The sequence below is a fragment of the Puma concolor genome, chromosome D1 (assembly GCF_028749965.1).
Source record: "Puma concolor isolate L17-30 chromosome D1, mPumCon1.1.hap2, whole genome shotgun sequence".
NCBI classification, from domain to species: Eukaryota; Metazoa; Chordata; class Mammalia; order Carnivora; family Felidae; genus Puma; species Puma concolor.
In genome coordinates this window covers 55,397,824-55,542,002 of record NC_141676.1, presented here as the reverse complement: position 1 = coordinate 55,542,002, position 144,179 = coordinate 55,397,824, and the positions used below count along the sequence as shown (strand labels likewise).

The following is a 144,179-nucleotide window of genomic DNA, read 5'->3' as shown; positions in this document are numbered from 1 at the left end:
GCTTCACTTCAATACTCAACTTATACCCCAAACCATTAATGAAAACTTCCCACACATTTATATAGATATTTTCAACACATTCAATTCAACTAAAATATATTGACCATCTTTCACAGTTGGCCACTGTGCTTTGCTAGTAAGTGAAATAAAACACAAACCTTGTTTCTCCCTCAAGTTACTGCCTTACCTTTTGCAATGACAAAAATGTTCTTTGAAGGACCATCTGCCTGGCTTTATTTTTCCTTCACCTTCAGTGACAATCTGGGTTCTTTTTCCAGTGACTCAGGAAATTCTCCAACTTATGTCACCAATGGCTTTCTAAATATCAGGTCCAAATGTTTATTTTCAGATTTGTTTTCCTCTCCCTCATCTCAAATTTTCACAGTTTTTGGCAACTTTTCTTTGAAATCCTCCTTCATTAGCTTCAATGATAGTACTTCTGTAGGTTTTTTAAAAATCTGTTTATCAAACAGTGGTTTTGTTCTTTGTCTTTTCAGCTGTTCTTTAGGAGTCTTTTTCTTTCAAGAAACCCCTGTTCTTTTCTTGCTGTCCAGTATTCTCTCTTTGGAATATCTTAGTTTTTCCCAAGGCTATAAATAGCACTTATATCTAGATGATGCGTAAATCTGAAATCTAATTATAGCTTTTCCTGAGTTCTACAGTTCAAAAGTTAACAGGATCTTTGAAGCCATGGTAAAATGTCTGGGCTGAAATTCGAAGGCAGTAATGAATCATGGAACTAGAGTGAGATGATCAAATAGGCGTTTTGGGAAAACTAACAGGCAGCAGTTTGGAGAACAAGTCAAAGCTCTCTGCTAAGTGCCAGTGAATAAAAGGTGAATAAACTACTTTATCTACCCTTGAGGCATACCCCACCCATTATCTCCCAGACACTTCCACCTCAATATGAGCCAAACAGAACTCATTCCTTTCCCCATTCCAAACCTGGTGCTCTCTCTTCTGCCTCATTTATCAGTAAATGACATCAAACTCGAACAAATAATCTAATCAGAGTTACTGCCTTCATACACACACACACACACACACACACACACAATCTTCTCCCTCTCATCCCCTACGTGCAAATGTTTTTAAAATATTTATTGATTTTACTTCTAAAATGTCAAAAACTGGAGAATGAGGAGGTTTATGTTTGAAGGCTAAGTAATAGCAATGTGGTTTGTAGTGGGTACTTGAAGTTGCATTTCATTGTGCTTTTCTTAACTGGAAAACTTATCTGTTCATATCAAAGAATAAAGGGGGACTAATAGATATTATTAGGGAGAGGTACCAAAATTCCCCCAAACAACTCTTCATGCTGCCATCACCCTGGAATCTGTTTAATCCGTCCTCTCCAATCCATGTACAACCTTCCTTTTCACATGTGAGATATAAGCTAGAGTCTCTTAATTTTCCTGCCCTCTCAGATCACAGTGATGCTCTTCTTTCATTGTACTGTTGTGAGCTATAGCTTGTGGCTATGTCTTTAGCTGCTGAAACAGACCATATAGCATTATCAGTATTGTCCAAGCCATTGCTCATGGCATCACTGTAGCATGTGACTGATCTGGGTTCAGATCCTTGCTTAAACATAACTACTTTTAAGACTCTTTATAGCAATAATAATAAAAAAAAATTACTCATAACAGCAGCTACCATTTCTTAGAACTTATTTTGTGAATGTTGCAGAGCTAAGCACTTGAGAAACATTCTTTCAATTCTTACTACAACATCATTTGGCAAGTATTATTAAATTCACTTTGATTCCCTTTTCCTGATAACTGAGTATCAGAGGGGTTATGAAACATATTCAGAATCACACACAGCTAATGAATGTCAGACTTGGGGTTTTAAACCCAATTAAAAAAAAAACTTCAACACTCCTGCTCCCGAAAACTATTGTTTTGTGTACAAGTAGTATAAACTTTCTTTGATCCAGTTTCTCCATCTAGTAGGTAGACTGTATACAGTGCCTAATACTGTGCTTGGCATGCAGTAGGTGTTCAAAATTGGTATTTTAAAAAAATTTTTAGTAGGAATAATTGGGCTTAGAAATGACTTTTCATTTCCTGACAACCTCTTTGGTTTTCTCAAGCACCAAACCACTAACATAAACATATAAGCACTCTTATGATAAACATATAAGCACTCTAATAGAGCCATTTGCTTAACAAACCACAGGCTGTCCAACGTACGCTGGGCAGAACAAAATGCCCCTTCTTTGCAGGTTTCCTGAGAGTAAATAATTCTATAAATTATACTGTCCATATCAGCCCACCATCTCACTATCTAATCTAATTCTGCACATTGTGAGGAAATTCTTCCTGTGGATAAAAAAGTTCAGCTTGCCTACAGTCAAACGTTTTCATCGAACAAAATGGTTTTACTTACAGAGTTTCTACAGCAGTTTTGCTGGTCTCTTTTAGGCTCAGAAAGCTGAGGAGGCTTTAGATTCCGGGGGAGGACCAAGTTTATGAGAAGACTTGTTCCAGCCTGGATAGAGACAGGCCCAGAGCTGAAAGGTCTCTTCCTGGCAGTGGTGTCACTCACTGTGTCTCCAGGGTATGGTGGTTCCCAGAAGACTTCTTTTGCCTTATACAGTCTTTGTCTGTTCCATTATGCAATTACTTATTGTGACTATGTGCTTTTTAGGCTGATGTAATTTTTTTCCTTGTGCCTTTTTATTGAAGTGTTTTTTGTAGAAACAATTTTGAGATATAATTCACAGATCATAAAATTCGCCCATTTAAAACGTACGAATTCAATAGTTCACAGTAAATTCACAGAGTTGTACCATAAGCATCATCATGGTCTACTTTTAGAAAATTATCATCACTGTAAGAAGAAATCCATGCCCATGGGCAGTCACTCTGAAGAGGATTCTAAAAAGTATACTAACTCACTAAAAGTCATCTCCTCTGGTGAGTGCAAATCACACTCCTCTCCATAACTTCTTAGCATCTATTGCTATTCGTGGCAGTTCTGTTTCATAAGCCTACCTGTGCTTCTTAGCAGACTCTCTCTTACAAGTAGGAGAAAACATAATATACTCATGTATACATACATGCCAGATAATATTGCATAAGAGTGTCCTATATTCCAAACATCATGCTAAGTGCCAGAGATTTAAAAAAGGGGGGAATACAACATAGTTATTAGTGTCCAAGGTCTCTTAGTTTAGTTTAGAAATACACAGTTAACTGATAATTACCAATACTGATAATCAATGATAATGTTATTGTAGAGGCATGAACCAAGTGCTTGGAGAATATCATAGGTAGAAATCTCAGTCTACAACTGTGTGTGCAGAAAATAAATAATTTTCTTTTTCATAATTCAATATATTTTCTGTTTAGAGTCCCAGCCTACTAGCTGGAAGGAAACTAACAACAGTAATTTGGGTTTCTTCCCACTTGTGTTTAAATTTTGTGGATCTTAGATTGTACCAAGGAATTTGAGTATGTGGGTGATGGATCTGGCCAGTGATGCAATCTGATATGAGGTGACATTTGCCCTCTTTAGTCTTGAATAAATAGAGTACCTGCAGATTGCTATAGGCTGTCTGTCTTCTCTACTTATGGCCCCTTTAGATTCTCAGATGTTCCCACCATTTCTGCACCACTCTAGAGCATATGGGTCTTAGACTCCATCCTTGATTTCTGTCTCTTACACTCTGCATATAAACCTGCAAATCCTAATACTTTTGAAACTATAACTGGAATGTAATCACTCTTCATCACCTCCAAAATTTCCTCCCCCTTCTGAGGCACCAGATAATTGGATATCTCTCACTTGGATAATTTCAGTAGTTTCCTAACCATTCTCTCTGCTTCTATCCTTAACTTTCCCTACTACCAAGTCTGTTTCACCAAGACAATATCTTGGCCTGAAATATTTCATTCTTTATAATATAACAACAACATTTTACTATGCATTCTCTGCCTAAGGTATTATGAAATGTTTGTGGTAGAAAAAATAATGGCCCCCAAAGATATCCATCTCCTAATGCCTGGAACCTGTGAATACATTACCTTTACATGGCAGAAGGGATTTTGCAGATGTGATTAAAGTTGAAGAGATGAGATGAGGACATTATCCTAGATTATCTTGGTGGGTTCATTCTAATCACAAGATTCCTTAAAAGCGGAGAACCAGAGAGGTGGCAGCATTAGAAGGACTTGATCCACTATTGCTGGCGTTGATGATGGCAGAGGGAGGGAGACCATGAGCCAAGGAATGTGGTCAGTCTCTAGAAGGAGAAAAGACAAGGGTATTGATTCTCCCATATGCACTCTAGAATGTAGTCCTGCTGATGCCTTGATTTTAGCTCTGTCACTCTGAGACTCATGTCAGTCTTCCAGTCTGCACAACTGTAAGATAATAAATTTGATGGAAGAATCCATTATTACTTTGATTTATACAGTTACCAAAGATTAGAGAAGTTAAGCAACTTACTTAGGTCTCTCAGTTAATAAGTGTCACAACCACTATTAAAAGCTTGGGCTACTGGAGACCCTTTCAGGTTTTAAAACTCATTCCCTAGAGAATCTTTACATGACCATTCATCGACTACTAATTCCAATTCAGATTGCTCTAAACCTAACAGCATGTGTGCATGTGTATGTGCCAGACTGGATTTTAACATGTTGTCACCTGTGTGTGCTTATATTTTGTGTATGAAGGTTAGTCTTTTATATCTCCTCACATTGAACTTCTTGAGATCATTGGAAACATTTTCTCTACCAGGCTGGGCAAATTCTAGGGCATTGACTGCTTTCCGATCAGTCTCAGAAACTACTTGGGAATGTTTATGTTTATGTATCCCCTGGCCAAAAGAATGTTATTTTTTCTTATAGCAATAGTGTTATAATAACATTATAGTATATTCTGAGCCAGAGCTTGGTGCATGCACATGGAACTGTTGTGCCTGCTGTTAGAGCACTGGCACACATTGTACACCTATTTTCAAAGTATGGTCCATCTCACTGTCCTACACTTACACCAGTCCAGCAGAACAGTAGCTGGTAATTCAGTTCAGCCTTCCAAAAGTCTGAGCAGAATGCCTCTCAATGAAGTCACATAGCCCCAGGAGTATGTAGTTATCAATATATCAACATCAATACCATTGAACCTGGGAAATACCAGTCTGTGACATCATTGCTGCATATAAATGTTTTCCCAACTTGTTAATCCAAATAGGAAGAGCAGAATTAGAAACAAAAAAATGCCATAAGGACTTGCAATAAATACTACTTATTGAGTGCCAATGTATTTACTACAGTAAGCAGTAAAATATTCTTGCCTGTCAAATTAGCAAATTTTTATTTGCAAAGTTTTATAAAAAACTTACAATGCACAGTGTTATATTGTTGTGTTATCATGGACTAAATACTGTTTTACAGTAGAACTTTGTGAAAGTGTATTTTTCCAGTATATTGTTGGCTTACAATGTCCATAAGATTCTCTTCCTAGAAATTTATCCAAAGAAAAAATAGAGATATGGACAATGCTTTATAGAGAGGAACATTTATTGTGATATTATTCATAGTAGTAAAAATGTAGGTAACAAAAATTCTCAATGACATAGAAATAAGTAAAGCATTTTCTCCAGTCATAGGATACAAGCTTTAAAATTCACACATGAAGTAGCTGATATGGATGGTCATCCTAAATCAGGAAATGGGAAAGCAGAATTCAGGGCTGGAAGTTTCCTGAAGCAGTAAGCAGTGTGGGTTCTGAAAGAAACAGTCCGAGACAGGAGCAAAAGGCCAGAGACAAATCAGGTAATCTAGGGTTAATGTACCCAAATTATAGAAACAAATTTAAAAAGCAAGGAAAGAATAACAATAATAACAAACACTGGTTGCTGCATCAGTAATTGTGGTCAGAAATTATCTGTTTGCTATTTACCAAAAATATGAAGCTCCTACAACTCCTACTGGCCCTCCATGGTCTGGTGAAAGTCTCATTCTCTTCTCCTGGATTCAGCCATGTTGAATTATTAGTAGTTCTACCCTGTGGATATGGCCAACATTAATGATTCAATTTTAGTCAATAAATAAATGTCGCTCTTTCTTTCCTCTATCACCTTCTTCTGGCTATTTCTATTATTCCTATTTATCCCACTCTTCTCTGCTCCCACCATGTTTTATACACACTTCCATCAACATTCTTCATGCATTCATTTATCATTACGAAAATAGTGTATGCATACTATGTGTCTGTTATTGAGCAAGATTTGAGGTTATAACAGTGAACACAATGGATATTGCTCCAGATGTTAAAGAATTTAGTGGAGGATAAAATTAAGTATGTGGGGAGTTACATTACTGTGTTATAGTTACTCTAAAGAAGGAAGATTAATAGAGATTTCTGCTACTAAAGAACCAATAGCATCAGCATCACCTGAAAGCTTGTGAGAAATGCAGGATATCAGATGTACTGAATCATAATATGTATTTTTTTCAAGATACATAAGGGACTCATGTATCTCATTCAAGTTTGAGAAGCACTGATGTAGATCACATGGATGTTGAGACCTAGCCCCATAGTCAAGGGAGGCTAATCAAATATAATGGCTAAAATGAGATCTGAGGAAATAAGGATTTCCTGAAAGAAGCTAGGGCTGAGGATAGTAGCATAGAGGGTAGGGAGAGGCAATAATAGCAAATTAGGGAAATGTTGCAGGAATGGTCAACAACATGGTCAATAAAACAGGTGTTTTATTCTAGAGGCAGACTGAACATAATATTGGAGAACTGTAATTCAGGGAAGTTAAAAAATAAACACAAATATAAAACAAAAACAAAGGAAAATAAAACAGTCCACAATATTCGGCTTCCGTTAATTTATCTTAAAAATTTTTTAAATGTTTTATTTAGTTTTGAGAGACAGAGTACAAAGGGGGGAGGGGCAGAGAGAGAGGGAGACAAAATCTAAAGCAGGGTCCATGCTCTGAGCTGTCAGTACAGAGCCCAATGCAGGGATCGAACCCCAAAACTATGAAATCATGACCTGAGCTGAAGTCAGATGCTCAACCAACTGAGCCACCATTAATTTATCTTTAATTTTGAAATAATAAAATCTTAGAAAAAGCTATTTTAAGTTTAATGTAAATGTAAATTTTATGTCAATAAAAAATAAAATCTTTTTTGAATTACATTTGAGGCAGAACTTAGGAATCAGTAAACAGCTTACTACTGCCTTGGAGAACAAGGCTCAGAGGTGAGCAAAAGTGGCCCATGGTTAGGGAGTTGGAGATGAATTCAGTAGGGTTGAAGCAGAGAGGGTGGAAAGACAGTGCTTTTAGGATAGAGCCAAAAGGCCTACAAAGCCAGATTCCTCAGGGATCTGTGAAGCCAGAGGATTGGAAGCAGGGTGACGTCCTTATCAGATTTCTTTTACTACAGTGACTGTCTTACCTGTCAGAAATGTGAACTTCTTGAGGGTAGAGACTACACCTTTTAATTCTTGATATCTGGAGCATAGTATCTGACACATACCAGTCACTAAATAATAATTTATTAAAATTGCTATATTAATGAAAAAAATAATTGTAATGACAATCAATAATCATAAATATTGACAATTGTTAATAACCTATTATGAGTGAGTACAAAGTGTTCTATGCTGACTTTTGTATAGATTAATATTGGGTCACTTTATTTATTACATGAACTAAATCTATGGAGCGGATACAATTATTATCCCCATGTAAAATTGAAGAAATTGAGTGGAGGTGGTTGCATAATTATCCCATGGTCACACTTTTGATGACAGAGCTAAGTTTTGGATCCTGGCTATCTGGTTTTAAATACTTTGATTTTAACCAGTGCTTGTTAACTCTAAAGGAATAGGTGAATGCAGAGAAGGTATTCAAAATATTCAAGCCTTGGGACACGCCAATTAGAAGAGACACTCTATCAACAGAATGAAGGAGGGTCATTATGCCCTCTGTTTGTGTATCCACTAACCATTAAACTTGGGCTGTTGAATGGTTTAAATCCCTCAGTTTGCACTAGAAAACAACCTGAAGTTCTCCTAACAGAATACTAGCTCCTGTAGCCCTGTTCATGGACCAAGGCTCTTTAGATTGGAATCCTTAGCATGACCAGCAAGATTTTCACATATATGTCCCTGTAATAGCCTGGGTATCCCCCTTTTGCTTCTGTATCTTGGAAACAACTGTTTGAATTATGCATTTTTCCCATGGAGTCTCAGTCATTTCATGACAAATTTATTCAGGGCTGTGAGGATGTCTGCCCCATCTGTTAAAGTGCTTTCTGCAGGAAGACTAAGTTTCTATATTAGTCCTGAAGATACCTCAAATGGGTAGCTTATTTTCAGATTTTTGATGAACTCCTGGAAAAAACTATGTCTTTCCAGACTTTCCTAGGAATCTAGAATCTTGTGACAGAAGGAAAAAAAAAACTACACAGAACAAGTAAGCAATGCTAATGATAGTAAATACCTCATTCGTTTTTTCCATGTAGCAGAACTTTGCAAGGCAGTGCCCTCTTGGCATAGCTTTTTATGCCAAGAAGTATGTTTAATTAGTTACTGTTCTTGAAACTACCAACCCTCTCAGTCCCCACAATTGTCAAAAGGCTGTATTAATGACCAAAGTCTGAGGGCCATTAATGAGTATCCATATCCACAGTTTTAACAGAAGCTGTCTGTCAAACATAGTTAATGTCTCTACCACAGGGATAAATGTATTAGTGTCAGTTTTAGACCAGTTATCAGAGTAGTATAGTGCCTTTGTAAGCTTGCAAGGGACATCTTGATTGCTCCCAATTTCTGGCGATGATGAATAAAAAATAAACATTCATATGCAATTTTTGTGTAGATATAAGTTTTCAATCCTTTGGGTATATAAGGAGTGAAATTGCTGGATTGTATAGTAAGAATATGTTCAGTTTTGTAAGAAACTGCCAAACTGTCTTCTAAAGTGGCTGGACCATTTTACATTTTTCTGGACCATTCCTTCAGCCATGAATGGGACTTCTTGTTGCTCCACTTCCTTCCAGGATTTGGTGTTGTCAGTGTTCTGGATTTTGGCAATTCTAGAATCATTATTATTTTAGTTTGCATTACCCTGATGACATATGATATGGAGCATCTTTTCATATGCTTCTTTGCTGAATCACTTTCTTTTAAGTTATCATTTTGTATGCCTGTGTACAAGTTAGGAACAACTCTCCAGATATTCAGAATGCTCAGGAACAGTCATGGGCTCTGAACCAGATAACACTGCAGTGGCCTCAGTGAATACAGTTATTCACCCCTCCTCTCCTACCTGTGTTATCTATGTGTTATGATTGCTGCAATACTGGCAAATGAATGGTAAGCAAACTCACGGGTGAACCATTAACACCCCTTCTCCCTTACTTTTACTCTATGAAAGCTTTGTTTTGACTTAACAGCTGTCTGGGGGTCAAAAAGCTCTTGAATGAACTGGAATCCTGGAATCTCCAAGATATTTCTTTGGCGAATTAAGAATGAAGCTGCATGCAAAGAAATTGCTCTTTGTGGTCTTTCAGGGCACAAAGGGTTAGCAGGACACAGGTGTATAGTTGTCTACTAGGGATTTGATTTTCTGTTGGGAAAATAACTCTCACCAGGCAGCTTCTGAGCCCTTTGTAAAGCCTGCTTTTCTGAGGTCTGATACCTGAGTATTCTGTTTGAGTTCTCTTGGCAAAAGAGAACCTCTTTGGAGATGGCTTAATGGGGCAGGACTGGTCAGGGGATGTTTTCCTAGCCTTGGGACAGAAGCATCTTTCTGCCCATAAGGTTTTGAGGTTGAGATAATCTCTCTCTCTCTCTCTCTCTCTCTCTTTCTCTGGCTTTAAAAGACCCTCTGCTGCTGTGTGGGATGACTCTTCAAAGAGCAGAGGGTAAGAGCAAATGACCTCCCTTTCCAGACTCAAGATTTCTCCTTTGCATAAGGTCAGTGTTTTAGTGCATTGAAATCTTTTCTGAATACATCAAGGACTCTACAATCTTAAGATAGTTTATAAAACCAACAGTTCAGAGAAAATTGGTGAACTTAGTAGTATATATTTGACAAATTCATATACTATATATATTCATATATCAATTTAAAAACAATTGATATAATAAAATATACATTAAAGTCATGAAGCTATGAGCATGTGTTCATCATTGAACATATTTTAAAAATTAAATTCCTTTTAAATAAGTAATGGCAAAGCATGGCATTTGAAGTCAGAGAGAATAGAGTTTAATTTTTAGATCTGCCATTGTCATGTTGTATAAATGTGAGAAAGTAACATGATTTCTTCGAGCCTTGGTTTTCTAATTTTAGCTTCAGTTTTCTCATCTATAAAAGGAGCTCATAAGACCCAGGGCATGTTGTGATAGTGATGAATGCAAAGCTTTATAGTGGGGGCAGTCTATTTATATGTTCTTGGTAGTCTGGTTACAAGGATTTGTAAGTCATGGCCCTTGTCTTGGAAGAATTCTCCACTGGGGAGAAAGAGACATTTAAGTATACCTTCCCACGAATAGTTATTTAATATTTGCTCATTAGTTTTAGTGCAAGAGGACCAAAGGAGGGTTAAGAATCATAGAATTAAAAGGAAAAAAAGCTATTATTTTTCCACAAGCTTCACTAATGGAGTTCCCTCCATTGGAATAGTCCCACTCTGTTTTCCTTTGATTCAAAAAGGAGACCAGAGGAAGCATGCAAAGCAGTGGAAAGAGGATTCAGAGAAAGAGATATAATGAAGTAAATTGTTACATAGTAGGCATTTAATACATTATCAGTGTTGTTACTAAAGAGAAGGCTAGTTTGGATACTTAGATAATCCTTTGGGGTCTCTTAATTTATTTAACTCTAATACAAAGAACATTAACGCGAGAGCCTGTTTCCTCATCTTTAAAATAAAGAGGTTATTATTTAAAGGTCCTTACAACTTCACACAGAAAAATTTATTTCTATCACCAGGTCTATCTTTGTATAGAAATATATCTGGTAGGATGAATACTAGATTAATCAGAAAAAGTGTTGATCTCCCATTTTAATATATGCCAATATGGTTACATGAACTTTATTACTAATTTGAAGGGGTATCTATCAGGAATCACAATATATGCCTGATATTAAGGGTCTAGGGTTTATTACTATTACCAGATATAATGAATTCATTCATTGAACAGATGCTCTTAGAAACTGTTGTGCCAGGCATTTTTCCTGGCTCTGAGGTCAGAGGTCTGAGAAAAACTGATGAGGGCCTTGTGTTTTCCTGGGGGTTTATTTTCAGCTGAGTGGCACGCCTCTCCAGTCTCATCAGTAGACTTCTTCCTTTTTGAAAATACTGCTATTCCCCAGGGCTCTTTCCTCTGACCTCCTTCACTGTTCCTATGACTTTAAACCGGCCATCAGTTAGACAACACAGGAGTCACTTTTTTGGCAAAGCAAGTTAAGTACATATTCTAATTCTTGCATGTAAGTCACAGGTGAAAAAGTGAGATTTGTCTTCCAACTGATGTACAAGCATTGAAACCAACCAATGGATTTTATTTTGTTATACATTGCCCCTCAATTCAGATTTTCTAGACATTATTTTTTTGTGTTTGAGTTCTTAAGAGCCTTCCTATATTGAACATTTTTCTCTTTTCTTCTCTTCAAATGCCCTCTTCATCACACTTCATGTAATGAATTATCCCCACTCTAGTCAAAGCCACTGCCTGTTAATAGAGTTGGAATGAAACTTACCAAGTTGACTTATATACACTTCGATATTTTCTTTCCCAGAGTCATGGACAGGCCTTCTTGTGGTACCAGATGTAATTCTAATTGCACACGCTGGAATTTTGTAGATATTTAAATATTTGTTGAGTGAATACACACGTGAATGAGTAAAAAAGGAGCACATACCTTAAAAACCAAGTATTATTTCTGTAGATAAAATAGGGTGTAAGAACACTTAGGACAAGAATCACTATAGAGGAACTTCTTTAATCCTACAGATTTCTTGATGTGGGTGAACATGTCATCATCCTTCACCTGAATGGAGATTAACCCAGATTCATGACAGTTACTAAGGGACCACACCCACCAAAATCTCCATTCATTTTCTTATCCTTTCACAATAATGGAATATTAAGAATCATAATCAGGTAATTCCACTCTAATTGTTATGTCTTAGCTTGAAATTAGTTCCTTTGTTCTTGTAAGGTTAACTTTGGGCCATATTTCTTCAGGGAGAATTTCCCTTAAACAATATCTGATTCAAGGCTACTACCTATACAATGAAACACTTTATCAGTTATCACCCATTGCAGTTTATTTGCCAGATTGAATTTGCTCTTCAATAATATTTAGTTTTTATCAATAGCCATTGTGCTATTTAATCAGTGGTATTAGAAAATATTTAATATTGTCTTTATGATCCTCTTTTATTTGGATGCATAAGGACTTATCTTTTTTATTTAATGTTTATTTATTTTTGAGAGAGAGAGCGCGCAAGTGGGAGAGGGACATAGAGAGGTGGGCAGAGGATCCAAAGTGGGTTCTGTGCTGACAGCAGTGAGCTCAATGTGGGGCTCGAACCCGTAAACTGCAAGACATGAGCTGAAGTCAGGAGCTCAACCGACTGAGCCAACCAGGTGCCGTAGGACTTTTAAGCCTTAATGGACCTCTTAAGGGGAAAAGAGAAGTGAAGAAAAGCAGGATGAATTGGCTTTTGTATTGTCCCAGAGTTGCACAGAAATATCCTATCTGTCCATGTACATGGAATCATAAAACTGGAAAATATGTTAGTTATCTACTCTAACCTCCTTTTTTTTTTTAATTTTTTTTTTCAACGTTTATTTATTTTTGGGACAGAGAGAGACAGAGCATGAACGGGGGAGGGGCAGAGAGAGAGGGAGACACAGAATCGGAAACAGGCTCCAGGCTCTGAGCCATCAGCCTAGAGCCTTACGCGGGGCTCGAACTCACGGACCGCAAGATCGTGACCTGGCTGAAGTCGGACGCTTAACCGACTGCGCCACCCAGGCGCCCCTAACCTCCTTTTTTACACATGTATGTGAAAATGTGCTGAAGCCTAGATATAACATGTTACTCTTGCTAAAACCCAGGTGTCCTTGTATATGATTTAGTGTTCTGTCTCTTTCCTTAGTTCACCCAAGATGGACTCCAAATCTAAGAAAAGGATAACTGGGTTTGCACTTCCATTGAAGAACAAGACAAGGCTCACTAGTGATCCTGGATTGTATGATGTGTAGAAGAGAGTGAAAACATTTTCCTTGCCTACTTGTATGGTCTTTTCCTTCAGGGAAATCTGCTTCCTTCACTCATCATGCCATCCTTCAATCAGAGCATTTTCCACCCTGCAGTCTTCTTTCTTACTGGCATCCCTGGCTTTGAAACTTACCATGCCTGGCTCTCCATCCCTTTTTGTTGTCTCTATGCCATTGCCATCTCTGGGAATGGCATGATCCTGTTTGTGATCTTCACTGAGTCGAGCCTCCATGAACCCATGTACTATTTCCTCTCCATGCTATCTTTCACGGACCTAGGACTATGCCTTTCCACATTGGTCACCATGCTGGGTATTTTCTGGTTCAATGCTCAAGAAATTAGTTTTGATGCCTGCATTGGTCAAATGTTCTTTATCCATGGTTTCACATTCATGGAGTCCTCAGTACTCCTGGCGATGGCCTTTGATCGCTTCACTGCCATCTGTAACCCACTGAGATATGCCACAATCTTAACCAATTCAAGGATCATCAAAGTGGGCTTTGCCATTGTTATTAGGGGGACAACGGCTCTAGTGCCTTTACTCCTGCTCCTAAAGCGTCTGTCTTTCTGCCATGGCCATGTTCTGCACCATTCATATTGTTTCCACCCTGATGTGATGACGCTTTCATGCACAGACACCAAGATCAACAGTGCATTTGGTTTGGCCATTGTCATATCAACTGCTGGCCTAGACTCTGTGTTTATCCTCCTTTCCTATGTTCTGATCATCCACTCTGTGCTCAACATGGCCTCCCCAGAGGAGCGGAAAAAGGTCTTTGGTACCTGTGTCTCACACATAAGTGCTGTTGCCATCTTCTACATTCCCATGATCAGCTTGTCACTGGTGCATAGATTTGGGAAGCAAGCCCCTCCCCTTGTGCACACTCTCATTGCCAATGTTTATCTGCTCATCCCTCCTGTGATGAATCCCATAATCTACAGTGTGAAAACCAAGCAAATTCGTAAGGCAGTGCTCAAAATATTCCTTTCTAAGATGATTTAGGAATTTTTTATTTTATCCTTTCTTCCCATAGTCTCTCTAACTCATATTTGATTATTATATTATTTATTTATTTAAATTAGAGTTAGGTAACCTACAGTGTAGTATTAGTGTTAGGAGTAGAGCCCAGTGATTTATCACTTATATATAACACCTAGTTCTCATATCAACAAGTGCCCTCCTAATACCCATCACCCATTTAGCTCAACTCCCACCCAACTCCCCTCTAGCAGCTCTTGGTTTGTTCTCTGTATTTAAGACTCTCTTATGGTTTGCCTCCCTCTCTCTTTTTATCTTATTTCTCCTTCCCTTCCCCTATGTTTATCTATTTTGTTTCTTAAATTCCACATATGAGTGAAATCATATGATATTTATCTTTCTCTGACTTATTTAGCTTAGCGTAATACACTCCAGTTCCATCCACGTTGTTGTAATGGCAAGATTTCATTCTTTTTGACTGCTGAGTAATACTTCACTGTGTGTGTGTGTGTGTGTGTGTGTGTGTGTGTATGTATATAAAACACCTCTTCTTTATCAATTCATCAGTTGATGGTTGATGGACACTTGGGCTCTTTCCATACTTTGGTTATTATTGATAGTGCTGCTATAAACATGAGGGTGCATGTGTCCCTTCGAAACAGCACACCTGTATCCCTTGGATAAATACCTAGCAGTGAAATTGCTGGGTTGTAGGGTAGTTCTATTTTTTGTTTTTTGAGGAAACTCCATACTGTTTTCCAGAGTGGCTGCACCAGCTTGCATTCCCACCAACAATGCAAAAGAGATCCTTATTCTCTTCATCCTCACCAACATCTGTTGTTGCCTGAGTTGTTAATATTAGCCATTCTGACAGGTGTAAGGTGGCATCTCATTGTGGTATTGATTTGTATTTCCCTGATGATGAGTGATGTTGAGCATCTTTTCATGTGTCGGTTAGCCATCCGGATGTCTTCTTTGGAGAAGTGTCTATTCATGTCTTCTGCCCATTTCTTCACTGGATTATTTGTTTAAAAAAATTTTTTTTAACATTTATTCATTTTTGAGAGACAGCGTATGAATGGGGGAGGGGCAGAGAGAGAGGGAGACACAGAATCTGAAGCAGCTCCAGGCTCTGAGCTGTCAGCACAGAGCCTGATGCGAGGCTTGAACTCATGGACCATGAGACCATGACCTGAGCTGAAGTCAGATGCTTAACTGACTGAGCCACCCAGTCACCCTTGGATTATTTGTTTTAAAAGCTTGATATGTTTCTCGTACCAGAGAGTACTGCTGTATTAAAAAGGGGTCATACACTGTCCAGTGCTTGGCACTTCAGGAAGTGTTTCTGGTACATGCTGTGTGCACTCGCTGTTGTGTTGTGACTGCTCTTTCCCCCCTGGTCAGGCCTCTGCAGAGCTCCTCCTTGCTTGCAGTGGTGGAGTGTTTGGACCTTTAACTAGGTGTGCTTTGATTTGCTTTCTGAAGTAACTCTGGAAAAAAGAGGAAGGAGTAAAGCCTGATCCCATAAAAAGAGAAAAGGAAAGAGAACAATACAACAAAAAACCAAACAGAGAATCAAAAAACTATTATAAGGCTGATTCCAAAGAAAATGAAAAAATAGAAGAAAAGAAAAAAGAATAAAAAGAAAACAATAAAAATGACTGATTAAAAAAAAAAGGAAGTGAAAAAAACAAACAAGAAACTATGAGCCTGATTCCAAAAAAAAAAAAAAAAAAAAAAAAAGAAGGAAGACAAAAGGAGAAAAGAACTCTCAGTGTAGTGGTGAGGCGTGATTTTCAGTGCACTTGGTGCATGAGGGGTGCTGGCTATGTTGGCTCTGGAGGAGAGGCCTACCCAGTTGGCTCAGAGTCAGGCTTGCCCCAGTAATTAAGTAGTTGCCAGGCAAGAGGGGCAGGGTTTGGTGTAAGGCGGTCCACTTCACTGGGGGCTGCTGTGTTTCTTTCTGAAGTCGCACCTCGTTGACGTTGGGGATAAATGGCACCACCCCAGTCTCTCTTGCCCAGATCAGGGATCTTACAACCCCTGCTGTTCAGGCAGCCCTCACGGAATAGTGAGGGCAGTCAGCTGGCCCTGGGCCACAACTCCCCTGCATTTTTTCTTTGGCACATGGCCGGGATTCAAAACCTAGAGTCTTAAAGGACTGGCACTGTGCAGAATTGAAAAAGCCTATTTATAAATGCTTTCATTCTGTTCTGATGATGCAATAGCTTCGTATTTAGTGAGTTCAAGAATGTAGATTCTTGGGGATAGGGACTGTGTCTCGTGTACCTTTGGCCTTGTCACAAATGCTTCCATTGGCACAGAATAGGACCACAGGTAAAATATTTCTACAAAGTGGACAAATAAAGTCATGAATTGGGGTTTAAACAGCCTTATAACCTCTGAGGTACAGCATGATTCAAGGGATATTTGATATAATTTCCCTCAGTAGGAAAGTCTAAGTTACAGTAATTCTAACCATTTATTGGTAATGCTTATTATTTCCCCAGATAGACTACCCATGGCCACAGAACATGAATAAGCCTAGAAAACATGAAGTCAAATAAAAATCAAACTTACTTAATTCTTAAAAGGGTTATTCGGGTCCCTTTGGTAAATGTATTAAAATTTTAACTATGTAATATCCAGTGATTTATTCTTCAAAATACGTGTCTAATGGGGGAAAGTGGGCCAAGACGTGTTGTGATGTTCAACATATCATTATTCATTGCAATGCAAATCTGGAAACTGCTTAAACAATTATTTTAGGGTATTGGTTAAATAAAATATAAACTCTCATGCAACCAGCTAAATACTGACATAGGTATAAATTTATATATTATTAAGGGAAAAGATAGATTAGTTTACAGGGTATGTATCACTGTTTCTGTATATATTTCATGGGAACACACACACACATACACTTGCATATCCACTCACACTAATACATTGTAGAAGTGTGGATAGATATGTTCCAAATGTCAAAGTACTTGTCTTCCGATAATTAGAGATTGGCTTGTTTATATTTTCTGTGTACTTTCCTGCAGTTTAAAAATGCTCAATAATGAGTGTTTAAAATTTTGCAGGTAGTGAAATAATTGATTTCCATTTAACACCCACTTGAAAACACAGTAACTTTTTTGTTCTTCATCTTCCCTTGTAACTGCTTCCCCATGGGTCTTCACAATCTGTCTTCATACCACCAATTTATAATATGACATCCACTTCCTGCTTTTGTCCATTGCTGTACTAACTGTGGTTCAAAACCAGGGCATCGGAACAACTTAATATCTTCAACCCCAACCTGGAACTACTTAATCAGAAATTCTTTAGATGGAGCCTGGGGATTTATATTTTAACAAGCTACCTCCAGGTTAGCAGGCATGTTAGATAACACTCTTCTGGGATGTTTTCACTTCTGAAAAAAATACCATAAATACCTTGCTGTTTGTCTTTGATTGTTTTGTGCTCTATAACTGAAATATTCACCTGCTCTCCACCCGCCCCTAGTAGTTGCCTTTTCCTTCTTCTAGGTGCCATTAATAAATCTTTGTCTTATAGGCAATTAGGGCCATCTTCCCTGACTGACTTAAAAATTTTTGAAAACAGCCATTGAACTTTAAAATTAATCTATCATGCACAGATATAAGCATAGTACTTTATTAATAATAGCTAATTTAATACATGCTTACTGAATTAACAACTTTTACATAACTTTGCAAATATTTTTCTTACATATTTTGGCCATTTTTATTTTGGCAAGTGCTGTGGAATGTACTGGTGTTGAAACAGTGAAAAATGAAGACATAATTTCTATTTTTAAGGAGTAATAATCTGACTAAACATATATAAATTCAAGTAATGTTTAAAACAGTTGTTTCTTTTGAATGAGACTGGATAAAACATTGAAGCAGATACTAAGAGGAATCATTGATGGTGATTTCTCTGTTTGCCAGGAAGAACCTGAACTAAAGGGGATATCAACAACTCAGGAAACTCTTAGTCTGAAGAGGAAAATATAGCTCCTAGAAATTTACTGTTTAACAGAGGAGATATAATACACATTCAATTACTTCTAAGGAGTATACTTAAGGAGTATACTTCTAAGTATAAACATAACAGATTCAAATTGCATGGATTCTCAGGAAAAGTTTTAAAAATGGAGAACTTTGAAGGTAGAGAACCATATATATTTTTTCTTTGAGTATAGTTGACACACAATGTTACATTAGTTTCAGATGTACAATTTAGTGATGTCACAAGTTTATATACACTGTGCTATGTTCACCATAAGTATAGCTATTTGTCCCCTTACATTGCTATTACAATATCGCTGACTGTATTCTGTATGCTGTGCCTTTTATTCCCGTGACTTACTCATTCCACAACTGGAGTCCTGTGTCTCCCACTCCCCTTCACCCATCTTAAAAGTGTACCATATTTACCCAATTTATGTTGTAGGAAGATACATTTATCAGCTGTGTGTGGGGGTAGAGGTAGAGACAGGAGTGAGCTGGTGCATATATGGCAGGTGTTTTGTTTGGGAATTTTTACTCACAGACTCACATTTAGCAAGGTCAAGGCACTATAATACCAGCCCATGCACGGAAATGACAAAACTAAATGTAGTGAGATAGAAAGGGAAGAGAGTCATGAGGTGGAATGAACCCTTGGGAAACTTGGTACTCGGGGGCCGCAGAAAAGTCCACTAGGGTTTTCTGATTAGGAGATTTCATGAAGCCTGAGTCATGGCTCCTTATATGTGCTACCTGTACCTGAAGAGAAAACCTCCACTGCTCCTCAAATCCCTTTCTGGCAAAGAGGACAGGAAAGAAGACAGCTCCATACTTTGTAAGTAACACTGTGCGCTTAGGGAAAACATCAAGCTTCACACCCACCGGTTTCCTTTAGAATGAGGAAGAGTTAATTAACTGCAAAAAGCCCTCATGAGTGTCTCAGGAAAACTGTGGAAGGGTTTTTCCTGAAATCAGTATTTGGGTACATCATGTTCTGGCCAATAGGGTTCAGTTGATCTGTGGCCCATATGTCTTGACTCTTGGAGCAAGTTGTTAGCAGGTCCTTGAATTGTGAGTTTTTTGGTTAGTTGAGTATGTTTCAAAATCATTGCCTAAGGGCAGAGGGCAATGCTGGAACCACCTACCACCAGCATCAACCTCATCCTCATTTACCATTGTTAAGTGCTTCCCCAGTACTCATTAGCAGATTAAATGCTTCACAAATGCTATTTCAGTGATCCTTACAATGAATGCTATCGGTAAATTTAATTTTACGGAAGTAAAACCTAATATAAAGTGCTTATTTGGAGAACCTCAGCTAGTTGGTGGCAGAGCCAACACTTGAAACTAGGTTTGCCTGACCGTACAACCATGTTAGTGACTCTCTGGCATCAGAGGAGAGAGCTAACTCAAGGTAGTCCTGCATGGGAGCTGTTGCATGTTCTTACTATGGGCCTGGAATATTGTTTTCACAGAAGAGAGAATCACTATTGAGAAGTGGAGGGGGGCACATAAAAGTGTACCTTAAAATGCCAACACAAAACTTTCATTAAAAAAAGCCTCAACACGTGCGCACACACACACACACACACACACACACACACACACACACACACACGCTTCCTTTTGTGGGAATGAAAGAGTTCACAGAGATGCTTCCAGTAATCATATCTGTAATTTGAAGCCAAATAGCATAAATTAAATACCACAAGGCTGTAATGTGTTAAGATCCTGATATATTTCCAGAATTCCTTGTCAGTATACAACCCTTGGATTTAATTTTTATCAAAAAATTTATATTGACTTCCCACACTGCACAGTACAGTTCATGGTACAGGGAATATAATGGTCTACCTGCCCATAGCTGATTTCAGTTAGAGAGGCATATTTTCAAGTAATTTATGATCATGCAATGGAATTAACACTATTCTAGATGAATAAATAAATAAAAATATGACTCCAGAGGAAGAAGTAATTCCTTGTGACTTGACTTGGAGAAGGTGATTCCATAAAATGCTTCCTAAAGAAAATAATGAATCTAAGAATGAATCTAATGAATCAAAGAATTTAGCCTTATTCAAAGAAGAATGGGAAGTACATGACTTAAGCAAAGCACAGCACTGTGAGAGAACTCACTATATTGGGTAATTTGGTGAGGTAGGAAAGGCCCAGGTTGATCATATCAAAAGGTTCCTGGGGGGAGGGAAGAGGTTGGGTATCAGGAAACGTAGATTTTTGTTAGATTGGGAAGATCCTTGACGGCTATAATAAGATAGGAAAGAGTTTCAACCTCGTGCTGAAGACAAGGAAGAGTTCTGTATGAGGAGTGACAAGAAGCTGTATTTTTGAGAGATCATGCTGGCATCAATATGGAAAAAGTTTGTAAACACTTGAAACTCAAGGCAGGGAAATTACTTATGAGAATATAGCTGTAGTTCCTGCAAAAACTAATGAGACTACTATGTAAAATAGAGATGATAGAAGTGGAGGATAAAGATGGTCAGTCAAAGGACATTTTAGAAGCCAAACCTATAAAAGTTTATAGATTGGTTGGCCTGGACACTTTTGGCAGGCAGCATTCTAAAAGGTGCTCACGATTCCTGTCCCCTATGAGTATAGTCCAGTATGAAACCCACCCCCTGAGTGTGCGCGGTTCTATGGATGTGATGGAATATGTTATGTTGTACGTATGGCAAAGAGAGTTTGCAGATGTCAGCGAGGTTGGTGATGGCTTGACTTTGAGTTTTCCAAAAGGGAGATTATGCTGGGTGGGCCTGCCCTAATCATGTGAGCCTTTAAAAGAGACAGGAGCCAGAAGAGAGACTCCTCTACTGGGTTGGAAGATGCAGCCTGTTGGGAGAGGTCCAGATGACTGGGCAGAGGGTAGAGGGTAGTCTCTAGGAGCTGGGAGCAACCTCCAGTCAATGGCCAGTCAGAAAGTGGAGACATCAATTCCATACCACAAAGAACGCCAACAACCTGGATCCGTCTGGAAGGGACCCTGACCTCAAGATGAGGACACAGTCCTGGCTGAAACCCTGATTTTAGCCTTGTAAGACCCTGAGCAGAGATCCTGATGCTTCTGCTTCTGCTTAGGACTTGCTGAGATGTGAGTCAATGAATTTCTTGTTTTGAACCATGAATTTGTGCTAGTTTTTCATGCAGCAATAGACAACTAATCCAACAGAGTATGCTTCAATACAAAAAGAAGCAAATTTCAAGAATAGGTGGAACTATTTAAGAGGGAGATGAGGAAAGACAAATATTCAATAAGTTGTTAGTGAAGGGAAGGAGATACATGCGACAGGAAGGAGGCAGAGTTATGTTTAGGTTGGGAAAGAAGTTGAAATATTTATAGACGGTGGTAATGGTACAAATGAAAGTGTCCAAATTTTAATAAAAATAAAGAAGGAAAATGGGTGGGGCTATTTCACAGTGCAGAAAGACATCTATGTATTCTTTATGTTTTCAGTGTTTAGAAAACATCCAAATTCCTTACCCTTTGATGGTGATAAAATAATTCCATACTGGACTCCTGCTGCCTTTAAACACTTTTAGCACCTTATATCTCATGTCTTAGTGACATTTGTAAATTATCTAATACAATATACCTTGGACATGCTTAGAGTATCTTCATGGTGATTTTTACCTAGCATCCCCTGCACAAGTGTTCTTTATATTCTCAAAGTAGCCTCTCTTGATCCTTCCCCCATAAGACTTTCTAATACATTCAACCAGTGTGTTTTAAACACAAACCCATTATTTTATATATCACACTGCATTTTATTTGTCCGTTTACATGTTTGTTTTCATAAGTATCTTATCCTTTCCTAAATATCCTTGAGGGCTGGTACCATGTTTAATTTGGTTCTGTATCCATCTAGTGGATTACAGCCTGCACTCAGTTTTCTTTCTTTCTTTCTTTCTTTCTTTCTTTCTTTCTTTCTTTCTTTCTTTCTTTCTTTCTTTCGAGAGAGTGAGCACAGGAGCAATAGAGGGAGAGAGAGAAAATCTTACACAGGCTCCATGCTGGGCTCATGACCCTGAGATCATGACCTGAACCAAAATCAAGAGTCGGTCACTTAACACACTGAGCCACCCAGGGACCCCACATGCACTCAGTAATTTAATGTTAAACTATACTAATATCCAGAATTCATTTAGGGGCTTACATGGTAGGGTTGTCTTTGGAAGTGAGCAATAGTTTTTCTTCTGAATCAGGAAAGAATGTAGAAGAAAAATCATAGCTGTGGAGGAAGAAGGGACCACATAAAGAAGATATTAAGCAGTAGGCATTGCCCAAGTCAGACTTAGATAATATTTTCACCTTTTGTCTCAGCTCAGAAGACAAGACCTGTGAATAAGTGGGAGGGGTATGCAAATAGATGTGGGAAAGGAAGGAAAAGAAATGATTATATAATATTTTAAATTTAATTAAAAAAATATAACAGCTAATATTTGTTGAACTTTTACATCACAGTGAAGTACCCTCCTTAGTTTTTCATATATATTAACTAATTTAATCCTGGTAATAATTCTATGGAGTATGCATATCATTATTAGTTTAGGGATGGAAAGTTCAGGCACATATATTTAATATCTTATCGTGTGGGTGTCTTAGCCAATAAATATATCAGTCAATGCTTGAAGGCATCAAAAAATAGAATATGCAGCCCAAAAAATTGATTTGGGATGCCAAATAAAAATTTGTAACATCAAAATGTCCACAGTACTTACTTTGAGACCCTCTATATTCAAACAGTTCTGTTTGTAATTGTCTTGATGGCTTACACTAGGTATGTAGTACAAAAGTTAATTAGGTACAGTTCAAGTTATGGTATTGCAAAGAAACTGTAGGTTCATACAGAATATTTTCACAACTACTAACAGATAGTAGGGGCTCAAAAAATGTAGGCTATTTTTTTTAAGTTTTTTTAGGGTTTATTTATTTTTGAGACAAAGACAGAACATGAATGGGGGAGGGTCAGAGAGAGGGAGACACAGAATCCGAAGCAGGCTCTAGGCTCTGAACTGTCAGCACAGAGCCTGACACAGGGCTTGAATTCATGGACCGTGAGATCATGACCTGAGCCGAAGTCGGCCGCTTAACTGACAGAGCCACCCAGGCACCCCAAAAAAATGTTGGCTATTTTTATGTTTGGAGATATTCAACTTGATTGAAAGAAAGTATCCAGGAGATGAGAGCATTCCTTTTTTTGGCCCCCAGAAGCCAACTTACTTTATTTATTATATCAGAATCCCTGTATATACTGTTTGTTGTTTATCTAAGATTTCATACAACACAACATATACATTTCAAAAAATATTTCTTTTTTTAAAAACTTTTTTTAATGTATATTTTTGAGAGATTGAGTGTGAGTGGGGGAGGGGCAGAGAGAGGGAGACACAATCTGAAGCAGGCTCCAGGCTCTGAGCTGTCAGCACAGAGCCTGACATGTGATTGAACTCACGGACCGTGAGATCATGACCTGAGCTCAAGTCAGCCACTTAACCAAATGACCCACCCAGGCGCCTCTCAAAAAATATTTCTTGACTGCCTACCACATAAAGTAAGTGATGGGTGCAATCCACTTAAAAGGCACTGAATTTAAATAAGATGGATCATTGCTAGATTTGTTTATATACAAATTCTATATCCTCACATAATTGTTCATTTCCTGTTTTCTGCTTCTCTATTAGATGTGGCCTTAGTTTTCTTTATTTTTTAACCAATCTTCATAAGCTCTTTCTATAATATAGATACTATCTCTTATAAATGTTTACCTGGTGAAATAATTAATTTCAGGTTGAATTCATTATAAAGAAATGCAATTGATCATTGCAGGCTATTCATGATAAGATTCTGCAGTTTGAGTTCAACATGTCAACTTTCCAGAATACCACAGCTATGTCCATCATTTTCCTACTAACTGATGTTTCTGGGTTGGAAGTCTTCCACACCTGGATCTCCATTCCCTTCTGCTTTCTCTACATAACCACCCTCTCTGGAAACAGCCTGATTCTCTTTGCCATTGTCACTCAGCCCAGCCTCCACAAACTCATGTATTATTTCCTCTCCATGCTGCCCACCACTGACCTCGGCCTGTCCATATCTACCCTGGTCACCATGTTGGGTATATTCTGGTTTGATGCCAGGGAGATCAGCTTTAATGCCTGCCTGTCACAGATGTTTTTCATTCAACTTTACATTGTTATGGAGTCCTCAGTGCTGTTGGCCATGGCCTTTGATCGTTTTGTGGCCATCTCTAATCCTCTTAGATATGCTTCTATCTTAACTGAGCTTAAAACAGCACAGATTGGAATAGCAATCATCACCAGGGGGCACTAATCCAGACTCCTATGGTGTTGCTTCTTAAACGATTGCCCTTTTGCCACAGCCATGTGCTCTACCACTCATACTGCTTCTACCCTGACGTGATGAAGCTCTCGTGCACAGACACCAGGATCAATAGCGCAGTGGGGTTCACAGCCCTGATCACCACTGCTGGGGTAGACTTGGTCTTCATTATTTTTTCTAACTTGTTAATCGTTAAGACTGTCTTCAGCATTGCATCTTTGAAAGAGAGGAAGAAAGTCTTCAGCACATGTATCTCCCATATTGGGGCTGTTGCTGTATTCTATATTCCATTGATTAGTCTGTCCTTTGTTCGCAGATTTGGGAAATGGGCCCCACCTTATGTACATATCCTGGTTGCCAATACCTACCTGTTAATCCCCCTGTGCTGAACCCCATCATCTACAGTGTGAAGACCAAACAGATACGCAGAGCTGTGCTGAAAGTTCTCCATCCCAGTGCAACAAAAGAATAGATGGGTTTTTCAATGTTTTCTATTCTTTGTTATTGTATAGATGAGTAAAATGCCACTGATAGAAGTTAAAATGCTGAGACTCGTGCTTGGGGTAACAACATCCCAAAAGATCACTTTAGTTTTAAATAAGAAGACCATGGGCTAAGAGAGAAATTTAGGCTAAAATTATCTACCTATTATTTCCTCAGCCACAATGATATTAAAATTTGTTCATTTAAGATGAAAGATGTTCAATTACTGAGATAATCAGAATGAACCAGTTTGGATTTCAAATGTGGAGTTGTTTTTTTTGTTTGCTTTAAAGAAGAAGGTGGGAGGGGCACCTGGGTGGTTCAGTCGGTTAAGTGTCTGACTTCAGCTCAGGTCGTGATCTCGCGGTCGGTGAGTTCGAGCCCCACGTCGGGCTCTGTGCTGACAGCTCAGAGCCTGGAGCCTGTTTCAGATTCTGTGTCTCCATCTCTGTGACCCTCCCCTGCTCATGCTCTGTCTCTCTCTGTCTCAAAAATAAATAAACATTAAAAAAAATAAAAAAAAAATAAGAAGGTGGGAATAAAAAGTGTGTTAACAATAGCTTGTTACTGAATTTTATTATCTAAATCTGGCACATAAAATTGGCATTGCCCATGGTTATGGAATCATTCCAAATATTTTACTTTTTCTCTGCCTCTGACTTCCATAACCTTTAATATAATAGCTAGTATTATCATCAATACATGTTTTATTGCTTTGTCAGTAACCTGAACTTTTTGGTCAGATATTCTTACTTTCTCCTAGATCTTCAGGAAATATTTATAGCACAAACATCCTATGAAAAATAACTCTTCTTACTTCAACTTCAGTCTGTATGGTTTTTTCAGAAGTACTAATGTCATGCTTAATGCTTAATAAATCTGTTTTTGTTTTTGGCAAATATAATCTCAAGAGTACCAGGAACCAGATGCAGAGATATTTTAATCTGTTTGGATTTGTGATGCTATGTTTGGGCTTTCTCTTCAAGGAAGATTAAAGTGGGTATGTTAATCATGTTCTGGATAGGAAGACAGAAGTTATACCAGTGGTTAACACTGGGAGTATTTTTTTTTTTTCAACGTTTATTTATTTTATTTTTGGGACAGAGAGAGACAGAGCATGAACGGGGGAGGGGCAGAGAGAGAGGGAGACACAGAATCGGAAACAGGCTCCAGGCTCCGAGCCATCAGCCCAGAGCCCGACGCGGGGTTCGAACTCACGGACCGCGAGATCGTGACCTGGCTGAAGTCGGACGCTTAACCGACTGCGCCACCCAGGCGCCCCAACACTGGGAGTATTTAATACAAGATGAACAAGTATAGGTGGACTGAAGGCACAAAGGGAATACAGAAATAATAGAGATACTAACTGCAGGGTATCACTTCCACCTTTATGTCTGTGAGAACAAAGATAGGAGTTTGAAGTATTGAAAACTTAGAAGCATGGTGAAGGTCTTCCCCGAACTGACACTCAGACCCCTTATGAAAAGGTGCTGTCCTGTTGATTGTAGTACATCAGGAGCCAAGAGAACAGACCACCTAGATCCAAGACTCACACCCCTGTGAAGAGGCACTTCACAGCTGTAGCTCATGCTTCAGGAGCACAGAGGAGGACCCCTCATGGACCTGAGACTCAGACCCCTGAGACGCACCCCACTGATGTCTGGTTCTGTTTCTTCTGAGGAAGCATGATGAGATTTTGCTGGGAGTATTGGGAAGAAATAAAACTAGAAGGAAGAACCAGTGATATTGGCGTTGTTGTGTGGCATTGACAGGAATCACAAGCAAACATGCTGGGATACTCATTCTTTTAGTAGCTTCCAGTTTCCTTCTATCATATTCCAATTAACAGAACATAGCAGGGAACCAGCTGGCAAATGATAATTGTGTTTCATGATTCCCACCCTTATTATCAAAGCAGAGTATAAAGAATTGTAGTTATATATTTTTTTAATTTCTATTTATTTATTTATTTATTTAATTTTTATTTTTTTCAATATATGAAGTTTATTGTCAAATTGGTTTCCATACAACACCCAGTGCTCATCCCAAAAGGTGCCCTCCTCAATACCCATCACCCACCCTTCCCTCCTTCCCATCCCCCATCAACCCTCAGTTTGTTCTCAGTTTTTAAGAGTCTCTTATGCTTTGGCTCTCTCCCACTCTAACCTTTTTTTTTTCTTCCCCTCCCCCATGGGTTTCTGTTAAGTTTCGCAGGATCCACATAAGAGTGAAAACATGGTATCTCTCTTTCTCTGTATGGCTTATTTCACTTAGCATCACACTCTCCAGTTCCATCCATGTTGCTACAAAGGGCCATATTTCATTCTTTCTCATTGCCATGTAGTACTCCATTGTGTATATAAACCACAATTTCTTTATCCATTCATCAGTTGATGGACATTTAGGCTCTTTCCATAATTTGGCTATTGTTGAGTGCTGCTATAAACATTGGGGTACAAGTGCCCCTATGCATCAGTACTCCTGTATCCCTTGGGTAAATTCCTAGCAGTGCTATTGCTGGGTCATAGGGTAGGTCTATTTTTGATTTTCTGAAGAACCTCCACACTATTTTCCAGAGTGGCTGTACCAATTTGCATTCCCACCACAGTGCAAGAGGGTTCCCATTTCTCCACATCCTTGCCAGCATCTATAGTCTCCTGATTTGTTCATTTTGGCCTCTCTGACTGGTGTGAGGTGGTGTCTGAGTGTGGTTTTGATTTGTTTTCCCCTGATGAGGAGCGACGTTGAACATCTTTTCATGTGCCTGTTGGCCATCCAGATGTCTTCTTCAGAGAAGTGTCTATTCATGTCTTCTGCCCATTTCTTCACTGGGTTATTTGTTTTTCGGGTGTGGAGTTTGGTGAGCTCTTTATAGATTTTGGATACTAGCCCTTTGTCTGATATGTCATTTGCAAATATCTTTTCCCATTCCATTGGTTGCCTTTTAGTTTTGTTGGTTGTTTCCTTTGCTGTGCAGAAGCTTTTTATCTTCATTAGGTCCCAGTAGTTCATTTTTGCTATTAATTCCCTTGCCTTTGGGGATGTGTCAAGTAAGAAATTGCTGTGGCTGAGGTCAGAGAGGTCTTTTCCTGCTTTCTCCTCTAAGGTTTGGATGGTTTCCTGTCTCACATTCAGGTCCTTTATCCATTTTGAGTTTATTTTTGTGAATGGTGTGAGAAAGTGGTCTAGTTTCAACCTTCTGCATGTTGCTGTCCAGTTCTCCCAGCACCATTTGTTAAAGAGACTGTCTTTTTTCCATTGGATGTTCTTTCCTGCTTTCTCAAAGATTAGTTGGCCATATGTTTGTGGGTCTAGTTCTGGGGTTTCTATTCTATCCCATTGGTCTATGTGTCTGTTTTTGTGCCAATACCATGCTGTCTTGCTGATTACAGCTTTGTATTAGAGGCTAAAGTCTGGGATTGTGATGCCTCCTGCTTTGGTCTTCTTCTTCAAAGTTACTTTGGCTATTCGGGGCCTTTTGTGGTTCCATATGAATTTTAGGATTGCTTGTTCTGGTTTCGAGAAGAATGCTGGTGCAATTTTGATTGGGATTGCATTGAATGTGTAGATAGCTTTGGGTAGTATTGACATTTTGACAATATTTATTCTTCCAATCCATGAGCAGGGAATGTCTTTCCATTTCTTTATATCTTCTTCAATTTCCTTCATAAACTTTCTATAGTTTTAGGCATACAGATCTTTTACATCTTTGGTTAGATTTATTCCTAGGTATTTTATGCTTCTTGGTGCAATTGTGAATGGGATCAGTTTCTTTATTTGTCTTTCTGTTGCTTCATTGTTAGTGTATAAGAATGCAACTGATTTCTGTACATTGATTTTGTATCCTGCAACTTTGCTGAATTCATGTATCAGTTCTAGCAGACTTTTGGTGGAGTCTATCGGATTTTCCATGTATAATATCATGTCATCTGCAAAAAGTGAAGCTTAACTTCATCTTTGCCAATTTGGATGCCTTTGATTTCCTTTTGTTGTCTGATTGCTGATGCTAGAACTTCCAACACTATGTTAAACAACAGCAGTGAGAGTGGACATCCCTGTCGTGTTCCTGATCTCAGGGAAAAAGCTCTCAGTTTTTCCCCATTGAGGATGATGTTAGCTGTGGGCTTTTCATAAATGGCTTTTATGGTGTTTAAGTATGTTCCTTCTATTCCGACTTTCTCGAGGGTTTTTATTAAGAAAGGTTGCTGAATTTTGTCAAAGGCCTTTTCTGCATCGATTGACAGGATCGTATGGTTCTTATCTTTTCTTTTATTAATGTGATGTATCACGTTGATTGATTTGTGAATGTTGAACCAGCCCTGTATCCCAGGAATGAATCCCACTTGATCATGGTGAATAATTCTTTTTATATGCTGTTGAATTCGATTTGCTAGTATCTTATTGAGAATTTTTGCATCCATATTCAACAGGGATATTGGCCTGTAGTTCTCTTTTTTTACTGGGTCTCTGTCTGGTTTAGGAATCAAAGTAATACTGGCTTCATAGAATGAGTCTGGAAGTTTTCCTTCCCTTTCTATTTCTTGGAATAGCTTGAGAAGGATAGGTATTACCTCTGCTTTAAACGTCTGGTAGAACTCCCCTGGGAAGCCATCTGGTCCTGGACTCTTATTTGTTGGGAGATTTTTGATGACTGATTCAATTTCTTCGCTGGTTATGGGTCTGTTCAAGCTTTCTATTTCCTCCTGATTGAGTTTTGGAAGCGTGTGGGTGTTTAGGAATTTGTCCATTTCTTCCAGGTTGTTCAGTTTGTTGGTATATAATTTTTCATAGTATTCCCTGATAATTGTTTGTATCTCTGAGGGATTGGTTGTAATAATTCCATTTTCATTCATTATTTTATCTATTTGGGTCATCTCCCTTTTCTTTTTGAGAAGCCTGGCTAGAGGTTTATCAATTTTGTTTATTTTTTCAAAAAACCAAGTCTTGGTTTTGTTGATTGGCTCTACAGTTTTTTTTTAGAATCTATATTGTCTATTTCTGGTCTAATCTTTATTATTTCTCTTCTTCTTCTGGGTTTGGGGTGTCTTTGCTGTTCTGATTCTATTTCCTTTAGGTGTTTTGTTAGATTTTGTATTTAGGATTTTTCTTGTTTCTTGAGATAGGCCTGGATTCCAATGTATTTTCCTCTCAGGACTGCCTTCACTGCATCCCAAAGCATTTGGATTGTTGTATTTTCATTTTAGTTTGTTTCCATATATTTTTAAATTTCTTCTCTAATTGCCTGGTTGACCAATTCATTCTTTAATAGGGTGTTCTTTAACCTCAATGCTTTTGGAGGTTTTCGAGACTTTTTCCTGTGGTTGATTTCAAGCTTCATAGCATTGTGGTCTGAAAGTGTGCCTGGTATGATCTCAATTCTTGTATACTTATGAAGGGCTGTTTTGTGACCCAGTATATGATCTATCTTGGAGAATGTTCCATGTGCACTCGAGAAGAAAGTATATTCTGTTGCTTTGGGATGCAGAGTTCTAAACATATCTATCAAGTCCATCTGATCCAATGTCTCATTCAGGGCCCTCGTTTCTTTATTGACTGTGTGTCTAGATGATCTATCCATTTCTGTAAGTGGGGTGTTAAAGTCCCCTGCAATTACCACATTCTTATCAATAAGGTTGCTTGTGTTTGTGAGTAATTGTTTTATATATTTGGGGGTTCCTGTATTCGGCACATAGAAATTTATAATTGTTAGCTCTTCCTGATGGATAGACCCTGTAATTATTATATAATGCCCTTCTTCATCTCTTGTTACAGCCTTTAATTTAAAGTCTAGTTGATCTAAGTATGACTACTCCAGCTTTCTTTTCACTTCCAGTGGCATGATAAATAGTTCTCCATCCCCTCACTCTCAATCTGAAGGTGTCTTCAGGTCTAAAATGAGTCTCTTGTAGACTCAAATAGATGGGTCTTGTTTTTTTATCCATTCTGATACCCTATGTCTTTTCGTTGGTGCATTTAGTCCATTTACGTTCAGTGTTATTATAGAAAGATATGAGTTTAGAGTCATTGTGATGTCTGTAGGTTTTATGCTCGTAGCGATGTCTCTGGTACTTTGTCTCACAGGATCCCCCTTAGGATCTCTTGTAGGGCTGGCTTAGTGGTGACAAATTCCTTCAGTTTTGGTTTGTTTGGGAAGACCTTTATCTCTCCCTCTCTTCTAAATGACAGACTGGCTGGATAAAGGATTCTCGGCTGCATATTTTTCTGTCCATCACATTGAAGATCTCCTGCCATTCCTTTCTGGCCTGCCAAGTTTCAGTAGAAAGATCGGTCACGAGTCTTATAGGTCTACCTTTATATGTTAGAGCGTGTTTATCCCTAGCTGCTTTCAGAATTTTTCTTTATCCTTGTATTTTGCCAGTTTCACTATGATATGTCGTGCAGAAGGTCGATTCAAGTTACGTCTGAAGGGAGTTCTCTGTGCCTCTTGGATTTCAATGCCTTTTTCCTTCCCCAGGTCTGGGAAGTTCTCAGCTATGATATCGTCAAGTACATCTTCAGCACCTTTCCCTCTCTCTTCCTCCTCTGGAATACCAATTATGCATAGATTAGTTCTCTTTAGTGCATCACTTTGTTCTCTAATTTTCCCCTCATACTCCTGCATTTTTTTATCTCTTTTTTTCTCAGCTTCCTCTTTTTCCATAATTTTATCTTCTAGTTCACCTATTCTCTCCTCTGCCTCTTCAGTCCAAGCCATGGTTGTTTCCATTTTATTTTGCAGCTCATTTATAGCACTTTTTTTATGTCCTCCTGAGTGTTCCTTAGTCTCTTGATCTCTGTAGCAATAGATTCTCTGCTGTCCTCTATACTGTTTTCAAGCCCAGCGATTAATTTTGTGACTATTATTCTAAATTCACTTTCTGTTATATTGTTTAAATCCTTTTTAATCAGTTCTTTAGCTGTTATTTCCTGGAGATTCTTTTGAGGGGAATTCTTCCATTTCGTCATTTTGGATAGTTGCTGGAGTGGTGCAGGACTCGGGGCACTTCCCCTGTGCTGTCTTGAATACCTTGCATTGGTGGGTGGGGCCGCAGTCAGACCTGATGTCTGCCCCCAGCCCACCACTGGGGCCACATCAGACTGGTGTGTGCCTTCTCTTCCCCTCTCCTAAGGGCTGGATTCACTGTGGGGTGGCGTGGCGCATCTGGGCTACTTGCATACTGCCAGGCTTGTGGTGCTGGGGATCTGGCCTATTAGCTGGGGTGGATCGGCAAGGTGGGGGGGGGGAGGGGCAGGCTCAGCTTGCTTTTCCTTCGGAGATCCGCTTCAGGAGGGGCCCTGCGGCACCGGGAGGGAGTCAGACCCGCCGCCTAGGGATGGATTCGCAGAAGCACAGCCTTGGGTGTTTGGCAGTGCAAGCAAATTCGCTGGCAGGAACTGGTTCCTTTTGGGATTTTGGTTGGGGGATGGGCGAGGGAGATGGTGCTGGAGAGCACCTTTGTTCCCCACCAAACTGAGCTCTGTCCTCCGGGGGCTCAGCAGCTCTCCCTCCCTTTGTCCTCCAGCATTCCCGCTTTCTGAGCAGAGCTGTTAACTTATGACCTCCCAGACGCTAAGTCGCTCTTGCTTTCGGAACACACTCCGTCCGTTGGGCCCTTCCGCTTTTGCAAGCCAGACTCGGGGGTTCTGCTTGGCCGGCGAGCCGCCCCTCTGCCCCAGCTCCCTCCCTCCAGTCTGTGGAGCATGCACCGCCTCGCCGCCCTTCCTACCCTCTTCCGTGGGCCTCTCGTCTGCGCTTGGCTCCGGCGACTCCGTTCTGCTAATCCTCTGGCGGTTTTCTGGGTTATTTAGGCAGGTGTAGGTGGAACCTAAGTCATCAGCAGGACGCATGGTGAGCCCAGCGTCCTCCTACACCGCTATCTTCCCAGGATCTCCTCAAGAATTGTGGTTTTAGAGCTAAGATACAGTATTATTCATAGCAAGCACAGTGAGGTAATATGCATATAATACTGTTAGGTTTGATATAGCCATTACAGGGGTTTTCTTAGTTGCTGTAATCTGGACTGTTGATCATGACAACAGTATCTAGTAACTATAGTAAGTGCTTCTATGGTTCACCACATACTTCTGCATATAATCTTCTGAAATATAGCTAGTTGGCATACAGGAAACATTGGACTTGAACTATTTATTAGACCAAATGGACCTATCTGACATATAAAGAATTTTTTTTTCCAACAGCATCAAAATACATTTTCTTCTGAAAGACAGGGAACATTTTCTGAGATCAATCATATGTTAGGTCACAAAACAAATCTTAACAAAATTACCTGTCAGCCTTGTTAGGGATTCTGAGGCAAGTCAGATCTTTTGCATGGATGCTTCTGCTCAAGTATTTTGGTTCCTTTGGGAGGGAAGTGATTATTAAGATTGTATGCTTTCTTGGGGTGCCTGGATGGCTTAGTCGGTTAAGCCTCTGACTAGTGATTTTGGCTGAGATCATGATCTCACCATTCCTGAGGTCAAACCTAATGTCTCTCTGAGTCTGGCAACTCAAGCCTGCTTGGGATTTGCTTTCTCCCTCCCTTTCTGCCCTCCCTCACTTGCATGTGCTCTTTCCCTCTCTCTCTCAAAAAACAAATAAATAAACATAAAAAAAGATTGTATGCCTTCTCTATTTTCTCAACATTTGTCTTTTTGCCTTCTTTAATTTTTAAGTAGACTCCTTGTTCAACATGGGGCTAGAACTTACAACCCTGAGACCAACTGTTTCATGTTCCACCAAATGAAACATCCAAGAGCCCCAAGATTGTATGACTTCTCTTGATCCTGCAGAGGTAGGCTGGGTACTGCAAGCCTCTCATTTGCTTTCTCTAGGATGGTGCTCCTAGTTCAATTTTTTGTGCTTTCTCGCAATCCCACAGAGATCATCCAGCTTTCTGCATGTGCTTACTGGCCATCTGCAAAAACTCATACTCTCTACCCATGGGGATGCATACAGGGAGCTAGTCACATAGGGTGTTTGGTGAGGTGTGTGAAGTATTGAGAGTGCCCATAGGTCAGTAAGGGGTCTGAGGTGAGACATCCCCACTGATTTTTGGGAAGGTCTCCTGATGCAGTCCACAAAGTGGTTAATAGGATCTGTATCCCTTCTAGGAGTTCCAAACCCTGGCTGCAGTGCTCCCAGCCTCTCCCTGTCCCTAAGTCATGCAGATCACATCACTGTTCTGTGTGGGTTGAGAAATACATGGGCCTGTTTGGCAGTATCCTACAAAGACGGAGAAGCTGGGTGCTCCCTCACTATCCTTTTACTTTCCCCTGTGGAAGATGGCATCTCTCTTGGCACTGAGTTGTGCCATCATGGGGTAGTGTGATGCAGGTAAGGTGAAATTGTTTCTATCTTCTCCAATGAATCTGTTTCCAGATTTTTGGCTCCAATGATGTGCAGGAACTTCTCCACTGGACTCCTGGACTCCTACAAAGTTACTCATGTCTGTGGATGATTATCAATATCTGTGTTCTTTGGAGAGAAGGTGGTAGAATCCACTATTGTGCTTACATTCATTGTCTTAATCCAGGGCTATGGTGTCTCTCCAGACCACTCTCATAATAGTCTGAAGAGACCTGGAGCAGTAGGATATCCCATAGAGCATCACATTGTCCATTATAGCGATGAAATGATGAAACTGTGCTAGTCATGTGGGATGGACAAGACGTACATTCCAGAGGGTGGCCTGCAAGCCTACAAAGATGCAGAAGCCCACCACATCAGTACAACTTTAGTGGCCCAGTGTTCTGGGATATGCTATGATGTTTCCTTCACCACAAAGGGAGAGCATTGTGTCTTTCTCCCCAAGCATAAGAAGGATACACAATGTCTACTTTGGGTTCTAGAGGCATGCACCCTGACTCTGCCTCTCTCTCCATCTCTTTCCACACATAATTAGGTGCAGCCTAGCTGACACTGAACTTTTCTTGACCATCAAGAAGATCCTCAGACATTTCTATGTATTTTCTATTAGAGTGTTAGCTTATTTGTGTATATTCCTTCTGAATGGAGATGAAATATCTAAGTATTCATGGGCCTAAGGACTATGGCTGGTTAAGAAATGAGGCTGTGGTCCGGCTTTACCCTAACATATGCAGACAGATGTCAGTGGCTTTGTTCTCTCTTCCCCGCCCCACACATTTATGTTTCTGGGGCATAAGAGAAGATATGCTATGTGTATAACTCTAATGTGAGGACATTTCTTTTTTTTTTTAATGTTTATTCATTTTTGAGAGACAGAGAGACAGAGAGACAGAGCATGAATGGGGAAAGGGCAGAGAGAGAGGGAGACACAGAATCGGAAGCAGGCTCCAGGCTCTGAGCTGTCAGCACAGATCCCGATGTGGGGCTTGAACACACGAACTGCGAGATCATGACCTGAGCCGGAGTCAGGCGCTCAACCAACTGAGCCACCCAGGCACCCGTAATGTGAGGACATTTCAAAAAATATTCTGGATTTAATATTCTATTACTAAATCTAATGTGTGTGTGTGTGCGTGTGTGTGTAGTGTAGTTTGTGTATACATGTGACTATTTTCTGTCAACTCATAGCCATCTGAAATAATGCCTTTAAGGATTCTTCACTGTGTAGTCTTCTATGAATTGAATATTTTCTGTTCGTATTTTCATGGGTATAGTTTATCTACTATAGGCTGATCGCCTCCAGTATTAAGAGGAAGGGACGATATATCCTGTCATGGGCAGGGAGGGATAATACATGACTACCTCTTCATCTGAACACATGGATTCTCTGTTTCTCCTGGACGTTGCCTCAGAGTTAAAAAGTACAGACCTGGGGGCGCCTGGGTGGCGCAGTCAGTTAAGCGTCCGACTTCAGCCAGGTCACGATCTCGCGGTCCGTGAGTTCGAGCCCCGCGTCGGGCTCTGGGCTGATGGCTCAGAGCCTGGAGCCTGTTTCCGATTCTGTGTCTCCCTCTCTCTCTGCCCCTCCCCCGTTCATGCTCTGTCTCTCTCTGTCCCAAAAATAAATAAACGTTGAAAAAAAAAATTAAAAAAAAAAAAAAAAAAAGAAAAAGTACAGACCTGCCTCAGTGGCAGAACTAATCATATTTATTTTTTCTATCCTTAGGCAAATTAGTCTGTATCCTAAAATATGGCACAATGAGGGCCAGATTGGGGCTAGTGGGACAGTAGTAAAATGACTGAATATTTCAATGTAATTCTTCAATCAAACACCCCAGAGATTGGGGAATTCTTTAGAATGGACTTCCTGTATCCTCTTACACATATTTTGAGCTGTGGTTTCATCTTTCAGTGTCATTTTATCTTTGTTCTATCTTTCATGGATTCCTGAAATTTACAGATCACTTAGATTACTGATTATACTTCTATTTATATACCAGTGTTGCTATTAATTTCATCTTTATTCAAACATATTTTCTCCTTTTTCTAGGTGAGAGTAGTTTGGACACGTGTGCTCTCTCCAGCTTCCTTATGCAATCTCCAATCTTCTTTCTTTCTTTTTTTTTTTTAATTTTTTTTTTAACGTTTATTTATTTTTGAGACAGAGAGAGGGACAGAGCATGAACGGGGGAGAGGCAGAGAGAGAGGGAGACACAGAATCAGAAGCAGGCTCCAGGCTCTGAACCATCAGCCCAGAGCCCAACGTGGGGCTTGAACTCACGGACCGCGAGATCGTGACCTGAGCTGAAGTCGGACACTTAACTGACTGAGTCACCCAGGCGCCCCATTTTCTTTCTTTTTTTAAACATAACAGTTTTACTGATAAAAATTCACATACAGTACAACCTATTCATTTAATATGTAAAGGTTTAATGATTTTTAGTGCATTCTCAGAGTTTTGCCATTATCATCACAATAAATTTTAGATCATTTTTATAATTCACAAATGGAACACCCTACCTACAGTCTTATCTCAGTACCTTCCATCCCACCCAGCCTAATGCAACCACTAATCTACTTCTGTCTCTGTAAATTTGCCTGTTTGAGACCTTTCATATATACTGAATCATATGATGTGTAGCCTTTGTTACTGACTCTTTTCAATTAGCATAATATTTTTTTTTATTTCAAGTTTTTATTTAAACTCTAGTTAGTTCACACTATATAGACTGTATGTTAGCTAAGCTAACTTGACAAAAAATTATATTTAAAAAAAAAGCAATAGCCAAATTATGGAAAGAGCCCAAATGTCCATAGACTGATGAATGGATAAAGAAGAGGTGATATATATACAATGGAATATTACTCAGCCATCAAAAAGAATGAAATCTTACCATTTGCAACAATGTGGATGGACCTAAGGTGTACTATGCTAAGCAAAATAAGTCAATCAGAGAAAGACAAATATCATATGATTTCATTCACATGTGGAATTTAAGAAACAAAGTGGATCATAGGGGAACGGAAGGGAAAATAAAATAAAAAGAGAGAGAGAGGCAAACCATAAGAGACTCTTAAATAAAGAAAACAAACTGAGGGTTGCTGGAGGGGTGTTGAGTGGGAGGATGGGCTAAATGGGTGATGGGCATTAAGGAGGCCACTTGTTGTGATGAGCACTGTATGTTATATGTAAGTGATGAATCACTAAATTTTCCTGAAATCATTATTACAATATATGTTAATTAACTTGTATTTAAATAAAATTAAAAAATTAAAAAAAAAAAACAATGGTCAAGAAATGTGAGGATTTATTTTTGTATCCTCAATTCTATTCCGTGGATCTTTATGTCTATCCTATGCCAGTACTACATTGTGTATATTATTATAGTCATGTAGTGAAATTCGAAATTGTTAAGTGTAAATCCCCCAATTTTGTTCTTTTTCGAGATGGTTTTGGCTATTTGGTGCTTCAAATTTCCATATGTATTTTGGGACTAGCTTGTCAGTTTAAGCAAAGAAATTTGAATTTTGATAGGGATTATATTACATTATATATTAATTTGAGAGTATAGCCTTAGTAACCATATTAAGTAGTCAATCCATAAACATAGCATATCTTTCCATTTATTTAGGACTTCTTTTACTTCTTTGAGCAGTGTTTCTGTGTACAATGTTCTCAGTGTGCAAGTCTTACCCCTCCTTGGGTAAATTTATTTCCATGTATATTTATTGTTTTTGATGCTATTGTAAATGGAACTTTTTCTTAATTTCAGTTTTGGATTGTTCATTGCTAGTGTATAAAAATACAATTAATTTTTTATATTTTGATCTTGTATTCTGTAACTTTGCGTAAGTCATTTATTATTAGTTTTAATAGTTTTTAATAGGTTTCTTAGGATCTTCTATACAAAAAAAACAGATCATCTACAAATAGAAATAGTTTTACTTCCTCCTTTATAATCCAGATAGCTTTTATTTTATTGCCTTTTCAAACTGACCTGGCTAGAATTTCCAATAGAATGTTGAATAAATTGGTGAGAATGGACATCCTTGTTTTGTTCATCATTTTAGGGTAAAGCATTCAGTCTGTCACCATTAAGTATAATGTTACTTGAACTTTTCACAGATATCTATTTATCAATTGAGAAAGTAACTTTTCTTCCTAATTTTTGAGTTCTTTTACCATAAATGGATGTTCAATTTTGTCAAAAGTTTTTCCTGCATCTATTCATATATTGAGATGATCATTTTGTTTTTGTCTGTTATTCTATTGTTTTAGTGTAAGTATATGTATATTTTCTTCTTTTTTTTCCCCCCAACTTTAAATAAACCTTGCATTTCTGGGATGAATCCCCCTTGGTTATAGTATATAATCTTTTCTATATGTTGCTGAATTTGGTTTGATAATATGTTATTGAGGATATTTGCATCTCTATTCACAAGACATGTTGGTTTTTAATATTCTTTCCTGTGATGTCTTTGATTTTGACATCAGGGTAAAATTACACCAATAGAATGAGTTGGATGTGTTCTCTCCTCTTCCATTTTCTGAAAGAATTTTTGAAAAATTAACATTAATTTTTCTTTAAGTGTTTGGTTAATTAACCAGTGAATTCATCTAGATCTGGGTTTTTCTTCTTTGGAAATTTAAAAATTACTGACTCATGATTATCAAAGAACCAACTTTTGGTTTTGTTGATTTTATATATTGTTTTTTAATTCTCTATTTAATTAATTTCCACTAGCTTAATCATTATTATTTTCTTCTTTTTGCTTTTAATTTTTTAACGTTTATTTATTTTTTAGAGAGATAGACAGAGTGCAAGCAGGGAGGGGCAGAGAGTGAGGTAGACACAGAATCTGAAGTAGGCTCCGGGCTCTGAGCTGTCAGAACAGAGCCAGATGCAGGGTTTGAACTTACAAACCACGAGATCATTGCCTGAGCCAAAGTCAGACGCTTAACTGACTGGGCCACCAAGGCACCCATCTTCTTTTTGCTTGATTTAAAGTCAGTTTGCTCCTTTCCCCCAGCATTTTAAAGTGTATGGTTAGGTAATTGATTTGAGATACTTTCTTTTTCAATGTAGGCATTATGGCTATAAATTTTCCTCTAAGCAATCTTTAGCTTCACCTCACAATTTTGGTATGTCATGTCTTTATTTTCATTCATCTCAAAGTACTTTCTAAATCCTTTCGTGATTTCTTTTTTGGCCCATTATTTTTAGGAGTATATTGTTTAATTTTCTAGTATTTGTGAATTTACAAATTTTTGTTACTCATTTATAATTTAATTCCATTGTGGCCCATTTCTCTTGGAGTTAATCCCCTGATTTACATGCATAGATAGGCAGGATAGAATATGGCCTATTCAGTTTGCCTCTCTTGTCGTGAATCCTGTTCCTTATAATAGAGCTAGGGAAAGAGTGATTGAGGCCCCAGTATTCTCTGGCTGCCATGCCTGGGATAGGGCTTCTGCAGTATGACTATGGCTGAGTGCATGAAGACAGCCACTGACCTCTTGACTGCATTCACTTGGAATTTAGCTTCCACAGTTGGAGCTGAGGTGAAAAGAATGAGGAATATGGTGGTCTACCCTTTCCAGGAGATATCGTAGCCTTAGACTGACAACTGGTGAAGATGGGGGTGGGGCTGGGGCTGGGGAAGGAAGCCCTATGTCCTTAGCTACACGGAGTGGAGCTATCAGTATGCTGTACTGTGGGGGAAGGGAGGGGCAAATGCTGGCTCCTATTCAAGGGCCACAGACTCCCACTGTTCTTACAGTAATTTAATAGATTTTCTTGAACAGTTCTTCTGCTGTATGCACTTAGGGCAATTTTCAGAGAATTTAAATGTTTATACCCATGTCTATATATAATTTTCACAATTTATGGTTGTTTCCCTGGGGAAACTATCCACAGATTTCCTCATGTTACCATTCTTCCCTTTTTTTTTTTTTTTTTTTTTTTTGTAATAGGCTTCCTGCCCAGTGTGCAGCCCAGTGCTGGGCTTGATCTTTCTGCTATTCTGAAAATTGATCTTTCCAGTTCTTTAGTTTATAGTTTTTTAAAAAATGTTTGTTTGTTTGTTTATGTATTTATTTATTGAGAGAAAACATGAGTTGGGGGGGCAGAGAGAAAGGGAGAGAGAGAGAGAGACCCAAGCAGGCTCCAAGCTCTGTGTGGAACCCCACAGGGGGCTCGATCCCACCACTGTGAGATCATGACTTGAGCCAAAGTCAAGAGTCAGAGGCTTAACTGACTGAGCCACCCAGGTACCCCTTGACTTTACAGTTTGAAGAGCACATTTTGATGGTATCTTGATCTTCCCAGCTTGGAAAATAGCAACAACATTGCTAAGAATATATTATTCTTACACATTCTATTAATCATTTTGCTTACATATTGTCACATATCACATAGTACATCAGATTTTGATTGGTTGCTTTATATCTACATATTTCACTAATTATGATAATATCTTGTTGTTTGTCTCTGCCACCCTATCATATTGTGCAGTGTCTGGCAATAGGAGACACCCAGTAAATGAAAGAATGAATCAATGGTGGTTAAATTATATATAAGAATAATAGATAGGGGTGCATGGGTCAGTCAGTTAAGCGTTGGACTCTTGATTTCAGCTGAGGTCATGATCTCATGGTTTGTGAGATCAAGCCCTGTGTTGGGCTCTGTGCTGATGGTGTGGAGCCTGCTTGAAATTCTCTCTCTCTCTCTCTCTCTCTCTCTGCCCCTCCCCTGCTCGTTCTCTCTCTCTCTCTCTCACAAAATAAATAGATAAACATTTTTTAAAAATATAAAAAAAGGATAATAGACAGCAGGGTTTAATTGAAGATTAAGCAAAACTTAATAACTTTTTATTATGTATACTTTAAAAAAACAAAATGAGACAGAAAGATATGTTACAGTTTTAAGTATAATTTTGGAGGCAAATAATGGGCAAAGCATTCATGTTACCTATTTTCATTCATGCTTTCAGAAATTTATATTAATATATATAATACCCAGGCGCACCTGGATGGCTCAGTCGGTTGAGCATCTGACTCTTCATTTTGGCTCAGGTCATGATCTCATGGTTCATGAGTTTGAGCCCTATATCAGGCTCGATGCTGACAGTGTGGAGCGTGCTTGGGATTCTCTCTCTCTCTGTCTCTCTCTTTCTCTCTCTCCCTCTCCCTCCCCCCCCCTCAGAATAAATAAACATATACATATATATATATCCCATAATATTAGGATATTATTGGGATATTATATTATACCCATAATATTAAGATATTTTATTGCTTATTTTTAAAGAGTAGATTAGTAATAGTTCTATTGAAGATAAAAAATAAATTTCTGTCAAATTGCATCTCCTACCCATCCTACCCAACTTTCTAGTTTTTTTGGTTTCAGGTCACTAATGAAAGCTTACTGATTAAACACCAGGTCTTGGAAATGATTGCTAAGGAGTAGATTTTATTAAAAAGGTATTAGAGTCAAACCTCAAATCACTTGGGAAAGAGGACTTTTTTAATGGCCCTACGGATCTGCTTGGTTTTTACACTGTAAATAATAGGATTCATCACTGGTGGAAGAAGCAAACGCACATTAACCATAAGAATGTGTAACATAAGGAGGCGCCTTTTTCCCAAACCTATGGACAAAGCACAAGCTAATGAGAGGAATGTAGAAGATGGCCACAGCACCTATGTGGGAAATACAAGTGCTAAAGGCTTTATGCCAGTCCTCTAGGGAAGCAATGTTTAGGATAGTCTTAAGAATATAGGAGAGAAAAATAAAGGTGGAGTCCACTCCCACAGTAACTACAAGGGCAGTAAGTCCTAAAACACTGTTGATCTTATTGTCAGAACATGAAGCCAGATTATATCAGGATGGATGGAAACAATAAGAATGAGGAAGCACATGGCTTTGGCAGAAGGATAAACGTTTAAGAAGTAGGACCAGAGGCACTAGGATCACTGTTACCCTGACAAGGACGGCAAACCATACTTTGACAATTCTGGAATCAGTTAAGATGGCAGCATAGCTCAGTGGGTTACAAATGGCAATGAAGTGGTCAAAGGCCATTGCCAGGAGCACTGAGGACTCCATGACGGTAAAGAGTTGAATGAAGAATGTCTGGGCAACACAGGCATGGAAACTGATTTGTCTTGCACTGAACCAGAATATACCCAACATAGTGACCAGCGTTGAAATATACAAGCCCAAGTCAGTGGTTGAGAGCATAGAGAGGAAATAGTACATAGGTGCATGGAGACTTGACTTGGTGATGGTGAAAAACAGTATTAAAGTATTCCCAGAGAGGGAAGTCATGTACAGATAGCAGAAGAGGATGAATGTCCAGGTGTGGGTAGCTTCAAGACCTGGAGATGTTTTCCCGTCAGGAAAAAGAATAGAGAAGTTGAAGTGATGTTAGGAAAGGATGACATCATTACTATGGAAGAATAATTCTTTTGAAATAAAATACCCTAGAAGGAGAAATGAAAACACCATTCAGCAATTTAATTGTGATTTCTATTAACTGTAGTTAGAGAAATCAAATTGCAGATTACTCCTAGGACTTCATCCTCTCCTTTTTGCTTCTCAGTTATTTCTTTTCTTTTTGCTTTATTGAGCTTCCCCTCCATGATTCATATTTCCTAATTCACAAAAGAGAATAGGATTTTTTTTAATCTCAGCAGTACTTTTTCTTGTCTTCCTCTTTAACTCTAAGCATTTTCTTTCCCCCTTCTCTGTACTTCCTGCATAGAGAATTGTAGCAAGATAATCTGAAAATGTCAAGAATTTAATGGATTTCTCAAAGTAATATTAGTTTTTAAAAGTAAGATTTATTACTTAATAAAATATATATATCTTTGAGTGTTTTTATTTTAGTGCATTATCATGGAATTTGTCATACACTTTAAAGACATATAGTCTTTTTAGGAAATAATTTTATACGTCAAAATAACCTATTCATTATTTCTTCATCAATGGATCTTATCCCTGGCTTGTTAAGGTTGCTTCTAATCTGAGGTTAGATTTCTAATATTGATTTCTTATTTTCTTATCTGTTATTACTGTAGTGTTGACACATAATTGTTAAAGAAAATTTTCTGTAGCATCATTGTCAGCAGTTAGTCTCTTTCAAAGACAACTGTATTCAATTTCAAAGCTAAGAGTGAACTGCATGTACAGAGGCCAGCTTAGTGTTGTTGCGATCATTGCCATCTGTTACTTACATATAGCCTCAGAAGAGTATATTTACAGAGGGTGTCTTCATGAAAGCAAACACACATTTGAGCTTTCAGCTCCACCAATAGGTAGCATCTGAAATGAGACTTACTATTTTGTAGATGAGGTCCTAGGTAAGTTTTCTTCTCCTTCCTTTCTTCTTTCCTGTATTGACTTAACTCTTGTGATCTAGTCCCCTTAATGTACTGGAAAGTCTTGCTAAGAGCTTCACTAAGCCAATATGGTGGTGCTCTGAATACCCTAAATTTTCTTCTCTTTGGCTTCTCAGAAACTGGTGACTTTCCTCTTAGTCCTAGTCATTGGCTGGAATCCCGTTGGTCCTTCATGAACATTTGGAACCATGAAGTCTCCAACTACCTGATTTGGAGAATATACTCCTACAGCTGTGTTATACCTACACAATTTTACCTCCTTAGTTATTGAAACATTCTGGCTCCAAATCTTAGTTTGTGACACCTCTTGTTAATACCTGTTGTATTTCTTGGTCAGTGGATCTTATCCCTGGCTATTTATTTTTAAATAAATAAATTTTAAATAAATAAATCCCTGGCTACTCATTTTTAAATCTCTAGCTACTATTGCTATCTAGTCTCAACTTTTATTCCTGCTCTCACAAGTTACTGAGATTCCAACACATATTACATCTGAGGCTGCTCAGTTTGGGTTAATTCACAAAATAGGCACATGTCTTTGGTTTTGTCATTTAATGTTCATATTAAGGTTAATGGAATTAGATAATCTCCATTATTTTTTTTTATTTTTTTAATGTTTATTTATTTTTGAGAGAGAGAGAGAGAGAGAGAGAGAGAGAGCATGAGCAGGGGAGGGGCAGAGAGAGAGGGAGACACAGAATCCAAAGCAGGCTCCAGGCTCTGAGCTGTCAGCACAGAGCCCGACGCGGGGCTCCAACTCATGAACTGTGAGATCATGACCTGAGCCGAAGTCGGATGCCCAACCGACTGAGCCACCCGGGCGCACCTATTGTTTTCTTATTCCATGCAATTGCGGCTTAAAAAAAAAATCACAGAAATAAGCTTGCGGGCATTACTTAATATCCTAAATATTTGAGAGATTATGGAAAGGGCCCTATGCAGAAATTTTAAGTATGTAATATAGGCATTATGGAATAGTTACTATCCTGATTATAAGATGATTCATGTTTCATAATAATTTGGCCCAAAAGTGTATTAAGTGAAATGAAATAAATTTCTCAGTTCTCTGGCATCATTCAAAAAAAAAATCCTTTTATCAGATAATTTATGACAAACATTTTAAAGGTTATATTTAAAGGTCTATATAGAAGATAGAGAAATTACTAGAAAAACAATCTCCTGGAGCACCTGGGTGGCTCAATTGGTTAAGTGTCCGACTCTTGCTCTCTGCTCAGGTCATGATCTCATGGTTCATGGGTTCAAGGCCCCTGTAGGGCTCCACACTGACAATAGAGCTTGCTTGGAATTCTCTCTCTCTCTCTCTCTCTCTCTCAAAATAAATAAATAAGCCTAAAAAGAGAAAAAGAAAAAAGATTTCCTGATGGCTGGAATCATCAATACAAATTTTAGCAGATTTAATTTAAATAAAATAAATACTCAAGAAGGTTAATATTTCCATTGTCAGGAAAGTAGCAGCAGTAGGGTTCAAGAAGACATATTATTTTTATTTTCAAAGTCTCTTCTAAGAAGAGACTTATAAATGAAATGCCTTCATTTATAACATTTTAGAGTAATGTAGAATCCTAGAATTATTGAATTGGAATGTACCTTAGAGATATTTTAATTTCTGTCATATAATGACATTAATTTTATCACATGTTCTTCCACTTGCCTAAAAGCAACTGCTTAATTTTATTAGTCTTATTCCTGTTAAGATGAATTGAAGAGATGGCTGTTTAAAAAAAAAAGAATAGTCAGAAATTATAAAGTTTAGAATCAGCCAGGAGAAAAGAAAACTAAGAGCAAACACATGGTTGTGTTCAAATGGTTGAAATGTTATTATATTTGAGAACTACATTTGATCTGTGTGCCATACAGAAGATACACCTATATCTTCTGAAAACTAGAGGGAATTTATAAGATGCTCCTTTAAGAAGTACTTTAATGCATGGAATGATCCAGAAACAGTGCAGGAATGAGCTTCCACTACTACTTGTCAAAACAGTCACTTTACTAAGCAAAAATACTGAAAATTCATTCAGTCATTCAGAAAAAAATATATTTCCCATGTACCTTGGATGAGAAACAGGAAATTAAATGCTAAGTGTAATGATGTCTCTGATCCTGAAAACACTTAGTTGACAAGGGAACACAGACAAGTAACATGGAATTAGAGTGTAAAGAGTAAATCTAGAATGCTATGAGAGCACATAAAGACAACAAACTCATTGTGAGGAATAAGGAATTGTTTCCAGTAAATAATGATGTCTAGATCGAGATCTGAATTCTAAGTAGAGGTATCAAGAAATGGATTCAGGTGTGTGTGTGGTGTGTGATGGTTGATTTTATGTGTCAACTTGATTGGGCCACCCCATATATCTGATTAAACGTTATTTCTGGGTATGTCTGTGAAGGGATAATGTTTGAATCAGTCAGTAGATTGAGTATAGCAGATTACCCTTCCCACTGTGGGTGGGCCTCATTCAGTTAGTTGAAGGCTTGAATAGAATGAAAAAGCAGAGGAAGGAGGAGTTCTTTCTCTCTGCCTGACTGCTGAGCTGGGACATGGGTCTTCTGCCCTTGGGCTGGGATTTACACCATCGGTGCTTCTAGTTTTCAGGAGCCTTCAGACTTGGATTGGTACTACACCATTGGCTTTCCAGGATCTCCAGCTTACAAATGGCAGACTGTGGGATTTCTTAGCCTCCATAATTGTGTGAACCAATTCTTCATAATAAATCCCTACCTACCTACCTACCTACCTACCTACCTACCATCTCCTATTCTGTTTCTCTGGAGTATGAAAGAGGAGGGAAGTTATAATGGAAGAAAAATTCTGGAATCATAGGACTTAGAATATTTTTTTCAAGTTTTCATTAAAAATTTTTTTAATGTTTATTTATTTTTGAGAGAGAGCACGAGAGAGCAAGCATGAGCAGGGCGCAGCATGAGAGAGGCAGAGCATGAGACAGAGACAGAATCTGAAGAAGACTCCAGTCTCTGAGCTGTCAGCACAGAGCCCGATGTGAGGCTTGAACTCACAGACTGTGAGATCATGAACCTGAGCGTAATGGGATGCTTAACTGACTAAGCCACTCAGGCACCCCTCAAGTTTTTGTTTAAATTCCAGTTAGTAAACATACAGTGTACTATTAGTTTCAGGTGTACAATATAGTGATTCAACACTTCCACACATCACACAGTGCTTCTCACAACAAGGGCACTCCTTAATCCCCATCACCTATTTAACTCATCCCCCGACCCTCTACCCCTCTGGTAATCATTATTTTGTTATCTACAGTTAAGAGTCTGTTTCTTGGTTTTCCTTTATTTTGTTCCCTATGTCTTTTTGTTTTGTTTTTTAAATTCCACATGTGAGTGAAATCATATGGTATTTGTCTTTCTCTGACTGACTTATTTCACTTAGCATAATACCTTCTAGCTCCATTCATTTTATTGCAAATGTCAAGATTTCATTCTTTTTTATGGCTGTGTAATATTCCATTGTATATACATACCACATCTTTAGCCATTCATCAGTCGATGGACCTTTGGACTCTTTCCATAATTTGGCTTTTGTTGATAATGTGCTATAAACATCAGGGTGCATATATCCCTTCGAATCAGTATTTTTGTATCCCTTGGGTAAATATCTAGTAGTGCAATTGTTGGATTGTTGGTAGTTCTATTTTTAACTTTTTGAGGCACCTCCATACTGTTTTCCAGAGTGGCTGCACCAGTTTGCATCCCCACCAACCTTTTAAGAGGGTTCCCCTTTCTCTGAATCCTTAATTTAGAATGTTTGATGCTATTTTCTCATTGGTAAATTGGAGGTAATATAGTTACTTTGAAAATAGTTAAGATCTATCATTTATAAAATCCCAAAATGTGTCAGGCTTTACATGAATTTTGTGCTTTATGTAGATTATCTTAATTAATTTAAAAATCAATTTGCTTATAATATCCTAATTTTTCATCCCAGGAATGTAAAAATTATAGAGATAAACAAATTATAATATTTCACACAGTGGAAAAGCTAGGATTTGAATTCCATGTATGTAAATTTAAAATTGGTTACAATTCTACTATGCTACATATCAATTCTTCTTGATGTGGTGAAATTTATAGAATAACATTAAAAAATAAACTTTTGTTACATATGCATGTAAATTACTAAAATTTCAAATATTCATCTGGTTTTTCCTCTTTCCATAGACGTACACTGTCATTGTTCCTTGGTTCTAAACACTACTATAAATGCATATGTATTAGGGCATCAAACACTTGATATTTGATAAATTTGTTTTTTCACTTCCTGATTTTTGTTGCTTTTTTAAAAACTTATTTCCTTATCAACAGCGAGGGGAAATGGAAAGCTATTATTTTCTTACATGCTAAATTATTAAGACCACTGGTAAAATGAATCATGCATGTTGGATAATGGTGCCTCCTGGAATCATGGATTTGAGCTATGGATACTTCTATTAGTGCTGCTCATTTTCATAGCCACTGCTGACCTATTTAACCTAAGTTAATTGACTTCAAATGCATCTCTTCATTTTCAATCTGGCTTGAATGTCTTAATCTCTTTAAGAATACTACAGTCTGTTATTCTGAATGGACCAGCATCATCCCTACTACAAGAAAAAGAACTAAAATTTCAACCCTTACTAATAACGAATCACTATTATTTTTGGACAAAGTATTTACTTCTTTGAAATTCAACATTGGATTTGGGCATATGACTCTAGATATGCCATATTCTGTGTTTTTGCTTAAAGAAATTATATTGTACTTACTTTTTATGGCAGAATTCTACATTGATGACTCATTCAGTTTGGGGGCTATTCAGACTCCCTATGTCTAGCACTATGAACAATACATTTTAGATATTTTATCTTATCTAAGGAATCCCAGCCAGATTTTAAACTGACCACATGCTCTGGATTTTTGTATTTTCAAAATTTTGCTGTTTATGAATTTTTTCAGAATTGAGTTTCAAGGGGTACCTGGGTGGCTCAGTCAGTTCAGCATCCAACTCTTGGTTTTGGCTCAGGTTGGTTTTGGTGCTTACAGCGCAGAGTCTGCTTGAAACTTTCTCTCTCTCAAAATAAATAAATAAACTTGAAAAAAAAAGAATTGAGATTCAGTAAATTGTGAAGAATTTCTAATTTTTATTTCTAAGTTTTGCTGAAAACTCTATGAGAATAGGACCTTTCCAGTAGTAGATTCTTAAATCAAAAGCAATTCCCAGCATCTTATGTTTACATGGTTGTTCTTATAATTTCATTTTAGAAATACTTCCTTTAATGAAGCCAAATTTCTTATTGCAGAATGAGCCCACATAAATCATCTAACATTAATACATATCCACAGTCTCTCTGATGCATCTGTACCTACATCAAGTGAAGGCAATGAGGAAGAGACAAGGCTCTGAGGTCTCATTCACCTCTGAAGGAAGGGTATCTGTGAGAAACCCATTCTCAGGAGAGTTGTTTACCCCTCAGAAAAATCTATTTATTCCTAAGGGATCTTTCTGGCTAATTGTTTTTGCTTCAGAGACACTCTGCATGCCTAAATCTACTTGCTCTCCCTTGTGGTTTAATGTACTGCAATTGCTGAGGTTGTTTTCTTTTTTGACTTGCTATGATTAATATTGAAATATATGCCAAGAAAATATAAATATTGAAGGAACATGGAAAGTGTATGAACATAGTTTTCACACCTGCTTTAGGAAGGAGACCACTGAAATAATTTGATATACTCTGGTATTGTAGACCCAGTTGTTCCACATTGAGAAGATTTAAAGATTATTTTCTCCCCCCACCACCTCCTACAGGGATCAAAACAAATGAATGTTATATTGAAGATAATAAACAACAGAGAGATATATAGTTGTACCTTGTGGTCGGTTAAACATCAGACTTAGGCTTAGGTCATGATCTCATGGTTCATGAGTTTAAGCCCTGCATGGGGCTCTGTGCTGATAGCACAGAGCCTGGAGCCTGCTTCGGATTCTGTGTCTCCCTCTCTTTCTGCCCTTCCTCTTCTAGCTCTCGTCTCTCTCAAAAATAAATTAAAAAACATAATAAAAATTGAAAATTTTATTTTCTCCATATCTGTGGACATTAATGCATAGAAAAAGGAAGGAAAAAAATCAAATTTATACAGTGGTTTCCTATAGAGAAGACAGAAAGACTGAACTTGAGGAAACATATCAAGGAGGACTTTCACCTTTTCTGTAAAATCTTTTATTAATAAGAGCATATTTATATTTCTTGTATAACTAAAATATAATTTAAAAGGCTTTTAAAAAGTTTTTTTCTTCTTCTGATTTTCTTATGGAAAACAGAGGGAGGAGAAAGGGATAAGATTGGACATCTGAAACCTAAAAGGAAAATGTGATTTAATTTAAGAATTTTAGTGTCCTATGGGTTCCTGGGTGGCTCAGTCAGTTAAATGTCTGACTCTTGATTTCAGTTCAGGTCATGATCTCATGGTTTGTGGGATTGAGCCCTGCGTTGGGCTGTGTGCTGACAGCATGGAGTCTGCTTGGGATGCTCTTTCTCCCTCTCTCTCTCTGACCCTCTCCGCTACTCTCTCTCTCTCAAAAATAAATAAATACATATTTTTTAAAAAGAACTTTAGTGTCCTGAACAAAGTCTAAAAGTGGAGATGAAGAGATGTTTTCATGTTAGAATAGAAGAAATACAGATTCATTGTATGCAAGAGCAAATGATAAGTGAGGAATTAAGGACGGTTTAGTAGTTTTTGTCTTTGGCACCTGGGAAATTTTTTTTTTTTAGTTATGTATAGTAGTTGGTTCTGGGAAGCCATTCATGGAGAAAAAAAGTGGCTAAAATTATTCTTAGTCAAGTTGGGCCTTATGCAAACTGGGATAAATTCCAGAGACTGTGATCTCAGGTTCCAAAATAGCCCTTTGCCTATGCAATTTGAATTGTTCAGATGGACTATTTTATAGTCCAATATGTTCAGTTCAGTTCAACAACTATCACTGAGTATCTGCTATGTGAAAGGTATTCTGCTAGATATTGTAGAAGCTTCAAGGCTTTTTTTATTTAGGGAATTTATAGACTTGTGGCAGCCATTTTATATTAATATTAATATATATTTATATTTCTATTATTTCCATTTCTATGCCAAAAGTACATAAAGGCAAAAAAGATACTGGCAAAGTACTATAAAAGGTGAAATATAGGAAGGCAAGATCAAGTACCATTGGGCAATCATGAAAAATTTAATGACGAAGCTATTTAAAGATGAGCCTTGACATACAAGTAGAATTTCAAAGTGGAGGGTGGGTGTCAAGATTGAAGTAGAGTCAACAGTGAAGCTCAAGTCAATAGTGAACAGCTTTAGGAAAGTTGCATTTACATGAAGAAACAGTTAGCTGACTGCTTTTCTTAGACTGTGAGTATGTGAAAAGAGAGAGAGAGATAGATTAAATTTTAAAGGAAAGTTGAATCCAAATTTTGGAGGACTATATCAGAGATAGGAGCAGTTGCTTCATTTAGTTGGTGTATGAGAAGTGAACATGAAAGAGATACTTATTGTTTTGTTATTAAATTTTACTTGTGCTGTATATTTAGAAAATTAATTCAAAGTGAATGATGTGTGGTTTTAGGTGGAAACATCAGAGATATGGAAGTCAGTTAGTTATCTATAGGAATAGGGTAACTGAGAGGTAGTGAGAATCTGAATCAGTATTTTGGTGGTAGAAAAGATAAGATTGCCTTAGGTATAACTAACAGCATTGTGGAGATATTTGAATTGGATGGCATCTAGTTCCACCCATCTCTAAAATTTCATGAGTTATAACTCCAATTTATGATCAATTTTCACTGACTTTGAAATGGGTCTTTATGGGCCAGTAATTGTTAAATATGAGTTCCCTTGGAACATACCAGTTTGAGCACAGATTTTTGAATCTGCTTGGTTTTTACACTATAAATGATGGGATTCATTACAGGGGGAATGAGCAAGTAAATATTAGCAATCAGTGTGGGCACATATGGTGGAGAATGTTTTCCAAATCTGTGAACAAAAGACAGGCTGATTAAAGGGATGTAGAATATGGCCACAGCCGTGATATGAGAAATGCAGGTGCTGAAGGCCTTTTTCCTCTCCTCTGGGGATGCAATGTTGAGAACTGAGCGAATTATCAGGACATAGGAAATCAGGATAAAAATAGAGTCCACTCCAGCAGTAGAGATAATTGCAGTGAGTCCAAATGCACTGTTGATCTTTGTGTCTGAACATGAGAGCTTCATTACATCAGGGTGGAAACAGTAGGAATGATGGAGCACATGACTGCGGCAGAACGATAGACGCTTGAGAAGAAGGACTAGTGGTATCAGAATGACAGTTCCCCTGGTAACGACTGCCAAACCAATCTGTGCAATCCTTTCATGAGTTAGAATGGTAGCGTATCTCAAGGGGTTGGAAATGGCCACAAAACGATCAAAAGCCATAGCCAGGAGCACTGAAGATTCCATGAAAGTGAAGAGGTGAATGAAGAACATCTGTGATAAGCAGGCATTAAAGCTGATCTCCCTGGCATTGAGCCAGAATATTCCTAGTACTGTCACCAGTGTAGAGATGCATAAGCCAATGTCAGTGGTGGACAACATGGAGAGGAAATAGTACATGGGCTCATGGAGGCTTGGCTCAGTGAGGACTACGAACAGGATCAGGGTATTCCCAGAAAGAGCAGTTAAATAGAGGCAGCAGAAGGGGATGGAAATCCAGGCATGGGCCCATTCAAGTCCAGGCACCCCAGTCAAGAGGAAAGTAGGGAAAGTAGAATTATGGAAATTTGGCATTATGGTCTGCAGGAGCTGAATTATCTTGGAATATCTTGATTTTCTAAATTTAGAATTTAAAAATTACTTTTTGTTAAAGTTTAATACACAAAAACTTAGTAAAGTGCACAAAACTTTAGAGTACAGCTCAATAAAGTTTGGCATCTATATGGACTCATATAAATCCTTTCAAGATCAACTGATAGACTATTACCAGCAACCCAGAAGACTTCCTAATGCCTCATCCTAATCAATCTCTTCTCCTATTGTAACCATTATTCTGACTTCTCTTATCATAATTAATTTTCCCTCTTCTTGATCTTTATATAAATAGAATCATACAGTATATACTACTTGCCTCTGGCTTCTTTCACTCAATATTATATCTGTGGGATTTGTCAGTGGAATGAGATATTTAACTAAGTTCAATTTAATTTCATACCTAGCTATGAAATTGGTGTTTGGTGTGTATCACTTACTACCCTGAACTCTGATCAATATTTTTTTTGTTACATTTTTTTATCCTTCAACTGGATTATAAGCTTATACTTATTAATATGGTCTCATGAAAATAAGAGGTTATTTTTAGCTAATCTTTGCTTAGTAGAATTATTTGCTCATAGGAGATATTCAATATGTTTTTTGCTAATTTCTGTTTTATTTGCCCTTTCTGAAATACTCTAACCATGAGTAGATCCTGGCCTAAGAAAATAATTGGTTCCTTTTTGCCTTGGAATTTTAGAATTATTAAATTCAGATTCCAAGTGAAAATTTATTTTGACTTAGCAGAGAACATCAGGGACAACCCAGGAATCTACTTTAGATAAGGCCAGTTCATCCTATCTCATGACATATGTTTATTAGAGGGAACTAGAGGGAAGAGGCTTCAGGTCCCGTGGATCTGAAGTGTGATACTCTTTTTACTTTGTAAACTAAAATACTGCCTTGTTTACCATTATGGAACCTGCCTCTATTGTGGTAAAAATCAATAAGGAAATTGATAATATTCTTTTATAGCATTTATACCCTGCTGTTTCACCTGGCCTTTGATTTCTTACAGGGTTATTTGGATATAGATTATATGACTGATAAGACCATGTTCCAGATGATGTTCTAAGTATTTTACATAGATTACTTCATTTGAGCCTTTGAAAAGCCTAAGAGAGAAGTATTTTTTATTTATTACAGATGCATAAAGTGAAATTTAGAAGTTTGGACAAATAGCTGAAGGTCACAAAATCTGAAAGAACAAATGTTGGGAATCATAGAAAATAAGATTTTAGAAATTGTGCTATTAACAACTGCACTACATTTTCCAACGATAATAATAATGGTACCAATAATAATGATATAAGGCAAATGTGTTAGAGATATCTATGTCTGCAAATCTCCTAATTATTTATCATCTTTATGGTTCAGAGTTGAAACAATTATTTCAGGATTGCTTAAGTATTATATGATTGTAAATAAACTAATGAGACTTGATTTTAGCAGATTGTAATTTCCTAAGCATATTGTTGGATGCTATAATTTAAATTAATCCACTGGATACTATAAGTTAAATTAACCCATGGTGTATATATTATAAAAATGAATTTATTGCTCAAAATATATTTTAAATCTCTTTAGGATATCTATTATTCCTTTAGAATCCATCCATGATAATTTCCGTTAAGAATGCCCGTTTTAATACAATTTTATCATTAACATTTTTTTAATGTTTATTTATTTTTGAGAGAGAGAGAGAGAGAGAGAGAGATTGAGAGAGAGAGAGAGGGACTGAGCGTGAGTCGGGGAGGGGCAGAGAGAGAGAGAGACACAGAATCTGAAGCAGGCTCCAGGCTTGGAGCTGTCAGCACAAAACCCATATACCATGAGATCCTGACCTGAGCCGAAGTCAGATGTTTAATCAACTGAGCCACCCAGGCGCCCCAATGCAATTTTATCATTTAAGTGACTATATAATTTACTTATGGATATAGATAAAAATTAGTTTGACTCTTTTAATAAACATGTTACCTACTTCTACATACTTTGAATTCCATAGGCAATCTATGAACAATGTTTTTATTCATTTATTTTCCTAATTGCATACTTATCTTTATCCTAGGCTAATTTCCTAAATATTAGATCCATGTATCTTACTCTGTAATTTTTCTGCTTCAGTATCTCAACGTCCACTTGAGCACAAGATGACTGCATCTGAATTAGTCCCCAGAACCCCTACAACTTGTATGTTCTATTTTCCTCAGTTTGATAATAGCTCGTGGTAGCTTGATGTGCCAGGCTGCCTGATCCAGAAATCTGAATGTATTTCCACCTCCCATCTGTTGATCATCAATTTCTGTCGGTACTGCAACTGTTTGTAATTCATACAGAATATTGCTCTCACAATTTTGTTTCTAAGAATTACAATAGACTTTAATTATAAAATAATTTTAGCTAGTACTGTCTGAAACAGTCTCTCCCAGTTTTCTATTACATTTTCAAGGAAGATAAAGGATGAAAGGAACAGACCAAAGAAGTACTAATGCTAAAACTGATATCCTACATCTGAGATATTTTGAGGGTGATTAACTCCTAACTAAGGAATATGAGATCAGTTAAGTCAAAATATAGGATAGCACTTGAGTAATCAAAGAAAGGGTAAAATTCCTCTATTCTTTTAGGAAGAAGAATTGAAGTCTGATCTTCTAGATTAGTAGTCATTGCATATAAAGAAAGGTCTGGAGTTATATCTTGCTGCAGAGGAAAATCAGTTACCATCACACAATGGTCTGCCAAAACAATGAATAGCAACATAATCTCCCTGGAAAGACAAAATGCTGTTCCTATGATTGAAAATGTTGTAGATTCAATTAATTAAATTAATTTATGTATTCATTCACAGAAAACTATTTAAAAGAGTCCTTCATTGTATCTTACTGAATTTAGAGGCAGTGTCTGTGGAATGTTACAAAGTTAACCACCTACATGGAGAGGAAGAAGTGCCTGCATGCTATGAACATGCTGACCTGAGAGGCACGCTGGTCTTCATGTCCGGGGCCTGGGCTGAAACATGTACTAGGTGAAAGGTTGGAAGATTAATGAGAGAATAGTCCTAATATTCTTAGTGAGAAGAGAAATTAATATTGAGCCAGATTCTTTGCCCCACATAGCTCTACCTGTCATTGCTTTAATTGAATAGCACCATGAATAGGCTGTGACTAACATTCCTAGATTTTTTGTGAGAAGATTTTAGTTTTGGAGTGAAGGTTCCCCTAGACAGACATAACAGGACCAGTGTGTGAATCCAGGTCTGTCTGGCTCTCTAGATATGCTCATTTCACTGTGCCATACTGCTTCTGGTGTTCAGACAAAATGAAAAAGAAACAAATCAGATTGCTGAAGACTGAATGGAATAAATGTGCTACAGTAGGCACAAACCAATTAGAAACAGAAGTAAAACAATGGTAAGGATGTGCCAGTGATTTTGGTTATTATATGTGTCAGGAAATATATACATAGAAGAAGCACAGCTTTGCTATGATTAGCTAATAGTTGAAAACAAAATGTCTTTATGGAATTTGGAATTTCTGAATAGGTATCAGGTTCATGGAAGTGAACTAAAGAATGGAGAGCAAGTATAATCGGTGGCTCCAAGGGTTTGGAGACCAGAGACCTGTGGTAGGTGGAGAGAGTCTTACCTTTCAAGATGTGGAGAATTACAGAGGATACAATACCAGAGACTAAATGAATTGTTGTCTTTAACTTCCCTTCCAAGAAACTCTTCCTTGGGTTTAAGCTAAATTACTCATGATGGAGCTTCAAGTCATCAGATACATTTTATTATAGAGACAACTAAGTAGTGGTGCTGATCTGAGACCAGCTGCTTGACTTGGCCTTTAGATAGGGAGGAGAGCTTCTTTTATCCTTACTTAGAGTCGGGTATATGAAGGTCACCTATTTACCTCTCCGTATGGAAAATTTTTACAAAGGACTTTGATGGTGTAGCCATTTACCCAACTGGGATAAATACACCCTTGGGGGATTTCTGTGCTAGTTTACTGTGCTTCACCTCTCTGCCCCAAGTTATTTAGCTAGCACCAGGAAATGCGGATGCTCTGACAAGAGAAAAAGGACCAAAAAAAAAAAAAAATAAACATATTGACACAATAACTCTGTGTTTATGTGTTTTAATTAAAAATGATATTGAACATGAATACAGCATTTAAGATGAGGATCCAATATTTCTTCTTGATTTTTATTCTATTTGTTTCTTGTAAATAATGAATTACACAGATTTTTTTGTACAACTAAGTGGAATAACAAATATTTTGAAAGTATTTCCAGGTAATAGCATAGTGCCAAGTACATAGTACATATAAATGAAATATTTGTCGAAATGAGCAAATGGATTCCTACAATTCAGAAGCAAACAGTAAAATAGAATTACAATGTTAAGGGATTCCATGCAGGTTACACTTTCAATAGAAGAAGAAAGATTTGTCAGCATAGCCATTCAAATGGAAGTAACTCCTAGAAAAAAAATAGATTGGTTCTTCTTCAGGGATTATGTTAATTAACATTCGTATAGTGATTAATTTTTCCAAGTAATTTTAGGTACATTATCTTATTTTGTATTAGTCACCCAGGCTAAAACAAACATTTTTAATTTACCTAACATATACTGATAAACAGTACTTAACACAAAATCAGTGGTCAGTAATGTTTGTCAAATTAATTTATCGCTCACTCTTGCAGATCTATTTCAAGTCTAGAAAAGAAAACCATATAAATAAGCAAAATAGAAGCCATTTTATTAAAGTCTATTTGGTTGATGATTAGGCTAATTAGCTAATAAAGTTGGTTAAATGTAGGAGTCATAAAAGTAATTTTAACCTACACTGATCATTTTATTTTAACTTGAGACATATATGTAATTTATTCATCATTGTTTGATATAGAGTTAGGGTCTTTCAATGTAGTTCTGCAAATTGCAATTTTATATTATCTTCCTTTGTAAACCATATCTTTAATAAGCTGTATACAATTTCCATTATAATAATTATGATGACTGAAGGAAAAGCAAGTAGCCTACAGTGTACTTACTGGGGGCAATTAGGATTTGCTAACTAGAGAGTGATCTATGAGTGTTCAACTGGCTGCTAGCATTAGTCAGTATGTTTTACAGAGGGAATACATATGGCAAGTTTATTCAGTAGAACTTGCATGGGAATCTTTTTTTAATTAAGTTTTATGGGTATATAAAGAGCTGTATATATTTACTGTATACAATTTGATGAATTTGGGAATACATATACAACTGTGAAAGGCCATAAATGTATTCCTCCCACCCCCTTTCGTATTATTTTATGTGTGTGTGTGGTAAAACACTTATCATAATACCTATCCTCTTAGCAAGTTTTCAGTATACAATACAATATTATGATATACAGACCAACAGGTATGTGAAAAGATGCTCAACATTAATAATCATCACGGAAATGGAAATCAAAACCACAATGAGATATCACCTCACATTTCTTAGGATGCCTATCATTGAAAAAAAAGAACAGCAACAAAAAACAAATACTGGTGAATATATGGAGAGAAGGGAACACAGCATTGATGGGAATTTAAATTGGTACAGTCTTATAGAAAACAGTATGGAGGTTTCTTGGGGTGCCTGGATAGCTCAGTAGGTTGAGTGTCCGACTCTTGATTTCAGTTCACGTCATGATCCCAGGGTCATGGGATCAAGCCCCTTGTTGGGTCTGTGATGACAGCATGGAGCCTGCTTGGGATTCTCTCTCTCTCTCTCTCTCTCTCTCTCTCTGCTTCTCCTCTGCTCACACTCTTGCTCTCTTTCTCTCTCTCAAATAAATAAACATTATATATATATATATATATATATATATATATATATATATGAAAAAGGAAACAGTATGAAGGTTTCTCAAAAAATTTAAAGGAAGCATTAGATGCCCCTGGAGAAGAGCTTGGTCAAGTATTTTCAAAGTAAAACTTTTAATCATAAAACATACAGTTAATGGGGCACCTAGGTGGCTCAGTTGATTAAGCATCTGACTTGATTTTGGCTCAGGTCATAATCTCACAGTTCCTGGGATCCAGCCCCACATTGGTCTCTGTGCTGAGCCTGCTTGGGATTCTCTCCCTTTGCTCCCCGATTTTCACATGCTTGCACAGGAGCACACATTCTCATGCTCAAAATAAATAAATAAACATTAAAAAAAAAAAGCACTGGGTGTTATATGTAAGGGATGAATCACTAAATTCTATTCCTGAAATCATTATTACACTATATGTTAACTAACTTGGATGTAATTTAAAAAATGATAATGAATTAAAAATAAATAAAACAATAAAACAAAAAAACAAAAACAACAACAAAAAAGAAACATAGAGTTAAGTTGCTACAGACATTTTGTGGTTGGTTTTGCATATTTTCTTCAATTCTTATAAATTGTCCCAGGCTAGAAATTACGTTTTTTTAAGGTTTAATGGTATATAGCATTATTTGTTATTAGTAACAAAGCATCTAGTATTATATTGAATTCATAAAACAGTAATTGTCAGAATAAGTAATTCTTTAATATAATAAATATGAAAATTTTGTGGAGAATCTAAATGTAGACATGAGAGACATTTTATTGTTTCTATGTCTAACACAGATTTTTAATCTTGATTATTTTTTAATCATTGCTTCAGAATATCTGAATCTGTCTCTGCTGGCCTGCAGGAAAGATATGACATGCTAATATATGTGTTTATACTTTATAAATTTACGTAACTCTCTTGCTATTCATCTAATCAGTGATTTTGTAATCCCTGGTACTTTTGCCTTGAGGAGTTTTGCTAATGGGAAATTTTCAAATTGAAATTTTCTTCTGTTTAATCAATCATTTAATTCTTTTTTTTTATTTATATATGAAATTTATTGTCAAATTGGTTTCCATACAACACCCAGTGCTCATCCCAAAAGGTGCCCTCCTCAATACCCATCACCCACCCTCTCCTCCCTCCCACCCCCCATCAACACTTAGTTTGTTCTCAGTTCTCAACAGTCTCTTATGCTTTGGCTCTCTCCCACTCTAACCTCTTTTTTTTCCTTCCCCTCCCCCATGGGTTCCTGTTAAGTTTCTCAGGATCCACATAAGAGTGAAACCATATGGTATCTGTCTTTCTCTGTATGGCTTATTTCACTTAGCATCACACTCTCCAGTTCCATCCACGTTGCTACAAAAGGCCATATTTCATTTTTTCTCATTGCCACGTAGTATTCCATAGTGTATATAAACCACAATTTCTTTATCCATTCATCAGTTGATGGACATTTAGGCTCTTTCCATAATTTGGCTATTGTTGAGAGTGCTGCTATGAACATTGGGGTACAAGTGCCCCTATGCATCAGTACTCCTGTGTCCCTTGGATAAATTCCTAACAGTGCTATTGCTGGGTCATAGGGTAGGTCTATTTTTAATTTTCTGAGGAACCTCCACACTGCTTTCCAGAGCAGCTGCACCAATTTGCATTCCCACCAACAGTGCAAGAGGGTTCCGGTTTCTCCACATCCTCTCCAGCATCTATAGTCTCCTGATTTGTTCATTTTGGCCACTCTGACTGGCGTGAGGTGATACCTGAGTGTGGTTTTGATTTGTATTTCCCTGATAAGGAGCGACGCTGAACATCTTTTCATGTGCCTGTTGGCCATCCTGATGTCTTCTTTAGAGAAGTGTCTATTCATGTTTTCTGCCCATTTCTTCACTGGGTTATTTGCTTTTCGGGTGTGGAGTTTGGTGAGCTCTTTATAGATTTTGGATACTAGCCCTTTGTCCGATATGTCATTGGCAAATATCTTTTCCCATTCCGTTGGTTGCCTTTTAGTTTTGTTGGTTGTTTCCTTTGCTGTGCAGAAGCTTTTTATCTTCATAAGGTCCCAGTAATTCACTTTTGCTTTTAATTCCCTTGCCTTTGGGGATGTGTGGAGTAAGAGATTGCTACGGCTGAGGTCAGAGAGGTCTTTTCCTGCTTTCTCTCTTTGCCAATTTTGATGCCTTTGATATCCTTTTTTGTCTGATTGCTGATGCTAGAACTTCCAGCACTATGTTAAACAACAGCGGTGAGAGTGGGCATCCCTGTCGTGTTCCTGATCTCAGGGAAAAAGCTCTCAGTTTTTCCCCATTGAGGATGATGTTAGCTGTGGGCTTTTCATAAATGGCTTTTATGATCTTTAAGTATGTTCCTTCTATCCCGACTTTCTCAAGGGTTTTTATTAAGAAAGGGTGCTGGATTTTGTCAAAGGCCTTTTCTGCATCGATTGACAGGATCATATGGTTCTTCTCCTTTTTTTTGTTAATGTGATGTATCACTTTGATTGATTTGCGAATGTTGAACCAGCCCTGCATCCCAGGAATGAATCCCACTTGATCATGGTGAATAATTCTTTTTATATGCTGTTGAATTCGATTTGCTAGTATCTTATTGAGAATTTTTGCATCCATATTCATCAGGGATATTGGCCTGTAGTTCTCTTTTTTTACTGGGTCTCTGTCTGGTTTGGGAATCAAAGTAATACTGGCTTCATAGAATGAGTCTGGAAGTTTTCCTTCCCTTTCTATTTCTTGGAATAGCTTGAGAAGGATAGGTATTATCTCTGCTTTAAACGTCTGGTAGAACTCCCCTGGGAAGCCATCTGGTCCTGGACTCTTATTTGTTGGGAGATTTTTGATAACCGATTCAATTTCTTCACTGGTTATGGGTCTGTTCAAGCTTTCTATTTCCTCCTGATTGAGTTTTGGAAGAGTGTGGGTGTTCAGGAATTTGTCCATTTCTTCCAGGTTGTCCAATTTGTTGGCATATAATTTTTCATAGTATTCCCTGATAATTGTTTGTATCTCTGAGGGATTGGTTGTAATAATTCCATTTTCATTCATGATTTTATCTATTTGGGTCATCTCCCTTTTCTTTTTGAGAAGCCTGGCTAGAGGTTTGTCAATTTTGTTTATTTTTTCAAAAAACCAACTCTTGGTTTTGTTGATCTGCTCTACAGTTTTTTTAGATTCTATATTGGTTATTTCTGCTCTGATCTTTATTATTTCTCTTCTTCTGCTGGGTTTTGGCTGCCTTTGCTGTTCTGCTTCTAATTCCTTTAGGTGTGCTGTTAGATTTTGTATTTGGGATTTTTCTTGTTTCTTGAGATAGGCCTGGATTGCAATGTATTTTCCTCTCAGGACTGCCTTCGCTGCGTCCCAAAGCGTTTGGATTGTTGTATTTTCATTTTCGTTTGTTTCCATATATTTTTTAATTTCTTCTCTAATTGCCTGGTTGACCCACTCATTCGTTAGTAGGGTGTTCTTTAACCTCCATGCTTTTGGAGGTTTTCCAGACGTTTTTCTGTGGTTGATTTCAAGCTTCATAGCATTGTGGTCTGAAAGTATGCATGGTATGATTTCAATTCTTGTAAACTTATGAAGGGCTGTTTTGTGACCCAGTATATGATCTATCTTGGAGAATGTTCCATGTGCACTCGAGAAGAAAGTATATTCTGTTGCTTTGGGATGCAGAGTTCTAAATATATCTGTCAAGTCCATCTGATCCAATGTCTCATTCAGGGCCCTTGTTTCTTTATTGACCGTGTGTCTAGATGATCTATCCATTTCTGTAAGTGGGGTGTTAAAGTCCCCTGCAATGACCACATTCTTCTCAATAAGGTTGCTTATGTTTATGAGTAATTGTTTTATATATTTGGGCGCTCCGGTATTTGGCGCATAGACATTTATAATTGTTAGCTCTTCCTGATGGATAGACCCTGTCACTATTATATAATGTCCTTCTTCATCTCTTGTTACAGACTTTAATTTAAAGTCTAGTTTGTCTGATATAAGTATGGCTACTCCAGCTTTCTTTTGGCTTCCAGTAGCATGATAAATAGTTCTCCATCCCCTCACTCTCAATCTAAAGGTGTCCTCAGGTCTAAAATGAGTCTCTTGTAGACAGCAAATAGATGGGTCTTGTTTTTTTATCCATTCTGATACCCTATGTCTTTTGGTTGGCGCGTTTAATCCATTTACATTCAGTGTTATTATAGAAAGATATGGGTTTAGAGTCATTGTGATGTCTGTATGTTTTATGCTTGTAGTGATGTCTCTGGTACTTTGTCTCACAGGGTCCCCCTTAGGATCTCTTGGAGGGCTGGTTTAGTGGTGACAAATTCCTTCAGTTTTTGTTTGTTTGGAAAGACCTTTATCTCTCCTTCTATTCTAAATGACAGACTTGCTGGATAAAGGATTCTCGGCTGCATATTTTTTCTGTCTAGCACACTGAAAATCTCGTGCCAATTCTTTCTGGCCTGCCAAGTTTCAAAAGAGAGATCAGTCACGAGTCTTATAGGTCTCCCTTTATATGTGAGGGCACGTTTACCCCGTGCTGCTTTCAGAATTTTCTCTTTATCCTTGTATTTTGCCAGTTTCACTATGATATGTCGTGCAGAAGATCGATTCAAGTTACGTCTGAAGGGAGTTCTCTGTGCCTCTTGGATTTCAATGCCTTTTTCCTTCCCCAGTTCAGGGAAGTTCTCAGCTATTATTTCTTCAAGTACCCCTTCAGCACCTTTCCCTCTCTCTTCCTCCTCTGGGATACCAATTATGCGTAGATTATTTCTTTTTAGTGTATCACTTAGTTCTCTAATTTTCCGCTCATACTCCTGGATTTTTTTTATCTCTCTTTTTCTCAGCTTCCTCTTTTTCCATAACTTTATCTTCTAGTTCACCTATTCTCTCCTCTGCCTCTTCAATCCGAGCCGTGGTGGTTTCCATTTTGTTATGCATTTCGTTTAAAGCGTTTTTCAGCTCCTCGTGACTGTTCCTTAGTCCCTTGATCTCTGTAGCAAGAGATTCTCTGCTGTCAGCTATACTGTTTTCAAGCCCAGCGATTAATTATGACTATTATTCTAAATTCACTTTCTGTTATATTATTTAAATCCTTTTTGATCAGCTCATTAGCTGTTGTTATTTCCTGGAGATTCTTCTGAGGGGAATTCTTCCGCTTGGTCATTTTGGATAGTCCCTGGCGTGGTGAGGACCTGCAGGGCACTTCCCCTGTGCTGTGGTGTATAACTGGAGTTGGTGGGCGGAGCCGCAGTCAGACCTGATGTCTGCCCCCAGCCCACCGCTGGGGCCACAGTCAGACTGGTGCGTGCCTTCTCTTCCCCTCTCCTAGGGGTGGGATTCACTGTGGGGTGGGGTGGTCTGTCTGGGCTACTTGCACACTGCCAGGCTTGTGATGCTGGGGATCTGGCGTCTTAGCTGGGGTGGGTAGGCAAGGTGCATAGGGGCAGGAGGGGCAGGCTTAGCTTGCTTCTCCTCAGGTGATCCACTTCAGGAGGGGCCCTGTGGCAGCAGGAGGGAGTCAGATCCGCTGCCGGTGCTGGAGGTTTCGCTCCGCAGAAGTGCAGAGTTGGGTGTTTGCGCGGAGCGAGCAAGTTCCCTGGCAGGAACTGGTTCTCTTTGGGATTTTGGCTGGGGGATGGGCGGGGGAGATGGCGCTGGCGAGCGCCTTTGTTCCCCACCAAACTGAGCTCTGTTGTCCGGGGGCTCAGCAGCTCTCCTTCCCTTTGTCCTCCAGCCTTCCCGCTTTCTGAGCAGAGCTGTTAACTTATGACCTCCCAGACGCTAAGTCGCGCTTGCTGTCGGAACACAGTCCGTCAGGCCCCTCCGCTTTTTGCAAGCCAGACTCGGGGGCTCTGCTTGGCCGGCGAGCCGCCCCTCCGCCCCGGCTCCCTCCCGCCAGTGCGTGGAGCGCGCACCGCCTCGCCTCGCCGCCCTTCCTACCCTCTTCCGTGGGCCTCTCGTCTGCGCTTGGCTCCGGCGACTCCGTTCTGCTAATCCTCTGGTGGTTTTCTGGGTTATTTAGGCAGATGTAGGTGGAATCTAAGTGATCAGCAGGACGTGCGGTGAGCCCAGCATCCTCCTACGCCTCCATCTTCCTTCTCTCCTCAATTATTTAATTCTTAGGATTCTGACCACTGCCTTAAAGACATTTGTCTTTAATCAAATGTTCTTAATGTAATCTATTGGATAAAAAACAGGTATATGAGTGGTGTTGAGCAATTTTTTGGTGAAATATTCCCCCTTTTCTGATAGACCCAAACATAGAAGTGGGCCCAATCTGCTGGTCCTGTAGATGTGAACCTGATTGATCACTACTAGAGACTTAGATACCTGACCTAAGACGGGTCAATCAGATGTTTTTCTCATAAGCATTTTTAACATTGTATTTCAGAATAATTTCTGTGTTATAGAAAAGCTGCAAAAACAATAGTAAAATTTTCATATGTCCTTCACCCTGATACTTCATTTCCTGAGTATTTGTAACTTCAAGGGAAGCCTGTGAAGACTGAGAAATGGCAGGCTTTTAAACTTCTCCTGAGCAGCCCATAGCTTCTCTGGCTTCTTTGTCTTGGGTTTGGTTGTTTGGCTCCTCCTTGTATTGCCCTACATACTTTCTTAATTTGATAGATGTGCTTATTATTAAGTGTGCCCTTCACGTCTCTGATTATCTCAGTAGTCCTAGTTCTGAGCTTTTAATCCATCTTCACATTCCATGGAGGTCGTATGAGCTGTTTTCAGCTGATGATTGAATATGGCAGGGAAACTAAGACAGGCCCATTCCTAGAAGGCACAGGATTCCTCTGACAGATGACTTTGACTTGAGGATACCTAATGGCCTTGACTAACTCTGTTTAGAACTGCATGGCAGTCTGGGATGATTCTTTCCACCAAAACTTTTTTTCCTTATTTTTCTGTTTAACTCAAGGTGAAGCTTACATTAAAGTGTGACAGTTCTTCCAGCTTCCTTCTTGTCCATTCTTGACTTCTTCTTCTAATGTTCCCTAGCCCCTTGTTGGCTGTTTGTCTATTTTGCTCCAGGGATGTCATGCTCTATTAACCATCCCCACAACTGCTTTCACTTTGAACTCTATTGCGTGTTCTTTGGATCTTGTTGGTTTTTATGATAATTGCAGCCCTCTGGTTTTTGGTGATTATCTGGCCTCTGTTATGTCCAGACCTCATCATATACATGGATATCAATGAGCCTGTCTCAGTGACCTTATCTCCTGTTGTCCCTGGTCAGCAGAAAAGAGCTACTTCTCAACTTCTTAGTGATGCTGGTTTCATTTTCACAGCTCATTCCTAATGAACTTAGTGAATGGTGTGTCCTCTAGGCCTCTCATGGAACACACCCTAGGGCAGATCTTCTGACCTTATATAATCTATCCATCCTGGTATGCTCACTTTTCTCAACCACTATTCTATTGCTTAAAGAATTGTTCATAAAAGAAGTAGAATCAGGAAATCAACATAGATTAAAAGAAAAAGAGGAAGGAATATGGTATTTTGGGGTGGGAAGTAGCAGAATTCAACTTGAAGTTAACCTGTTGCGTTTGAGGAATGGTAAGAATACAAGTCTAGTTAGAAAACCTGGCTAATTGGGGTGTCTGGGTGGCTCAGTCAGTTAAGCGTCCAACTCTTGGTTTCAGCTCAGGTCATGATCTTGTGGGTCATGAGATTGAGCCCCACATCAGGCTCCACACTGACAGCATGGATCCTGCTTGGGATTCTCTCTCTCCCTCTCTCTCTGCACCTCCCCCACTCATTCTCTCTCTCTCTCTCTCTCTCTCTCTCTCTCTCAAAATAAATAAATAAACTTTTTAAAAAAGGAAAACCTGGCTAATGAAGTAGATAAGCAAGCATGTTTTACTACAAGGCTAAGAGAGTTTATCCATCCTTCTGAAGGAAACATTTTGATTCCATTTTTTCCATAATTGATCAGATGACAGTTTACTGGATGGATAAATTAAAGAGAGAAAAAAAGGCAAGGGACACAACAGATGTGCATGAATGAAAGAATCAGGACATATACAGTGTATGGAAAACATAATGAAAAAATCATGCTTTCACATGCACAGAGCTGTTTTTTTTTTCTTGCCATTCTCTTTTATTTTCTCTTGTGACCTATAGGATGAACTATTCAGATCCTTAAGACTCCCCATGATAATCTTTTTTCAGTGGTTTACCCTTGAGCTACAAACTTTATTAGAATGTTAATTTAGTGAATTTACCTCAATCCCACTCAATATACTAAGCCAAGTACTAGTTTATTTCCTTTAATGAATTATACTAAGTAACATGCATATGTAGTATGCCAGACATTTTGCAGATCAACAATATAACTCAACCTAAATAAAATTATGCAAATATTTGCTTGCACCTTATAAAGTTCCCTAAATGTATCAAAAGCATTTGCCTCTTGCCATTATCTTGTTCACTTTCTTAACTCTAGATATCCTCCAGAGATAGGCTCAATCACAGCAAACTTGGCAATACTGTGGCCCTTTGAGCATCTCAACATATAAGTCCCTCAACTCTAATTTCCCAGGTGTTCTATCTTTCTGAAGCTCCAGTCAGCTAACAGACATATAGAATTACCAGAGCAAAAGTCCCCCATACATTCAAGAAGCACACCCAAATTTCTAAACTAAATCTACAAATCAATTCCTTTATAGAATAGTATTGTTCAAGCAAAAGATGTTCTTTAAGCAACTAATACAAATCCTACAATCTAAAGTCAATAGAATCCAATGGGTAGAGAAAACAGAACAAAAAAAGAGGTAAAGTTTTGTATATTCTTCAATATTTTGTCCAGATAGGACCTATGAATTTAAAACTCAGAAGAGTATTCTTCCATGAGGAGTAAAATGGTGATGCAGTACTTCTCACGTTCTTCTAGTTTCTTCCAAAATATACGTCTCCTCTATGTACCTTTGGAAACATTTTCAACTTAGATGGCAACACAAACAAGAGGTATAATTTTGCCTTATCAAGTTAGTACATTACTTTGTATTTGTTTATGTCACTGCTTCACACACTAGACTTTAAGCTTCTTGAGTGCAGAGAATATGTTCTTTTGAACTTTTGATTTCTATTGCTTCTCACAAAGCCAAACATAAAGTAGGATCCCAGTTGCTTGTGTGTTGGCAAATTGAATCTCTGAAAACTAAGAAGTCCTCATTTGTAGTGTTTTTCGTTTCCCAGGTATAAATGGTTTTTTCAAGCTGCCAGTAGGACATAGTGGAACACAGAGTTGAGATGAGATGCACAGCATGGCTGCCTGTAAGCTGATGTGCGCTGGCTCCACGTGTGCTGGCCTTTTTTTTTTTTTTTTTTTTTTTTTTTTTCAGGCTTGTATTCTCCAGAGGAAAAGTTATCTGATGTTGTCCGTGACTCCATACAGGCCGTAACAGTTCAGAGAAAGTGACAAGTTCTAAATACAAGTCTAAATAATACAGCTTGACAATACAGCTGTATCCCAGTGTTTGTGGGCTACATGAAACATCCCTCCTATTGATTACTTTTACAACTGCAATAAAATTGATGTGACTCCACTTTCCTCTTCATTTTTGTACCATTTTATACAACTGACTTTTAAGCTTCTGCCTGTCTCTTAAATTGATATGGTTACCATAAGTTCTTTTTTAGGAACAAAATATTTTAGGTACGGCCATGTATAGCTGTTTATAGGCTGAACATCATAAATTATTTATCTCGATTCTTTGGTTGGTTAAGATAGCCATAGTAGGTCCTTTGTGGCATTTGTGAAGCCTCTGAAATTTTATGGAAAATCTGAATGTGTTTATATGTGATTTTTCTGTGGAGAAGTCTTCATCCATTTCATTAGACTCCAAAGGGACTGTTATGCTTTAAAATGTTAAGAAGTTCTGCCTCAAACTATTTCTAGTTCTCCAAAGTTCCCATTCCTGTAATGAATTAGCAAATGCCCCTAATCCTTGAAGCTGTGCTATTGGCTGTCCAATACTAAATATTGATCTCTGGCTTACATGGCATGACATATCTATTCTAATCTTTTGAACTATTAACTATGAATGAAGAAAACAAACTATAGTCTAAGAAAGACAACACAACTTTCTTTTAAGGCATGATATATAAACATGAAGATTCTTACTTTTTCAGTTCTTACTTTTGATCATATAATATTTTTCCTAGATGCTTTTGGCAGAGTGTTAATACACTAGTGAAGAGCATGGCATCTAAGACGCAGAAAGCCTGGATTCAAATCTCAACCCTCAGCCATGTCAGATGTCTGGCCTTTGATGGCCTAAATGTCTTTAGGCCTCACTTTCTTCATCTCTAAAATGTAATTAATATTGTATAGTTCACTGAGCTCTTTGAAGAGTAAATGGAATATGTCTTAAAAGCTGTTAGTAGAACACATAGTATAAAGTAGTCACTAAATGTTAATTACTTTGAGTATTTTCTTATTTCATTATCAATGATTTTCATGTTTCCCTTTTGGACTATAAAATTCTTGGGATGTGACATATTTATGACTGAAAACACAAAACCACTCTCTAAATATTTGTTGATTAAGGAATAAAATGACAAAAAAAATCTGATAGACAGTAACTTAGCAGGACTACTTTTCTACAGTGAAAGTCACTTTTTTCAGGTTTTTCTCAAACAAACAGCTCTGTTTGTTTTGCAAGGAGAAGACTGAGTATAGCTTTGCGAATCTGTTTTGTTTTTACACTATAGATGATGGGGTTGAGCACTGGAGGAAAAAGCAGATATATATTAGCCATCATCGAATGGACCACTTTGGGGGCTGATGGACCATAGCGATGCACCAAGGATAGGCTCATCATGGGGATGTAGAAAATAGCGACTGCTCCAATGTGGGACGCACAAGTGCTGAAGACCTTATGGCGTTCTTCAGGGGAGGCAATACTGAGCACACAGCGAATGATCAAGATATATGACAGGATAATGCATGGTGTATCTACTCCTGTGGTCAGGATGAGATCAATTAATCCACAGATGCTGTTGGCCTGAGTATCTGAACATGCTAATTTAATCACATCTGGGTGGTAGCAGTAAGAGTGGGAAAGGACATTTTCTCTACAGAAATAGAGAGGCTTAAGGAGCAAAAGTAGTGGTACTATTAATACTACACTACGTATAATCATTAACAAGCTCATCTGAATTATTCTGGAATTAGTGAGAATAGTAGTATACCTCAGAGGATCACAGATGGCCACATAGCGGTCAAAAGCCATAGCCACCAGCACCCCAGATTCTATGAATGTAAATCCATGAAGAAAAAACATCTGGATAATGCAGGTATCTAGATTGACTTCTGTTGCATCAAACCAGAGGATACCTAATGTTGTTGACATTGTAGAAATGGCCAACCCCAAGTCAGCAGCTGAAAGCATAGAGAGGAAATAGTACATGGGTTCATGGAGACTCTGCTGGGTAATGATGACAAACAGGATCATGCTGTTCCCAGAGAGGGCAATGGCATAGAGACAGCAGAGGGGGATAGAAATCCATGCATGGACAGACTCTAGGCCAGGAATTCCAGTCAATAAGAAGGTTGGAAATTTAGATGTCAAGTTACTTAAGATCTGCATGTTTTCCTGGATTCGTAGCATGCTGTCCTCACAATGCTCAGATCCTATAGGAATAATAAATTACATTGTCACACAAAAATTTCTAGATAACTTTTCTTCTGCTTAAGGAGAGCTATATAGGTCATAGACAAATACTCTATCATTGAGAAAACTCTAAATCAAACTCTATTTTAAGTATATATACTCTTAAATTCAAGGAAAATATGTCTAATTCATGATGATAATTATTTGCTGTACTGACAGAATTTTAGTTCATAAGATTCTATGTATGCATAATTACTATATAATAGATAATATAATTCAATGCATTCCATTTTGAATAGGTTGTATATTAAATGACTAAGAGAAACCCACCAAAGATATCCGTGGCTCTCCAGTGCCCACATGGGTATCAATTTCCAGGCAAAAGTCTCCAGATTTTTGCTGATAATATCCAGTTGGAAGTTATCATTATATAAGTGCCATTTCAATCCAACAGTGTGGGTGAACAACCTCAGAGGGTAGATTTACAAAAGAAAACCAATGAAGACCAACTCCATAGAAGTTACTGGAAAGGACTATATACACTAAAGCAAGGCTAGACACTTTATAGGAACCATTAAAACCAAGAGAGATGATGATATGACTGGGTGTTACATGAACAACAATGTCAAAGTGCTTAAGTGGCCAAATCTTCTAAGGATTAAAAATTTCAAATGCACCCAAGGAGCATAGTGACCCTAGAAAAAACAGTTGAGTCTAGGGATGACAGCTGAGAAGCTGCTACAGTGTCTTGAATGAATGGAAAAATGAGTAGTAGAGGCACAGGTAAATTATTTCGGGAAGTCATCAGTGAAGGCAAGTGGAGAAATAGGCTGTCACTAAAGAAGACCAGAGGTGGATGGAGGATTTCTACAAGATTAGACAAACTTAGAGAAATATATATGTTTATAAACTGAGGCTACAGATATAGAAGATAGTGAGAGATTGAAAACATAGGGATTAATTGGTATAGAAAACTCAGTAAGAAAGTAGTAGGTGATTGAATACAGAGCAGAACAGTAATTAACCCTCAGAAAGATAAGGATCACCATTTCCATTGACCCTCTAGAATAAGTGGCAAAAGAGTAGATTGATGGAGGGTCATGTGAGGGAATTATGAGGCAGTGCCTGTTTGGGATTTTTTTTTCCTTTTTTTAAAATTGTGGTCAAATAAATCTAATATAAAATTTACCATTGTTAGCATTTTTAAGTGTACATTTCAGTGGTATTAAATACATTCATAATATTGTACAAGCATTATCACCATCCATCTCCATAACTCTTTTCTTCTTGTAAAACTGAACTGTATACCCATTAAACACTCAGTCCTCTTTCCCCAATTATCTATGTAGAGTTCTCACTACTCTTAACATCTCATATAAGTGGAATCACACAGTATTTGTCCTTCAGTGACTGGTTTATTTCACTTAGTGTAATAACCTGAAGAGTCATCTGTGTCATAAAGTATGTCAGAATTTCCCTTTGTTTCTAACCAGTGCCTACTTTTTTTCCTTATGAATTATTAGGGGGAAATTTGCTGCTGTTCAAAGCGTGTGGAGTGATAGAGGCTGGTTTGAGGACATGATAGAGGATTTAAATAGATGTTACAAGGAATAGAGGAGACAGTTGAATCAATACACACAGAAATGTTATAAATATTATAAAATCTTGTTCAATTAAAATGTTTAACATAATTTTGAAAGCAATACATTTAATTGTTGAATTGTTAAAATCAATTCTAGGAAGACTTAAATCAAATAATACCAATGGTAGTTGTTGTAATGTTAATACTTTTCAATCAAGCTTTTAACAATACTAGGTAAAGTTTATTATCTGAGAGTAAATACCCCATAATAAGCATATATGTTACAATTCCTTTTAGGTACTTTCTGTGGTTCCTTTTTAAACTCTAGTTCTCAAGGTTTCCATTCAGTCTGTGAAAAATTGTAATTTTTATCTATCAGCTAGTAGGAATCAGATATCTGTGTGGTATGTGGATCCCTTAAGACAAGATGAATCCTAGTGTTACCTGACTTTTCTGAAAGTTCATATGAATATTTGTGAATAGACAACAATCAAAGTATAAATTCAACACAATGGACACCTTTTTCTACCTTCTTACCAGCTCAACGTGGAAAGAGGAGCCTTCTTTGTCTTCACTCTCAGAGAGAGAACGAGATACAGTTCTGGAGCCATGGACTTTATACCAAAGTGGGTTTGATCTGTGGGGCCATTGGTGAAATGTGCATCTCCCTGAGGCCATATTCAGAGGAAAACTGAAATCTTCTGTCTCCATCTGTAAATACAGGACAATGCTGTATAATCTCAGAAGGATTTTAGCCACTAACTCAAGTGACTAGTAATCCACAGGGATTAAATGCAAAACATGTAATTATCCATATAAATGGAGAGTTTAGACAGTGTTCTAGGCCCTGTGGAATAGAGGGATGCATGTTATGGATTAAGGATTATCAGTATGCTGGGAAGACAGTACAGCAAACCAGTGTTCATTGGAATAACAATTATAGTGACAATTAGGAGAGAACATATCCCCCCAGTTTCCAGGCCCCTATCCTTACATTTTTGCATTGACACATCGGGAGGATGATATATCCACTCCCAAACCTTCTCTGCCCAGACACTCACTAGCTTTTCCCCAAGAAATGGGTCAGCTCTTCACATATAAATTGGGACTTCTTAAGCTAGTAGTTGAGTCACTGTGGGTGAATGAGTTCTCATGTGCATGTGTTCTTGCTCTCATACTTGCTGTTTTCCTGTGGTATTAAGTTCAGGGGCCTAAGACTCCTCAGGGAGTGTGACCATTGTTGTCAATGTGGACAGTTGCATTATGGAAGCAGGTTACTTTTTAGTCCTAGCAATTCTAATTCATTAAATTTTTTTTCATGTTTATTTATTTTTGAGAGAGAGAGAGAGCAGGGGAGGGGCAGAGAGAGGAGACACAGAATCTGAAGCAGGCTCCAGGCTCTGAGCTGTCAATACAGAGCCTGATGTGAGGCTTGAACTCACGAACTGTGAGATCATGAACTGAGCCAAAGTCAGATGCTTAACCGACTGAGCCATCCAGGTACCTGTAGGCCCAGCAATTCTAGATTCCTGGGAAAAAAGAAGACCCAGATATGAACAGTATGTTTCTCCTTTATAGAGAAGTCCCACACAGGCAAGAACAGTCTTACGTTTACCTAGACATCAATAAAATCAGTAATCTCTTCTATATTTAGCTATTTTTCTTTAATTTCCATTTGGCTATTATTTTTATGCTTCCTTGTTTAAGAACTCTTAATGCCAGGAAGTCTGAGGGGTTCAATTCAAGTGCTATAACTCTATATGGAACCCCTCAAGTGTCTGGACTGATACTTCAAACAGAAAAAATTAAATATGAGCAAATCATAGCACAAAATTTTATGAGTCAGTGAGAAAAAATTCAAAGTTTTACCATTGTTGCCTTCATAGAGGTTACAATATAACTACAGTTTCCATCCAAATCTTTCTGTGGTAGCCAGACTATAAAATAATAAAATCAACCCTGATTATCCCTGCCTCCTTGAACTCTAGTGTAATCCTTTGCCCTTGAATATGGGTAGGATCTGTGACTTGCTTCTAACCAATGGAGTAATAGCAGAGGTGATAGGATATTACTTTCATGGTTATGTTACCTAAAATGTGGCTCTGATGAAACGACAGCATGGTTCTTTGGCACATGGCAAAGAACTGAGGGCCATCTGTAGCCACCAACCAGCTAGGAACCAAATGTGGCTTCCTTTAGCAACAGCCAGCAAGAAACTGAATCCCTCAATCTAATAGGCCACAGGGAACTAATGGAATCCTGCCAACACCCATGTGATCTTGAATGCATATCCTTCCCCATTTGAGCATCAAGTGAGATCATGGCCCTGATTATACCTTGATTACAGTCTTGTAGACTCAGCTAAGCTGTACCCAGACTCCTGATTTACTGAAGTTGTGAGATAAATGTTTTGAGCTTTTTGAAGACACAACATTTGTGGTAATTGTTATGTAGCAATAGGTAATTTCTATTGAAGGTCTAAAGCAATTTGTTTCAGTTGTTTTTCCACTGCTCTACTATCTTGGGGTTGCTAATGAGCATGAAAACACTAACATACCAAGTGACATTTACTTATTCCCTGAGTGATATGTCATGACTATGGAAGTTTTGAGGTTATTGAGGAAAATGATTGTGCTTTTTATGGTTTATGCATTACGCAAAACACCCAGAACACATCTGGATACATCATAGGAAGCAAATAATGGCTTTCTGAGTTGTAAATAAACTTGTTATAAAGACAGTAACATGCATTCAGCAATGTATGCATGTGAGTGTACTGCTCACTGATTCATCACATATAATTGCAGGCCAGGTAAGGGTATAGAATAGAGGCCAGCAAGTTTTTTTCTTTTCTATAAGGAATGGATAGTAAATATTTTAGACTTTTTCAGGCCATATAGTACTCTGTCTTAACTATGCAATTTTGATGCTGTAGCATGGTAATATCTATAGTCCATTCTTATTTGGTGTAACTCTCTTCAAATTGAACTTCATTTATAAAAACAGGTGGTAGGCCAGATTTGGCTTTTAGGCTGTAGTTTGTTAATTTTGATCCTTACTACATATTCTCTTCTAGCCCATCCTGATAACTGTCCTCTCCTCTTACAACCAAAGTAACTACCATCCTGACCTTCAACATCCTAAATTGGTTTTCCCTATAATTTGCATTTATAATATAATAAAATATATAAATTGAATAATACAGTATGTATACTTCTGTTTTTGGCTCCTTTGACATTATCATATGAAATTTTTTCACATTGTGTATGACAGTTGTTAATTGTTTTTAATTCTTTTAATTATATGAACATTGCAAAAGTTAATCAATTTTTCCTTTCTTAGATACTTTCTTTGTTTTCAGGTTTTCGTTATAAATAATTATGCTTCTATAAACATTATTATGCCTTTCAGAGCACACATATATACATATCTGCTGGTTAATATTCTAGGAACTAAATTGCTGGGTCAACTTTGAGATACTCTCAAATGTTTTTTGCTTTTTTGTATTTTTTTCTAATTTCTTTAAAAAAATTTTTTTAACGTTTATTTATTTTTGAGAAAGAGAGAGACAGAGCATGAATGGGGGAGGGGCAGAGAGAGAGGGAGACACAGAATCGGAAGCAGGCTCCAGGCTCTGAGCCATCAGCCCAGAGCCCGACGCGGGGCTCGAACTCACGGACCGCGAGATCGTGACCTGAGCTGAAGTCGGATGCTCAACCAACTGAGCCACCCAGGCGCCCCATCTAATTTCAATGTTTATATATATATTTTTTTCTTTTTAAATTTTTTTTTCAACGTTTTTATTTATTTTTGGGACAGAGAGAGACAGAGCATGAATGGGGGAGGGGCAGAGAGAGAGGGAGACACAGAATCGGAAACAGGCTCCAGGCTCCGAGCCATCAGCCCAGAGCCTGACGCGGGGCTCGAACTCACGGACTGCGAGATCGTGACCTGGCTGAAGTCGGACGCTTAACCGACTGCGCCACCCAGGCGCCCCAATGTTTATATATTTTTGAGAGAAAGAGAGACAGAGTGTGTGCAGGGGGCAGAGAGAGAGAGGGAGACACAGAATTCAAAGCAGGCTCCAGGCTCTGAGCTGTCAGCACAGAACCCGAAGTGGAGCCACAAACCACACGATCATGACCTGAGCCAGTCAGAGGCTTAACCTACTGAGCCACTCAGGCGCTTCTTTCAAATGTTTTTTGAAAGAATTTGTACCAGTTTACACTCAGACCAGAAGTATGCGAGAGTTTCTGTTGATTCATACCTTTACCAGTATTTGATGTTATCGTATTTTTAAAGTTAATCATTCCTATGGGTTTGTAGTCTGATTTTAGCATTAATTACCATTTTCCTAACTAATGATATTGTATACCTTTTCAAATGTTTAATGGCACTTTGAATATAGTTTCTTATAAGACTGTTCCAGACTTTTCCCCATTTTTCATTGGCTTGTTTGATTTTTCTTTTGAATGTTATAGAATTCCATGTATATACAGGACAGGAATTCTCTTTTCAATATTCACTTTCTGGAAAATGTCTGTGAAGAATAGATTTCCAGTTTTTTTTTAATATGAAATTTATTGTCAAATTGGTTCCATACAACACCCAGTGCTCATCCCAACAGGTGCTCTCCTCAATACCCATTACCCACCCTCTCCTCCCTCCCATCCCCTATCAACCCTCAGTTTGTTCTCAGTTTTTAAGAGTCTCTTATGTTTTGGCTCCCTCCCTCTCTAACCTCTTTTCTTTTTTCTTCCTCTCCCCCATGGTCTTCTGATAAGTTTCTCAGGATCCACATAGGTGTGAAAACATATGGTATCTGTGTTTCTCTGTATGACTTATTTCACTTAGCATAACACTCTCCAGTTCCATCCATGTTGCTACAAAAGGCCATATTTCATTCTTTCTCATTGCCATGCAGTATTCCATTGTGTATATAAACCACAATTTCTTTATCCATTCATCAGTTGATGGACATTTAGGCTCTTTCCACAATTTGGCTATTGTTGAAAGTGCTGCTATAAACATTAGGGTACAAGTGCCCCTATGCATCAACACTCCTGTATCCCTTAGGTAAATTCCTAGCAGTGCTATTGCTGGGTCATAGACTTTAGCCTCTACTACAAAACTGTAATCATCATGATATTGGCACAAAAACAGACGCATAGACCAATGGAAAAGAATAGAGACTCCAGAATTGGACCCACAAAAGTATGGCCAACTAATCTTTGCAGGAAAGAGTATCCAATGGAAAAGACAGTCTCTTTAACAAATGGTGCTGGGAGAACTGGATGGCAACATGCAATAGAATGAAACTAGACCACTTTCTTACACCATTCACAAAAATAAACTCAAAATGGATGAAGGACCTGCATGTGAGACAGGACACCATGAAAACCCTAGAGAAGAAAGCAGCAAAAACCTCTCTGACCCAGCCACGGCAATTTGTTACTTGACACATCTCCAAAGGCAAGGGAATTAAAAGTAAAAATAAACTATTAGGACCTCATGAAGGTAAAAATCTTCTGCACTGCAAAGGAAACAATCAACAAAACGAAAAGGCAACTGACAGAATGGGAGAAGATATTTGCAAATGACATATCGGACGAAGGGCTAGTATATAAACTCTATAAAGAACTCACCAAACTCCACATCTGAAAAACAAATAATCCAGTGAAGAAATGGGCAGAAGATATGAATAGACACTTCTCTAAAGAAGACATCCAGATGGCCAACAGGTACATGAAAAGACTGACTCTTGATTTCAGCTCAGGTTAATATCTAGTCCCACATGGAGCTCTGTACTGGCAGCATAGAACCTGCTTGGGATTATTTCTCTTCCTCTCTTTCTTCCAATCTCAAGTTCTCTCTCTCTCTCTCTCTCTCTCTCTCTCTCTCTCTCAAAATAAATAAATAAACTTAAAAAAAAAAAAAAAGAAATAACATGGCTGGTAACTCTAGGGCTTCTAGAAATTAGTGAATCCCAAAACTCTTCCATGATGGTCCATACCTAAGATACACACATTGAGAACTGGAAATCAAAGACTGAGTGAGACTCCAGGTTTATCTGGGTTTGGGGATAAGGACAAGGCTCTGCTAAGTGAGGCATCATACCTCCTTGGGCCTTTCTTCTTCTTCTGCTTTCTGACCTCTAGCCTCAAAGATAGAGTAAGATTAGTTAGTGACCTCAGGCATAACAGATGTAGCAGAGAATCAATAATAAATACATAGTCAGGTCATCAGGGTATAAGTGGGTGAGGGTGATGGCTGTAGATTGTAGCAGGTGTTGGAAGAGGTTGGAGGAGGGGATTTTAGGATGAACTATGAACTTGTTATGTTCATAACCCCAGCACCAAACACAGTACTGGCACATAGTAAGTGGTGAAGAAATGCTTGTTGACTTTGAGCATGAAATACATCATACTAATAACACTGTGTTTGGCTCCGTGCAGAGTAGACAATACTGATGATGCATTATTCCCCTCTTGAAGTTACTGTAGAACTGAGCTCAGACAGCAGATCTCAGCCCTGAATAATGTTTAAAAACCAGGAGAAGCTGACCTGCTTTTGTTAAGTTCTGACTGGCTTCTCTTAGCCATTAGGTCACCTTAGAGGTGTGTGCTGAAAGAAGAGAGGCACTGGGATGACTCTGCCCATGTACAAATGGGAAATCAAGTCTCTTGCTCAAAGTACTCACTTGATAGTTTTTGGAAATGAGTACAGGTGCCTGGAGTTAGTTAAAGATTTGATGTCCTGGACCCACTAGTTCTTCAGGTTGTAATGAAGGCAATCTTCTATTTTCACTGATTCATGATACTTAAGGGTACTTCTAGTCATGATAGAGCTGCACAGTTTAAGTAAGTAGGTTTTCTACTGGAGCTGGAATTCAGTGTGCTTCATTTGATCGTTTCATACTAACTAGGTTCTCTGATTGCCATTTTCTCCTGTCTCTGTGGTAGTCCCATCCTCTCATAGAATAATATTTGGTGCAACATAATCACTTCATAGGTATTTCTTGAAGAGAAATGTAAAATGTTCCACGTATTTTATATTTGTAAATAAAAAGGAGTGAGGGACAAATTGTTATTTATCTGTCAAAGGTATCTTATCAGACAGATAACAACCTTCAAAGTTTCCATGGCAATAATGAAAGGAGGCCTTAGGACTGAAATGTCTTGTATCCCATTTTGGAGGAAGGAGGCAAAAATGGACCTGCCAATGCCATCTTGTGGTCAGGAGTGGAATTGTTGTGACGATGGTACCAGGCACATGTAAAAATTTAATCATTCATTCATGCAAGTAGGTTGGTTTTTTGTTTTTGTTTTTGTTTTTTTTTTTTTTTATAGTCAGCTAAGTTTGGGAAAGAATAGTGAATAATTATGTATAATTTTATATTCTAGTAAGAGGAACAGATGGTGAATAAGTTGGAAATAAAATATTTGTGTTGAAAGAAAATTGATGATATGTAAGTTGATACGTAAGATATGTTGAGGTATGTGAGTTAAGAAATACCTCACTGAGAAAGTGGTATTAGTTGAGATCTAAACGGTGTTGAGAGGAAGATAGAATATTCTAGAAAATGACAGCTGGAGGAAGTGGGAAGGTTTAGGTCAAAGCACTAAAACGGATAAGAAGTGAATATATTTGAGGAGTGCCTGAGTAGCTCAGGAGGTTCAGTATCCGACTTTGGGTCAGGTCATGATCTCACGGTTAGTGAGTTGGAGTCTTGCATCAGTCTCTGCTGTCTGCACAGAGCCTGCTTTGGATCCTCTGTCTTCCTCTCTCTCTGCCCCTCTCCTTCTCTCTCTCTCTCAAAACGAGATATTTTTGTATAAAAATAAATTTATTTATTTATTTATTTATTTTAATTTTTTTTCAACGTTTTTTATTTATTTTTGGGACAGAGAGAGACAGAGCATGAACGGGGGAGGGGCAGAGAGAGAGGGAGACACAGAATCAGAAACAGGCTCCAGGCTCCAAGCCATCAGCCCAGAGCCTGACGCGGGGCTCGAATTCACGGACCGCGAGATCGTGACCTGGCTGAAGTCGGACGCTTAACCGACTGCGCCACCCAGGCGCCCCTTAAATAAATTTAAAAATATTTAAAAAAAAAGCAGTGAGGGGTACCTGGGTGGCTCAGTCAGTTAAGCGTCTGACTTCAACTCAGGTTATCATCTCACGATTCATGAGTTCAAGCCCCACGTCAGGCTCTGTGCTGATAGCTCAGAGCCTGGAGCCTGCTTCGGATTCTGTGTCTCCCTCTCTCTCTGTCCTTCCCCCATTCACGCGCTCTTTCTGTCTCTGAAAACTTAATACAAGTAAAAAAAAAGTTAAAAAAAAAGAAGTGAATGTATTTCGAGGAAGAATAGAAAGGGCAGAAGCATTGGAAAAAGGTAAAAACTGGTATGTTGAAAAAACAGAATATACTACTTAACAATAATAGGAAATGGATTACTTATAAAAAATGCAACAGTATGACTGAATCTGAAAATATTTATACCAAATGAAAGATACCAGACTCGAAAGAATGTATTATTTATTATTTCATTTATGAAAGTTTTAGTGAGAGAGAAATTAATCTATAGTGAATGAAATCAGATCAGGGTTTTCCTGGTTTGGGTACAGAGGTGGTGATTGACTCCAGAGAGGCAAGAGAAACTTTTCTGAAGTGATGGAAATGTTCTATGTGTTAATTGGGCTGGTAGCTACAGAGGCATTTATATGTGTCAGTACTTTTCAAACTGTGTGTTAAAATACTTACATTTTATTGTCACAAGTTATACAACAACAAAGCTGATTTTAAAAAGAGGAAGAGGCACTCACAATCACTAACTGATTTGCTGATAACAGTATCACAGTCCCTTGACAACCCTAAAATTTGGGAATCATGAAAATGCTCTTTCAGAATACTTATTCATTTCTGGGGACACTTTTAGTCTCCAATAGTGTTTCTTCTGGGGGAAGCAAACATGTTTCTGATTCTCCTTAAAGTACTTTCAACTGATGTTGGTTTTCGTATCATAAAAGCCTGAGTTCCTAGACCCTCTTCACTGTTGGCTTTGATGGGAGAGTGTGCAGGATGATAAAAAGACCAATGCAACAATTGTATTGGATGTCTTTTACCTTGTTTGTGTGATGGTATTATGTATGCATGCATATATCCAAACTCATATAAATGTATATATTGATGTATTAATAAATATGTATACCTATTTTATAAGTATACTCTATAAAGTTGAAAGACTAAGAAAAAGTAAGCAAAATACGTTTTTCTAAAATAACTTGAAATTTTAGTTTAAAAGGAAATTAAATATTTACAAATACTAAAACTCTTTGTGACTTTCTCATTCCCTTAACCATAAATATAGTTATCCTCAGAAGAAGATCTTTTGCATTCTTTTCCACAACTTCTTCATTCTGAAATCCATTGTCATCTGGGAATAGGAAATTTTTGTAAGGAAAGACCAACACTCAGCATACCTAATACTCATGGTTACTGGTCTCTGAAAGTTGTATTCTGGCACCAATTTCATATCTGGATTTTCAAGCTTTTTGGGAAGTTATCCTATTCAGGAGTCTTTCATCTTTTTAGATTGTCCCCTCCGTTCCCCTAGGGTTTGGCACTGAATTAACCTTTTCTGTACACTTCTGTTGTTGTTTCAATTACCTTTTTCTCATACTAAATTAAATCTCATCAACCAAGGATAATTTTAAAAAATAATTTGGGGCACTTAGGTGGTTCAGTTGGTTAAGCGTCTGACTTTGGCTCAGGTCATGATCTCGCAGTTGGTGAATTCGAGCCCCACGTAGGGCTCTGTGCTGACAGCTCAGAACCTGGAGCCTGCTTCAGATTCTGTGTCTCCCTTTCTGTCTGCCCCTTCCCTGCTCACACTCTGTCTCTCTGTCTCTGTCTCAAAAATAAATAAACATTAAAAATTTTTTTAAATACATTAAAATGCAGAAAGAAAATTAGAATGTCATAAATCTCTCACTCCTCTGAGTTGCTATTATTAGTATTTGGATTAATTTCCAGAGTCTTTTTCTATGCTTATGTATTTCTTTTCAGAACTGGTATCACCCCTATGGGCAAATGTTATTTTTCTTTTTTCTTTAATATTCTATCTTGTCCATTTTTTTTTACATCTTTACATATTCTTTGCAAATACATTAGTTAAATGATATATGATATTCAGTTGCTCTGTCTTCATCTGGGTCTTATAGATCAATATATGAATGTTTTCCTCTTTTTTTGTTTTATAAATAATGAATCTATACATTTTTTTTACTTATAAAATAAAATCCTATTTTTTAAAAAAATGTTTATTCATTTATTCTGACAGGGAGAGAGAGAGAGAAGGGAGGGACAGAGAAAGAGCAGGGAGAGAGAGAATCCCAAGCAGGCTCTGTGCTGTCAGTGCAGAGCCTGATGTGGGCTCTATCTCATGAACTGTGAGATCACGACCTGAGCTGAAATCAAAAGCTGGAGGCTTAACCAGCTGAGCCACCCAGGTGATCCTCAAATTCTATTTTTATAAAAGAGATTCCATGTGAGGAAAAATATGCACTTTTTAACTGTTTTGGTGGGAAAACAATTTTTAAGTTTGTTTGTTTGTTTGTTTGTTTATTTATTTATTTATTTATATTTGAGAGAGCGAGAAAGAGACAGAGAGCACATGTGTGAGGGGGGTAAGGGCACAGAGAGGGAGAGAGAGAATTCCAAACGGGCTCTGCACTGTCAGCATGGAGCCTTATGTGGGACTGGATCCTAGGAATCATGAAATTATGACCTGAGCCAAATTCAAGAGGTGAATGCTCAACTGACTGAACCCCCATGTGCCCCTGTTTTGGTGGAAGTTTGTAATCACCTTTTTAACAAGGTATACCAACTTATACTTCTACTGACAGTTTAAAAGTATTTTCAACTTTGTGATCTGTGGAAGATAGCATTCTTTTTAAATCTTCACTAATTTGATAGGTGGACATATTTTTTATTATTTTAATATTTTATTGTGTTTTGGGCATTGGTCAACTCAGGATTAATGATCAATCACATTTCCCAGAGAGCTTTTATGGGCATTCTAAAAATTGGTCCTTTTCCTCTAGAGGGTTGCTAACCTCTGGACCTTTTGTTCACAGAAAAGACTTTGTGCTGGCCTGGCAAACTTTCTGCATCTATATGTTCCTGGATCAGTGTGGGGGGTGGGGCGTGGGTTGGCTATGTTGCCATGACCCTTGGCTCAGGGATCTTTTCCACAACAACCTTGAATAACCCTGTTCCTGATCTGCTTGGTTCTAACTCCATAGATGATGGGGTTGAGCATGGGAGGAACCAGGAGATAGAGATTGGCAAACATGATATGTACTGCTCGGGGCACATGATGTCCAAAGCGGTGGGTGAGAAAAGTGAAGAGGGCAGGGATATATAAAGCCAAGATGACACAGATATGGGACGCACATGTGCCAAAAGCCTTGAGCCGGGCTTCACCAGAAGGCAACCCCAGAACAGTTCTCAAAATCATCACATAGGATACACTGATGACAATCATATCAAAGCCAACCACAGAGAAGGCCACAAAGAGCCCATATGCACGATTTACTCTAGTATCTGCACACACCAGCTTTAGCACAACCATGTGTTCACAGTATGGCTGGGGAATGATCTGGTTGGGGCAGAAGGGCATCCTGGAGACCATAATGCAGAAGGGGCTCACCAACAGCAATGCTCTCATCATCACAGCTGCTCCCAATTTACCCACGACAGCTGGGGTCAGGACACTTGAGTGACGGAGTGGGAAGCAGATGGCCACATAATGGTCCAAGGCCATAGCCATGAGTACCCCAGACTCCACAGAGGAAAAGGCATGGATGAAGAACACCTGGATGAGGCAGGCATGGTATTCAGTCTCATGAGCATGAAACCAGAGTATAGCCAGCATTTTAGGTTGGGTGGAAGACGAGAGGACCAGGTCAGTGATAGCCAGCATGGCTAGAAAGAGGTACATGGGCTCATGCAGAGTGTGGTCAATTCGGACTATATGGAGGACAGTGGTATTGCCAATTATAGCCACAACATACATGGCACAGAGAGGAAAGGCAATCCAAAATTGGGAATTCTCGAGTCCTGGGATCCCAAGTAGGATGAAGGACACAGGATAAGATGAGTGGTTCCCTGAAGCCAACATCACAGGACGGTTCATTTGTTCTCCCCTGAGAAGGTAAGGTACTATCTATAGATGATAATAATAAATTATCATTATTATTTATAATCTTTTGGAAGAGGCAGTTAAATAATAGGGCAATAATGTTTAATGGTAAGCTGAAATAATTTCAAATATTTTAATAAATACATTTTTGCAACTTAAAGTAATGCTACTCTTTATTCTTCATTCATGTTTATGTCATTCAAATGGGGTCAGAACATGCTAGCTGCAATTGTAATTTCTGTATAAGAATTAATATTTTTCTTGGGGCGCCGGGTGGCTCAGTTGGCTAAGCGTCCAACTTCGGCTCAGGTCATGATCTCACAGCCCATGAGTTCGAGCCCCACGTCCGGCTCTGGGCTGATGGCTCAGAGCCTGGAGCCTGCTTCCGATTCTGTGTCTCCCTCTCTCTCTGCCCCTCCCCCGTTCATGCTCTGTCTCTCTCTGTCTCAAAAATAAATAAACATTAAAAAAAAATTAAAAAAAAAAAGAATTAATATTTTTCTTGAAAGTAGAATCTGCCAAAGGAAGACTATCTTGACAAATAACATCACTAATAGTAATTCTTGCGCTTCTATTCTTTAGAATGAACTGATTTGTTTTACCTTTCCCAAGGTCCTTTTCAGCTCTTTGTTTAAGCCAGTTAGGCAACTTTTCAGGGTTGGAAACCAGTTTGGAAAACATTTTGGCCGAGGGCTCATAACAGTGTATGTAGTGATGATGAGTTATCTTTGACTCTAGGAGTTACCAGGAGAATTTGGGCTGGAGGATGACAGACTGACAGATTGTACACCTGAAATTAAACCTGTTATCTATAGTGGATGTCTCCTCCTAGATTAGGGGCCAGCAACTGTTTTCTGTAAAAGGTCAGATAGATCACACATATTTTAGTCTTCATGGGCCATACATTCTCTGTTGCAAGTAGTCAGTTTAGCGATTGTAGCATGAAAGCAGCCACAGTCAATACAGACATTTGTGAGTGTGACTACATTCCAATACAATTTCATTTTTAAAACAGACTAGAAGCTGGATTTGGTCTTCAGGTGATAGTTTACTAATTCCTCTCCTATATGATAAATTTTCATGATATCAGCCCTGAAGAGTGCACCAACATGAGCACCTCTGTATTTGGCATAGAACAGGGATTTAATAAATATTTGCTGAAGCAAACAAGAAATATGTGTCATTGTTCAAGGGCAATGGACTTTTCAACCGATTAGCCATTCTTAAAATGTCTTGACAGAACCTTCTAAACACTACTTTGATGCCATGTCACAAGACAGCTATATCTATTTCTCACACTAGAGTCTGAACTCCTGTCCATTGAAAGACGTGAATGTCATCTTCTGCTGATACTTGCATACATGGTTGATCTTGTCTGGTCTCTCTGGTGACTATGACCTACCTGAGAGTCAATGACACAAAAGCTTACCTGGTTCTTAACACCTTTCCACTTTTTAATCTCACTTGACCTGAGCCTTTCCTTGAACACATTCATTCTTTCTCCTCCATAACAGTAACACCCAGAGATGAAGAATATCTTTTCAGATTTCCCTTAATCATTTATATCTGGGGACTAAGAAATGTTTCATTCAACCAGACTTAATGGTTCCTAACAAGGGTTTCTTTGAGATCCCAAATAGGCTAAACTCTCTGATTTTCACTAGATTTATAACATTATGAGAGAAATGGGACTCAGAACTTACAAATCTTACTCTAAATTGGAAACTTTACTATTCTACCTAGACAATAGCTATAGGTTTGCTCAAACCAAATACTCCTATCCAAGCCACAGTAAAAAATTAAGAAACACACACATTGTCTAGTGTCTAAGGCTCTGTTTCATCCCTTTCAGCCTGGCTTGGTCTTCCAGTGAAATATTCTGTTTGAATCAGAGTCTTCCTTTCTCCTTCTTTTCTGTGCTCTGTAAGTCAGCCTCCATTTGTGAGGATGAAGTCACCGAGGCTCATAGGCACCTGGAAAAGCACTTAGACCATCTTCATTTTCCTGCACTGGGCACTGGTAAAGATATGCTATTCTAATTAATTATGATAGACATTGCTGTTTTTATAAATATAACACTATATGACTTTACATGTTATTGTTTTTAACTCTCACACACTTCTGCCCATCAGCCTTCATGGAGAACATACCTATTTTACATACTCCATTTGGAGTGGTGACTCTTCTTGGTGGTGACCAGGGACCCAAGTCTGAGATAGCTGATGGGGCCTCTTGACAGGTGTCTCTCGTTCTTTTCTGCACTTACATTCCCATGGAATCTGGTGTCCTCACTATCAGCATTTCCTTAGTCTTTTTTCCCCCTCAGACTTATGAACCCAACATGTGCAGAGTTAAGGTTACAAGTCATATGGAGTGGAAAGGGAGTTAACTAGTCTTGTATCATTTTGTGCAGTGTGCGAGGTTTTCAATAGTAATTCTGAGGGGGAGACACAGGTTATCAATTTGCTGCTGGGTTGAGGGATGGAAATTTGCATTTTCTAAAGAGTAGGAAGAGCAATGTAATTTCCCTTCTTGCTCAACATTCCTCCCCCTTTCCCTTTTAAATATGTCCCTGTCCCTGCCCTTATGTGCTACACCTCTTGTGAGCATAGTGCATATTGAAAGAAGAAATTAAGTCATCTTTTCCAACATTATACCTAAGATGATCATACAACGAACTTCAGATTCAATTTTTCTTTTCTCCAGAATACAATCTAATTTGTAAGAACTTGGCATAGCTTTTGGTTCAAGAATTCTGTTCTGACACTAATGGAGCTCAGCTTTCATCTGTGAGTATAGGTTTGAATCCAGTGCTGATACCATTACCTTTGTTGGCTTCCATTACTCCACTCATTATGTGGAAATACTTATTATGTCCATCAGTTTAACCAAGTTGCTCAAGCCTGAAAGGGTAGAGGAAAAATGGGCTGAGATCTTGCTAAGGAATAGCTGCAGGGAAATTTAGACTATTCTGTCACTTTGGGGTATCTAAAACTAAGGCATGGAGCAAGAATGCTAGAGGAAGGTAGAGTTCAGATCCAGCGTCCTTTGTGGAGGGATTGTGTATGAGGGAAGCTTCCTGCTTTTCTAGAATTTTCCTGGAGGACACAGTGTGAGCAGTGAATTATCTCCCCATCTCAGAAAGAAATCCAACAGTCATGGATCTCTTTACCTGGAGCCTCCATGAGTCATGCCATCCTTCAAAGTGTATTGCCTTATCTTTCAGCTTCTTAGAGCCTCTGTGAGTCCTACTGTTCTTTGGGAAGGGCAGAGATGACTGAGGCACAGGGGACCGACCACTCACCTTGAGCTCTGCTTTATCTCTGACCATAAGCAGCTTAACTGACTCCTCTGTGACTCAGCTTTTCACAGAGACTGTAGATTAAGACCTATTTAAAGACCTGTAAAGTATGGCCCCTCTCTTCCCCAAGCATTAATTCTTTCCCTCCTCTTGGAACCCACTGCCTCATACACTGGCTTCCTCTGAGATTAGAGAATAAAACTGGAAACATTAACCCCTAACTTGCCTCTCTCCTCTGTATACACGTAAGCAAAGGCAGCGTATTTGAATGGATGCACAAAAGTGTGTGTTGTTGAGATTACAGGAGTATGAGCTTATCAGTATGCATGTATTTTTGTTAGTAAATTCCCCTTTTTGAAGCTGGAAAGTCCTCACTTAACCCAAACAGTTAAGCCTATGCAGAACTTCCTCTCACTCCCTGTGTAGAGCCTTGCTGGTATTCTCTTATTTATTATTTCTTAGCATTCCCTGATATAGGATAGGTCAAATGAAGACTTGACAGCAATTATTTAAAAACAGAGGGTAAGGCTTTATTTGCAGAGTTCAAAGCTGTCAGACTTCAGAAGCTATGCCTCACCAAATCAAAATCCAACATACATTTACAGGGAAACAAATCACACAAAAATTCACCAAGAGTATCAAGTTTACAGCAATCTGTTTATGGTGAATTGCAATCATTATGTTCACAAAGGTCATGGTTTATTTTAATACATTAGCATAACAAAAATCTGACTACAACTGTTTTTGTTAGTCCAGGTTTAGAGGAAATAGTCAAGGTTTTATTATCCTGGGGATCAGGCTGACATTGTAATTTTGGAGTTATCTCTGTTTGCAGATTTTTCTCTTTGTCTGTTTCTTTTAGCTGTCAGAGATTAAACACTTGGTGTAATGGAAGAGAAAGAAGTGCCAGGTTCTTCTTCCTTCTTTTGTTCTTGTTCTTGTTCTTTTTCTGCTCTTCTTCTTGTTCTGATTGTCCTCTCTTTCTCCTCCTTTGTCTTTGTCTCCATCTCAACTTCAGCAAGTTCCTGCGATGATACATTTCACTGAGTCAAAACTACTCTCTGTCAGGCAGAGACATAATACTTGTTTTAATTATTCTACATCATGTAGTCTTAACAGCTACTTTAGAGGTAGTTCTATCTTCTGCATTTTACATATAAATAAATAGAGGTTTAGCTAGGTTAAGTTACTTCATTAAATACAAGTAAAGGGCAAGTCTTTCTGACTCAAAGATGTCACTTTTCCTGCTATATCATACTTTGCACATGTTATGAGTATTAGGGCTGAAACTAAGGTCAGGTAAGGAACATATTTCTCTTGGGCATGAAAGAAGGGTGCTATAAAAAACTCACCCACCAATCAGATAAATAACATTTTATGCAGTGTGTTAAGAAATAAAAATTGATGCAAAAATCTGTAATGAACAGAATATCAAAATTCTCATTAAAGACCAGAACTGTGCCAAGCAACAGTGTCCTGTAGCAAAATGCAAACTATGCACCCCTATGTACATATTTTTATGTATTTTTAATACTTAATGTTTTCTTGAACATTAAAATATTTGAGACATTGAAAAGTAATTATATTAAATACCACACCATTATTTTCAATTTAAGTATTTTATTAATACCAAAATAGAATAAATTAAAATTTATATTTCATCTAAAGTCAAATAAAAATTATTTAGAATCCTCATTTACTCACGAGAAAACTTCCAACATGGTAACTTTTTGAAATGACATAAGCAAAGAAGTACTTACATACTTACTTACTTTATTTATTTATTTTTAAAGTTTATTTATTTTGAGTGAGAGAGAGAGAGAGAGTGGGGTAGGGGTAGAGACAGAGGGAGAGAGAGAGAGAATACCTAGCAGCCTCCACACTGCCACTGCAGAGCCCAATGTGGGACTTGAACTCATGAACAGTGAGATCATGTCCTGAGCTGAAACCAAGAGTAGACAGTCACTTAACCAACTGAGCCACCCAGGCCCCAAGTACATATTTAAAATAGTAACAATAATTTATCTAACATAAAAAGTACTAGTGCACATTTTTTTTTCCCTTTTGCTCTAATACAGCTTGGCATGGCACTGTTTTTTATTTAAAATTTTGATATTTTATGAATCATGGAATAAAAATTATTTTATTTTATTTATGTTTTTTAAACTTGATTTATTTATTTTGAGAGAGAGAGGGAGAGAGAGAGAGGGGAGGACAGAGAATCCCAAGAGGCTCTGTTCTGTCAGTGCAGAGACCACATGGGATTTGAACTCACAAACCATGAGATCATGACCTGAGCCAAAATCCTGAGTCTGTAGCTTACCAACTGAGCCATTCAGGCACCACTGCCCACCCCCCCAAATATTGCATTAAAAAATTTTAAACATAATTACTGAATTTCTCTTTAAGAGAGAGAGAGAGAGAGAGAGAGTGCGTGCGCGCGCGCAAGTCCTAGGGGAGACACACAGGAAGATGGAGAGAGAGGATCCCAAGCAGGCTCAATGTCCATCTAAGATTCTGATGTGGGGCTTGATATCATGACCCTGAGATCATGACCTGAAATGAAATCAAGGTTGACACTTAACTGAGTTAACCACCCAGGCACCCCTAGTTACTGAATTATTGAATCCCTGTAATTTTACTCTCCTCAATGTATTGTTGGCTATTTAGCAATTGTCCTTGGTGTATCTCCATCTTAATATGAATAAGGCCATGAGCACTTTCATGATTCTGAGTTTCAGGGGAAAGTTTGAACATTCATATGTGTTTCAAACTTCTAGAGAGTTTTTGCAGGATATTTTGTCCCTTCATTCATTCTCATTTCCATCTCCTTCCCTTTACTCTGCAAAGCCTAGAGAGGAAGAAAAGAGATAGTATTTCCTCTTTCAAATTTCTACTCCAGTTTCTCCACCTCTCTGTCTCCTTGGTTCTTCTTCACCTCTTCCCCTGCTCCTTTATTTGTATCTTTACCTGCTGTTCGTGGGAGGAAGATATGACTTTGCCCTCACAGGACTCTATCAGAGAGAAGAGAAGTGAGAACAAAGAAGACCAACTCCTTGCAAAAGCCTCTGAAATGAAAATAAAGGAAGAGAGGAGGGATTACTCACCAATTTTCATTGAGCCTTGGAGTCCAGATGAGAAGACTCAGGCCCCATGCTGGATGCCAAAATGAAGTGATTTGGAGTGGGGTCTGAGAGTGAATGGTCAAGAAAGAATTCTTGAGATGTTTTTCGTGCAAAAGGGTGTTTTCATTATAGCCTGTTGACAGGACCCATGAGCAGAAAGAGCTGCTCCCCCCACCCGTGACCCTTCCACGGTGGGTTATGTGTGACATTCCTCAGGACAGAGGAATTAAGACAGAAATGACTGTCTTAATAATTTACAAGGAAAAGAGCAATCTCCAGAACCCCATAGACTCAATTTCCTAGAGCCCTAACATCACCCTCTCCTCCATAATGATGTGGGGAACATAGGCAAGGAGAAAATGTAGACGAAATTAAATTTATTTATAACCTGCAGCCCTTTGACAAATACTTGAGATAGAGTATAACATTCCTCCAAAAAACTCCCAACTGTCTTGTCTTAATGTTAATGCCTTACAAGAGAGAAAAATAACTTTAGCTCAACAATAGTAAGGCCTCCAGGATCTTATGAGTCCAAATTGGCACATGAAAGCCCTTTTGGAAGCCTTTCTTTTTCCTTAACTCCCCCAACTCCCAAACATAAAATCACAATCCCAGTGCAGCTCTTTCAGTCCATGGGTCCTATTCATGTGCTTTAAGAAAATCACCATTTTGCATAGAATTTACCCTATGACCCAACAATTGCACAAGTAGGCATTTATCCAGAGTCTACAAAAATACTGATTCGAAGGAGCACATGCACCCAATGTTTATAGCAGCTCTATCAACAATAGCCAAATTAGGGCAAGAGCCCAAATGTCCATCCACTGATGAATGGAAAAAGAGATGTAGTATATATATTTAATGGAATAATATTTGGTGATTAAAAAGAATGAAATCTTGTCATTTGCAACAACGTGGATGGAAGTAATGTATTATGCTAAGCAAAAATAAGTCAATCAGAGAAAGACGAATATCATATGATTTCACTCATATGTGGAATTTAAGAAACAAAGCAGATGAACATAGGGGAAGGGAAGGAACAATAAGATAAAAACAGAGAGGGAGGCAAATCATAAGAGATTCTAAAATACAGAGAACAAACTGAGGGTTGCTGGAGGGGAAGTAGGTGGGGGGGATGGGCTAATGGGTGATGGGCATTAAGGAAGACACTTGTTGGGATGAGCGCTGGGTGTTATACGTGAGTGGTGAATCACTGGGTTCTGCTCCTAAAACCAGTACTACACTGTATAGTAAGTAACTTGAACTTAAATAAATAATTTTTTAAAAACTCAATGTTATGAACCAAAGACATCTCAAGAATTCTTTCCTGGCCTCCACTCCAGATCCCTGCTCACCCCATCCCCCCCCCCCCAACTCCAAAACCACATCAAGAGGACCTCTATTATGAAAGCTGTAAGGGCTAGGAAGAAATACATAGTTCATAGAGGTAGCCAGTGCAGGCCACATCAAAGAAGGGAGTTTTTTCACCACAACCATAGCATAGTTGATCTAGAACAGGAAGCAGATCCAGAATTGAGAATCCTCTTATCTTGGAAAGACACAGGAAGTGTGTTGGCGCCAGTCCCTGGTGGTGGCATCAGAGGATCACTGCTGATGGAGAAGGAAACTATCCTCTAAAGAGACTAAGCAAGTAATAAACATGCTGTTTTTGAGAAGGCTGGGAACTATGAGAGCTGAGTGACCAGAAAATTGTCTGAACAAGAAACACTAATTATATGTTATAAATACACATATTTTTCCTAAACTAAATTAAAGAAAAATTGAGTTATCCTGTTTATCCTGATGGCTGTGTTTATAAATCACATGCCCAGATATAGAATGAATAATAAACACTTCAAATATTAAATCTCCAAATGGAAATGAATCACAGTAAATGCTATGTTAATCCCTGTCCTTTTCTGCTCATAAAAGTCAATTGCATCTAAAGAAAGATACTATGTTTTCATGATGCCTATGGACATATCTGAATACTCTTCTGTTTTAGAAACATTACTTAAGATAAATTTGAAAAATCAAAAAAATGGATAGAAGAAAGGAGGGTGTGATCAGTTATGATTAATAATAAATATATATTTGGTCTTTGTCTACTTTTCTGGCAGAGAGCTCCTAAAACTCTTGGACTTTCCTAAGTGATAAGAGCCATTAAGGTGTCTTTTATTATGTCAATGACATGACATTCTGACCACACACAAGGATAGGGCCCACTTGCCAGAGGAACCAGCCACGTGATTGGAGAGTGGGAACTTTCAGTTCCAATAGACCTCCGGGGAGGAGAGAGGGGCTGGAGTTTGAACCAATTGCCAATGGCCAATGATTGTATCAATCAATCATGCCTATGCAATGGAGCCTCCATAAAAACCCAGAAGGACAAGGTTCTGAGAGCTTCAATGTTGGTGAACACTTGAAGAGTGGAGAGAATTGTGTGAGAAAAAGCCCACCGACCCAAACAAAGGAGGGATGTGGAGACTCAGAACACAGTGAAGCCAGGCTTTAATCAACATTCTTGCAAGAGCAGGTGTCTGATGGACAGGCACACTAGGGACAGTTATAGCAAACAATTTATTTCCTAGTGTGCAAGTCCCTCCCCTAGTTCCTCATTGGCTAGGTACTACAAGGGTTTCAGCCCTACCCAGGTGTTGCCTATGCCCATGTAAGGCAAAAACTAGTGTGATTGGAACAAATGTACATTCCCTGAAGTGAGGCAGAGACTTTTAGTCACTCCTCCTTGTGTTTTTTGGTGCATGCTCATTGCAAAGCCTACAAAAATAAGCTTTTGAAAAGGAGAGGGGAAGAAGAACCAGGAAGTAGAGTGTCCAAGAGTTTCAGACTCCACTGTGGAGGGAGTTCGAACATATTTCCAATAGGTTGTAAACCTACTGTTAACTATACAGCACAGTTTTTATTTGGTATTTCTGAAAATGAATCATCTCCCTTACTTCTCACAATAGTACCCCTGGCAAAGGCATATAGGTTCAATGCCCTTTCCCCATCCTTTGCGCTATGCATCTCCTCCCTCTGGTTGCTCCTGAGTTATGTCCTTATAATACACTGGTAATCTAGTAAGTAATATGTTTCTCTGAGTGCTATGAGTTGCCCTAGCAAATTAATTGTGCACAAGACGCAGGCCAAGGGAAACTCTGATTTAAACTCAGTAGGTTAGAAGCACAGGTAACAACTGTTCTTATGATTAGTGTGAGAGGTCAGGTGGGAGGTGCAGTCTTGCAAGATTGAACCTTGAAGTTGCAGAATCTGATGCTGTCTCCTGAACTGAATTGTAGGATACCCAGTTGGTGTCCAGAGAATTGCTTGCTGGTGTGGAGCACCACCATACAAACTGTGATTTGGTCTCAGAATACTCATTTAGAGGGAGGGGGAGAGACAGAAAGTGAGACCTAATTTCATCAGGAGTTTGTCCATCTCTCTCCTTGTGTTGCCTGACGGACTGGAAGATCTCTGAGCTCTGAGGCCTCTAGAATCTTTTTCTATGCATATGTATTTCTATTTAGAATTGGCATCAGCCTATAAATGTTATTTTTCTTTTTTCTTTAATATTCTATCTTGATCATTTTTTACATCTTTACATACTTTGTGCAAACACATTAATTAAATGATACATGATATTCAATTGCTCATTCTTCATCTGTGTCTTATGGATCAATATTTGAATGTTTTCTGTTTTTGTTTTTATAAATAATCTATACATGTCATTGTACTTTTTTTTTCTCAAATTCTATTTTTATAGAGATATGAGATGGGGAAAGTATACCTACTCTTTATTTTAAATGTTTATTTTTGAGAGATAGAGAGAGAGGGAAAGACAGAGAGAGAGGGAAACAGAGGATCCAAAGCAGGCTCTGTTCTGAGAGGAGTGACCCCACGTGGGGCTCGAATTCACCAGCTGTGAGATCATAACCTGAGCCAAAGTTGGACACTGAACTCAACTGGGCCACCAAGATGCTCCAAAGTACCCATACTTGTTAACTGTTTTGGTGGAAATTTCTAATCTCCTTTTTAACAAGGTATACCAACTTATATTTCTAGTGACAGTGTCAAAGTAATTTTCACATTAGTCTGTGGCAAATGGCATTGTTTTCAAATCTTCACTAATTTGATAGGTCGACATAGTTCTTACTGGTTTCTTGTGCTGATGAACATTCATCATCTCATTATTTATGATCAGCAATCACATCTCTCAGAGAGCTCCTGTTCTGGGCATCCTGAAAATTGATTGTTTTCTTCTGGAGGTTTACTAACCTCTGTACTGATATGTGATGGCTTGGAAGACTTTCTTTTTGTGTTTATGTTCCCAGATCACAGTGGGTGATTGGCTTGATTGTGATGCTGTGATCCTTGACTCAGGGATCTTTACCACAACAACCTTGAATAACCCTGTCCTTTATCTGCTTGGTTCTAACTCCATAGATGATGGGGTTGAGCATAGGAGGTACCAGGAGATAGAGATTAGCGAACATGATATGTACTGCTCCGGGCACATGATGTCCAAAGCGGTGGGTGAGGAATGTAAAGAGCGCTGGGATATAAAAAGCCAAGATGACACAGATATGGGATGCACATGTGCCAAAAGCCTTGAGCTGGGCTTGACCAGAAGGCAACCCCAGAACAGTTCTCAAAATCATCACATAGGATACACTGATGACACTCATATCAAAGCCAACCACAGAGAAGGCCACAAAGAGCCCATATGCACGATTTACTCTAGTATCTGCACACACCAGCTTTAGTACAGCCATGTGCTCACAGTATGGCTGGGGAATGATCTGGTTGGGGCAGAAGGGCATCCTGGAGACCATAATGCAGAAGGGGCTCACCAACAGCAATGCTCTCATCATCACAGCTGCTCCCAATTTACCCACGACAGCTGGGGTCAGGACACTTGAGTGACGGAGTGGGAAGCAGATGGCCACATAACGGTCCAAGGCCATAGCCATGAGTACCCCAGACTCCACAGAGGAAAAGGCATGGATGAAGAACACCTGGATGAGGCAGGCATGGTATTCAGTCTCATGAGCATGAAACCAGAGTATAGCCAGCATTTTAGGTTGGGTGGAAGACGAGAGGACCAGGTCAGTGATAGCCAGCATGGCTAGAAAGAGGTACATGGGCTCATGGAGAGTGTGGTCAATTCGGATTATATGGAGGACAGTGGTATTGCCAATTATAGCTACAACATACATGGCACAGAGAGGAAAGGCAATCCAAAATTGGGAATTCTTGAGTCCTGGGATCCCAAGTAGGATAAAGTATTCAGGATGAGCAGAGCTGTTCCCTAAAGCCAGCATCACAGGATGGTTAAATTGTTCTCCCCTGAGAAGATAATGTATGATTATAATCAATAAATTAGTATTATTTTTAATCTTTCATAGGGCCACTGAATGATAGGACCATTGAGTTTAATGGTAAAATGGAATAATTTCAATTGTTTTAATAAATACATTTTTTCAACATAATGTGATGCTACTCTCTTCTTCATTCATGTTTATGTCATTCAAAATGGGGTCAGAACATGCTAGCTGCAAGTGTAATTTCTGTATAAGAATCAGTATTTTCCATGAAAGTCAAGCCTGCTAAGGGAAAAGTATCTTAACAAATAATGTCACTGATAGTAATTTTTGCTCTTCTATTCTTTAGAATATTTTATTTGTTTAACCTCTCCCATAGGTTCTTTTCACCCTCTGTTTAAACCACCTAGGCAACTTTTCAGGATAGGAAACCAATTTGGAAAACACTTTGTCTTAATGGCTCATAGCATTGTATATAGTGATGACGAGTTAGCTTTGATTTAGGAGTTACCAGGAGTATTTGGGGTGGAGGATGACTGACTGACAGATTGTACACCTGCATTTAAACCTGTTGTCCACAGTGGATGTCTCCTCCTAGATTAGGGGCCAGCAAATTTTTTCTGTAAAAGGTCACATCACACATATTTTAGACTTTGTGGACCATATAGTTTTGTTGCAACTAGTCAGCTTAGCCACTGTAGCACGAATGCAACCATAGTCAGTATAGAAATGTGTGAATGTGGCTACATTCCAATACAAATTTATTTTCAAAATCAGGCTACTAGCTGGATTTGGTCTGCAGGTGATAGTTTGCTAATTCCATTTTATATGACAAATTTTCATGAGGTCAGCCCTGAATTGTGCACCATCCCTAGTATCTCTGTGCATGGCACAAAACAGGGGTTTAATTACCATTTTCAAAGCAAATAATGAATAAATATCATTGTTCAGGGGTAATTGCTTTTTTAACTGATTAGCCATATCTTACAATGTTCTGATAGAATCCTCTAAACATTACTTTGATCCCGTGCCACAGGACAGCTACCTATATTTCTCATAGTAGAGTCTGACCTCCTGTCCATTGAAAGATGTGAATGTCATCTTCTGCTGATACTTGCATACATTGTTGATCTTGTCTGATCCCTCTGGAGACTATTACCTATCTGAGAGTCAATGACACAAAAGCTTACCTGGGTCTTACTCAACACCTTCCCACTATTTAATTTCACTTGACCTGAGACTTTCCTTGAATTCATTCATTCTTACCTCCTCCATAACAGAAACACCAAGTTAAGAAGAGTGTCTTTTCAAATCTCCCTTAACCAATCACCTATGGGGATTAACAATTGTTTCAGTCTACAGATATAATAGTTTTATAAAAGGGTTTCTTTGAGATCCCAAATACACTTAATCTATTTTGGATTTTCCCTAGATTTATAACATTATGAGAGAAATGTGGCTCAGAGTTGGTAAATCAGGCTCTAAATTGGAAACTTTACTATCCTACCTAGATAATAGCTGTAGGTTTGCTGAAAAGAAATACTCCTCTCCGGGGCATAGTGAAAATTCAGAAGCATACACATTATCTGATGTGTAAGGCTCTTGTTTCATTCCCTTCTGCTGGCTTGGTCTTCCAGTTATACATTCTGTTTGAATCAGAGTCTTCCTTTCTCCCTCCTTTCTCCCCCCCCCCCCCCCCCGTAAGTCACCTTCCATTTGTGAGGACAAAGTCACTGAGGCTCATAGGCACCTGGAAAAGCACTTAGACCATATTCGTTTCTGCACTAGGCACTGGTGAATAAACTGGCTAAAGCTTCAATTTCTCAAACTGCATAACAATCTCTTTAATAATATGTAAGACATTGCTATATTTGTAAATATAACACTATAAGCTTTTACATGTTATTGGTTTTAACTCCCACAAACTTCTGCCTGTCAGCCTTAATAGGGAAATTACCTGTTTGTTTTACATACTGTTTTTGGAGTAGTGACTCTTCTTAGGGGGTGACCCAGTCTGAAGAGGGAAATGGGGGCTCTTGACAGGTGCCTTTCTTTCTTATCTACACTTAACAATCCCATGAAATATGGTATCATCACTACAAGAAATTCTTTTCTCTTTTTTTCCTCCTCAGACGTATGAACTCAATGCATGAAGAATTAAGGCTACAAGTCATGTGGAGTAGACAGGGAGTTAACCAATCTTGGGTCATTTTTGTGCAGTGTGTGAGGTTTTCAGTAGTAATTCTGAGGGGAGACACAGGTCATCAACTTGCTGCTGAGTTGGGGGAAAGAGATGTACATTCCCTAAAAAGTAGGAAAAAGAAGGGCAATATAATTTCCCTTCTTGCCCAAAATTCCTTCCCCCTCCCTGCTTATAAATATGTCCCTGTCCTTGCCTACCATATGCTAGACCTCATGTGAGCATAGTGCTTATTGGCAGAAGAAATTAAGCCATCTTTTTTTCTATGTTACAGCCAGGGTGATCACACATTGAACTTCAGATTCAATGTTTCTGTTCTCCAAAGTACAATATAATTTGTGAGAACTTGGCGTAACTTTTGTTTCAGGGAATATGGTTGCAAGAAAAATGTTCTCACACTGCTGGAGCTCAGTTTTCATCTGTGAGTACGGGTTTGAATCCAGTGCTGATACCACTACCTCTGTTGACTTCAATTACCCCACTCATTATGTAGAAATAGTTATGTTCATCAGTTTAATCGAGTTGCTCAAGTCTGAAAGGGTAAAGGATAAAATGGGCTGAGATCTTGCTAAGGAATGGCTTCAGAGAAATTTAGTCTGTTCTCTCACTTTGGGGTATCTAAAACTAAGGCATGTAGCAAGATTGCCGAAGTGGGGTAGGGTTCAGATCCTGCGTCCTTTGTGGAGGGATTGAGTGTGGAGGCAGGCTGCCTACTTGTCTAGAATTTCCCTGGAGGACACAGTGTGAGCAGCGAATTGTCTCCCCATCTCAGAAGGAAATTCACCAGTCATGGATCGCTGGACCTGGAGCCCGCATAAGTCAGGTCATTCCGCACAGTGCATTGCCTTGCATTTCAGATTCTTAGAGACCCTGTGAGTCCTACTGTTCTCTGGGAAGGGCAGAGATGACTGGGGCACAGGGGACCACTCACCTTGAGCTCTGCTTTATCTCTGACCATAAGCAGCTCTAACTGGTTCCTGTGGTTTAGCTTTTTACAGAGACTATGAGTTCGGACCTATTTAAAGACCTGTTTAAGTCTGGCCTTTCCCTTCCCCAGCATTAATTCTTTCCTTCCTCTTGGGCCCCACTGCCTCATACTCTGGCTTCCTCTGAGACTGGAGGGTAAGCTGGAAGCATTAACCCCTAACTTGCCTCTCTCCTCTGTATGCACATAGCTAAAGCAGGGGATTTGAATGCATGTGCAAGAATGTGTGTTGTTGAGATTACAGGAGTGTGAGCTTATCTGTATGCATGCATTTTTTGTTAGTGAAACAAAATGTGGAATGTGGAATGTGAAAGTGTGTTGATATGTTTGTTGATGTGTATCTGAGAGATGTGTTAATAAACACGTGTAAGGACTGGATTTGCCTGTGAATGTGAGTATGTGTATAAACTGTGTTTGTGTAGGTATAAATAATCATTTGCTGTTGGTATACATATTTAGTGGGATAGTGTGGCTCTGTGAGTACAAAGCCACTAAATACACATGTTTTATGAAGGCATACACTGAGCTCCAAACCCAACACTGTGATTACACATCACCGTGTGTCTATACGAGTGTGTATAGGCAATATTGTGGGTTTGATGAGGGTGTTGACAATCTGTTGGTGCTTCTGTGTGTCCCAAGGTACAATGGTCTAAGCCCTTTCACTTCTTATTAGGAGAGGGAAAACGAATTCCAGATGGAGGTCTTGCCATAGTTGTTTGTGGAAAGTTGTGAAGCTGGAAAGCCCTCCTAGCTCAGCCTGAATAGCTAAGTCTGTGCAGAGCTTCCTGTCACTCCCTGTGTAGGCCTAGCTGGTATTCTCATATTTATTTTTCTCAGCATTCCTTGATATAGGATATGTCAAAGGAATATTTGACAAATAAATAACTAAAAATAGAAAGTAAGGATTTATTTGCACAGATGAAATCTGTCAGACTTCAGAAACCGTGCTTTGCAAAATCTAAAACCCAACATATAATTATAGGGAAACAAATCACACGTAATATTACCACCATTATCAGGATTACAATAACCTGTTTATGGTGAATTGCCATCATTATGTTCACAAAGGTCATGTTTTAGTTTAAACTATCAGCAGAAGAAAAAAATCTTGGATACAACTGGTTTTGTTAGGGAGTCCAGGTTTATAGGAAATATTCAAGGTTTTATTATTCTAGGGAGCAGGGGACATTGTAATTTTGGAGTTATCTCTGGTTGCAAATTAGTTTTCTTTGCTTCTTTTAGCTGTCATAGATTAAACACTTGGTGTAATGAAAGTAGAAGAAAGTGCCTTGTTGTTGATGATGTTGTTGTTGTTCTTTTCCTCTTCCTCCTCCTCCCTCCTCTTCCCCTTCTTCCTTCTTCTCTTCTTATTCTCCTCCTCCTCCTCTTCCGTCCTTCATCTCCCCCCCCCCCTTTTTCTTTTTTAATGAGAGGAGATTTTCTCCTTCAATAAAATGTCACATCTAAGGGTAGGAACTGAGTTTCCTCATCTCATGAATCTTCCCAAGATTCTCAGTGCCATGGTGCTTCCAAGCAGACATAGTACCCAAGTTCTTATAGAAGTAACTCGTGAGGTCAGCCACACTGTTTTTCAAGTTTAGTTCGGTATTGCTTGCTGAAATCAATGTGTAGTAGGCAGGTCAGTACTTTCCTGATTTACTCTTATAAAGTTCTTTTCATGGTTTGTGTGTTTCAAAAGGTGGTGTTTCTGCAGGATCCATGGAGGACTTGTGAACCAGGCTCACACCCGTGCTCTAAATCTCAGTCTTTGGTAGAATGTACAGATTTGTGGGAAGTATTGAGAGCCTAGTTAAGGTGTTTTACCATGAACTTGTAGCCACACCAATATTTAAGTTAGGTTTTGTGGGGTTATGATGGCAGAGTCAGAGAAAAACGTTTGGAAAGGAAGTTTTGATGGAAGAAGATGTTGTTGAGAATATTGACCTAAGAATCCTGGGACGCTTCAGTGTAACTATGTCAAAAGATCCCCATCCAGAGCCTCATAGCTTTTTGATCCTCACTTGTGTTTTCCTCTGTCTCCATATAGATACTTAGTCAATATCAAATGGACATGTCCTGAACCTTGCCACAGCATATCAATCAATCTCTCAATCCTTGAGCATGTTATTCTAATGACACCATTGTATCTTTCTACTTTTTTTTTTTTACTCATTTTTGTGTTTCTTTTTTTAAAATTTAATATATTTTTTAATGTTTATTTATTTTTGAGAGAGAGAGAGCGAGAGTGAGCGAGCATGAGTGGGGGAGGGGCAGAGAGAGAGAGAGAGAGAGAGAGAGAGAGAGAGAGAGAAATAGAATCCAAAGCAGGCTCCAGGCTCTGAGCTGTCAGCACAGGTCCTAACGGGGCTCAAACTCACGTACCGTGAGATCATGACCTGAGCTGAAGTTGGATGCTTAACTGACTGGGCCATCCAGGTGCCCCTCATTTCTTGTTTTTCACATCATCAATTCCTTCAAAACTTATATATATATATATATATATATATATATATATATATATATATATATAGCCAATCTTTTCAGTACTCTTTTCAAGTTCTTGTCTATGAAATATAGTCCTCATAGTTCATTATTTCAACCATACTTGTGTGAATAACCTCAACACTATCTATCCATCACAGCTACTATTATGTCATTGTCTCCTGCTACCCCTGTACCACTGAGCAACTGCTAGAAGCAATAGCACCAATGATCAGATTGGGACCATTGCAAGTTCATGGCAACTGACTTTACCTGGGCTCTCAAAGCAGCCCAAACTATTTTCACATTTCTCTCCCTTTAATTGTGCAGAGACATTGTGTTTGGAAACTGTAATAACTGACCTCCTTGACTAAGTTTATTGTTCAGACTCTGTCCACTAATTACAATGAATATCTTTTGTTACTTTGTGTATCTTCTCAAGAAGCAGAACTTCCAACCATAACGTAGAAGGTTAAACTGTCTGTTATCTGACCTCAGAAGGTGTATAATGATGATTTTTTGTCCTCATTTCTTACTCTCCTGAAGAAAGTGCTCTCACTGCCAGTTGCTCCACCATGCAGGGTTCATTACCACATTCAGGAAGGAAATCAAATATGGTTAGAGGGGAAATAATCAGGGCTATGCTCTGCTTCCTCAAAGTTCAGGGAGAACCTTGCTGATGTTAACACTGTAGTGAAGGCCCTGGAGACCGAAAAAGACAAGAAAATGTATGTGCACTGCTTGGACAATTGTTGTGGGTTGAATTGTGTCCCCCCACCCCGATTTATATGTTGAATTTCTACTCCACTGTACCTCAGAATATGACTTTGTCATCAGAGTGTAGGTGGATAAAATGAGGTCATGTTGGAGTAGGGTGGGCCCTAATCCAATGTGACTGCTGTCTTCGTACAAGGGGAAATTTGGAAACACAGATGTATAGGTAGAGAGAAATTGCCATTTGGCCATGAAGGTAGTTATCAAGATGATGTGTCTATAAGCCAAAGTTTCCGGGAAAAAAGTTTCCACACTGACAGCATGGAGCCTCCTTGGTATTCTCTCTTTCCTCTTTCTGCCCCTCCAATGCTCTCTCTCTCTCTCTCTCTCAAAACCCTCCAATGCTCTCTCTCTCTCTCTCTTTCTCAAAACAAATAGATAAAGTTTAGAAAACAAAAGAAATAACATGGCTGGTAACTCTAGGGCTTCTAGAGAGTAGTGAATCCCAAACACTTCCGTGATGGTCCATACCTAAAATATGCACATTCAGTACTGGAAATCAAAGACTGAGACTCCAGGTTTATCTGGGATGGGGATGAGGCCAAGGCTCTGCTAAGTGAGGCATCATACCTCCTTGGGCCTTTCTTCTTCTTCTGCTTTCTGACCTCTAGCCTCAAAGATAGAGTAAGATTAGTTAGTGACCTCAGGCATAACAGATGTAGCAGAGAATCAATAATAAATACATAGTCAGGTCATCAGGGTATAAGTGGGTGAGGGTGATGACTGTAGATTGTAGCAGGTGCTGGAGGAGGTTGGAGGAGGGGATTTTAGGATGAACTATGAACTTGTTATGTTCATAACCCCAGCACCAAACACAGTACTGGCACATAGTAAGTGGTGAAGAAATGCTTGTTGACTTTGAGCATGAAATACATCATACTAATAACACTGTGTTTGGCTCCGTGCAGAGTAGACAATACTGATGATGCATTATTCCCCTCTTGAAGTTACTGTAGAACTGAGCTCAGACAGCAGATCTCAGCCCTGAATAATGTTTAAAAACCAGGAGAAGCTGACCTGCTTTTGTTAAGTTCTGACTGGCTTCTCTTAGCCATTAGGTCACCTTAGAGGTGTGTGCTGAAAGAAGAGAGGCACTGGGATGACTCTGCCCATGTACAAATGGGAAATCAAGTCTCTTGCTCAAAGTACTCACTTGATAGTTTTTGGAAATGAGTACAGGTGCCTGGAGTTAGTTAAAGATTTGATGTCCTGGACCCACTAGTTCTTCAGGTTGTAATGAAGGCAATCTTCTATTTTCACTGATTCATGATACTTAAGGGTACTTCTAGTCATGATAGAGCTGCACAGTTTAAGTAAGTAGGTTTTCTACTGGAGCTGGAATTCAGTGTGCTTCATTTGATCGTTTCATACTAACTAGGTTCTCTGATTGCCATTTTCTCCTGTCTCTGTGGTAGTCCCATCCTCTCATAGAATAATATTTGGTGCAACATAATCACTTCATAGGTATTTCTTGAAGAGAAATGTAAAATGTTCCACGTATTTTATATTTGTAAATAAAAAGGAGTGAGGGACAAATTGTTATTTATCTGTCAAAGGTATCTTATCAGACAGATAACAACCTTCAAAGTTTCCATGGCAATAATGAAAGGAGGCCTTAGGACTGAAATGTCTTGTATCCCATTTTGGAGGAAGGAGGCAAAAATGGACCTGCCAATGCCATCTTGTGGTCAGGAGTGGAATTGTTGTGACGATGGTACCAGGCACATGTAAAAATTTAATCATTCGTTCATGTAAGTAGTTTTTTCTGGTGAGCTAGGTTTGGGACAGAATAGTGAACAAGTATGCTATACTTATGGAAGTTATATTCAAGTCATACTAACTGATGGTGAATAAGTATTTGAATATTTACATATTCTGTTAAGATAAGGAGGAAATAAAATATTTATGTTGAAAGAAAATTACGGTGGGGAGCAAGAATTAGTTGACATATATGAGTTAAGCACATTTCACTGATAAGGTTGTATTGGTTGATATCTAAAGGATGTTGAGAGGAAGATAGAATATTCTAGAAAATAACAACTGGGGGACGTGGAACGATTTACAGCAAAACCCTAACACAGATAAGAAGAGAATATGTTTGGAAGAAGAATAGAAGGGCTGAAGTAAAGGAAAATGGTGACAACTGGTATGTTGAAAAAATAGAATATACTGCTCAGAAATAATAGTAAATAACTACTTCATACATACAACAGTATGGCTGAATCTGAAAACCTCTATACTGAGTGAAAGACACCAGAATTAAAAGAATATATTATTTGTTCTTAGATTTATGAAAGTTTTAGTGAGAGAAAATAAATATATATTGAGAGAAATCAGATCAGGCTTTGCCTGGTTTGGGTACAGAGGTGGCGACTGGCTCCAGAGAGGCAAGAGAAACTTTTCCAAAGTGTTGAAAATGTTCTATGTCTTAAGTGGGGTGGGAGCTACAGAGGCATTTATATGTGTTAGAACTCTTAAAACTGTGCATTAAAATACTTACATTTTATTGTCACAAGTTATACAGAAATAAAGTTGATTTTAAAAAGAGGGAGAGGGGCTCACAATCACTAACTGATTTGCTGATAACAGTATAACAGTCCCTTGATAACTCTAAAATTTGGGGATCATGAAAATGCTCCTTCAGAATACCTATTCATTTTTGGGGACACTTTTAGTCTCCAATAGTGTTTCTTCTGGGAGAAGCAAACATGTTCCTGATTCTTCTTAAAGTACCTTCAACTGATGTTGGTTTTAGTAACATAAAAGCCTCAGTGCCTAGAACCTTTTCAGTATTGGCTTTAACAGGAGAATGGTGCAGTATGATAAAAAGACCAATTCAATAATTGTGGTGGGTGATTGTACCTTGTTTGTGGTGATGGTATTATGTCTGTAGCATATGTCCAAACCATCAAAATATATGCATTAAATAAGTACAACTTTTTGTAGAAGTATACCTCATAAAGAAAAAATGAAAGTAAAAAATACAGTTTCTAATAATAGCTTGAAATTTTAATATAAAAGGAAATTAAATATTAACAAATACTAAAACTTCTAGTGATTTTCTCACTACCTTTAACCATACAGTATAGTTATCTTCAGAAGGAAAATTCTCCTTCATTCTTTTCCCACACTCTGTCATTCTGAAATCCATTGAATCAGGGATTTAGGAAATTTTGGAAGGAGAATCCAATGCTCAGCATACCTTATCCTCATTCTTACCAGTCTCAAAAGGTTGTGATTCTGGTTTAATTTCACATCTGGAGTTTCAAGATTTTCTGGAAGTTATTCTAGAGTCCTTCATCTTCTCAGATTGCCCACTGCCTTCCCCTAGGCTTTGGCACTGAAATAACCTGTTTGTACACTTTTGTTGTTTCAATTACATTTGCTCACACTAAAATTAAGCTTCCTCAATCAAGGATAATTTTAAAGAATACATAAAAATGAAGAAATAAAATTAAGAAACCACAAATATCACTCCTCTGAGTTGCTATTATTAGATTTTGGATGTATTTCCAGAATATTTTTCTATGCCTTCTATTTCTTTTTGAATTGGCCATAGCCTTATGGGCAAATGTTTTTTTCTTTTTTCTTTAATGTTCTATCTTGGTCATTTTACATACCTTTCCATACTCTTTGCAAATACATTAGTTAAATGTTACATGATATTCAATAGTTTATTCTTCATCTGGGTCTTACAGGTTATTATTAGAATGTTTTCCAGTTTTTGTTTTTATAAATAATGAATCTGTATGTGCCTTTGAATTTTTTTTTCAAATTCTATTTTTATAAAGAGATCCCAAGATGGGGAGTACATGTGTTTTCGAATTGTTCTGGTAGAAATTTCAAGTCTCCTTTTTAACAAGGTTTACCAACTTGTACTTCTAGTGATAGTGTAAAAATAATTTTCACCTTGGTGGTCTGTGGAAATGGCATTCTTTTATTTATTTATTTATTTTTTCAATATATGAAATTTATTGTCAAATTGGTTTCCATACAACACCCAGTGCTCATCCCAAAAGGTGCCCTCATCAATACCCATCACCCACCCTCCCCTCCCTCCCACCCCCCATCAACCCTCAGTTTGTTCCCAGTTTTTAAGAGTCTCTTATGCTCTGGCTCTCTCCCACTCTAACCTCTTTTTTTTTTTTTTTTCCTTCCCCTCCCCCATGGGTTTCTGTTAAGTTTCTCAGGATCCACATAAGAGTGAAAGCATATGGTATCTGTCTTTCTCTGTATGGCTTATTTCACTTAGCATCACACTCTCCAGTTCCATCCACATTGCTACAAAGGGCCATATTTTGTTCTTTCTCATTGCCCTGTAGTACTCCATTGTGTATATAAACCACAATTTCTTTATCCATTCATCAGTTGATGGACAGGAAATGGCATTCTTTTAAAATCTTCACTAATTTGGTAGGTTGACATATTTTTCACTGTTTTCTTTTGATGATGAACATTGGTCAACTCAGCATTTGTGGTTAATCACATCTCTCAGAGAGCTCTTGTTGTGGGCATCCTGAAAATTGGTCCTACTCTGGAGGGTTACTAAACTCTGGGCCTTTTGTTCACAGAGATGACTTTGTGCTGATATGTGCTGGCATGACAAATTATCTGCATTTGTGTTCCTAGATCAGTGAGGTGATTGGGTTGGTTGTTATACTATGACTTTTGGCTCAGGGATCTTTTCCACAACAACCTTGAATAACCCTGTTCCTGATCTGCTTGGTTCTAACTCCATAGATGATGGGGTTGAGCATGGGAGGAACCAGGAGATAGAGATTGGCAAACATGATATGTACTGCTCGGGGTACATGATGTCCAAAGCGGTGGGTGAGGAACGTAAAGAGCGCTGGGATATAAAAAGCCAAGATGACACAGATATGGGATGCACATGTGCCAAAAGCCTTGAGCCGGGCTTCACCAGAAGGCAACCCCAGAACAGTTCTCAAAATCATCACATAGGATACACTGATGACAATCATATCAAAGCCAACCACAGAGAAAGCCCCAAAGAGCCCATATGCACGATTTACTCTAGTATCTGCACACAGCAGCTTTAGCACAGCCATGTGCTCACAGTATGACTGAGGAATGATCTGGTTGGGGCAGAAGGGCATCCTGGAGACCATAATGCAGAAGGGGCTCACCAACAGCAATGCTCTCATCATCACAGCTGCTCCCAATTTACCCACGACAGCTGGGGTCAGGACACTTGAGTGACGGAGTGGGAAGCAGATGGCCACATAACGGTCCAAGGCCATAGCCATGAGTACCCCAGACTCCACAGAGGAAAAGGCATGGATGAAGAACATCTGGATGAGGCAGGCATGGTATTCAGTTTCATGAGCATGAAACCAGAGTATAGCCAGCATTTTAGGTTGGGTGGAAGATGAGAGGACCAGGTCAGTGATAGCCAGCATGGCTAGAAAGAGGTACATGGGCTCATGCAGAGTGTGGTCAATTCGGACTATATGGAGGACAGTGGTATTGCCAATTATAGCCACAACATACATGGCACAGAGAGGAAAGGCAATCCAAAATTGGGAATTCTCGAGTCCTGGGATCCCAAGTAGGATGAAGTATGCAGGATGTGAAGAGCTGTTCTCTAAAGCCAGCATCACAGGATGGTTAATTTGGCTTCCTTGGGAAGGTAATCTATGCTCTACTAGTGATAACAATGAAATAAGTTATTAGTATTATTTATAATATTTTAGAAGAAGCCATTGAATAATAGGTTGATTGACTTTAAAAGTAAATTGGAATAATTTCAAATGTTTTAATAAATTAAATTTTGGAACATAAAGTGATGTCATTCTTTAGCCTTCATTCATATTTATGTCACTCAAAGTAGTGTCAGAACATACTAGCTGCAAGTGTAGTTTCTGTATAAGAATCAATATTATCCATGAAAGTAGAATCTGTTAAGAGAAAACTATCTTAACAAATAATGTCACTAATAGTAATTCTCATCCTTCTATTCTTTAGGACAAAATGATTTGTTTAACCTTTCCAACAGGTTCTTTTCAGCCATTTATTTAAGCCACTTGGGAACTTTTCAGGACAGGAAACCAGTGTGCAAAGCACTTTGTCTTAATGGCATTGTACGTAGTGATGATGAGTTATTTTTTATTCTAGGAGTTACCGGGAGAATTTGGGCTGGAGGATAACTGAGTGACAGATTGTACACCTGCAGTTAAACCTGTTATGTATAGTGAATGTCTCCTCCTAGATTAGGGGCCAGCAACTGTTTTCTGTGAAAGGTCAGATCACGCATATTTTAGTCTTTGTGGGCCATACAGTCTTGTTGGTATTAGTCAGCTTGGGCATGGTAGCATGAAAGCAGCACAGTCAATATGGAAATGTGTGAGTGTGGCTACATTCCAATACAATTTTATTTTCAAAAACAGGCTGCAAGCTGGATTTGGTCTGCAGGTGATAGTTTACTGACTCCTGTCCTGCATGATGAATTTTCATGAGGTCGGCCCTAACGAGTACACCAACCTGAGCACTTCTCTACTTGGCACAGAACAGGGTTTTAATAAATGTTTGCTGAAGCAAACAACAAATAAATGTCATTGTTCAGGGGCAATGGACTTTTTACTTGGTTAGCCATATCTTAAAAATGTCCTAATAGAACCTTCTAAACACTACTTTGATGCCAGGTCACAAGACAGCTATATGTATTTTTCATGCTGGAGTCTGAGCTGCTGTCTGTTGACAGACATGAATGTCATCCTGTGCCAATACTTGCATTACAATGGTTGACCCTGTCTGATCCCTCTGCTGACTGTTACCTATGTGGAGTCAATGACCAATTTAATATCAATTGACCAGAGCCTTTGTTTGAATGTCCTCCCTAACGGAAACACCCAGATAAGAAGAGTATCTTTTCAAATCTCCCTTAACCAGCCTCTGGAGACTAACACAATTTCATTCAACCTGATGTAATGGTTCCTAAAAAGGTTTTGTTCAAGATCCCAAATAAACTTAATCTCTTTCTGACTTTCCCTATATTTATAGCATTATAAGAGAAATGTGGGTCAGAACTTATAAATTTTGCTTTAATTTGGAAACTTTACTATCCTACCTAGATAATAGCTAGGGCTTTGCTCAGAACAAATACTCCTCTCCAGGGCATAGTGAAAATTCAGAAACACACACGTTATCTGGTGTTTAACATTCTTTTTCATGCACTTTTGCCTGGCTTTCAGTTTTATCTTCTGTTTGAACCAGAATCTTCTTTTCTCCTTCCCTTCTGCCCTCTGTAAGTCACCCTCCATTTGTGAAGACATACTCACTGGGTCTCATGGGCACCTGGGAGAGCATAATGAGACCATTTTTGTTCCTGCACTGAACACTGATACAGGTGCTGGGTAAACCTACAATGTCTCAAAGTGCATAATAATCTAATTACTCATAGAAAATGTTGCTATTTTTGTAAATATAACACTGTTTGCTTTTACATGTTATTGTTTTTAATACACACTTACACACTTCTGCCCATCAGCCTTCATGGGGAACTTACCTGTTCTACATACTCTTTTTGGAGTGGTGACTCTTCTTAGGTGGTGACCAGGAACCCAAGTCTGAGGTAGGAGATGGGGCTCTTGACTGGTGCCTCTCTTTCTTCTCTACATTTACATTCCCATGGAATCTGATGTCCTCACTATCAGCATTTCCTTTGTCTTTTTCCCTTCTCAGACTTGCAAGGAGTTAAGTCTGCAACTAATGTGGAGTGGACAAGGAGTTAACCAATTAACCATTAGCTAAGACTAACCAATCTTAGGTCATTTTTTTGTGTGTGTGCAGTGTGTGAGGTTTTCAACAGTAATTCTGAGGGGAGACACAGGTCATCAACTTGCTGCTGAGTTGGGGGAAAGAGATGTACATTCCCTAAAAAGTAGGAAAAAGAAGGGCAATATAATTTCCCTTCTTGCCCAAAATTCCTTCCCCCTCCCTGCTTATAAATATGTCCCTGTCCTTGCCTACCATATGCTAGACCTCATGTGAGCATAGTGCTTATTGGCAGAAGAAATTAAGCCATCTTTTTTTCTATGTTACAGCCAGGGTGATCACACATTGAACTTCAGATTCAATGTTTCTGTTCTCCAAAGTACAATATAATTTGTGAGAACTTGGCGTAACTTTTGTTTCAGGGAATATGGTTGCAAGAAAAATGTTCTCACACTGCTGGAGCTCAGTTTTCATCTGTGAGTACGGGTTTGAATCCAGTGCTGATACCACTACCTCTGTTGACTTCAATTACCCCACTCATTATGTAGAAATAGTTATGTTCATCAGTTTAATCGAGTTGCTCAAGTCTGAAAGGGTAAAGGATAAAATGGGCTGAGATCTTGCTAAGGAATGGCTTCAGAGAAATTTAGTCTGTTCTCTCACTTTGGGGTATCTAAAACTAAGGCATGTAGCAAGATTGCCGAAGTGGGGTAGGGTTCAGATCCTGCGTCCTTTGTGGAGGGATTGAGTGTGGAGGCAGGCTGCCTACTTGTCTAGAATTTCCCTGGAGGACACAGTGTGAGCAGCGAATTGTCTCCCCATCTCAGAAGGAAATTCACCAGTCATGGATCGCTGGACCTGGAGCCCGCATAAGTCAGGTCATTCCGCACAGTGCATTGCCTTGCATTTCAGATTCTTAGAGACCCTGTGAGTCCTACTGTTCTCTGGGAAGGGCAGAGATGACTGGGGCACAGGGGACCACTCACCTTGAGCTCTGCTTTATCTCTGACCATAAGCAGCTCTAACTGGTTCCTGTGGTTTAGCTTTTTACAGAGACTATGAGTTCGGACCTATTTAAAGACCTGTTTAAGTCTGGCCTTTCCCTTCCCCAGCATTAATTCTTTCCTTCCTCTTGGGCCCCACTGCCTCATACTCTGGCTTCCTCTGAGACTGGAGGGTAAGCTGGAAGCATTAACCCCTAACTTGCCTCTCTCCTCTGTATGCACATAGCTAAAGCAGGGGATTTGAATGCATGTGCAAGAATGTGTGTTGTTGAGATTACAGGAGTGTGAGCTTATCTGTATGCATGCATTTTTTGTTAGTGAAACAAAATGTGGAATGTGGAATGTGAAAGTGTGTTGATATGTTTGTTGATGTGTATCTGAGAGATGTGTTAATAAACACGTGTAAGGACTGGATTTGCCTGTGAATGTGAGTATGTGTATAAACTGTGTTTGTGTAGGTATAAATAATCATTTGCTGTTGGTATACATATTTAGTGGGATAGTGTGGCTCTGTGAGTACAAAGCCACTAAATACACATGTTTTATGAAGGCATACACTGAGCTCCAAACCCAACACTGTGATTACACATCACCGTGTGTCTATACGAGTGTGTATAGGCAATATTGTGGGTTTGATGAGGGTGTTGACAATCTGTTGGTGCTTCTGTGTGTCCCAAGGTACAATGGTCTAAGCCCTTTCACTTCTTATTAGGAGAGGGAAAACGAATTCCAGATGGAGGTCTTGCCATAGTTGTTTGTGGAAAGTTGTGAAGCTGGAAAGCCCTCCTAGCTCAGCCTGAATAGCTAAGTCTGTGCAGAGCTTCCTGTCACTCCCTGTGTAGGCCCTTGCTGGTATTCTCTTATTTCTTTTCTCTTAAAAAAACGTTGTTTTAATGTTTGTTTATTTTTGAAGGAGAGAGGGAGAGAGCATGAGTGGGGGAGGGGCAGAGAGCGAGGGAGACACAGAATCTGAAGCAGGCTCTAGGGATCTGAGTTGTCAGCACAGAGGCCGATGTGGGACTTGAACCCACAAACTGTGAGATCATGACCTGAGCTGAAGTCAGACACTTAACCGACTGAACCACCCAGGCGCCCCTCTTATATATTTTTTTCTCAACATTCCCTAATGTGAAGGATATGTCATAAATGAAGATTTGACAAAAATGTGTTTAAAAACAGAGAGTAATAATTTTTTTGCAGAGTTCACAGTTGTCAGACTCAGAAGATACACTCTGCCATTTAAACCCAACATACATTTATAGGGAAATAAATCACACAAAATGTTACCAACATTATCAGGGTTATAGTAATCTGTTTATGGTGAATTGCCATCATCATGTTCACAAAGGTCATGGTTTGTTTTAAGATATCAGCATAACAAAAATCTAGGGTACAACTGTTTTTGTTAGGGAGTCCCAGTACAGGAAATATTCAAGGTTTTATTATTCTTGGGATCAGGCTCACATTGTAATTTTGGAGTTATCTCTGGTTGTAACTGTTTTTCTGTGTCTGCTTCTGTTAGCAGTTGTGGATTAAACACTTGGTGTAATGAAAGTAGAAGAAAGTGCCACATGCTTCTCTTTCTCCTTCTTTCTTAACTAGAGGAATTTTCTCCTAAATAACATGAAACATCTCGGGATAGGACCTGAGTTTCCTCATCTCATGAATCTTCCCATGATCCCCAATGCTATGGTGGCTCCAAGCAGACATGATATCCAAGCTCTTATTGAAGTAACTTGTTAGGCCATCCACAGTGTTTTTCAACTCTAGCTGGGCATGACTTGCTGAAATGAGTGTGTAGCAGGCAGGTCAGTACTTTCCTGATTTGGTCTCGTAAAGTTCTCCTCATGGTTTGTGTGTTTCAAAAGCGGTGTCTCTGCAGGATGCACAGAGGGCTCGTGCACTTGGCTCGCAGACCTGCTCTAAACCTCAGTCTCCAGTAGACAGTGAAAATATTTGTGGGCAATATTGAGAGTCTAGTTAAGGTTGGTTACCATGAACTTGTAGCCACACCAATCTGTGAGTTAGGTTTTGTGGGGTTGTGAGGGCAGAGACAGAGAAAAATGTTTGGAAAGGAAGTTTTGATGGATGAAAAAGCTGTTGAGGATATTGCCTGAGAATCCTGGGATACTTGCATGTAATTATGTTGAAAGCTTGTCCCCATCCATAGCCCCATAGCTCTTCTATCCTCACTTGTGTTGTCCTCTATCTCCACAGTAGATAGTCAATCATGAATGGACATGGCCTGAACCTTGCCAAAGCTCAGAGATACTCAATCTCTGAATCCTTGAACATACCCTATGTATATTTTCCCAATCTTTTCAGTCCTCTTTTCTTTTCAAGTTCTTTTCTATGAAATATAGTCCTCATAGTTCATCATTTCAACCATACTTGTGTGAATAACCTCAACACTATCTATCCATAACAGCTACTATTATGTCATTGTCTCCTGCTACCCCTGTACCACTGAGGAACTGCTAGAAGCAATAGCACCAATGATCAGATTGGGACCATTGCAAGTTCATGGCAACTGACTTTACCTGGGCTCTCAAAGCAGCCCAAACTATTTTCACATTTCTCTCCCTTTAATTGTGCAGAGACATTGTGTTTGGAAACTGTAATAACTGACCTCCTTGACTAAGTTTATTGTTCAGACTCTGTCCACTAATTACAATGAATATCTTTTGTTACTTTGTGCACCTTCTCAAGAGGCAGAACTTCCAACCATAATGTAGAAGATTAAACTGTCTGTTATCTGACCTCAGAAGGTGTATAATGATGATTTTTTGTCCTCATTTCTTACTCTCCTGAAGAAAGTGCTCTCACTGCCAGTTGCTCCACCATGCAGGGTTCATTACCACATTCAGGAAGGAAATCAAATATGGTTAGAGGGGAAATAATCAGGGCTATGCTCTGCTTCCTCAAAGTTCAGGGAGAACCTTGCTGATGTTAACACTGTAGTGAAGGCCCTGGAGACCGAAAAAGACAAGAAAATGTATGTGCACTGCTTGGACAATTGTTGTGGGTTGAATTGTGTCCCCCCACCCCGATTTATATGTTGAATTTCTAACCCCCAGTACCTCAGAATATATCTTATTTTGAAATAGAGTCATTAAAGACATAGTTAGCTAAGATGAACTTACACTGGAGTAGGGTGGATCTTGGTCCAATATGACTGATGTCCTTATAAAAATTGAAATTTGGACCCAGAGACATATAAATAGATAGAGAATACCATGTGGACATGAAGGCAGAAATCAAGATGATGTGTTATAAGCCAGTTTTATAGCAAACCACCAGAAGCCAGGAGAGAAGCATTGAACAGATTCAGTTTCATAGCCAACAGAAGAAACCAACATGTCTGATACCTTAATCCTAGACTTCCAAGCTCCAGAACTATAATGCAATACATTTCTGTCAGTTAAGCTATTCAGTTTGTGGCACTTTATTATGGCAGCCTAAAAAACTAATACAGCAATAAATACATTTTATCCTTAATTTTAAATCTTCATCTATAAATAATTATACTCCACATGAGCCAGTGGATTTTTTTTTTTTTTTAACTAGGCTTCACGCCCAGCATAGAGTCCAATGTGGGGCTGAACTTGTGATCCTTAGATCAAGACCTGAGCTGAGATTAAGAGTTGGGCAGTTAACTAACTGAGCCATTCAAGATCACCAGCCAGTGGATTTTAAACATAGTTTTTATTAGTTTATCTAATTAATTGCTAAATGTAATTTAATTCAATTATTTATCGAATTAAATTGTTTTCTATTTAAGCAGTGATCCTACTGTGTCCCACATAACTTAGGGGTGGCCTTGTATGCATGTAAGGATAGATCAATACATTATTGAAAAAAATGATAAAGAAACCAGAAATAGCTTCAAGCAGAATTAATTTTCAGCAGAGAAAGTAATGCAATTCAGGGACAGAAAAATGTCTTTATGGCACTAAACTAATTGTCTGTTTAAAAGAAAAATGAACTTTAACTCCTACCTCAAAAAAATCTTTATTGAATTACAATATAAACCTAGATTTGAAAGCTAGAACTATAAATATTCTAAAAGAAAAAATAGAATAATATTGTCATGAACTTTAGGAAAGCAAAGATTTCTTAGCCTGCAAAAAGCACTAGCTATGAAAGAAAAAAAAACAGTTGAACTTCATCAAAATTTTAAAAAATCAATTTCAAAAGGTGGCATTATAAATATGAAAAGGCAAACATGGGGTGCCTGGGGGGATTGGTCAGTTGAGCATCTGACTTCGGGGTCATGATCTCACAGTTTGTAAGTTCAAGCCCCGTGTGGGGCTCTGTTCTGACAGCTCAGAGCCTAGAACCTGTTTCAGATTCTGTGTCTCCCTCACGCTCTCTCTGTTTCTGTCTTTCTCTCAAAAATAAATAGACATTAAAGAAAAAAGAAAAGGCAAGTCACAGATGGAGAAAATATTCACAATGCCTATAACTGAAAAATAAAGTTCCATAATCAATTAATGAAAAAACAAGCAGCTTATTAAAATTTTAAGCAAATGATTTATTAAACTGATAAGAACAGATACTACACTTGATCTTAGCCAAAAGGCCGAGAAGCGATTTAAGCAAATGATTTAAATAGGCACTTCACAAAAGACAGTAGATGAATACACACGTGGAAAGTGCTCAGCATTATTATTCATAGGAAATAAAATACCAAATCACAATGAGATACCAATATAAACTTATTAGCATAACAAAAATTAAATACATTGACAACACTAAGTATTGGCAAAAATATGGGTCAATTGACACACTCAGGTTCTAAGTATAGCCACATCAAGAAACTTTTTAGCAATTTCTAGTAAAGGTGAGCATCTCTTTTAAAAAAATTTTTTTAATGTTTATTTTTGAGAAACAGAGAGAGACAGAGCATGAGTGGGAAAGGGACAGAGAGAGACACACAGAATCCAAAGCACACAGAATCTGAGCTGTCAGCACAGAGCCTGATGCGGGGCTTGAACGCATGAACTGTGAGATCATGGCCTGAGCTGAAATTAAATGCTCAACCGTCTGAGTCACCCAGGTGCCCCCAAGGTAAGTATCTTTTTGACCAAGCAATTCCGCTTATAGTTCATACCCCAAATAAGTGTTTTATATAAGTACCAAAAGTGTCAAAGAATGTTTATAGTAGCTGTATGTATAAACAGCTAAGATGTGAAAACAACTCAAATCTGTCAATTGGAGATTAAACAAATTTGCTACATTTATCCAATTGAATACTACTGAGCAAAGAAGGAAAAAAGAATAAAGAACTGGAAAAAAAAAAGCATATATAGAAACAATATTGTGAAATTTCAAAGTACCAAGGATAAGAAAAGTAGAACCTAATGCTTTAGAGTAAAGACCTGTAAAGAAAGACCAGAAAGTTTAATTTTGGTTTATACAAACCTAGCTATGAATACGGGAGATTTGCTTGATAGTTTCTATATGCCAATTTGTATTCTAACAGTTTAAAAACCACAGATTTACTGATTCTGTACAACAGCTCAATGAAATAGGTATCAACATTTTACAGGTAGAGAAACTAAGGCAGCAAGGCATTAAGTTTTACAGTGTAGACATACAGAACCAGAATTTTTATCTCTAGTCTTATTCATTATATTAAACTAAACCTTGAAAATGTTCAGAGAAATTATTATAGCCTAACAATTCTATATACAGCCATATCCATCAATAAAGTGTAAGAGCAAAAACAGTTTTTTTGACAGGTAGGAACACAGAATATTTATCATTTTCTGCCTCCTTTTTTTTTTTCTTAATAAAACCAGAGGGTGTACTTCAGCAAAATAAAATGGATATCCAATCGCCAACCAAGTATGAGTGGAAATTATTCAAGGATATCATGTAAAGTAATCCCAGGAAAGCAGCATTTTGATATACTTTAAAAAATGCAGAATATAGGAGCGCCTTGGTGGTTCAGTAGGTTGAGTGTCTGGTTTTGGTTCAGGTTATGATATCACAGTTTTCTGAGTTCAAGCCCCACATTGGGCTCTGTGCTGGCAGCGAAGAGCATGGTTGGGATTCTCTCCCTCTGTCCCTCCCCCACTCATGCTGTCTCTCTCTCCAAATAAATAAATAACCTTAAGAAAATGCAGAATGTTTTAAAGCCTTGCACAAAATAAATCCTCAGAGAAGAAGGGGTGTCAGAAATTCAGAAATCATGCTCCATCTCAGACCTAATGAATCAGAATTTTTATTTTAATAAGATCTTGAGAATATTTGTATGGTCGTTTGATTTTGCAAGCATTTAGTTATCATTATGAATAAATAGCAGTAAGGCATTAGGGAGATGATGAAGAAAGCTTGTCTTTATCCTGTAAGCAAGGAAAATAGAAAGCAATTTGAATTTCAGAAAACAGAAAGTTGTCCAAGAAAACCATGGTCCAATGTAAATTAAATAGAAATTTGACATAATTATGGACAATAGAATCAGTAGAAAAGGAAAGAATTGATTTTATATTAGTAACACCATGTATTCTAGATTCTGTGTTGAATAATGTGTATTTAATCAAATAAAAATCAAATAAAAAATTTCAGTCAAAATTTATTTCCTTTAAGGCTCAAACAACTGAAACACAAATATGCAATATTTAATCATAGCTTTAACACTTTACATAAATTTATATATCTTATCCAGGCAAATATTACAGTGTAGGTGACTAAATTTGGGAATGGAGAAGGGAAAGAAGGAGGAAGTGTGAGGGTATTTCTTGCCTGCAGCTTATATGGCAATAAATAGGATCTAAAGTTAATGGAGAGAAAAAAGAATGTTTATATTTATTGAAAAATATTACAAATATTTAAATAGTTAAAATTTAAGTAATTAAATATTAACAATAATTTTAAAAATAATTAAAAGAGAATGGTAAACATATTACTGATCTGCTTCAGTCTAGTGATGAGCCTCTTAGGGAAAGCCTAGTCCTCACACCTAGAATCATGCTGCTCATCTGATTATATTATTTGTAAGCCCCAAGGGTCTCTTGGCAGCAGGGCTGGGTTACATGCTGGGCTCCTTATAGAGGCACCCACATGCATAGGTGTCTGGTCGGTGAGTGGGAAAGGCAGCTCTGCCTCTGTTGGGAGCCAGGTAAGATGGCAGGAGCAGAAAGAGCAGACCAAGGAGAGGGACTGTGAGAGCCAATGTGGAGGGTGAGGTTGGATGAACCAGTGGGAGGCATGGAGCAGGGTAGGTACTGAGAAACACAGGACTGCAAATCAGAAGTAGAAGAGTACAGATAATGGGAAGAGGTGTTCAGAGCGGCAGGCACAAGCTGAATGTTGTGGGAATTAAGTGAGATATCAGCCAGAAGTTTGCAAACGAATATTTATTCCAAGGAGAAAAACACTGAGTTCAGTTATGTCAAGGAAGTGGAGTGAATTGTTGTAATTCTGTGTGGTCCAAATTTGACACGTATTGTATACTTTATTGCTTCACTCAGCTTTTAAATTTGACTGATTTCCATATCCTCATTTGCTAGAAAATAAGTTTTTTGAGTTCTTTCACTTGGCATCAGCTCCACCTTTTTACAGGATCCTGGTAGTCTGAGCTTTCTAACAAGTGTCTTCACACAAGCCATTTATGTTTAGGAAGAAGTAATTCAGGGACATCTGGGTGGCTCAGTCGGTTAAGCGTCCGACTTCGGCTCAGGTCATGATCTTGCAGTTTATGAGTTAGAGCCCTGCACTGGGCTCTGCACTGATAGCTCAGAGCCTGGAACCTGCTTAGATTCTGTGTCTCCCTCTCTCTTTGCCCCTCCCCCACTTATGCTCTGTCTCTCCCTCTCTCTCAAAAATAAATAAACATTAAAAATTAAAAAAAAAAAAAGAAAGAAGTACTTCAAATGCATCTTGGTATTTGACCAGTTATCACAGACAAACTGGAAATAGTCAGGGATATTTTTTTAAGTTCAAGGTTTACAGATGAGGTATCTTAAATGGGAATGGGTCACCAAGGTCCTACCTCCCATCAATGTAGGAGTAAAGACACCTGCCTTCATCTTTGTTATGCTACTGGATCAGAATAATACATTCCAATGTCCACTATGTCCTTCATGACCAAAGCCTCTGGAAACAGAAATCTGCTTAGGGTTATGTTTCCCATTCCCAACTCCCTCACCATCGATCAAACCACAGACTGTCCTCAAGCAACAGACACACAATCTATTTGGAAGGGCATGCAGCAGCAGTCTTTGGTCTTAGCCTTCTAATGCATGTATGATATGCTGTACTTTTAATTTTGTTTACAGGCATTTTTTGTAATCAATAGTATTTAAGTTTGGTGCAGTGTTTTCTATCAGTATTTTTATTTAATGGTTTTATTTTCATCTTAAGTAGAAGGCGTTCCCTAAAAAAGTCACAAATGCATTTTCTTTTATTTACTCTTAATATTATAGGGGTTGGTTTTACCTTGAATTTTTAAATTCAAATGCAGGGGTCTGTGTAAAATAGGGATAGATGAATATTTTTATAAATTGTTAGCCAATTGACCAAATATCATTTATCACCTTTCTAGTGATATAAAATGCCATTGTCATCATATTCTTTATCCTCATCACACATTTTTTTGAAATGCTATTCTTTCCTGGGGACATATATTTTTAAACTTTGACAATATTATATTTTGTTATTATAATAACTTCATATTACATTTTGATATATCAAAGGACAAATCCCCTCTCTTTGTCATTTTCAATATTATACTGAATATATTTATACATTTATTGTATCTAATACACTTTAGGATCCATCTATCACTGTCCATTAAACAATCTTGTGTGTTATTGATTGATAATGCTTTAATTTATGAGAATATTAAGGCAAGAATTCACATTGTTTCACTATTGGATATTTCTATCTTCAGGAAAGAAATAAAGGACTTTTTTATGTTCACTAAATTTTTAGAGGCCTCTTCTCTCTAACAATACAGACATTGTGATATACCAATACTTTTATAGTTTGGTGGCTATTGTAAATAAATCTTTATTTTTATAAAATTCCCTCAATGGTTAATTTTTATGAACAGGAATAGCTATTTATTTATTTATTTATATTCCATGTGGTCACATTAGTGAACTCTATTTTATTTAAAATTTTTTTTTTCAACGTTTATTTATTTTTGGGACAGAGAGAGACAGAGCATGAACGGGGGAGGGGCAGAGAGAGAGGGAGACACAGAATCGGAAACAGGCTCCAGGCTCTGAGCCATCAGCCCAGAGCCTGACGCGGGGCTCGAACTCACGGACCGCGAGATCGTGACCTGGCTGAAGTCGGACGCTTAACCGACTGCGCCACCCAGGCGCCCCAGTGAACTCTATTTTAAGAGTTTGCAGTCTTTTCTTTTAGATTTTTAAGTAAAGAGTCAATTAAAACCAAAATAAAGTCTTTTAAAAATTTCTTTTTAAGAGTAACACTCTCCTTTTATTTACTTATCTTTTTTCATTTACTAAGATTTTTCCTTAGAATGTTGAATACTAGTTGTGATAGTAGATATCTTTATCTTGTACTGACCTTAATAGAAATGCTTTTAGGGGCGCCTGGGTGGCTCAGTCGGTTGAGCGACTGACTTCGGCTCAGGTCATGATCTCACGGTTTGTGAGTTGGAGCCACCCATCAGGCTCTGTGCTGACAGCTCAGAGTCTGGAGCCTGCTTCTGATTCTGTGTCTCCCTCTCTCTCTGCCCCTTCCCCACTCATGCTCTGTCTCTCTCTGTCTCAGAAATAAATAAACATAATAATAAAAAAAATAAAAAAAAAAAAAAGAAATGCTTTTAATTGGTCACCAGTAAATATGTTTTGTTCCAAATTTCTAGATGTCTTTCATTCAGGGAGCTATTTTCTTCCTAAATATTAATAATTTTATCTTGAATTGCCATTACATTTTCTGATTTTTCCCTCAAGTCTTGATCAGGTTTTCCACCAGTAATCTGTCAGTATAGCCACATCATTAATAGATTTCTTGAGCTGAATATTTTTTTCATTTGTAAGACAAAGTGTACTGTTTCAAAGTGCAATATTCTTTAAAGGAACAGTTACATCTGACTTGCTAAAAGGTTATTTATAATGTTTGCATGTGCCATCATAAGTAATTAGATGAATAGCTTTTCATCTATTTATATGCTCAAGCATAGGATTTCTCAACCTCAGCCCTGTTAACAATCTGGGATGGATAGTCCTTTGTTGTCTTGTGCATTTGAGGATATAAGCATCGCTGACGTGGACCCACTAGATGCCAGTAGCACTCCCTCCCCAGTCGTGACAACCAAAACCGTCCCCAGGCATTGCCAAATGATCCTTGCTGGAGGGGATGGTACTGCAAAATTCCCTCTTTTTCACTCTACTAGAATTTTAGAAATACTCTACTTTTTTTTTTCTTCAAATTTGGTTTCTTCAAATTTCCTCATCATTGCCATTTCTTTTCTTTTTTCTTTCTTTCTTTCTTTCTTTCTTTCTTTCTTTCTTTCTTTCTTTCTTTCATTCTTTCTTATTTTTTTTCAATATATGAAATTTATTGTCAAATTGGTTTCCATACAACACCCAGTGCTCATCCCAAAAGGTGCCCTCCTCAATACCCATCACCCACCCTTCCCTCCCTCCCACCCCCCATCAACCCTCAGGTTGTTCTCAGTTTTTAACAGTCTCTTATGCTTTGGCTCTCTCCCACTCTAACCTCTTTTTTTTTTTCTTCCCCTCCCCCATGGGTTTCTGTTAAGTTTCTCAGGATCCACATAAGAGTGAAAACATATGGTATCTGTCTTTCTCTGTATGGCTTATTTCACGTAGCATCACACTCTCCAGTTCCATCCACGTTGCTACAAAGGGCCATATTTCGTTCTTTCTCATTGCCATGTAGTACTCCATTGTGTATATAAACCACAATTTCTTTATCCATTCATCAGTTGATGGACATTTAGGCTCTTTCCATAATTTGGCTATTGTTGAGAGTGCTGCTATAAACATTGGGGTACAAGTGCCCCTGTGCATCAGCACTCTTGTATCCCTTGGGTAAATTCCTAGCAGTGCTATTGCTGGGTCATAGGGTAGGTCTATTTTTAATTTTCTGAGGAACCTCCACACTGTTTTCCAGAGCGGCTGCACCAGTTTGCATTCCCACCAACAGTGCAAGAGGGTTCCCATTTCTCCACATCCTCTCCAGCATCTATAGTCTCCTGATTTGTTCATTTTGGCCACTCTGACTGGCGTGAGGTGATATCTGAGTGTGGTTTTGATTTGTATTTCCCTGATAAGGAGCGACGCTGAACATCTTTTCATGTGCCTGTTGGCCATCCGGATGTCTTCTTTAGAGAAGTGTCTATTCATGTTTTCTGCCCATTTCGTCACTGGATTATTTGTTTTTCGGGTGTGGAGTTTGGTGAGCTCTTTATAGATTTTGGATACTAGCCCTTTGTCCGATATGTCATTTGCAAATATCTTTTCCCATTCCGTTGGTTGCCTTTTAGTTTTGTTGGTTGTTTCCTTTGCTGTGCAGAAGCTTTTAATCTTCATAAGGTCCCAGTAATTCATTTTTGCTTTTAATTCCCTTGCCTTTGGGGATGTGTCGAGTAAGAGATTGCTACGGCTGAGGTCAGAGAGGTTTTCCTGCTTTCTCCTCTAGGGTTTTGATGGTTTCCTGTCTCACATTCAGGTCCTTTATCCATTTTGAGATTATTTTTGTGAATGGTGTGAGAAAGTGGTCTAGTTTCAACCTTCTGCATGTTTCTGTCCAGTTCTCCCCGCACCATTTGTTAAAGAGACTTTTTTTCCATTGGATATTCTTTCCTGCTTTGTTAAAGATTACTTGCCCATACGTTTGTGGGTCTAATTCTGGGGTTTCTATTCTATTCCATTGGTCTATGTGTCTGTTTTTGTGCCAATACTATGCTGTCTTGATGAGTACAGCTTTGTAGTAGAGGCTAAAGTCTGGGATTGTGATGCCTGCTGCTTTGGTCTTCTTCTTCAAAATTACTTTGGCTATTCGGGGCCTTTTGTGTTTCCATATGAATTTTAGGATGGCTTGTTCTAGTTTTGAGAAGAATGCTGGTGCAATTTTGATTGGGATTGCATTGAATGTGTAGATAGCTTTGGGTAGTATTGACATTTTGACAATATTTATTCTTCCAATCCATGAGCAGGGAATGTCTTTCCATTTCTTTAAATCTTCTTCAATTTCCTTCATAAGCTTTCTATAGTTTTCAGCATACAGATCTTTTACATCTTTGGTTAGATTTATTCCTAAGTATTTTATGCTTCTTGGTGCAATTGTGAATGGGATCAGTTTCTTTATTTGTCTTTCTGTTGCTTCATTATTAGTGTATAAGAATGCAACTTATTTCTGTACATTGATTTTGTATCCTGCAACTTTGCTGAATTCATGTATCAGTTCTAGCAGACTTTTGGTGGAGTCTATCGGATTTTCCATGTATAATATCATGTCATCTGCAAAAAGTGAAGCTTAACTTCATCTTTGCCAATTTGGATGCCTTTGATTTCCTTTTGTTGTCTGATTGCTGATGCTAGCACTTCCAACACTATGTTAAACAACAGCAGTGAGAGTGGACATCCCTGTCGTGTTCCTGATCTCAGGGAAAAAGCTCTCAGTTTTTCTCCATTGAGGATGATGTTAGCTGTGGGCTTTTCATAAATGGCTTTTATGGTGTTTAAGTATGTTCCTTCTATCCTGACTTTCTCAAGGGTTTTTATTAAGAAAGGGTGCTGGATTTTGTCAAAGGCCTTTTCTGCATCGATTGACAGGATCATATGGTTCTTCTCTTTTCTTTTATTAATGTGATGTATCACTTTGATTGATTTGCGAATGTTGAACCATCCCTGCATCCCAGGCATGAATCCCACTTGATCATGGTGAATAATTCTTTTTATATGCTGTTGAATTCGATTTTCTAGTATCTTATTGAGAATTTTTGCATCCATATTCATCAGGGATATTGGCCTGTAGTTCTCTTTTTTTACTGGGTCTCTGTCTGGTTTAGGAATCAAAGTAATACTGGCTTCATAGAATGAGTCTGGAAGTTTTCCTTCCCTTTCTATTTCTTTGAATAGCTTGAGAAGGATAGGTATTATCTCTGCTTTAAATGTCTGGTAGAACTCCCCTGGGAAGCCATCTGGTCCTGGACTCTTATTTGTTGGGAGATTTTTGATAACCGATTCAATTTCTTCGCTGGTGATGGGTCTGTTCAAGCTTTCTATTTCCTCCTGATTGAGTTTTGGAAGTGTGTGGGTGTTTAGGAATTTGTCCATTTCTTCCAGGTTGTCCAGTTTGTTGGCATATAATTTTTCATAGTATTCCCTGATAATTGTTTATATCTCTGAGGAATTGGTTGTAATAATTACATTTTCGTTCATGATTTTATCTATTTGGGTCATCTCCCTTTTCTTTTTGGGAAGCTTGGCTAGAGGTTTGTCAATTTTGTTTATTTTTTCAAAAAACCAACTCTTGGTTTCGTTGATCTGCTCTACAGTTTTTTTAGATTCTATATTGTTTATTTCTGCTCTGATCTTTATTATTTCTCTTCTTCTGCTGGGTTTAGGCTGCCTTTGCTGTTCTGCTTCAATTTCCTTTAGGTGTGCTGTTAGGGTTTGTATTTGGGATTTTTCTTCTTTCCTGAGATAGGCCTGGATTCCAATGTATTTTCCTCTCAGGACTGCCTTTGCTGCATCCCAAAGCGTTTGGATTGTTGTATTTTCATTTTCGTTTGTTTCTATGTATTTTTTAATTTCTTCTCTAATTGCCTGGTTGACCCACTATTCTTTAGTAGGGTGTTCTTTAGCCTCCATGCTTTTGGAGGTTTTCCAGACTTTTTCCTGTAGTTGATTTCAAGCTTCATGGCATTGTGGTCTGAAAGTATGCATGGTATAATTTCAATTCTTGTAAACTTATGAAGGGCTGTTTTGTGACCTAGTATATGATCTATCTTGGAGAATGTTCCATGTGCACTCGAGAAGAAAGTATGTTCTGTTGCTTTGGGATGCAGAGTTCTAAATAGATCTGTCAAGTCCATCTGATCCAATGTCTCATTCAGGGCCCTTGTTTCTTTATTGACCGTGTGTCTAGATGATCTATCCATTTCTGTAAGTGGGGTGTTAAAGTCCCCCGCAATTACCACATTCTTATCAATAAGGTTGCTTATGTTTGTGAGTAATTGTTTTATATATTTGGGGGCTCCGGTATTCAGCGCATAGACATTTATAATTGTTAGCTCTTCCTGATGGATAGACCCTGTAATTATTATATAATTCCCTTCTTCATCTCTTTTTACAGCCTTTAATTTAAAGTCTAGTTTGTCTGATCTAAGTATGGCTACTCCAGCTTTCTTTTGGCTTCCAGTAGCATGATAAATAGTTCTCCATCCCCTCACTCTCAATCTAAAGGTGTCCTCAGGTCTAAAATGAGTCTCTTGTAGACAGCAAATAGATGGGTCTTGTTTTTTTATCCATTCTGATACCCTATGTCTCTTGGTTGGCGCATTTAATCCATTTACATTCAGTGTTATTATAGAAAGATACAGCTTTAGAGTCATTGTGATGTCTGTATGTTTTATGCTTGTAGCGATGTCTCTGGTACTTTGTCTCACAGGATCCCCCTTAGGATCTCTTGTAGGGCTGGTTTAGTGGTGACAAATTCCTTCAGTTTTTGTTTGTTTGGGAAGACCTTTATCTCTCCTTCTATTCTAAATGACAGACTGGCTGGATAAAGGATTCTCGGCTGCATATTTTTTCTGTTCAATACATTGAAGATCTCGTGCCAATCCTTTCTGGCCTGCCAAGTTTCAAAAGAGAGATCAGGTACGAGTCTTATAGGTCTCCCTTTATAAGTTAGGGCACGTTTATCCCTTGCTGCTTTCAGAATTTTCTCTTTATCCTTGTATTTTGCCAGTTTCACTATGATATGTCGTGCAGAAGATCGATTCAAGTTACGTCTGAAGGGAGTTGTCTGTGCCTCTTGGATTTCAATGCCTTTTCCCTTCCTCAGTTCAGGGAAGTTCTCAGCTATTATTTCTTCAAGTACACCTTCAGCACCTTTCCTTCTCTCTTCCTCCTCAGGGATACCAATTATGCGTATATTATTTCTTTTTAGTGTATCACTTAGTTCTCTAATTTTCCCCTCATACTCCTGGATTTTTTTATGTCTCTTTCTCTCAGCTTCCTCTTTTTCCATAACTTTATCTTCTAGTTCACCTATTCTCTCCTCTGCCTCTTCAATCCGAGCCATCGTCGTTTCCATTTTATTTTGCATTTCATTTAAAGCGTTTTTCGGCTCCTCCTGACTGTTCCTTAGTCCCTTGATCTCTGTAGCAAGAGATTCTCTGCTGTCCTCTATAATGTTTTCAAGCCCAGCAATTAATTTTATGACTATTATTCTAAATTCACTTTCTGTTATATTATTTAAATCCTTTTTGATCATTCATTGGCTGTTGTTATTTCCTGGAGATTCTTTTGAGGGGAATTCTTCTGTTTGGTCATTTTGGATAGTCCCTGGAGTGGTGTGGGACTGCGGGGCACTTCCCCTGTGCTGTCTTCAATAACTGCTTTGGTGGGCGGGGCTGCAGTCAGACCTGATGTCTGTCCCCAGCCCACCGCTGGGGCCACAGTCAGACTGGTGTGTGCCTTCTCTTCCCCTCTCCTAGGGACGGGATTCACTGTGGGGTGGCGTGGCCTGTCTGGGCTACTTGCACACTGCCACGCTTGTGGTGCTGGGGATCTGGCGTATTAGCTGGGGTGGATTGGCAAGGTGCTCGGGGGCAAGAGGGGTAGGCTTAGCTCACTTCTCCTTAGGTGATCCACTTCAGGATGGGCCCTGTGGCAGTGGGAGGGAGTCAGATCCACTGCCAGAGGTTTGGCTCCGCAGAAGCACAGAGTTGGGTGTTTGTGCGGAGCGAGCAAGTTCCCTGGCAGGAACTGGTTCCCTTTGGGATTTTGGCTGGGGGATGGGCGAGGGAGATGGCACTGGCCAGCGCCTTTGTTCCCAGCCAAACTGAGCTCTGTCGTCCAGGGGCTCAGCAACTCTCTCTCCCTTTGTCCTCCAGCCTTCCCGCTTTCTGAGCAGAGCTGTTAACTTGTGACCTCCCAGATGCTAAGTCGTGCTTGCTGTCAGAACACACTCCGTCCGGCCCCTCCGCTTTTGCCAGCCAGACTCAGGGCTCTGCTTGGCCGGCAGGCTGCCCCTCCGCCCTGGCCTCCTCCCGCCAGTCTGTGCTGGGTGCACTGCCTCTCCTCCCTTCCTACCCTCTTCCATGGGCCTCTCATCTGCGCTTGGCTCCGGAGACTCTGTTCTGCTAGTCTTCTGGTGGTTTTCTGGGTTAGTTAGGCAGGTGTAGGTGGAATCCTAGTGATCAGCAGGATGCGCAGTAAGCCCAGCATCCTCCTAAGCTGCCATCTTCCCTACCTCTATCATTGCCATTTTTGTTGGATTTGATTTCTTGGGCTAAATTGGTGATTGATGTTTTTCTATAAAGTCAATTTTATATCTGTTACCCAATATATTGTTATACTTATGCATCCTTAAACCATTATATTTAAAATTTTATTTCTCTATCCTTTTGTTTTCTTTTCCATTTCTTATGTCGTTAATCATGCTTTCTCTAAAATTTTCTTGACCCCTTTAAGTAAGTTCATATATTTTCTTTTTGGCTGTTTTTAAATGTTTATTTATTTTTGAAAGAGAGAGAGAGAGATAGAACACAAGTAGGGGAGGGGCAGGGAGAGAGGGAGACACAGAATCTGAAACAGTCTCCAGGCTCTGATCTTTCAGCACAAAACCCGATGCACGGCTCAAACCCACAAACTGTGAGATCATGACATCCAAAGTCGGATGCTTAACTGACTGAGCCACCCAGATGCCCCCATATATTTTCTTTTTAAGTAATCAACTTTGGTTTTATAGTTAACTCATTCATTTGTGTGCTTAATCTTTATTAATTTCTTCTTCTTTCACATTTATTTAAATATTTTCCTAGCATCTAATATTGAAAAATTTTTAAAAATAATAGTTACACCCTTGTTTTCTAATAAATTTATGTTATTCAGACCACACATTACACTCCAGTGTCTTCTTTTATAGATGCTCATATGTGGCTTTCTCATTTTTATTCAGTCTAAAGGATTGTTTTCTTGTTTTTATTTTTCTGGCATAGAGAAGATGCTTAATAAATGGATGTTGTTATTGCTTTGGAGCCCTTGTCATTTTATATTTATAATACGTTATTATTATTTGTAGGTTAATTTAATAGGCATGGTTAGACAGCATGAAGATCTGAAAGAGATTATTTTGTCCTTAAATGAAGAAGAGGTGGAAGGAGAAAGTCTTTAGAGTTTGAGCAGAAGGGACTTGGTGATTGGGAAAGATGTAAACATACAGGGCAACTCCCAGAGTTATGATTTAGAGAATTGGTTAATTTTGTGAAAATTATAAGCTTTATTCAGAATATAAAGGATTAAGAACAAGTATAGGGCATAAGGGAAAATGGTCAGTTTGGTTTTGAACATACTGAATTTTATTTACGCATGAGAAATCCATATGGCAATGTTCAGAAGGAACATCTATCTTCAAGAACTTGGAAACCACAGCTGCCATCAGATATTATTTGAAATTTTTCATTAAATAAATGAAAGATGAAACTGTGAGAATGGGCAAGATAATTTAAATGACTTGAGAATGGGCAAAATGCAGATTCCTGAAGGATTTCAAAGTTAAGGTTCTTTGGGTTGGGAGTGGGAAGCCAGAGAGAGAAACTGCTGAGTGGTGGGAGACAAGTAATAGAGATTAGTGCCAGTATGTGAGGAGAGAAAATTCCCAGAAAGAAAGTATCCTTAGCATAATAGGTAAATGAAAGGATAAATGAAAGGATCACAAAAATGAGTCAATCAAGGGCTCCTGGGTGGCTTAATCAGTTAAGTATCTGACTCTTGATTTCTGCTCAGGTCATGATCTTATGGTTTGTGAGTTTGAGCCCTGCATCTGGTTCTGTGCTGATGGTGTGGAGACTGCTTGGGATTCTCTCTCCATGTGTCTCTGCCCCTACCCCCATTCACTCTCACTGTCTATCTGAAAATAAATAAATAAGCTTTAAAAAAAATTAGTAACCAAATCTGGCAATTCTATTTTACTGTTGTTTTCCATAGTGGGTGTAGCCTCAACACCTGATTCTCTGGCCCTTTGTGCACACAGACCATCAATGAGATTCTTTTCCCCAGAAGCCTGAAGAGCTTTGTATTTACATAATTCATAGAGAATTAACACCTGAAACTTAAGACTCTACTCCAGAGATGCTACATTGACCAAAATGTGTCTCTGGAAGGTACAAATTTGAAAAATGCTTGCCAGGGACATTTGTCAGACTGGTTTAGAGATTCCTCCTATGCATTCCTCAGCCTTATTGAATGAAGGAATTGGAGTCTTATATGCAGATTCTGACTTCAGCTTTTCTACTGTCTAACTGTATTATTTGGGGAAAATTACTTAATCACTTTAAACATCGGTATCCTAATAAAAATATTAGGAATGAAAACTTTTTATACCTCATTGGATAGTTGTGATGATTGGATGAGATTATGGATATGAAGATGATTGCATTTGGCACATAGTATGTGTTCAATAAATGATGGCTATTAAGGTTCTTTGTGTTTTAGGAGCAGCCTGTGCTATTTATCAAAATGTAGTGCTTACTGCACTATGTTAAAATAATGGCAAGGTTTATCTTTCTCTCTCCCTCTGTCTTTCTTCCTCCTTTCTTCCCTTCCTCTCCTCTATCTCTCAATTTTTCCTCCTTCCCTTCCTCCTTTTCTTTCTTTCTTTCTTTCTTTCTTTCTTTCTTTCTTTCTTTCTTTCTTCCCTTCCTTCCTTCCTTCCTTCCTTCCTTCCTCCTTCCTTCTTCCTCTACCTTAATTATGTATATGGTTTCTCTCAACAATTAGTACTTTATAAAGATAACCTTAGGAGATTTATTTTTGAGTCTTAGTTTCTGTTCTACCTCCTAGAGTTGGTGTATGGATGAAATTACATGATGCATATAAAATGTCAAATAACACATAGAACTTTCAACAAATGGGAGTTACAATTTTTTTTGTTAGGATGGTTCTTTGGACCACCTTGTAATCACATATATAAACATGTGTGTCTTGGGGTTGTCTTTGGCATTCTTCTGTATATTTCCCAGGAAAAAAAAATAATATCCACATTTCAAATGTGACTTGATTTTTCAGTGCTTTATTTCAGGATTAGTAATTTATTTTCAAAAAATACTTCAAACCATTATATTATTGTATTGTACAGCTGACACTACTATAACACTGTATGTTAATTATACTTCAGTAAAAAAATATTAGAAACCAATTTCCTCATCATATTGTTTAAGTGTTCTATGGGGAACGTTGAGAGGAAGGGATGACTTCATTGTGATGTTTGTTGTCATCAAAGAGAACTATAGATTTAAGAAAAATTAGATGTGGAATAATTCAGGGAATCTTCTCTCTTCAATAAATGAGGAGAAGCATGGAGAGAAGCTTCCAGTACTAGCAAGCTCATAAAAAAACCTAAAGTACTTACAAAATCAGCAATAGTAACTCAGTGAATGTTAGAGTGCCAGAAAGATGTTCTAAGTGATGAGCTATATATTTATTATTTATATTATGTTCAGTTATTCAAATATCCCTGTCTTCTCAGTCCCTAATTATGTTGGTCCTCAATAATACCAATGCTCAACTTCTGACCTTCTTCCTGACGGGTATCCCAGGCCTGAGAGCAGCCCAGGTCTGGGTCTCCATCCCTTTTTGTCTCCTGTATGTCATCGCCCTCTCTGGGAACAGCATGATCCTATTTGTGGTCCTCCGTGAGCAGAACCTCCATGAGCCCATGTATTATTTCCTCTCTATGCTTTCAGCCATCGACCTGAGCTTATCCCTGTGCACACTTCCTACTACCCTTGGTGTTTTCTGGTTTGAAGCTCGCGAAATCACCTTAAATGCCTGCATTGCCCAGATGTTCTTTCTCCATGGATTTACTTTCATGGAGTCTGGGGTTCTATTGGCCATGGCCTTTGACCGTTTTGTAGCCATCTGTGATCCACTGAGATATGCCACCATCCTCACCAATGCCAGGATTGCCCAGATTGGGATAAGCATGTTGATAAGAAACGTTGCTGTAATGTTACCAGTGGTGCTCTTTGTCAAGAGGCTGTCCTTCTGCCGTGCTGTGGCCCTTTCACATTCTTACTGCTACCATGTTGATCTCATTCAACTCTCATGCACAGACAACAGAATCAACAGCATCCTTGGTCTGTTTGCACTTTTTTCCACGACGGGGTTTGATTGTCCTTGCATCTTGATCTCCTATGTCCTGATCATTCGATCTGTTCTCAACATTGCCTCCTCTGAGGGGCGGCAAAAAGGCTTCAACACCTGCATATCCCACATCAGCGCTGTTGCCATCTTCTACATCCCTCTCATCAGCTTGTCTCTTGTCCATCGCTATGGCCATTCAGCACCTCTGTTTGTCCACACCATCATGGCCAATGTCTTCCTTCTCATCCCTCCTGTGCTCAACCCTATCATCTACAGTGTGAAGACTAAGCAGATTCGAAAGGCTATTGTCAGGGTCTTAATTCAGAAGCAACAAATCTAATCGTTAGTAATCTCAGAGTAGAGACAAAGCCATTTATGAATGAATGCCTTGGTAGAATGGTGTAATTATCCCCAAATGTCCTACATGTGCTTTCAACAACCTAAACTATGCAACTTATAGGTTGTGTGATATTTGCTTAGTTTCCTTGTCAGTAATTCCACATTAATGTTGCCTAAATTTTGTTTCATTTTCAATGTAAAGTGAGATATGTATGTAAACAACTATTCATATGTGCAAGTAGTATGTGTCCTGAGTAAAATGTTCGTTCAGACTGAATACGATAAGTCCAGATTTAATGTAGGAAACTTTGTTAATAAACCAATTGTTCTTTTCTAAATGATATAAAAAAGACAATTTATAATTTGATGTTTTTCTTCTTAAAATTCTTGATTAACTACAAAAATAGCCATTCTATAGAGTGAATCTTATAAGCATATCAATGTAATTCAACATTGGATAATATATAGGTAGTTCTTTTACCCTCTATTATGTGTAGGAGTATATCTAATGCACATACAAAATGTCATATCAAGTGCTCAGGATCAATTCCTACTGCTGTTAGCTGAACATTAAAAGTTGGTAATAACATTACTAAACCCAGGAGTGAGGATTACACAGTTTTCCTAAGATTAGCGTTGGTAAGAGGGAACTCATACTCTTGGCTCTTTCTTTATCCTCATCTCTGCCATTTTTACTCTATCTGTGGGCCCTCTGAATCAGAAGTAGTATAGCCAAAGCTTGCTGATATTTACACATAGGTCCTTTCTTTCTGATTGTTGACTTCCTCTGAGATGGGTACTGTTTTGTGGATATTAGCATGAGATGCAATATGTCTACTTCAATATGTATTTCATATACATCTTCTACAGATTACCTTATCTCTTTTCTTTTAAGTTTGCTAGTTCCATTCACTGGCCAGCTATCCAAGCCCTTCAGCAAAGTACAGAAGTCCATGTATATCCACATACCTCAGACAACCTCTCTTTTTACATGAAGTTAACAACCAAGGGCACTGTCCATTAAGGGGATTTTCCTTCAGCACTCTTTTTTTTTTTTTTTTTTTTTTTTTTTTGTGGCCTCCCATATGTGAAGCTATTGTGCTACTGTATTCTACTTCTGGTTAGTGCCAACTTGCCCACTAATCCATCCATGAACCGAGCCTGAATATTTTCCTTCTTTTCCATTAACGTATCAGAAACCTTCAGTGAGGCCATGAATGTGAATTAATGGAGAGCATCTATATATCAGTGATAAGTGTCATGGGATCCTGGGACAACTATTCATAAACTTTACTTGTGCTTGTTTTGACTTTGTACTTTGTATTCCCTACAATAATGGTGCAAACTTCACAGATGAGAGTTTTCCCAGCTCATAAATGTAATATAACCAATTATATACTTAGGAACCTGGAGAATAAGCACAGGTATGAAAATCACTGGGCTCACTTGGAGACAAAATTTGCCCAGAATTCCATTAATCATCTTACCCCAATAATCTCATACTTTAATCAAAAAAGAGCATAATGGTATGTTTGGTTGCTTATTATCAGTGAGAGATTGTATTCTATATCCAATAGTTCTCAAAGGTTTTGGGTATCCTCTTTTCCTTAATGAACATTTGTAAATGGACATAGGTCCATTTTGGAAAAGATATGGATAATTTGTATTGCATGTTTCCAGTAGCATAGCAGGTTATTTCATCAGGGACACCAAGATTCATGTTCAGTTAATGGGCTCTGGATATGTGCAGCAACTTAAATCTTTAAATAGGTGAAGCAACTTAAATCTTTAAATTTCCTATTAGGGTGGTTGATGTCAGCCCGATGCTCAGAAGCTCTTTATTTTAAATGCATGTCAATTAGCACCCAGTTACTGTCCATTGTGCTCATCTTCAGAAACATTATCATCTATTGCAATAGGTCACTATGAGTCCTGTCACCCTGATTGCCATTTTACCTTTGCTATTCTCTACAGTAATTATATTTACCTTATGATTTTAAGTCCTTCCATGTGTCTCAGGATCACTTCATCTTCATTGTCAGTCAGGAGGCCAGTTCCACAGGGGCAGATTTCATTGCCAAGTCTAGGCTGCAGAGCATAGCAATCATTGAACTATTCAAAGATACCAAATACCCTCTTACAAATGCATTCTTTATTGCCTTAGTGAAGGAGTGTCCTCTCTTTTCTCCCAGAGAAAATAATCATGTAATAAATTCTCTGGTCCTACATGATAAATCTGTTCTAACATGTCTCCCTCTTTGAGATTTCTATAGTCTATATTTTGCCAAGAAGATCTGACATCTCTATCTAATTTGCTATAGGTAATCATCATGTTCAAGTTTCAATCAACCATCCCAGCAGTGCATTATCACAGTTGCTAGGTATCCTTGATATAATGTTAAACCTCAAATCATAGATGAGTATCCTCTGTCAATAATGTCAAATTGTTTGTGTCAAATTCTTCTCTATCTTAATTAATATTTATGTCACTAGCCACTTCCTCTGCTGACTTACAACTAATACCTTCGAGATATACTCCTATAGGTATTCATTTGATTCTAGTTAGTACAATCAGGTAGGCTTTGCAATGATGTCACTGGTTAAACCATTTTCTCCCCAAATGTTAATAACATTTCCCTGCTCAAGCTTTACTGAAATCAGACTGGTTATTGGCTTTGGTACAGTGAGAAGCGATGGGGCAAGATCTTGCATAGGAAAAGCATTGTAAAGCATTGTCCTCAGGTTTGGTTTTTGTAAGGTTTCTGTATAAGGTAAAATAAATATCATCTGTAAATCTTCTCATGAGAAAGGAACTCCTTTGGCTAACATGGAATATTCAAAATTTCCAAGATTTTTAGGCTTATACACTCAAATGTTAATATCCCAGCAGTGAGGATCATACCACTTCCCCATTTTTTTATTCCCAGTATTTTTCAGTGTTACAACTTTATAAAAGAAGATTTATTAAAACTGAGCATTCAATTTGCCTTGCAGTTCTGTTACTCTTTCAGTTAAATCATGTGCTGGATTTTTAGAAGTATATGATCTTTGGCTGAAGGAGATAAAGATTTCCTTAAATGTTCCTATAGGGGGCATTCTGACTTTCACAGCATGTCCTGAGTTGTCAATTGTCTGTCCTAATCTAATCATTTTCTATTTAAGGTTTCTAATGCAGATACATAACAGTTATCCCATCTCATAATCTTTATAGTTAATGTTTTTTAGGTACAAATGAGAGATTGGATTCAATGTCCATAGTCACCATGTAACCTAACATCTCCCTTCCACCTGAATCTCATCCAACCAACCACAAGTGACAGTCATAGTAATTTTGATGCCATTGCATCTCAGGAATCATTGTAAGCCCACTGACCACCGGCAATAGAGACTTAGTTGTCAGTTGACCATGCTATTATAATGTGATTCCAGGGAGCATGAGTGAGGGATAGCTGATGTCAAAAAAGGAAAGACAGTGAGATGATACAAAAATTTATTATTGATTTGGACACTGTATTATCCAGACTCCAATCAAGAGACAGAGACCACACAATTATTTGAGAAGAAAAAGTTTAATAAAGAAGTAGATTAACAGGGAAGTAGATTATCAGGGAAGTTGGCTAGTAAGAGTTAAAAGATGAGAAGAGGATATAAGGAGTAACCACCCCTCCTAGGGTAGAGATGGAACATTCAAGAAAGAGCCCTCTTCTCCTTCCTGTAAGCTTGTGAAGTTATAAGGTGTCTATTGATGAAGCTTGCAAAAAATCTTCCCTCTGGGAGTTCCAAGGAAGGCGCCAACTCTCTGAACTCTAGGTGCCAGACAAGCTTATGACTGCTGGACACTGCTGGAACTGGGATATGGATAGAGTACCTTTTATAGGATTATAATACATTTCCATGTGAGGCTCAGGCTGGGGTAGCTCCAGGCTGCCCTTTTGGGATGAGGGTTGGGTGGCCAGCTTGCTAACTAGATAGCCCTATGTTGCCCTAATTTATATACACATACCCAGGGCTAAGCAGAAGATGTAGGAGATTCTCCTTCAGCTAGAGTGCTGCTCCATACTGTCTGGGCCTCTGGTTATGTCACTGTCATATGTCACTCCAGTGAATAGCTGGAGAACAAGCTCAATAGCTAATTCTGGAAGAAACTGTGCACCACTGGAACCAAGCACTGAAGCAATCACACAGTGCCAAGCAATGGAAAAACAACATGTTCTGTGGGAATCCAGCCAACAAGCCACACAGAAACCAAGAAGAGAAAACCCCTTCTCCCTACAGTGTTCCTCCACTACTTTCCACTAACCAGTCTTAATAATGTGCCAGCTGACAAAAGAGAAATATTTACAGAGTCCAACACCATCATCATAGAGTAGGAAAAAGTCACTTTGGAGCTGAGAGATGGTAAATCAAGAATGAGCCAGACATCATTATGGACGACTATTGACCATTCCTGCAGACCCGTCTCTGAAGCCTTATCAAATATGTCTCATGACAGTCAATCCAGGAAAATAAGGAGGGGAACATTTATCCATTGGATCACATTTACCATTGGTCAAAGTTTATCCTATGAGCTGTTAATTCCATCATACTTTCTCACATGTATGAACACCAAGTGAGTATCTGAGAATGTGTCATGACTTGGTGTCAGTCCTGGGACAAGAATAAAGAGGTGCACAGTGCAGGCCTAAGGCAAGGGGTTATCATGTTCTCCCTGTGTGAAGCCAGCCAATGATTGATGAGCCCAGTTATTGCAACAGTGACAGGACAATGAGGTCAAAGGATTTGGAGTGGTTCACTATAAGAAGCTGATTCACTACATAAACTCAAACCCTGATGTTCTGGCCTGGAGAGCTTGTAGGCTGACAGGAGATTGGTTGCCTCTGAGTGAGGTTTGAGCCATCTCTCCTGTTGAAAAGTCCCCTTGTTCTTTTCTGGTACAAGATCTACTCTCCATTTAATTCTATAAATCAGTTGGTGGCATACTTACCAACTTCTATTTCTTTACCTTTTTTAACCTCAGGTAGAGAAGGGAAATGGTTCAGAAAAGGGTTTTCATGGGCTAAATGTTTTAGAAAGGATGGAGTCAGATCCAGGACAATAGGGAAATTTCTACAAGCATATCAAGCACATAGAAGTGGTCTCAGAGAGGGCCACTGAGAGAAACTCCTTTTATTTTTTTTAAGTTGGGCTGTGGAGCTTGAGCTCATGACCCTGCGATCAAGACCTGAGCTGAGATCAAGAGTTGGACACTTAACCAACTCAGCTACCCAGGCACCCCAAGAGCAACTCCTTTTATAGGGAATATAAATTCCCTATAATTCATAGCTTTTTACATTAAAATGGTCATATTAACAATAAAAAGAGGAAAAAATAAGGGAAGAAATGGAGAAGGAGGGGCTGGGGCAGCAATCTGAATTGGAGAATGAAAAGCAGGAGGAAGATAATACATTTTATTTAATTTTTCACCTATATTTTCTTAGGTAAATTTGCCTTTTACCTAAATTTAGCCCTTCTAAGGACAGAGTTCTCAATGCCATGCATCCTGAAAAGAACAAAGCACTAATTTTTTTCTAGTTCCAGCTGCTTTTCTTCCTGGTGATCTTAAAGCTTTCTGGACCTACAGATCAAGGAGTGTCCAACTCAGAATGATGCAGATATATGTCAAGGAACAATGGGAGGATGTAGACATAATTGAACCATGTAACTCCATTATGATCCTAGATAGATGCTGGATTAAGCATAAGAATTTATTTTACTTCGTCTAATGTTCTGACTATAATATATATTTTGAAATGTGGAAAATCAATATGAATAGGTTAGAGCCCTTTTTTCTCCACTTTTCTGCCTGACCTACTCTGATGACTATAGCTCTTACCTCTAGCACATCCTCTTTTATATTAACCTGAAGACCAATGTGATCATTGCTGGTCTATGCAAATTGGTTCACTTATCTGTCGTTACTGTGTTTCAAGTCAAAGGTGTTTGCTAGATCTAATTTTCTGTTCTCTCTATGAGAACCACATGTCCTTCTACAACATGCACCAGAATTATACTTTTTATTTATTTCCAGTTTTCAAAGTTGAGGCTGAATAAAAATTGATAGTTCTTCTGAAATTGAGGGTCTAAGATACCAGAATGCTTGTGATTCTGGGCTTTTCTTTCTCTTATGTGAGATTAAATGCCTTCAATGGCTGATAAATATGAAGGGACTGAATATAAGACAGTGAAGAAAGGAGTCAATGATAAATTTGAGAGCTTGTGACCTACCTAAATCCACTCACATTTAAAATAAAAGTAGACATTGTGATGACCAAACAGAAAATATCTGTTGGTACAATTCCACATAAGGTCTGTGATAGTCTTAGATTGAGTTTACTAAGGCCTACACTTAATCTTGGAGCCATAGCTGGATATAGGCGACCTTACCAATGTCTGAGACAAACTGTCCTCAAAGTCTGCACCTGATGTAAGAACAGCATCTCAAGCATTAATTAAATCTACAACTGTGAGTCTGAGCCTGCTCTCTGCATTTCTTGGGAGAGCAGGTTATAGATAGATGTAATGAAGCTAGAGAGTCACTGTTCCTAGGGGAGTAGGTGTCTGTTAATTCTCAGGAGGATGTGCCTATGCTAGGGAAGAGTACGAGGGTATATATAAGGATACGGATTCCCAACATGGTGCTGGAGCAGAGAAGTTATAGAACCTGGAAGAATTTGAAAACTTTTCACCCTTGCTCTGGGGTAAGGAACCCAGGAGCCTAGTAGGTGTCCTAGAGACTCAAACTGAATTTCCCTCAGTTTATGTTTCCCAATGAAAACTCTGCAATTTATAGAGTTCAACCTTATGGCTTTGAAATGGTTGTAGGTAAAATGCTTCATGGCTTCTTCAGCCTAAGAGATCAAGCTGCATTTGGGACAGCATTGAAAGCTGAAAAGATTAGAGAACATATGTGGGATGGGGTACATCTTTATATTGGCATGATGGACACAGTTGAAAAGACAATGATGCCAGTAGTAACTAATTTGTTTAGTTACTTGATTTAGGCTGGCAGCTTTTCAAAAAATAACTCAGACATGGAATCTTAGAAATGACCATTTTAAGGTCACCTTTTGAACAAGAATGGATAGTGTATTATCACCTTTCTCCCTGTGAATCCCATTCCCCTGACAAGAGCCGAGTGTCACATGCACTATTGGGGTTTTTCTGGTTTAGAGATGCTAAAAGGAGGGTTACCCAAGGTGTGAGTGATGCTGACACCAAGAACATGAGCAGGATCAAGTCCAAATACCAGAGGTAAGAACCTGAATTGGTCAGCAATCTAAAAGGTAGACATTGAATAGCCAAGAGAAATGGTAAGCCAACAGAAATCCAAGAACAGGGAAAGAAGGACAAGAACCGTGGCCATTCTGAACGGGGCCACTAGCGATTGAATGGAACCAATGTGAGTGTTTCAAACACCTACAGATGACAGCTGTCATATGTTATTCACTACAAGGAAATCCACCACATTTGAAAGGCTGAGGTGAAATGGACACTCAGTACTGAAATATGTTCTCATCACTTCTCCATATGACACACCCTACACACCACAAACCTTACAGTCCCTATCTTGAGTCAAGTGGAGGCAAAGGTCCTTTAAAATTTTAGTAGCAGAGAAAAAGACTAGTAAGTGTCCTCCCCTTCTTCAGTGCTATTTCCACCCCTCGCCTTGTAATTTCTTCCATCTGGATACAATTCATTCTTTCTCTACCCTTGCCAGGAAATGCTCATAAACCCTCCATGAAAGGACAAATACTTGTGGCCTGGCCATTCCCTTCTCACCACTTCTTGTGGTCTTCTAGCTGGAAGCTCACTACTTAGGGGATGATAGCTGGTGTCCGAGGAGTCCTTCCTCTGCTCCCTGAGGTGCTGTGCTCACTCAGACTGCTTCAGGCTACAGTAATGTGCTGGCATATAGTGTTTCAACCTGGAGATCTCTTGGTGATTTATGGTTCTGGAAGTGGTGTTGTATAAGACAATTAGGAGGGGGTAGAATTAAAAGAATATAAGAAATTACTGAGCATCACCCTCCATTTCCAAAGTTCTGATGGGAAAATTTAAAACATTTTTTATATTTGCTTCATGTGTTATTGGCTTCTTAAAAATGAAAAATAAAACATTACTCTTAAATTTGAAGTTCCCTTTGACATATACTCCATTTCCACCATACTCATTCTACTGTGATTTTTTGTGTGTGTACACACATGTGCACACACATGTGTGCTTGTATGCATAATTTTCTAGTACAGGGGTCAACAAACTTTTTCTGTAAATGGCCAGGAAGTAAATATTTTAGACTTTTCAGGCCATGTATTTGTCTCTGTCCTATATGTTTTTTCTTCTTTTTTTTCTTTTGATACAACACTTTAAAATATTTTTTAAATTCTCACAGGTTGAATTTGGCTCTGCAAATTAGTTTCCCAAACTCTGTGGTAGGTCAATTTTATATTTTCACACACATGTATCATGAACAATAATATGTTAGGCCTCCTTTAACTCCTGCTACTATAGCATCTGTGATTTGTATGAATAAATGAGCATTGGCCACATCCAAGATGTTATAGATTTTCCAGATTGCAATATATTCCAACTTAGTTTACTTGATGCATAAATATTAAAAAGTGGTGTTTTTTTTTAAAAGGTTATCAAACACCTGTTGCTTCCAAGCTATAAGGAACAAAGGTAGACTTGAAGGTCTCAAATGAATATTATGAAGAACCTATTTAAATCGACTCTGTATTTTTCTTTATATAGAAAAAGTTACATTATTGCTTGATACCTAAGGATGAGCTATACTTAATTTAACTGACAACTGAACTTAATTGTGTTCAGTACACACAACTAAGAGAATTTGTTGTTGATGTTATTTATCTACCAGGAGCATATAAATGAAAGACCTATTTGTGATGTTTTCTCTTAATACCTCAGAAGTTGAAATCTCCACCTTCCTGTTGGTTGGGATCCCAGGGTTTGAGAGTGTACACATTTGGATCTCCATCCCCATCTGCTTTATGTACCTCCTGGCCATCCTGGGCAACTGCACCCCCCTGTTTGTCATCAGGACAGAGTCTTCCCTGCATGAGCCTATGTACTATTTCCTCTCCATGCTGGCCCTATCTGACCTGGGCTTGTCTTTCTCTTCTCTTCCCTCTATGCTGAGGATCTTCTTGTTCAATGCCATGGAGATTTCTGCTGATGCATGTATTGCCCAGGAATTTTTCATCCATGGATTCACAGGCATGGAATCCTCAATGCTCTTGATCATGTCCTTTGATTGCTTTCCAGCCATTTGCAACCCTCTGAGGTATAATTCCATTCTTACCAGCTCCAGAATTTTGCATTGTGGACTGATATTTGATATTAAAAGCATTCTACTAGTGCTTCCTCTTCCTTTCACTTTATTTATTTTTTTTTTTTATATGAAATTTATTGTCAAATTGGTTTCCATACAACACCCAGTGCTCATCCCAAAAGGTGCCCTCCTCAGTACCCATCACCCACCCTCTCCTCCCTCCCACCCCCCATCAACCCTTAGTTTGTTTTCAGTTCTCAACAGTCTCTTATGCTTTGGCTCTCTCCCACTCTAACCTCTTTTTTTTTTTTTTTTTCGTTCCCCTCCCCCATGGGTTTCTCTTAAGTTTCTCAGGATCCACATAAGAGTGAAACCATATGGTATCTGTCTTTCTCTGTATGGCTTATTTCACTTAGCATCACACTCTCCAGTTCCATCCACGTTGCTACAAAAGGCCATATTTCATTTTTTCTCATTGCCACGTAGTACTCCATTGTGTATATAAACCACAATTTCTTTATCCATTCATCAGTTGATGGACATTTAGGCTCTTTCCATAATTTGGCTATTGTTGAGAGTGCTGCTATGAACATTGGGGTACAAGTGCCCCTATGCATCAGTACTCCTGTGTCCCTTGGATAAATTCCTAGCAGTGCTATTGCTGGGTCATAGGGTAGGTCTATTTTTAATTTTCTGAGGAACCTCCACACTGCTTTCCAGAGCGGCTGCACCAATTTGCATTCCCACCAACAGTGCAAGAGGGTTCCCGTTTCTCCACATCCTCTCCAGCATCTATAGTCTCCTGATTTGTTCATTTTGGCCACTCTGACTGGCGTGAGGTGATACCTGAGTGTGGTTTTGATTTGTATTTCCCTGATAAGGAGCGACGCTGAACATCTTTTCATGTGCCTGTTGGCCATCCGGATGTCTTCTTCCTTTCACTTTAAATAGACTCAGATACTGTAATAAACACCTGCTCTCACACTCCTACTGTCTCCACCAGGATGTCATGACACTGGCCTGCTCTGACAATAGGGTTAACTTTTACTATGGTCTGTTTGTCGCACTCTGCATGATGTCAGACAGTGTTTTCATTGCTGTTTCCTATGTGTTCAACCTGAAGACTGTATCGGGTATTGCATCCCATGGGGAGCAACTTAAAGCTCTTAATACCTGTGTGTCCCACATCTGTGCTGTGCTCATCTTCTTTGTGCCCATCATCACCTTGGCTACCATACATCACTTTGCCAAGCATAAATCCCCTTTGGCTATGATTCTGATAGCTGATGCATTCTTGTTGGTACCACCTTTGATGAATCCCATTGTGTATTGTGTAAAAAGTTGGCAGATTAGAGTAAAAGTCCTGGAAAAACTGAGTCTAAAGTCTAAATGATGGGGAAGAGGTAGAAGTTCCATTTTCTCTACAATAAATTGTCTTAGGAGCAGGGCAATATTTCTTCCAAAGAGGAGATATTTCCTTTTACTTCATAGCCCTTAAATGATATTAATTAATTAGTTAATCAATCAATTAATCAATCCCTAAAGGGGACCTAATATACCACAGCAAATCTGCTTTTAGGGAAGAGGAGGCCTGCATTTCATAGAGTATGTAGGAATGCTTTTGTTATTGCTTGGGGCATTGATGGCATCTATCCTCAGGTATGAATTATGAGCAAGAATCCAGAGGAGCTTCTAAGGAGGAAGTATGATCAGTGGCCCTAAACTGTGGTGGGTGGAACTCTGGAAGGTTTTGGAGCAACTTAGCATCTTCATATTTGCTTCCCTTATTTAATTCCTTTTTTGTGATTTACATTAAGCCCTTTATAATGTGTCTAAGTTGGCTTAAGTATGTTTTTTTCCTTGCTACTTAAAGTGTGGTCGAATGTTCAGTGGCAGCAGTTTCACCTGGAAAGTAACTAGCTGCAAACCTATTAAGTCAGAATCTGCATTTTAGCAAGATCTTAGATGATTTGTATGAACATTAATGTTTGAGTTGAAAAAAAAAACCTTTTTGGGGCAATGTGAAAAGGGAACCTAGAGAGTATGTCTTATGCTGAAGCCAAATTGGGGAAATTGTAGGAGGAAATTATAGGTGGTCATGGGCATTTGGCAACATTTGTAGTAAAAGCAAGGGGCTGAGTCCTTGGAGCACAGTGGACAGAGACCCAGAGACATCTCCAACATCAAACATATGTCTTTCTTATGGACTACATTGTGAATTTCTACAACGAAAGAGTTGTGAGTTATTCAACTTTAGAAGTCTCCTCACAATAAAATTCCTTGTTTATAGTATGCACTTGGTAGATGTATATCAATTTGAACTGAAAGAATAGTTCAAAGTTTTGCTGGGGTAGGAATTCAGGGGTGAATCAGGGCAGTCGTAACCTAGACTCAACTCACCTCTGCACTTTCTGCACCTCTTACCAGGGAGTTAACATTGTCAAGAGATATAAGGGTCCTTTGTGAGAGACAGGATTTAGGGCAGCCCATAATGCCTTTAGGTAAAATAATAGCTGTCAAGCCACAACACAGAATCTGCACCACTGTGGCCAAACAGACCTTGAAACAAGTTTCTTATCCAAGCCTCCCTGTATCCACCTATCATCTCCTGGCCCTGTAAATGGAGCCAGATTAGAGCCCTTTAAAGACATCCTATTAAGAAAGTGTCAACAAAGAAGCTTTAGGAGCTACAAGGACGATGCCACCTTGATTTAGGGGATCAGAGTCCAGGGTTACTATTAATCAATGAGAAATAACATAACTCCAGACAGGGGATTTAGAAGCCAACCCATAGAAGAAAGGGTAAAAAGACCCTATCAGGGATAACATGTCCTCTAAACCATTTAGTGTGATAACTTAGTCCTGCAAGGGAGGTGGCAAGATGACTAAAAAAGCTCAAGACTGAGGTCAAGACTCAGTCCTCTGGTTTCAACTCTGCCATTTCCTGGCTATGTGACCTTGAGAAAATTACTTTCTATGTGTTGTGTATTATATTTCATATTTACTTTGAAATTAAAGAAGATAATTCCTTCTTTCTTCATTGTCTGAATTAATATGTTAATCTTTTTAAGAGCCATACAATCCAAATATGGTCTTCAGACGGATTTGTTTAGACAAGATAGTGTTTAGATGAGTTCATATAAAAAATAGAGATTTATGAGTTATCTTAAAAGTAGGAAGATACGGCAATACTAGGCCTACATTCCCACATGGAAAAACTCAGTAGGAACACACTGAGAAGTGTTGGCCCTTA

General features: G+C 38.5%; 9 protein-coding genes and 3 pseudogenes across 9 annotated transcripts in view; 4 read left to right on the top strand and 8 right to left on the bottom strand.

Annotated features, from left to right (window-relative positions):
- Positions 1-2,554, bottom strand: part of LOC112865509 (olfactory receptor 51E2) — an 18,165-nt gene extending 15,611 nt beyond the window's left edge. The window contains exon 1 of the mRNA XM_086678154.1: positions 2,392-2,554. The gene's annotated coding sequence lies outside the window, so the exon portion shown is untranslated. The remainder of the gene's footprint in view (positions 1-2,391) is intronic.
- Positions 2,555-13,079: 10,525 nt separating this feature from the next.
- LOC112865204 (olfactory receptor OR51C1-like) lies at positions 13,080-14,273 on the top strand. The gene has a single exon (XM_025928240.2). The coding sequence runs from the start codon at positions 13,329-13,331 to the stop codon at positions 14,271-14,273; it is 945 nt and encodes a 314-aa protein (XP_025784025.1). The 5' UTR covers positions 13,080-13,328.
- Positions 14,274-23,796: 9,523 nt separating this feature from the next.
- Positions 23,797-25,187, top strand: LOC112865727 (olfactory receptor OR51C1-like; annotated as a pseudogene).
- A 16,793-nt stretch (positions 25,188-41,980) lies between these two features.
- On the bottom strand, positions 41,981-42,922 carry LOC112865726 (olfactory receptor OR51C1-like; annotated as a pseudogene).
- An 8,855-nt stretch (positions 42,923-51,777) lies between these two features.
- Positions 51,778-52,722, bottom strand: LOC112865292 (olfactory receptor OR51C1-like). The gene has a single exon (XM_025928341.1). The coding sequence runs from the start codon at positions 52,720-52,722 to the stop codon at positions 51,778-51,780; it is 945 nt and encodes a 314-aa protein (XP_025784126.1).
- Positions 52,723-69,195: 16,473 nt separating this feature from the next.
- Positions 69,196-70,213, bottom strand: LOC112865725 (olfactory receptor 51F1-like). Its single transcript, XM_025928801.2, is given in 2 exon segments — positions 69,196-69,280; positions 69,282-70,213. Coding segments are annotated over 2 exon segments (1,017 nt in total).
- A 12,825-nt stretch (positions 70,214-83,038) lies between these two features.
- LOC112865724 (olfactory receptor 52R1-like) lies at positions 83,039-83,998 on the bottom strand. The gene has a single exon (XM_086679443.1). The coding sequence runs from the start codon at positions 83,996-83,998 to the stop codon at positions 83,039-83,041; it is 960 nt and encodes a 319-aa protein (XP_086535569.1).
- Positions 83,999-94,806: 10,808 nt separating this feature from the next.
- Positions 94,807-95,751, bottom strand: LOC147576734 (olfactory receptor 52R1-like). The gene has a single exon (XM_086679442.1). The coding sequence runs from the start codon at positions 95,749-95,751 to the stop codon at positions 94,807-94,809; it is 945 nt and encodes a 314-aa protein (XP_086535568.1).
- Positions 95,752-106,867: 11,116 nt separating this feature from the next.
- On the bottom strand, positions 106,868-107,812 carry LOC112865723 (olfactory receptor 52R1-like). The gene has a single exon (XM_086679441.1). It carries the CDS (start codon positions 107,810-107,812, stop codon positions 106,868-106,870), a length of 945 nt encoding a protein of 314 aa, XP_086535567.1.
- A 7,593-nt stretch (positions 107,813-115,405) lies between these two features.
- On the bottom strand, positions 115,406-115,526 carry LOC112866250 (U2 spliceosomal RNA; annotated as a pseudogene).
- Positions 115,527-130,651: 15,125 nt separating this feature from the next.
- Positions 130,652-131,599, top strand: OR51F2 (olfactory receptor family 51 subfamily F member 2). The gene has a single exon (XM_025928535.2). The coding sequence runs from the start codon at positions 130,652-130,654 to the stop codon at positions 131,597-131,599; it is 948 nt and encodes a 315-aa protein (XP_025784320.1).
- An 8,896-nt stretch (positions 131,600-140,495) lies between these two features.
- LOC112865915 (olfactory receptor 51A7-like) lies at positions 140,496-142,319 on the top strand. Its single transcript, XM_025928948.2, has 2 exons — positions 140,496-141,019; positions 141,857-142,319. Exons 1-2 carry the CDS (start codon positions 140,523-140,525, stop codon positions 142,317-142,319), a joined length of 960 nt encoding a protein of 319 aa, XP_025784733.2. The 5' UTR covers positions 140,496-140,522.
- Positions 142,320-144,179: the final 1,860 nt, after the last annotated feature.

Bases quoted from the DNA above. Each gene is read 5' to 3' on its own strand.
- OR51F2 (XM_025928535.2), top strand. From the start codon at position 130,652: ATGTTGGTCCTCAATAATACCAATGCTCAACTTCTGACCTTCTTCCTG.
- LOC112865915 (XM_025928948.2), top strand. From the start codon at position 140,523: ATGAAAGACCTATTTGTGATGTTTTCTCTTAATACCTCAGAAGTTGAA. The intron at 141,020-141,856 runs TCTTCCTTTCAC...ATCCGGATGTCT, and splicing joins AGCATTCTACTAGTGCTTCC to TCTTCCTTTCACTTTAAATA.
- LOC147576734 (XM_086679442.1), bottom strand. From the start codon at position 95,751: ATGCTGGCTTTAGGGAACAGCTCTGCTCATCCTGAATACTTTATCCTA.
- LOC112865724 (XM_086679443.1), bottom strand. From the start codon at position 83,998: ATGAACCGTCCTGTGATGTTGGCTTCAGGGAACCACTCATCTTATCCT.
- LOC112865204 (XM_025928240.2), top strand. From the start codon at position 13,329: ATGCCATCCTTCAATCAGAGCATTTTCCACCCTGCAGTCTTCTTTCTT.
- LOC112865292 (XM_025928341.1), bottom strand. From the start codon at position 52,722: ATGCCAAATTTCCATAATTCTACTTTCCCTACTTTCCTCTTGACTGGG.
- LOC112865723 (XM_086679441.1), bottom strand. From the start codon at position 107,812: ATGCTGGCTTTAGAGAACAGCTCTTCACATCCTGCATACTTCATCCTA.